Source organism: Manduca sexta, chromosome 27, assembly GCF_014839805.1.
Source record: "Manduca sexta isolate Smith_Timp_Sample1 chromosome 27, JHU_Msex_v1.0, whole genome shotgun sequence".
Taxonomy (NCBI): Eukaryota; Metazoa; Arthropoda; class Insecta; order Lepidoptera; family Sphingidae; genus Manduca; species Manduca sexta.
Window position 1 is genome coordinate 20,860,925 of NC_051141.1, and position 144,179 is coordinate 21,005,103.

The window sequence follows — 144,179 nt, forward strand, 5'->3', positions numbered from 1 at the left end:
CAACAGAGGTGGCTGCCAATAGGTGGTCCCAGTTAAAGTTAGCAGCGTCTCCTTTCAGCTTATCCGCATCAATGCGACCAAAAATACGCAAGTGCAATATCTTAGAGGGGAACTTGGGAGGTTTTAGGGCGTAAGACATGTAAATGAGATCATGGTGAGAGAAGCCAGGAGCGGGAAATTGACCGTGGGAGAAAATAGGGGAAGGAGCAGAGGTGAGGATAATGTCAAGCCAAGTATCGTGACCATCCATATTATGGTGGGTGGCTTGCAGTGGTAGGACATGCAATTTAGCAGAGTCAAGGAGAGTAAGGAGTTTACGAGATCGGGAAGAGTACCTGGCAAGGAGATCAGTATTTAAATCAAATGTGATGAGCATATTCTGATCTTATAGATTCCAGAACTGTTTCCAGACTGGAGAAGTAATCAAGAGATGGGGGACAGTAAATAACACCTAGTAAGGTTTTCACTCTCTTGACCCGAACCTCAAGAAACAGAAAGGACATTGTTCTGTGCCCATACATAATTCGCCCTGGAACCAACAGCAATGGAAAAATGTTTATAATATTTAGAATCATTAATAAATTGTCATGACATATTATTTATATAACGGACAAGCTGGGATATCGCATTAATCCAAAAAACGATCCGATTTTGAGGTTATAATTGATAGTATAAATCTACCTTGAACATTGAAAGCTTTTCAATGTTCAAGATAGATTTATAGTCCTATCATTTACGCTTTAAATATGCTTTTTATTGATATAAGTACATATCTATTATATATCGAAGCACTAAAGATTCATCACTATGTAGGTATCTGATGATTTTTACTTAAATCAGGCTATTTTAAGACTTGAATTATATATTTTTTTATAAGTAAAAAGGTACCTAATTATGTAGTTATAGTATTTACATCCTCTAAGAGTACCCTTCAGAATTTATGTATTTTCTATATAAACGCACGTATTCCTCGAAGAGACAAACAGAGGCGCACTGTTGACACATTTTACACACTTTTGGTAGACTCATAGGGCATGTAGGATTAAATTAAACAAATAAAAAAATATTTTCAGTTCATATTATTTATTTCCTTATCACCTACATTGTTATATAAAATATTATCTGAGTATTGTGCAGGAGGGTTGTTGTTATGGTAATATTTATCAATTCAGTTTTGCCAATCACCATATTAGTTAAATGAATATAATCTTTCATTATATGTACCTTCAATGATGCAGTCTTTCTAAAATTATATTTTTGATATAAACATGATGTGGAGTATTTGTCCTTAATGGAATTATTTGATGTGAGCGAGTCCGGAGTTCCAACATTGTATTACAGAGCACGCAGCTTCTACTAACATTGTTACAGCTGAAGTATGTATAGGCTCTTGGGCCGTGGTCCAACATGCTGTACATATAAGATCAAGAGCTTCAACCTGAAAAAATAAACAAACAAACACATTATGCTCAAATTAGAATGGCAATATATTAATATTGTGTCACACGGAATGCAGATTTATGTATTCAAATCTTCCAGCTGAATTAAATGTAAGAAACCTTCAAGCATATGACACACATTTTTTAATCAACAGTATCCTTGCTAGTTTGCTCTTAAGTTGCCACAGCAACATGCTGCCGTGTGTACTAGATAGTATACAGACTCTATTCGCTGTCTCCACGCAGTTACCAAGAACAGGAACTGAGGAGCGAACTAGAAGTTTGGCGGCAGTTAAACTTGTACGATTAAAGAAAAATGTGCTTACCAAATGAGGCGCTGTCCATTGTTGTATACAATGGCGAATCTGCTCGTTCTCCAACACCATGGACTCGTCAGCAGAGCCACAATTAGTGCAAAAAGCAATTTCCATTTCGTATCCGTTATCAATGCCAGGTAAATTATTACATCAGTTCACAAAGTACAGAAATCACAGCCAGTGTATGTCGATATCGTGATCTATCGCACGGAGTCTTTAGAATAGCCGAGTCGTCAATGAAATAGTGAGAGTCAAAGAGAATTATAATATAATATATGGAAAGTGAAAGTCTAGTTGATTTGTCTCTGATGAGTGAAGTGTGAGTGACGTTGAATTGAATTGAACAATGAAGTAAGAATTAGGGATGCTACTCGACTAGATTCTGGATCGATTATATCGATCATTTATACAAAAATCGATTTTATTCAACATAGGGTTATTTTATTCGGAAAATATTTTGCGGGACCTTTATCCCGGAAAATCTTTCACACGGGCGGATTCGATAGTAATTTAATATGGAGAGAGTTTGAGGCCCCCGGGTGGAGGGAGAGAGAAGAACGCTACTTTTTAACCGACTTCAAAAAAAGGAGGAGAGTATGTTTGTTACCTCAGAACTCGGTCATTTATGAATCGATTAGGAAAATTCTTTTTTATTCGAAAGAATATCTCTCCAGATTGGTCCCTTAACTTTTTTTTCCAAAACCGCTTCAGTAGTTTGGTTTCAAAACTAAAAAAACTAGAATAATTATGTTGTCCAAGTGAACGAAATCGTGAATTTTGCTTTCTTAAGACATTCTTAGTAATGTATTTATCTAGCTTAACTAGCAATTTTAATTAGGCACCGACTCCAAAATTGGTATCCAGTATATACCAGTTGTGTGAAATTATTTTTAGGTTTTGAGTGGTTTTTGAAGGCGGTTTAATTTTTTTATGTTATATGTATACTTCAAAAATATTTTTTACGACAGAAAAATAAATGTTCGCATTATATTTTATGCTTTGCTATCTGTACGAAGCCAGGGCGGGTCGCTAATGTAGAATCTATTTAAACAAAGTAAATTAATATGAATTAAAACTAAAAAAAACTTTTTTCATAGACGACTTGATCTATAATCAATTAAATCCTAAAACTAACTACTTATTTATTTGAGACGCATCCACTGCTCGATTAAATATTATTATAATAATTAAAGAACATATCGCGTCACAAATCGAATATATTAAAATGTTTCAATAATTAATTATCGGTAATTAGATTTATTGTTTTGTCGAACCGGTACATCTCTATACACAATTAGCTGTAAACATGTCGGCGACTTTGACTTTCAGTCGTTGCAATACTTTTATATATTCGTTTTGGATGTCGCAGCTTGTCCGTTTTATGCACATATTTGCAAATAATATAAAAAAATACATAAATAATTATGGTACTAGTCACACCTTTGTTGGTTTCTGGGGCCGATTTCGACGATGTCCTTTCGCATAAGCAGAATAAGACGCAGAAGAAGATATTACAGTTTTATATTTCAGGTCGCTACGTAAATATATAACGACTCCGCCCCCTCTCCTGTCAACTCGATCATTTCTAATCAAAATAAAACCAGGGAGAGGGTAAAGGGTAGAAGGAAGGTGAGGTTTGAGCTAGCTCTCAGAAATCAGAACGGCATGAACGTTGGCTTACGAAAATAATCTCTTTTCATTCAGCCTTTAACTAACCACTAAGCTGTCATTAAAATTTGACATTTAATTACTAACTTACATGTATATTTCCTATTTTTCTAATATTTCTTCAAATACCAGAAATACCGAAAATACCGGAATACCGGAATTTATTTTGGGTCAATACCGAAAATACCGGTTTTGAAAAATGGTCCGGTATTGCAACCCCTAGTTTGAACTGAACCATCCGCGCAGGCGCCATATTAACTTCGGTATTCGCTGCCGCCTCAGCCGTTGCTCGATGTTTAGTTGTTGACCACTATTTGTGATCTACTTATTATAAACATTATGATAATTTTTTCGTGGAAATTATCACACGTCACTTGAAAATGGACAGCAACGAAAATATAAAATTCTGGAAGCAGCTTTATAGAAGCACAGCGTCTCTCAGAAGTCTCGGGACGAGTTCTAGCCGTTGTTCACGAGATGTAGACATTAAGCACCTCTGAAATGAACTCGCCACGTCTTAAGCTCGTTTCTAACATTACTGAGCGACTGCTAAAAATTCCGGACGTTTTGAAAACCACACCGAAAAATTATGTCATGGTATGTATATTAAACCTGAATTATTATTTATCCCCTATCATTTCAATGAAGAAGAAGAAGAAATCTATTATGGAACAAGGAAACAGAAAAACAGCAATGAAAACTATGCTTTTTACAAAAAGGCTGAAGCCAGCGCTTGTTTTCCGTTGGACCTTTTGTTAGTTGACGTCACGAAGGGTAAAAAAACGTTTATCCGTTTAAAATATAAAGAATGAATGAATTTAAAAATAACCGTGCGCAAATGTTGCCAATTTATTTTGTGGTACTGCAGTGGCCAATTACCTCTGGCAACACCTTGAACCGTATCTATTTCACAAAGTTGCGTATTCATTTTATTAGTATTAAGTAGATATGTTAATATAGTATATTAGAAGATGAAAGATAAGATGAGAAGTTCAGTAGTGCTATGACAATGCAGTAGAACATGAAGACTGCAGAAGAGGAAGTCGCGCGTTGTGTTCAAGAGCCAGCCAAAATATACACATGAGAGAAACAGCTGAGAAACCAAAACATCGCGTGAAGAAGAACTGGGGAGGAGCATCGCGCGCTGTGTATACTATGCTCTTTATACGATCTGTGTATTGATATTCACATAACATATCGAGTATACAATACACGGCGCGGAAGATGCCGCCGAGGAACCAGCGAGCGCGACGGAACACAGGCGTCTCACAATATGTTGCTGTTAATTTGCCCGCGAAATTCAATTATTACTCTTGTTATTTCTGCCTCAATTTCTCCGCAGGTCGGCCGATTCTCGGATGGCCGCAGATACAAGTGCAGTCAACGCAAAGTCGCCTGTCGCTGTACAGAAGCACGGCGTCTCTCAAGAGTGCTAGGACGAGTTGTGGCTGTTTTTCACGAGATGCAGGCATTATCATCTCTGAAATGAACTTGTCTTATTTTTATTCATTTCTATGTCACATGAGTTACTATCGCAAATTATTAACCAGTTAGTTTCAAAAGCCATCGATGAGGCGGAGGAATTATATACCATATATATATTTTTATAGTATTTGAATGTTTATATGATTTAAAACTAAATAATCAAGCAGCGATACCTATTTCTCCAGTAGTGCTGCCATCTCATGAGTACGGGGAGAAGTGAAGCAGAAGAATGTCGCGGGGTGTTTGGCAACCATTTTATAACATGTGTTCCTATTCATGTTATGGAAAGGATGCCAAATACGAGTGCGATGAACAATGACGTTTGACCACTACAAGACGAATTGTGGAACAATGAAGAAATTGTCGATAAATTAATATTAATATTATGAAATAATAATGATAACCTTGAACAAAAACTTTGATCAATTGTTTTATGATTTTTTCATCTTTAATGACAATAATAATATGTAATAAGTATTATCTTTAGTATAATATGAAGCACGGTACACAAAGTGTTACAACTCGCCATACCCGTGGAACACATCAGTGTGTCGCGCTCCGGGATGTGTTTGCGTGTTTATAATTACAGGAACTTCTTCGAAGCCAGGTTTCGTGTTATACACAACATGGAAGAAAACAGAACTCGAACAACATCGAGTATCGGTTCTAGCACCAACTTTGACATCTATGTGTTCATTCATAGATAACAAAGCTAGTGCATGAATCTGTATTCACCGCCGCGACGCATGGCTTCTTCTGCTTTCGATGAAGAGTTCAGCGATCAGCGACACCAAGTGGGCATGTGTGGCAACAGAGTATTACACCAAACATGGGTGCAGTTTACCGAAAATGAATCTCAAGCACATTTGACTACTTAAGTAAGTCGTTACAAAGCATTTTGTATATTCGTTTATACATTGGAGCATCAAAATTTAATATCTTTTATAGAAATAATATAGGCACATAATTAATAATGCTGTATTGAAACTGTACTAACAAAAAACAATAATGCTCGTGCGGCGAAGATAGAAAAAAGTGAAGGAATGAAGTGAAGTCTCCTCTTCAGTGTTGCCAATCGTAGAACGTTTTTTGGTGTTGCTAGGCGTAAACTTTTATGGTTGTGGCAGCAAGATCACACAGCCTACACGGCCGCGTGCGTCACAGTGACTTGCGCCGTAACATCCTCCCGCCCGTTGAAAGGCCGCTTTCAACCTTGAAGCTCTTGTGCTGTAGGTAGGAGACAAATACGGGTTAAGGGCCGCCGCACACTGCCCCTGACGGTGTTGACCTCCGCTACTCTTGATATTCCATCAGGTCCCGGAAACAGCCGACGAACCCGACCTAAGCGCCAGCTTAATGGCGGGGCGTTATCTTCAGAGAGCAAAACCATGTCCCCGATGTTAAGCTGAGAAGAGTTGCTTTTCCATTTAGTTCTTTGCTGCAACTCTGCGACATATTCCTTCTGCCACCTTCTCCAGAAGTGTTGCCTTATACTCTCTAGATGTTCATATCGTCTCTTCTGAGTGATGTTGTGAGGCAGTGCAGGTGAGGGTAGCGACGTAAGAGATCGGCCGATTATAAAGTGCCCGGGAGTGAGGGATAGGAGATCATCAGGACAGGACGATAAGGGACACAAGGGACGACTGTTAAGTATAGCTTCCACTTGAGCAAATAATGTAGAAATTTCTTCGAAAGTTAAGTGACTATTACCCATTACCCTACGCAAATGATGTTTTGCTGATTTCACCCCAGCTTCCCATATGCCACCGAAATGGGGAGCATAGGCGGGAATAAATTTAAAAGTAATGCCTTGCTGGCTTGCAAAATCAAATAGCGGCTCCTTGTTCTGTTCTAGAAATTTCCCTAACTCTTTGGCGGCTGCAACAAAATTGCGACCGTTGTCGCTGAATATTTCTAGAGGCTTGCCTCTACGCGCAATAAATCGTCGAAGTGTCATGAGAAAAGCATCTTTGCTTAAATCGCTAACAGCCTCAAGATGTACACATTTACAACGTAGGCACACAAATATGCATAAATAGCATTTTATTAAACGGCTTCCACGCCCCTTTCGATTCAGTATTAAAAAAGGACCAGCAAAATCTAGACCCACAGACAAAAATGGAAAACCAGGCTTAATGCGCTGAGCAGGCAGATCACCCATCTTTGGACACAAGGTTTTTCCACTTAGTCGCCTGCATCGGAAGCAGTTGTTAACTGTACGTCTTGCTAGGTATCTACCATTAATTGGCCATATTACCTCCCTGACTGTTGCCAACAGCAGCTGGGGACCAGAGTGCAAATTATTCAAATGCTCTCTTTCAAAATAAAGTTTAGTTAGCCTATGCGAGGCGTGAAGTAATATAGGATGTTTCTTATCATATGAATATGCAGAAGCATCTAAGCGACCGCCTACACGGATCAAACCCGTTTCATCAAGGAAGGGAGAAAGTGACAGAATCCTATCCTTACTACGCAAGGGTTTTCCCTTTATTAACAAACCATACTCATTAAGAAATATTTGACGTTGAGCCATAACGCAAAGTGAATAAAATGACTCGCGCAGTTCTTTAGCTGACAGACTTCCTGAACGTTTGTTTTTAGGACATTTAAGATTAAATATAAATCTTTTAACATATGCACATACTCTTTGTAGTTTGGTTAACGATGAATAATCATCAAAATTAAATATGGCTTCTCCTACTACCGCTGCATGCACCTTTACCTCTGGTAAATCATCTAAATTGTTAGTTTTTAAGGTAGGCCAGTTTGATTCATCTTTGGTTAAAAAAGGTGGACCGCACCACCACAAATCAAGAGAAGCTAAAACTTTCGCATTTACACCCCTAGAAATCAAATCAGCTGGATTTGACTCGGTCGGTACATATCGCCAAGCTGAAGGCGATGTCAACTCTACTATTTCGCTGGTTCGATTGGCTACGAACGTTTTTAATCTACTTAAATCGGCATTGATCCAGCTCAACACAACACTAGAATCACACCAATGAACTATCCTTCCAGGCCTGTACCTTAAAGCCTCCACCACTGACTGGCAGAGCCTAGCTGCAAGTAACGCACCGCACAACTCCAGACGCGGAATTGTTGTTGGCTTTAACGGAGATACTTTGGATTTTGCGCATAATAGTCTAACCCTGCCTTGGCCGTTACAATCCGCAGATTTCAAATAGATGCATGCGCCATATGCACATTGAGATGCATCGCTGAATGAATGCAATTCGATAGTATTTGGTGCATCACACAGAACTAATCTTGGTACAGTTAAATGAGTCAAATGAGGTAAGTTTTTTACAAACTTTAGCCAATCATCCTTAATGGCTTGCGGAACTGGTTGGTCCCAATCTAGGTTTTGCTGCCAGATCTTTTGCAAGATAATTTTGGGTTGTATTACAACCGGACTTAAAAGACCTAAAGGATCAAAAATTTTAAAGGCATTTGACATAATAAATCGTTTTGTTACAATAGCCTCGCCATCATGCGAAAAGTTCTTAATTGGAAAGTGCAATGTGTCACTAGATGGCGTCCATCCAAGTCCGAGAGTGCTCGATGACTCACTAATAGTTAAGTTGTCTTGCTTATTTATGTCAAGATTTTCAAAAATTGTTGGGTGATTACTTTTGTATTTTCTTAAATTAAAACAACCCTTTTCTAGTGCGCCAGCAACAGAACGCTGAATGCGGAGCAATTCTTCCTCATCGTCAGCCCCAGTTATTAAATCATCTACATAAAAGTCCTTTTGAATGATAGTTTTCATGAGTTCATCACTATTCTCTTCGCCCAACTGCCATAGACAGCGAGTGCTGAGGTAACTAGCACTCGCCGTGCCATAAGTAACGGTATTTAAAGTAAAAGCCTTAATAGGGCTTGATTCGTCATCACGCCATAATATGCGCTGAAGGTCACGGTCCCCATCATCCAATAATATTTGACGATACATCTTTTCTACGTCGCCTGTTAAAAGGAACTTATATTGCCTTGCGCGTACTAATATGGCGAAAAGAGAATCTTGGAGATTTGGACCTACCATCAAAATGTCATTTAAAGCGTAACCGGAAGATGAGGGCGCGGAGCCATCGAACACTACCCGGAGCTTGGTGGACTCACTATCCTGTTTTAAGACGGCATGGTGATATAAGTAATATGCTGTATTTTGTTCCTTAACTGCCGGAGAAAGGTGTCCTAATTGAGCATACTCATGCATAAAGTCTGTATATTCAACCTTTAACAATGAGTTTCTTTTAAATCGTTTTTCTAAACAAAGAAAACGTTTTTTAGCTAAATTGAATGTGTCTCCGAGACAATCAGGTGAATCTAATAAGGACAATAAATCTACCTGATTCATCTCTGCGAGTGTGTCTGACAAAATGATCTTCACAAGCCTTGTCCTTATCACTTATAGTATTTTTTGATGGAATTTGTTCTAATTCCCAAAACTTTAATAAACAATTTTCAATACTACTTTCTGTTGTAACATCAACCATAAAGCATGATTACAGCGGACACTGTGCTTATTTGTTTTGCTAAACTTATTGGACCTGACATCAACCAACCTAAATGTGAATTTCTCAACTTAGGACCATTGGAGACCAAGTGATAATTGGTCATTTCCTAGGAGGTCCCAAAAGATATCGGCTCCTATTAGAACATCTATGGGTCCTGGTTGATAAAACTTAGGGTCGGCCAACAAAATATCTTTAGGCAACTTTAGTTCACTGATATTAACCGGGTACCTTGGCAAATTTCCAGTAAGGTTATTTAATACCAGGCAAGATAAATTTGTAATAAATTCACTATTTAAAGACTTAACTTGTATGTGGCAACCTTCAACCACACTAGTAGAAACATTATTGCCAATCCCTATGACCTTTAGTGAATCAACGGGGAAGGATTTTAAAGAAATTTTATCTTTTAACGTTTTAGTAATAAAAGATGACTGGCTGCCACAATCTAAGAGAGCACGAACCTTTTCCTTTTGTTGTGTTAATGGATTCATGACTTCAATGATTGCTGTTGACAACAATATTTGGTTTAAATTCTGATTTGTAAAATTGACAACAGATTCTAAGGGTTCTTCCACTAAAACATGGTTGTTATGGGAGGACTCCGGACGATGCAGTAAGCTGTTATGGCGTTTATTGCACTCACGACATGAGCCCATACGACATTCTTTTATGGGATGACCTTGCCTAAGGCAATTTACACACAATTTATACTTGTCTACCTCAATCAACCTATCATCAACTCCCATTGCCTTGAATTTAGGACAATCATAAATTCTGTGATTCTCATTACAAATGACACATAAAAAACTAACCCTTTGATTTGGCCTTTTTTTTAAACTTGTAAATGTTTTAGTACAGGCACCTTGTCCTGTCTTATTATTATTATGACCATAACTGCCACGTGTATGGCCTGGGGGTACCTTAGACGGGTTGTTGTCACATTTATTTCGACTGAGTGACTCTAATACATCTGCCCGATCAGTAATGAACTTAAAAAATTGCTCTAATGTTGGTACATCAACTTCCAAACCATTGCGGTGCTCCTCCCATTTAACTAAAGTGTTGCTATCTAATTTTGAGCACAACATAAAAATTAATAATCCATCCCATTTGTCCGTAGGCTGTCCTAAGCTGGTCAGTGCCCGGAGATTCTTTGTAATGTGATCAACCAAAAATCTTAAAGACTTTTCTGATTCGCGTGGAAGCTGCTTAATGCTAAGTAATGCACTAATATGTTGGTTAATTAAAATTCTTTTATTGTCATAGCGATTGCAAATTAATTTCCAAGCTTCAAGATAATTAGCGGCTGAAACTTCTAAATTGGAAATAATCCTAGCAGCCTCGCCCTGTAGATATGAATTAAGATAATGAAATTTGTGAATATCTGAAAGCCGAGCATTTTTATGAATTAAATTCTCAAATGTGTCCCGGAATTCCAACCACCGGAAATATTCACCATCAAACTTAGCTATTTGAATCTGAGGAAGCTTTAGACCAACCTCTTGATGATTCCCACAGCAAGAACTGTCAACACTAGAGTTGCATTGTTGATCATGTACTAATTTGTTTGACTGTGTAAATTTTTGTAACAAAGTCTTAGCTGTGGCAATATTGGAAATGATGTCACTATCATTTTTTTCGCGTTCATCAATTTCGATATCAATATTATCAGGAGTAAGAACCTCAATTTCATTTTGCAAGTCATCTACTCGGATTGACAAGGCTTCAAATTTAGCCAGTTTAAGATTCAACTCGGTGAGTTCAATATTGTTTAACTCCTGCTTGCCTTTCAGGCTAGTTAAGTAATTTTTAAATTTTGTAATTTGTCCTTTGGCGGACGACCGTTTTGTAATTAAATCTTTAAGAAGTTTATCTGAGTCGTGAGACATGATTAATTTTGATAAACGACCCAGCCAATGAAATTAATGTGTATATTATAGGCATACACATGCACAAAAATTAATGAAATTACGAAGTGGAAATATACGTATCCAAATTTTAGAAAATGGCGTATAGGAACTTTAGGAATCGGAAATTCTAAGGAATTGGAAATGGCACTTAGCTTTACCGCACTCCCCTGGTACTTTCGCTGCACCACTGCTGGATAAAAAGCTGGTTGGCCACGCTGTAGCTTGCAATTTTGTACTTCGTGCTTGAAACCCCTTTGTATTTAGTCTTCAAAGCGGTAAGCGTCCATCTTGACCGGCGAATTTTGCAATTAATTGTTCTTGTGGTTTGTCGCGTTAGTTCCCCTCATGGGCCACCAATATGTATATTCGTTTATACATTGGAGCATCAAAATTTAATATCTTTTATAGAAATAATATAGGCACATAATTAATAATGCTGTATTGAAACTGTACTAACAAAAAACAATAATGCTCGTGCGGCGAAGATAGAAAAAAGTGAAGGAATGAAGTGAAGTCTCCTCTTCAGTGTTGCCAATCGTAGAACGTTTTTTGGTGTTGCTAGGCGTAAACTTTTATGGTTGTGGCAGCAAGATCACACAGCCTACACGGCCGCGTGCGTCACAGTGACTTGCGCCGTAACACATTTGATTCATCATTGTATTTTATCTTAATTTCAATCCTTGTGACTACTTCGACGCCAGCTCACCTGATGTACATGACATGACAATAACAGGACTAAAACAATATCGAGTATCGCTTTTGGCACCACTTTTGTTAGCTATCGATAGTTCAGTCACAAGTGAAAAAGCTTATGCGAGTAACAATACCTGTATATATTTAGTAAAACATACATTTAGATACATACATAGACGATTAGTGTAATAATGTTCATAGAAATTCATCACAAGTATTGCAACAATCAGCGGTTTTGAAATGTGTATTAACTTATACAATAGGGTTATTTATTATTTATTATGCTTGTTTTCTTGTTTAAAAAATGTTTTATAATACTATTACTTTAACTAATGAAAACATCTTGAACAAACCTACATATCTGAGAATTCTTCATTAGAATATTGAAGGTATGTGAAGTCCGCCAACCCGCACTAGGTCAGCGTGGAGTCCACCAGTTTAGTCCTAAAGCCGCTCAGTAGAGGAGACCCGGGCTTAGTATTACTAACTACACAGTACCTAATACTAGGCTAGTATTATAAACTAATTATGTGGACGGTGGGTATTCCAGAAACGCCACGTGATTAAACCTTCCGTCCGAGTCCAGCTAGTCAGGGGATGTTTATGACAAGCCGCCTGTCCGGTGGTGTTTGCATAGCATACGGGTACGCGCCCCCGGCACCCCGAGCTGCTATTGACTACGAACTAAAGATACTCCGAGTCAGTAGTATCCCAATATACCTTCACCTATATCTCAAGGCCTAAGTAGCCAATTTAAACTCTTCATTTTCTAATCCCTCGTGTCCTATTAAATGAACCCGGTTGGTTCTAGTAGTTGATATTTTATAATAACATCTCTACAATAATGTGGGAGCACACTATGCGTGTTCAAATGAACGTTACATCAGTACTGATATTTACGACAAAACAAAATACTAATTATGCTTGTATACGTATCATAAGTATCAAGTAATGGTTACGTTGGCAGCATGTTCGTAGCGCTCGTTCCAACACGCGTAGCATGTGCCGCCGCTCTGGCCTGCGGGTTCACTACGCGAGTACCGTTCGGGACAACGCGCTTGGCACGCGAGGCGCAACGGTTGATTATTTTTTGTTTTGACGCCTGCCGACGAAAATAGGAATTGTTATTTACTTCTAGATACTAAAATATTATGCATATAATCTCAAGCAAATCTTGCAACCAACTAATTATCATTTATTTGTTGATTGCATATAATATTATGTATTATTAAGCGACTGTATTTTTGTTACTACCTATATATGACGTAACGGGTACGAACAAAAAACAATATTTGTAAAAATTTGGGATTATGTCTTTGATACTTGAATAAAAATTGTTATCAAAATATTAACACTCCTATTCGCAAACAATATTATGAGGATGCCGGTAACGAAGGTCCATAACATTATATAACCCGATTCCTTCCAGCGTCATCAGTCAGCGTCACCATTCAGTTCAAACACTGGAAACATCATTACGCTTGATATTTCCAGTGTTTGAACTGAACCATCTGCGCAGGCGCCATATTAACTTCGGTATTCGCTGCCGCCTCAGCCGTTGCTCGATGTTTAGTTGTTGACCACTATTTGTGATATATTTATTATAAATATTATGGTATTTTCTTTCGTGAAAATTATCAGATGTCGCTTGAAGATGGACAGCAACGAAAATATAAAATTCTGGAAGCAGCTTTATAGAAGCACAGCGTCTCTCAGAAGTGTCAGGACGAGTTCTAGCCGTTGTTCACGAGATGTAGACATTAAGCACCTCTGAGATGAACTCGCCACGTCTTAAGCTCGTTCCTAACATTACTGAGCGGCTGCTGAGAATACCGGACGTTTTGAAAACCACACCGGAAAATTATGTCAAAGTATGTATATTAAACCTGAATTATTGTTTATCCCCTATCATTTCAATGAAGAAGAAGAAGAAAGAAATCTATTATGGAACAAGGAAACAGAAAAACAGCAATGAAAACTATGCTTTTTACAAAAAGGCTGAAGCCAGCGCTTGTTTTCCGTTAGACCTTTTGTTAGTTGACGTCACGAAGGGTAAAAAAACGATTATCCGTTTAAAATATAAAGAATGAATGAATTTAAAAATAACCGTGCGCAAATGTTGCCAATTTATTTTGTGGTACTGCAGAGGCCAATTACCTCTGGCAACACCTTGAACCGTATCTATTTCACAAAGTTGCGTATTCATTTTATTAGTATTAAGTAGATATGTTAATATAGTATATTAGAAGATGAAAGATAAGATGAGAAGTTCAGTAGTGCTGTGACAATGCAGTAGAACATGAAGACTGCAGAAGAGGAAGTCGCGCGTTGTGTTCAAGAGCCAGCCAAAATATACACATGAGAGAAACAGCTGAGAAACCAAAACATCGCGTGAAGAAGAACTGGGGAGGAGCATCGCGCGCTGTGTATACTATGCTCTTTATGCGATCTGTGTATTGATATTCACATAACATATCGAGTATACAATACACGGCGCGGAAGATGCCGCCGAGGAACCAGCGAGCGCGACGGAACACAGGCGTCTCACAATATGTTGCTGTTAATTTGCCCGCGAAATTCAATTATTACTCTTGTTATTTCTGCCTCAATTTCTCCGCAGGTCGGCCGATTCTCGGATGGCCGCAGATACAAGTGCAGTCAACGCAAAGTCGCCTGTCGCTGTACAGAAGCACGGCGTCTCTCAAGAGTGCTAGGACGAGTTGTGGCTGTTTTTCACGAGATACAGGCATTATCATCTCTGAAATGAACTTGTCTTATTTTTATTCATTTGTATGTCACATGAGTTACTATCGCAAATTATTAACCAGTTAGTTTCAAAAGCCATCGATGAGGCGGAGGAATTATATACCATATATATATATATATTTTATAGTATTTGAATGTTTATATGATTTAAAACTAAATAATCAAGCAGCGATACCTATTTCTCCAGTAGTGCTGCCATCTCATAGTACGGAGAAGTGAAGCAGAAGAATGTCGCGCGGGGTGTTTGGCAACCATTTTATAACATGTGTTCCTATTCATGTTATGGAAAGGATGCCAAATACGAGGTGCGATGAACAATGACGTTTGACCACTACAAGACGAATTGTGGAACAATGAAGAAATTGTCGATAAATTAATATTAATATTATGAAATAATAATGATAACCTTGAACAAAAACTTTGATCAATTGTTTTATGATTTTTTCATCTTTAATGACAATAATAATATGTAATAAGTATTATCTTTAGTATAATATGAAGCACGGTACACAAAGTGTTACAACTCGCCATACCCGTGGAACACATCAGTGTGTCGCGCTCCGGGATGTGTTTGCGTGTTTATAATTACAGGAACTTCTTCGAAGCCAGGTTTCGTGTTATACACAACATGGAAGAAAACAGAACTCGAACAACATCGAGTATCGGTTCTAGCACCAACTTTGACATCTATGTGTTCATTCATAGATAACAAAGCTAGTGCATGAATCTGTATTCACCGCCGCGACGCGTGGCTTCTTCTGCTTTCGACGAAGAGTTCAGCGATCAGCGACATCAAGTGTATCGGCGGGTGACTGTGGCAACAGAGTATTACACGAAAACGAGCCTCGAACACATAAAACTACTTGAATAAGTCGTTAAAAATCGTCTGATTCTTTATCGTGTTTTAATTTAATTTCAGTCCTTATTAACTTCTTCGACGCCAGCTCTCCTGATGTACGCAACATGAACGAAAACAGAACTAGAACAATATCGAGTATCACTGCACCCCTTTTGTTGTCTGTAGTCCTTTCATAGGTAACAAAGCGAATGCGAGTAACAATACATTTAGTAAAACATACAGTTAGATACCTACAGAGACAATTAATGTAATAATGTCCATAGGAATTCATCTCAAGTGTTGCAACAATCAGTGGTTTTGAAATGTGTATTAACTTATATAATAAGGATATTTATTATACTTGTTTCCATGCATTAAAAAAAAATTATATTACTATTATGTTAACTAATGCAAACATCTTGAAGAAACCTAAATACCTTAGAATTCTTCATTAGAAATATTGAGTGTATGTGAAGTCCGCCAACCCGCATTAGGCCAACGTGGTGTCCATCAGTTTAGTCATAAAACAGCTCAGTAGAGGAGACCCGTGCTTAGTACTACTAACTAGGCAGTAGATAATACTAAGCTAGTATTATTAACTAATTATATGGACAGTGGGTATTCCAGAAAAGCCACGTGATTAAACCTTCCGTCCGACTCCAGCTAGTCAGGGGATGTTTATGACAAGCCGCCTATCCGGTGGTGTTTGCATAGCATACGGGTACGCGTCCCCGGCACCCCGAGCTGCTATTGACTACGAACTAAAGATACTCCGAGTCAGTAGTATCCCAATATACCTTTACCTTTAGCTTAAGACTTAAGTATCCTCTAATCCATTTTTTTTTCATTTTCTAATCCCTCATATCCTCTTAAAGGAACCCGGTTGTAGTCTAAAAAGGATTTCATATATTTTTAAGTGCGATCGCTAATTTTGTATCACATGCTAGGTGTGTTATAAAAACATACCTACAATGATGTGGGAGCACACTACGCGTGTTCAAGTGAACGTTACATTTGTGCACCAAAACAAAATACTAATTATAATCTTAGCGCTCGTTTCAACACGCGTAGCATGTGCCGCCGCTCTGGCCTGCGGGTTCGCTACGCGAGTACCGTTCGGGACAACGCGCTTGGCACGTGAGGCGCAACGGTTGATTATTTATTGTTTTGACGCCTGCTGACGAAGAATAGTAATTGTTATTTATTTCTAGATACTAAAATTATCTGCATATAATCCCAAGTAAAAAAATAATAATTGATAAGTTACCATTTTAAGCATTTAATTAAGACAAAACTCTGTCCTTTATAGTTACAAGAAATAAAAAGCTTTTTTTTTATTTCATTTTATTTATTTAATCGAAATTTTAATTATATTCTCTGTAGGAATTTTGAGGTAGTGTGAAGTCTACCAATCCACACAAGGCCAACGTGGTGGAATAAAGCCTAATCCCTCTCAGTAGTAAACGAGGCCTGTGCACAGCAGTGGGACAGTGTATATTGTACAGGGTTGATATTATTATTATATTATTATTATGACGATATACTCGCCCGCGATCATGTGATCATGGAACGGAATATTTATTTCTCACCCATCCATACAGCGTTTAAAATCGCTGGTTCTGCCAAGATGACTGCACAGTTTTAGTATTTAAATGCAATAATTAGTTGGCAGTCTAATCCCTATCTATTCCTTAGTTTCTTAATTCCGCACCCTTCTCCCTCACACTCGCACGCCTACCCTATCCGTCGCACGCGCGATGTTTAGTTGTTAACCACTATTGTGATCTACTTATTATAAATATTATGATAATATTTTTTTTGTGGAAATTATCACACATCGCTTAAAGATGTACGGCGATGAAATATAAGATTCTGCAAACAGCTTTATAGAAGCACGGCGTCTCCCAGAAGTGTCAGGACGAGTTCTAGCCGTTGTTCAAGAGATGCAGACATTAAGCACCTCTGAGATGAACTCGCCACGTCTAGACCTCGTTTCTAACATTACTGAGCGGCTGCTGAAAATACCGGACGATTTGTAAATCACACCGAAAATGTATGTCAGGATACGTCAAAAAAGTATTTCGGCTATATATTTTACCAGTATAAATAATTGTCTATCTCCATATCAAATTCTATTGAAATCGGTCCAGTGGTTTTGCTGTGAAAACGTGACAGAGTGATAGTTAATTCGAGCATTTTATACTTACTACATAAGTATGGATAAAATCATTAGGTGTTGTTCGCGACTTCACTCACGTCAAAAGCCTTTACCGATACAAAAGTCCTAATAAAAAAAAATATTTCCCACGGGACCAACTCACTGGGATATAAGTAGTCCATGTATTAATTCAGGACATGGTCTACGTGTAAACAAAATTTTATCCCATTCTGTTTCGTTGTTTATTATATAACATCCAAACATTTGCACAAAATTTCACATTTATTATATAAATATTAAGTAAGTATGTATAAATCTAAGTAAAATAAAATAAGTCGAAATGTCCAGTAGTGCTGTGGCAATTCATTAGAACAGGAAGACTGCAGACGAGGAAGACCCGCGTTGTATTTAAGGAACCAAAAATATGTTTGAAAAATATTACTCTGGCCCATTACTAGACCACGTATTATAACAAAAAGATTCGAAATAAACACGTTGCAGAAACATCTGGGAAATCAAATTAGCTGATAAGTAGTGAACAGTCCGTCACATGAAGGAGAACTGAAGGGGTGCGTCGCCGGCTTGGTAAATAATGCTTTTTGTGCGATGCGTTTGTTGCGGAGGACCGCGAAATATTTCGATAGATGTAGATTGTAGGTACAGAAAATTTTCCTTTTATTACGAATGATGTTCGCAGTTGAATACTGTCGGAGAATTTATTATATATGTACCTAATGTTGGCGGTTTTCTGTTCAGGAGTTATTTTATTCTCAGTTGTCAGTGAATAAGTTCACTAGAATTGTGTAGTGTACCTAGTGTGTAAATTTCAAGTTTACCGGTAAGTGCTAGAATGTCATTATGGTGACTTTAAAATATAATACTGCTTTGGGCTTTATCGGTTTATTATAGTGTGTGTGTCTAAATCGATGCCGCGACATAAATTGCTACGGTTATCCTGCTGCAGCAGAAGTGTACGTATGTACAGAGAGTTGATGGGTTAGGGGTGACTGTAAGGGGAGGTTGGAGGTCATCTGGGCGAGTGCCCGTTTAAAATCTTGGGCACACTGCGGTCACTGCCCGGCTCAAACTGCGGTCACCGGGCCATTGGAGTACATTTGCACTAGCCTATGTATCAGTGGTGAAGCGTCCATACAACCCGATTCCTACCGGCTTCCCTTTTGCGTTTATTTTTTACTTTGTATTAGATTTTATTTTCTGTTATTTATGTTAGTTAACTAAGGCATTTTTTTTTGTCACGAGTTACCTTTTGAAAAATTTGATCCTTCGCCACTGTATGCTAGCATGATATAAGGAGAATAATCTAAAATTGGCACTATCGCAAATTGTTAACTAGTAAGTTTGAAAAATCCAAAGAGGAGGCAGATGGGATATATATTATTCCATATTTATTGTTTATAGTTTTTGACTTTTATATAATTGGAAACTGAGTAATCAATCGCCGATACCGAGTTCTCCAGTACTGCAAAGATGGGGTAACATAAAGAATCGCAGCAGAGAAGTGTCGCACGATGTGTTTTGCACACTTTGTGGGATATGTGGCCATATTATAATTCATATCCTAAAAAGAGTGTCAAATACAAACCGCCGATGACCAATGTCAGTAATTAAAGCCTTTGTCATTGTTTCTTTGTCGTTAAAAATTGACTAATTACAATTGTGATGAAGCGCCAACAGCGAGTTTTCCGAGAGTGCTGCGTTGCGTTATATTATGAAGGAGTGTTGCGCTTCGCGGTGTCAATTTATATTATGAGTTTATATCACATAAAAGACTGATTCCGACACACAAGACGCGGCAGATGCCGTCGACTGTCGAGTTCAAGCGACGACACACGCGCCCTTTTAACTGCATCTGACCAGTAAGTACTTGCCTTAATTTTTATGAACTAATGCGTGTAATAATACGTCTATTCATTTAGTAAAACATACATTCAGATAACTACATAGGCGATTAGTGTTACAATGTTCATAGGAATTTATCTGATGTGATGCAACAATGAACGTTTTTGAAATTTATATTTATTTTTTTATTTATTTATTTAAGGACCTCCAACAAAGGACACACGGCATATAATAAATACAATGTCGTAGTATTTGTACAATTAACAATGTGACGTGCCTCTTCAATTATAGGAGACCACAGCATGCAAATTTATATATTAGTACAGCGGCAAAAATAATATATTAAGTTGTAATAAGGATATATATTATTTATTATTTATTATCAATTGTTCTTGGTTAAACAAATGCTTTATCGTAACTATTACGTTAACTTATGCAAATATCTTGAGGAAACCTACATATCTGAGAATTCTTCATTAGAATATTGAGGGTATGTGAAGTCTGCTAACCCGCACTAGGCCAGCGTGGTGGACTTAGTCCTAAACCAGTATATAATACAGCGCTGGTATTATTAACTAATTATATGGACGGTGGGTATTCCAGAAACGCTCCGTGATTAAACCTTCCAAGTACAGCTAGTCAGGGGATGTTTATGACAAGCCGCCTGTCCGGTGGTGTTTGCATAGCATACGGGTACGCGCCCCCGGCACCCCGAGCTGCTATTGACTACGAACTAAAGATACTCCGAGTCACTAGTATCCCAATATACCTTCACCTATATCTCAAGGCCTAAGTAGCGAATCCAAATTCTTCATTTTCTAATCCCTCATATCCTGTTACATGAACCCGGTTGGTTATAGTCTAAAAAAGATTTAATATATTTTTGAGTTCGCAACGCTAATTATTAATGATGTGGAAGCACACTACGCATTTTCAAATGAACTAATGTTCATTGTATTATCATATCATGTTCATGTTCATGTAATCATCATTGTGTTTACGACAAAACAAAATGCAAAGTATGCTTCTATACGTAACATAAGTATCAAGTATTGGTTACATTGGCCGCATGTTCGTAGCGCTCATTTCAACACGCGTAGCATGTGCCGTGCTCTGGCCTGCGGGTTCGCTACGCGAGTTCCGTTCGGGACAAAGCGCTTGACACGTGAGGCGCAACGGTTGATTATTTATTGTTATGACGCCTGCTGACGAAGATAGGCACTACTGTTATTGATTTCGAGATCCCAAGATTATCCGCCTACAATCCCAAGTAAAGCTTGCTACTAACTAATTCTCTTTATTTATTGATGTAAATAATCAGTATTAATGTTACTATATAACCTGATCATACCTGAGTAAATGTTTTTATCATTATATTAATACTCCTATTCGCAAACAATACCATGAGGGCGCAAGCGACAAGAATCCATAATATATCTCGATTCCCTCCGGCTTCCTTTTTGTTATTCATTATGGTGAATTATTTAAAAAAAATATTTTAATAAAAAACAAATAATTTACTTTCAAACCCTTGAAAACGTTTATATTACATTACTGAACAGTGTATGGCGTAAAGAATACTGACGGTGAACGTCGCTCACTGTGTGTACCTTATGATCTGTGTGTTGATATTCACATAACATACGGAGTTTGCAATACACGGCGCGCAAGATGTTGCTATTAATATCACCGCGAATATCAATTATAATTATTTTTATTTTCTGCCTCCATTCCTCCGCAGGTTGGCCGATTTCGACTGTTCGCAGATACAAGTGCAGTCAACATAAAGTCTCCTGTCGCTATAGAAGCACGGCGTCTCCCACGAGTGCTAGGACGAGTTGTGGCTGTTGTTCACGAGTGCGAAAACATTGAATATTCATTTTTTTACAGTAATATTTATCTTTTTGTATGATTAAAAAACTAAGTAATCAATCAGCGATACCGAGTTCTCCAGTAGTGCAGCGATGGAATAATATGGAGAAGCGCAACACACGAGCGTCGCGGGTTGTAATTGGCACCCTAGCAAGGATATGTGTTCCTTTTCATATCCTAAACAGAGTGCCAAATACAAGGCTCGACAGAAACAGAGAAGGAATTGTGGAACGATGAAGGAATTATCGATCAATAAATACGTCACGTAGGGATCGCATGAAGTCAACACTCAAAAAGACATCGACGTGTAGGTCATCTTGCTGTGTTTACTGATTTAGACATATACCGTCGTCTGTTGAGTGCACGCGACGACACACGCGCGCTGTCTACTGCATCTGACGAGTACTTACTCGTCAAATGCAGTAAAAAGCGCGTGTTCGTTCATTTCATAACGTTAACTAATGTGAAAGAAAACATCTTGAGAAAACAAACCTACATATCTGTGAATTCTTCATTAGTATTTTAAGGGTGAATGTTTGTTATTTAAGATTTGATTGAAACCCAAAATGATTTGCGTATAATCTCAAGCATAGCTTGCGACCAACTTAACTTGTTTGTCATTAGCTGTAGTTAAACCAGTAGATGAGCCACCACGTCCGTGGACCCGAACTTAGACGACGAAGATGACGAGGCAAGTCAATGACATTACACCTGCGCGCAGAGGTTGCAAGCTCAGAAAACTTATTTTCTTATTATAGAACAAAATAAGTTCCTGGGATTGTAGCTTCTGCGTTGCTATCGTAAAATAGCTAGAAGAGGTAACAGAAAGAAGAAAAGAAGGTAAAGCAAGAAACAAAGTATTGGTTAAGTTAATCAGATGATGATAATGATTTCTTATGTTTACGCGAATGTTAGACATTAAAATTAAACTATTTTTCGGATTTTATCGCGATTTAAATATTTTAGTTTTCTCCCGACGCGACGTTTCGAAGACTTTGCGGCCTTCGTGGTCACGAAGAGGGCTGAGGTGTTAGTCATCCGCAAATTTAAAGTTACAATATCTGTTATCTCCCTATATTTTACAATTATACAACTTTTAAGATTGCATATTGCATTGCGATGTATCCCATTCATTTTTCAAGCATCGTCTTTCTAGATTCTTTCCAGAACCATCAGGACTTCTAAACACTGAATTGACACCAACGTACCATGAATTGAATTTAGAGAAAATTTATCAATCTAACAAGATACATTAACACACGAGGTTGATCAATAATATGTTTGTAAACATATTTCTTAAAGTTATGTGTTGTTGATGAAGTCAGCGGACTGTTATTAAGGGATGGACAGCTCTGGAAAGTACTCTGTCTTAGACTAGTACCGAACAGTGCATCATTTGAAGGAGAACTGAGAAGGTGCATCACACGTTGTGTGTACTATGCTCTTTATGTGAGCTGTGTGTTAATATTCACATCACATATCGAGTATATAATACACGGCGCGGAAGATGCCGCCGAGGAGCCAGCGACCGCGACGGCACGCGTCTCACAAGATGTTTCTATTAATGTATCCGCAAAACTCCATTATTAATCTTGTTTTTTCTGCCCCCATTTCTCCGCAGGTTTGTCGATTCTCGGATGGCCGCAAATATAAGAGCAGTCAACATAAAGTCTCCTGTCGCTGTACAGAAGCACGGCGTCTCCCACGAGTGCTAGAACAAGTTGTAGCTGTTGTTCACGAGATCCAATCATTATATACCTCAGAGATGAACTTGTCTTATCTTTAATCATTTGTATGTCACATTAGTGATTATCGCAAATTGATGAGACAGAGGAAATATAGTCCATGTATATTTTTTATTATATTTGACTGTTTATATGATTTAAAACTAAATAATCAAGCAGCGATACCTACTTCTCCAGTAGTGCTGCCATCTCATAGTATGGAGAAGTGGAGCAGAAGAATGTCGCGCGGGGTGTTTGGCATCCATTTTATAACATGTGTTCCTATTCATGTTATGGAAAGTATGCCAAACACGAGGCGCGATGAACAACGACGTTTGACCACTACAAGATGAATTGTAGAACAATGAAGAAATTATCGATAAATTAATAATAAAATTATGAAATAATAATGATAACCTTGAACAAAAACTTTTCATCAATTATTATATGACTTTTTCATTTTTAATGTCAGTAATATATAATATTATCTTTAGTATAATATGAAGCACGGTACACAAAGTGTTACAACTCGCCATACCCGTGGAACACATCAGTGTGTCGCGCTCCGGGATGTGTTTGCGTGTTTATAATTACAGGAACTTCTTCGAAGCCAACTTTCCTATTGTACTCAAAACTGAAGAAAACAGAACTAGAACTACATCGAGTATCGGTTCTAGCACCAACTTTGATATCTATGTGTTCATTCATAGATAACAAAGCTAGTGCATGAATCTGTATTCACCGCCGTGACGCCCAGCTATTTTGGACGAAGAGATCAGCGACATCAAGTGTATCGGCCGGCGAGTGTAGCAACAGAGTATTACACGAAAACGAGCCTCGAACACATTAAACTACTTGAGTAAGTCGTTAAAAATCGTCTGATTCTTTATCGTGTTTTAACTTAATTTCAATCCTTATTAACTTCTTCGACGCCAGCTCTCCTGATGTACGCAACATGAACGAAAACAGAACTAGAACAATATCGAGTATCACTTCACCCCTTTTGTTGTCTGTAGTCCTTTCATAGATAACAAAGCGAATGCGAGTAACAATACATTTAATATAAGATACAGTTAGATACCTACAGTGACGATTAATGTAATAATGTTCATAGGAATTCATCTCAAGTGATGCAACAAACAGTGGTTTTGAAATGTGTATTAACTTATATAATAAGGATTTTTTTTGTTTCCTTATTTAAAAAAAAAAGTATATTACTATTATGTTAACTAATGTAAATATCTTGAAGAAACCTAAATACCTTAGAATTCTTCATTAGAATATTGAGGGTATGTGAAGTCCGCCAACCCGCACTAGGCCAGCGTGGTGTCCATCAGTTTAGTTTTAAATCAGCTCAGTAGAGGAGACCCGTGCTTAGTACTACTAACTAGGCAGTACATAATACGAGACTAGTATTATTAATTATTATATGGACGGTGGGTATTCCAGAAAAGTCACGTGTTTGAACCTTCAGTCCGAGTCCAGCTAGTCAGGGGATGTTTATGACAAGCCGCCTGTCCGGTGGTGTTTGCATAGCATACGGGTACGCGCCCCCGGCACCCCGAGCTGCTATTGACTACACACTAAAGATACTCCGAGTCAGTAGTATCCCAATATACCTTCACCTACATCTCAAGGCCTAAGATTCCAATCCAATATTTTTCATTTTCTAATCCCTTATATCCTGTTAAAGGAACCCGGTTGGTTATAGTCTAAAAATAATTTAATATATTATTAAGTGCAAACGCTAATTTAATATCACATGCTAAGTGTGTTATAAAAACATACCTACAATGATGTGGGATCACACGACGCGTGTTCAAGTGAACGTTACATTTGTGCACCAAAACAAAATACTAATTATATTCTTAGTGCTCGTTTTAACACGCGTAGCATGTAACGCCGCTCTGGCCTGCTGGTTCGCTACGCGAGTACCGTACGGGACTATGCGCTTGGCACGTGAGACGCAACGGTTGATTATTTATTGTAGTTATTGATTTCTGTGTGTTATTGATGAAAAAACCACAATACCTGATTCTCTCCGGCAACCGCGCCTGCACACACGCGTCTCACAAGATGTTATTGTTAATGCGTCCGCGAATATAAATTATTATTCTTTTTATTTTTTGCCTCCATTTAACCGCAGGTTAGCCGATTTCGACTGGTTGCAGATTCAAGTGCAGTCAACATAAAGTCTCCTGTCGCTGTACAGAAGCACGGCGTCTCCCACGAGTGCTAGGACGAGTTGTACCTGTTGTTCACGAGTACGAATGTCTTCAATATTGGTTTTATCACAATAATATTTATCTTATTGTATGATTCAAAAACCGAGTAATCAATCAGCGATACCGAGTTCTCCAGTAGTGCAGCGATGGGGTAATATGGAGAAGCGAAACACAGGAGCGTCGCGGGTTGTAATTGGCACCCTAGTGAAGATATGTGTCCCTTTTCATATCCTTCACAGAGTGCCAAATACAAGGCGCGACAGAAACACAGGAGAAATTGTGGAACAATAAAGAAATTATCGATATATAAATACGGCACGTATAGGTCGCATGAAGTCAACACTCAGAAGAACATCGACGTGTTGGTTATGAAGCTGTGATTACTGAATTAGGAAACTCACCGTAGTGTAAACATCTAATAAAAAGCTGGCGGAGGTTTAATCACAATATAATATTATTATTGATGCGATGTCGGTAAATAACGCCTTTGTTTAATGTTTGTTAAAAATTTACGAATTACACTTGTGATGAAGCGCCAACAGAGAGTTTTCCGAGAGTGCTGCGTTGCGATATAATCTGGAGCAATGTTGCGCTGTGTGAAAAGTGATTACATTCACATAATACATTGATTCCTGTACCCAAGGCGCGGCAGATGCCGTCGACTGTCGAGTGCACGCGACGACACACGCGCGCTTTTTACTGCATCTGACGAGAACGTGACACAAAAGATTGAAAAGAATATGATAAATTATACGACAACGAACGAAATTGTTTCTAATTTATTCTTCTTTTTCATAAACAAAATCATAGTGCATAAAACCATAAAATCATTGTGGAAATAACTACAACAGAATAATAAAGGATTACTGAAATTTATTTGTTTGTAGTAATCGTTCCAAACACGAGGTGCAAAATCCCATCATACCCGTGGCCCGTTTAAGTGTGGTGCGCTCTGAAATCAGTTTGTGTATATCCAATTCAAATAGGCCAGCATAATTGTGTCGACTGGCGAGTGGTAACCACCTCCGATCAGTTGTCATTCTATCTGGACCCCACTCTGCTTATCATCAGATGCAGCGGGGTCAGTTTGCATTGCCCCTGTAATAAAAATAGTATATCTATGAGGTTTCGTATTTGCTTGTGTCAAAATTACAGAAACTTCTTCGTAGTCAACTTACCTATGGTACTCAACGTGGAAGAAAACAGAATTAGAACAATATCGAGTATCGGTTCTAGTACCACCTTTCTTATCTATGTGTTCATTCATGGATGACAAAGCTAGTACATGAATCTATATTCGCCGCCGTGACGCCTGGCTACATCTACTTTGGACGGAGAATTCAATAATCAGCGACATCAAGTGTATCGGCGGGCATGTGTGGCAACAGAGTATTACACCAAACATAGGCGCAGTTTACCGAAAACGAAGCACATTCAACTACTTGTGTAAGTCGTTACAAAGCATCTGAATCTTTATTGTTCTTTATTTTTATTAAATTACTAGCTTTTGCCCGCGGCTCCGCCCGCGTTATAAAGTTTTTCAGGCTAAAGTTTTCCGTTATAAAAGTAGTAGTTTCCCGGGAGCCTATGTTCTTCCCAGGGTCTCAAACTGTCTCCATACCAAATTTCATCTTAATACGTTGGGTAGCTTTTGAGTTTAACACGTTCAGGCAGACAGATGCAGCGGGGGACTTTGTTTTATAATATATTTTTTAGAACTTTTTAAGAGGAACAATCCCGTCATACATCATTGTTGCATAACTTTAACCGTTTACGCAGCGCACGCAACGGAAGCTCTCAAAACTAATAAATTGTCCCCGTTTTTGCAACATGTTTCATTACTGCTCCGCTCCTATTGGTCATAGCGTGATGATATATAGCCTATAGCACTCCACAAATAAAGGGCTATCCAACACAAAATAAATTTTTCACTTCAAACTGGTAGTTCCTGAGATTAGCCATTACTGCTCCGCTCCTATTGGTCTAAGCGTGATAATATATAACTTAAAGTACTCCACAAACAAAGGGCTATTCAACACAAAAAGATTTTTTCAGTTTGGACCGGTAGTTCCTGAGATTAGCGCGTTCAAACAAACAAACTCTTCAGCTTTATATAATAGTATATAGATTAACTTCTTCGATACCAGCCTTCCTGATGCACATGACATGAACAAAAGCAGAGTTAGAACAATATTGCGTATCGCTTCTGACACCTCTTTTGTTATCAATGTGCAGTTCATTCACAAATAACAAAACCAATGCGAGTAATAACATCTCTATATAATTTTTAAAACATACATTACATTACATAGTCGAATAGTGTATAATGTTCATAGAAATTCATTTCAAGTCATGTAACAATCAGAGTTTTTTAAATTTATATTAAGCTAAACAATCAGTTTATTTATTATAATTTATTATTCTTGTGTTATTGGATAAAATAAATGTTTGCTAATCCTATTACGTTAACTAATGTGAAAAAAAAAACATCTTGAGAAAACCTATATATCTGTGAAATTTTCATTAGAATTTTGAGGGTGTGTGTTTGTTATTTGAGATTTGATTGAAACCCAAAATGATCTGCGTATAATCTGAAGGATAGCTTGCGACCAACTTAACTTGTTTGTCATTAGCTGTAATTAAACCAGTAGATGAGACGCCACGTCCGTGGAGCCGAACTTAGACGACGAAGATGAAGTCACTGACATTACACCTGCGCGCAGGGGTTGCAACACCAGATAACTTATTTTCTTATTATTGAACAAAATAAGTTCCTGGAATTGTAGCTTCTGCGTTGCTATCGAGAAACAGCAAGGTAAAGACAGAAGAGGTACTTAAAAAGAAGAAGAAGTTAAAGCAAGGAGCAGAACATTAGTTAAGTAACTCTGATGATTTCTTATGTTTACGCGAATGTTAGAAATTAAAATTAAACTATTTTTCGGATTTTATCGCGGTTTAAATATTTTAGTTTTCTCCCGACGTTCCGAAGACTTTGCAGCCTTCATGGTCACAAACAGGGCTGAGGTGTTAATCATTCGCAAATTCAAAGTTACAATATTTATTATCTACCTATATTTTACAATTATACAACATGCATCATGCGAAGGAGAACTGAGAAGGTGCATCGCACGCTGTGTGTACTATGCTCTTTATGTGACCCGTGTGTTGATATTCACATCACATATCGAGTATGTAATACACGGCGCGGAAGATGCCGCCGAGGAGCCAGCGACCGCGACGGCACACACGCGTTTCACAAGATGTTATTGTTAATGTGTCCGCGAAATTCAATTATTACTTACTCTTTTTAATTTCTGCCTCCATTCCTCCACAGATTGGCCGATTTCCGACTGGTTGCAGGTACAAGGGCAGTCAACACAAAGTCGCCTCTCATGGTACAGAAGCACGGCGTCTCCCACGAGAGCTAGGACGAGTTGTAGCAGTTGTTCCACATTCTCCAGTAGCGCAGCGATGGGTAATATGGAGAAGCGCAACACAGGAGCGTCGCGGGTTGTAATAGGCTCCCTATTAATGATATGTGTCCCTTTTCATATCCTAAACAGAGTGCCAAATACATGGCGCGGTAGAAACAGAGGAGGAATTGTGGAACGATGAAGGAATGATCGATCAATGAATACGGCACGTATGGGTCGCATGGAGTCAACACTCAGAAGGAGACACCCACTGTAGTGTAAACATGTAATAAAAATCTGGCGGAGGTTTAAACACAACATAGTAATATTATTAGTGCGATGTCGATAATTAACACCTTTGTTCATTGTTTGTTTATCGTTATAAATTGACTAATTACACTTGTGCTGAAGCGCCACTAGAGAGTTTCCCGAGAGTGCTGCGTTGCGTTATATTATGGAGCAGTGTTGCGCTTTGTGACTCGGTGTCAATTTATATTATGTGTTTACATCACACAATATATTGATTCCTATACACAAGGCGTGGCCGATGCCGTCGACTGTCGACTGCACGCGACGACACACGCGCGCTTTATACTGCATCTGACCCGTAAGTAAGAATTAACCTTAAGTTTTATGAAACTGGATTCCACTGTCCACTGCTGCTATATGCGATAACAAGTATTATAGGCCCAAATGTAATATAAAAGCAGACCTGAATACAGTGCACATTCTTATACCCGGTGAGTAATATTGTATGGATGTGCCTCACTACCGTGCCAAGAACATTAGATACAAGGTCATATATACAGTTCACTTCATATTATTATACTCCTTAATTTACACTCCACATATAAGGGCCAAAAGAAGTTTTCAGGCACACATCTTCCTTATACATACCTATCCAGCCCCCCCTCCTTCCCTAAAGAATCCCTATAATTCCTCTCGATTCTTTACGATTAGTTAAGAAAATATACATTGTGAACTTAACCAGCAGAGTTTGGATTACTTGAATCTTTGGCGTTTCGCAGAAGAATATGAGGAAAATTAATCCTTAGTTAGGGTACATTTCTTTTGCGGCAAATAGAGCGCACTACCATTAGCGATGGCCTTCACAAATGGCGCAGTTAAGTGTGTCGCGCTCTGGGATCAGTCTGTGTATATCGGATTCAAACAGGCCAGAATAATTGTGTTCACTGGTGACTGGCGAGTGGTAACCATCTCTGGTCAATCGACATTCTATCTGGGCACCACCCTGTTTATCATCAGATGCAGTTTGCCGTGCCGCTGTAATTAAAAAGTATACCTTATATCAATGATGTTTTATAATTGCATGTTTCATAACTACAGGTTGACAACTTCGAAGCCAGGTACCCTGTTGTACCCAACATGGAAGAAAACAGAACTAGAACAATATTGTTTGTCGGGTCTAGCTCCACCTTTGTTGTCTATGTGTTCATTCATAGATAACAAAGCTAGTGCATGAATCTGTATTCACCGCCGCGACGCCTGGCTTCATCCACTTTCGACGAAGAGTTCAGCGCTTCGCGACATCCAGTGTACCAGCGAACATGTGTGGCAACAGAATATTACACCAAACATGGCCGCAGTTTACTGAAAATGAACCTCGAACACATTAAACTACTTGAGTAAGCCGTTACAAAGCGTCCAATTCTTTATTATATTTTATTCTCATTCCAATGCTTATTATCTTCGATTCCAGCTCTCTTAATATATATTACGTGACAAAAACAGACCTAGAAAAATATCAAGTATCGCTTCTGGTAGCACTTCTGTTATCTATTTGTAGTTCGTCATAGGTAACAAAGCTAATGCGAGCAACAATACCTGTATACATTTAGTAAAACATACATTCAGATACCTACATAGACGATTAGTGTAATCAGGTTCAATGAAATTCATCTGAAGTGATGTAACAATCAGCGAATTTTAAATTTATATTCAGTTAAGTAATATTATATTTATTAATCATTGCGCTTGTGTTCTTGTTTAAAAAAATACTATATAATTAATTCTGAAGAATCTAAGGTCTTACTTATTTCTACTTTATAAAGATCTTCATTTCGCTCATCTCAGACGAAACATTAACAACTAAGGCGCAAACCCTTTCACAAGAGGAGACCCGTGTGCAGTAGTAGACACTAGACAGTTCATTATACAGGACTGGTATTATTAACTAATTGAATGGACCCTGGGTACTTCAGAAACCACACGTGAATAAACCTTCCGTCCGAGCCCGACTGACTAGCTATTAAAGGAAGTCTATGTTTGTCTGTGTTTTAGATAAAAAAAGATTTAATATATTTGTAAGTGCACAACGCTAGTTTAGAGTCATATGCTAAATGTGTTATAATAACTTATAACATTTCTAAAATGATGTCAGAGCACACTACGCGTGTTCAAATGAACGTTACATCAGTATCTTTACGATAAAACAAAATACTAATTATACTTCTATACGTAACATAAGTATCAAGTATTGGTTACATTGGCCATGCGGCCAATGCCAGCATGCGCTTGTAGCGCTCGTTCCAACACGCGTAGCATGTGCCGCCGCTCTGGCCTGCGGGTTCGCTACGCGAGTACCGTTCGGGACAACACGCTTGGCACGTGAGGCGCAACGGTTGATTATTTATTGTTTTGACACCTGCCGACGAAGAATATAAGCATTGTTGTTATTGATTTCGAGATCCCAAAATTATCCACGTAAAATCCCAAGTAAAGCTTTCTACCAATTTATTGTCTTTATTTATTGATGCAGATAATATTATTATTACTATATACGTTAGTGTCCCCGATATTCAGTTATTACTCTTTTTATTTTCTGCCTCCATTCCTCCACAGATTGGCCGATTTCCGACTGGTTGCAGGTACAAGGGCAGTCAACACAAAGTCGCCTGTCATGGTACAGAAGCACGGCGTCTCCCACGAGAGCTAGGACGAGTTGTAGCAGTTGCTCCACATTCTCCAGTAGTGCAGCGATGGGTAATATGGAGAAGCGCAACACAGGAGCGTCGCGGGTTGTAATTGGCACCCTAGCAAGGATATGTGTTCCTTTTCATATCCTAAACAGAGTGCCAAATACAAGGCGCGACAGAAACAGAGAAGGAATTGAGGAACGATGAAGAAATTATCGATCAATGAATACGTCACGTATGGATCGCATGAAGTCAACACTCAGAAGCACATCGACGTGTTGGTTATGTTGCTGTGATTACTGATTTAGGCAAATGCCGTCGACTGTCGAGTGCACGCGACGACACACGCGCGCTTTCTACTGCAACTGACGAGTACTTACTCATCAAATGCAGTAAAAAGCGCGTGTTCGTTCATTTCATTACGTTAACTTATGTAAAAGAAAACATCTTGAGAAAAACTATATATCTGTGAAATTTTCATAAGAATTTTGAGGGTGTGTGTTTTTTATTTAAGATTTGATTGAAACCCAAAATGATCTCCGTATAATCTGAAGGATAGCTTGCGTCCAACTCAACTTGTTTGTCATTAGCTGTAGTTAAACCACTAGATGAGACGCCACGTCCGTGGAGCCGAACTTAGACGTCGAAGATGACGAGGCAAGTCAATGACATTACACCTGCGCGCAGGGGTTGCAACACCAGATAACTTATTTTCTTATTATTGAACAAAATAAGTTCCTGGAATTGTAGCTTCTGCGCTGCTATCGAAAAACAGCTAGAAGAGGTAAAAGGAAGAAGAAGAAGTTAAAACAAGGAGCAGAACATTGGTTAAATAACTCAGATGATTTCTTATGTTTACGCGAATGCTAGACATTAAAGTTTAAACAATTTTTCGGATTTTATCGCGGTTTAAATATTTTAGTTTTCTCCCGACGTTTCGACGACTTTGCGGCCTTCGTGGTCACGAAGAGGGCTGAGGTGTTAGTCATCCGCAAATTCAAAGTTACAATATCTATTATCTAACAATATTTTACAATTATACAACTTTTAAAATTGCATGCGATGTATCCATTCATTTTTCAAGCATCATCTTTCTAGAATCTTTCCAGAACCATCAGGACTTCTAAACACTGAATTGACACCAACGTATCATGAATTAGAGGTTGATCAATAATATGTTTGTAAACATATTTCTTAAAGTTATGTGTTGTGGATGAAGTCAGCGAACTGTCATTAAGGGATGGACAGCTCTGGAAATTATTCTGTTTAAGACTAGTACTGAGCAGTGCATCATGCGAAGGAGAACTGAGAAGGTGCAGCGCACGCTGTGTGTACTATGCTCTTTATGTGAGCTGTGTGTTGATATTCACATCACATATCGAGTATATAATACACGGCGCAGAAGATGCCGCCGAGGAGCCAGCGACCGCGACGGCACACACACGTCTCACAAGATGTTATTGTTAATGTGTCCGCGAAATTCAATTATTATTTTTAGTTTCTGCCACTATTCTATGTATTATCATCTGGTCTGTATAAATTCGAATCAGTAAATTCGAAGTTATGATCAACATATTGTTAAGTTAAGAAATTTCGAATGTGCGACACATATAATAATAATAATAATAATATCAGCCCTGTATTATATACTTGCTCACTGCTGAGCACGGGCCTCCTCTACTACTGAGAGGGATTAGGCCTTAGTCCACCACGCTGGCCTAGTGCGGATTGGTAGACTTCACACACCTTCGAAATTACTATAGAGAACTTTTCGGATGTGCAGATTTCCTCACGATGTTTTCCTTCACCGTTAAAGCGAACGATAAATTCACAAAGAATACACACATGATTTTTTAGAAAAGTCAGAGGTGTGTGCCCTTGGGATTTGAACCTGCGGACATTCGTCTTGGCAGACCGTTCCGCACCCAACTAGGCTATCGCCGCTTTTACACATATATTTAATGCAAAAATTAGTTTCGGAAACCGATAAATCCAAAAACGAATATATAGACAAATGCAAAAAGACAACAGAGGCAGTAACCGAGATACCTTTCTACAGTCGTTGACGTTATTGTAATGTTCGAAAATTACATATCTTAGCAATACTTATCGTTAGGAAATGTCATTCCCACATTTTGTATTAGCGTTAACGATTGTAGTATAGCATTTTCGCTACGGTACCAGAGGTGTCGAAATAACAAAAGAGCACGAATATTGAATGTCCTAGACGATGCCTAGGAGGAGCGACAGCAGGAGGGGGGCGGGTAACAGGAGCACTCCGATCGAGCACGTAGCATCTCCGACCCCGTAATCCTCCAGTGTAGATTTGAAGAAAAATAAACTAACGGCAGTAATCCGACTTCTACTCAATTTTTTATACAGGGTCATTTTGACATTGCGTTACTAAACGAGAAGTATGTCAGGATCGTGCAAAGTGGCAATCCATAGTCTCTGCCTACTCCTATGGAATAAAGGCGTGATACTATGTATGTATGTTACTAAATGAAACCATGTACTCGTCTTCACCTTTGCTGACATTGTGCCAAAAATCTTCAATTAATAACTAATATTTTCGCGAAATATCCTGGTTTTAATATTCAGATTTTTTTGTCATTTTTTAGTTTAATGTGGATATGGCGTGTGACGTGAGTGTATTTCTGACTGAAAGTATGATGTTGCCGCTGTAACGAATTCTCTTAGTAGTGGCTTTAGGGCGCGTAAAATTATAATGACTTTTTATTAAAATATTTTTTTTTTTTATTATTAAAGATAAGTATGTGGTTTCATTTAGTAACGCGATGTCAAAATGACCCTGTATATACCTTGTAAAACACGGTACCTAAATTTGATTCCATGTTTGTTAGGTGTCACTCAGTTGTTACACGGTACATAGCCACATGCAAATAAGCATTCCAAACAAGCGTCCAGCCCGCATGAATTCGCTGTACACAAATGCTCGAAAGTTTGCCAATTTTCGATTGCATGTTTCGCATCGATGTAACGCAGCGGGCACCCGAGAGCTGTTCAGTACACTCACAGGAATGAAATATTTCGTATTCCAGACGTCAGTCAGAAGCTGATACGCTTCTTTATTAGTACATATATACATTACATCACATAAGCCTTTTGCTCGCTATTTTTGCTCTGCGATAAGTTACAAAGGTATCACATTATTTATTTGCTATCCGATTCTTATATACTCCAAATAAACTAACCGTCAATCTCGCTCAATATTCCCCAACACAAGCTCGATAATATTAAAATCGCCTCTTTGGAGAGCATGGCGAATACTAAACATTTTAAAAATAAAACGAAAATATAAATTTCAAATTTAACCTTAGAATGCACTGCGCATTTGTTTCATCCAGTTCAAAGTTTGGAATCGATTCAGGTGCGGCGGCAGCGTCTGTTACGAGAATTTTATTATTATTTAAGCAAACAGAGATAATTTAGTTGATAATGCGTGAGTGCATATCCATACATGGCGGACAGGCGGGCGTGCAGATCGGCAACGCGTGCTGGGAACTGTATTGCCTCGAACATGGTATCCAGCCCGACGGGCAGATGCCCTCTGACAAGACCGTCGGCGGCGGCGACGACTCGTTCAACACGTTTTTCAGTGAGACGGGCGCCGGCAAGCACGTGCCGCGCGCCGTGTTCATCGACTTAGAGCCCACGGTGGTGGACGAGGTGCGCACCGGTACGTACCGCCAGCTGTTCCACCCGGAGCAGCTCATCACGGGTAAAGAAGACGCGGCCAACAACTACGCACGAGGACATTACACGATCGGCAAAGAGATAGTAGACCTCGTACTCGATAGGGTGAGGAAACTAGCAGACCAGTGCACAGGTCTCCAGGGGTTCCTCATCTTCCACTCGTTCGGTGGCGGCACGGGCTCAGGGTTTGCTTCGCTGCTCATGGAGCGGTTGTCGGTAGACTACGGTAAGAAATCCAAGCTGGAATTTGCGATCTACCCCGCGCCACAGATCTCGACGGCGGTGGTGGAGCCGTACAACTCGATCCTGACGACGCACACGACGCTGGAGCATTCAGACGCTGCCTTCATGGTGGACAACGAGGCCATTTACGACATCTGCCGCAGGAACCTCGATATCGAGCGGCCGACGTACACAAACTTGAATCGGTTGATAGGCCAGATCGTGTCATCTATTACAGCGTCTTTGAGATTCGATGGAGCTTTGAACGTGGATCTGACCGAGTTCCAGACCAACCTGGTGCCGTACCCTCGCATCCACTTCCCCCTGGTGACTTACGCGCCAGTAATATCCGCCGAGAAGGCGTACCATGAGCAACTGTCGGTCGCCGAGATTACTAACGCGTGCTTCGAGCCCGCAAACCAGATGGTGAAGTGCGATCCCCGCCACGGCAAGTACATGGCGTGTTGCATGCTGTACCGCGGCGACGTGGTGCCCAAAGATGTGAACGCGGCCATTGGCACTATTAAGACGAAACGTACTATACAGTTCGTTGACTGGTGCCCGACTGGATTCAAGGTAATACTGAATTATTATATTAAAAACATGCACACCCAAGTCTATCAAGGCCTAGTCTAGTACACTTTGCGCTTTATATTACGTCCCATGATATATTAGGCGGCGAGCCTATCGCCATAGATACCACGCCAAAAATTCAGAGTTCAGTAATACTAAGCAAAAACATCCAATATTACATTTACTGCCTCGGACATTGAGGCCGAAACTTTTATTGCAATCCTACCGTAATACAATTATTGCGCCACCAAGGCAGTCGATTTACAATTTATAGCTATACTATACCTATGTTTAGTTTATTAAACAAACAAACTGGAAAAACTATGCTTACCTTTGAGTCTAGGAGACACTGTCATGACTTTTATTGCCGCGAAACAATGCCGATTGGTCAATTGCACATTGACCAACGTAGCAAGATGAGCAACATCAGTCGGAACAACTCTGTAGTTAGTTAACCGATATGTATTATATTCCGAAATATATGTAGGTATGAGACAGCAGCCGTTTGATTACAGGTGGGCATCAACTACCAACCGCCGACAGTGGTGCCGGGAGGGGACTTGGCGAAGGTGCAGCGTGCGGTGTGCATGCTCTCCAACACCACCGCCATCGCCGAGGCGTGGTCGCGGCTCAACCACAAGTTCGACCTGATGTACGCCAAGCGCGCCTTCGTGCACTGGTACGTCGGCGAGGGCATGGAGGAGGGAGAGTTCTCCGAGGCCCGCGAGGACCTCGCCGCCCTCGAAAAGGACTACGAGGAGGTCGGCATGGACTCCGGCGAGGGGGAAGGCGAAGGCGGCGAGGAGTACTAGTTTTGTTTATTTTAGTATTGAATTCCTTAGTTAGTTTGGTTTAGTAAATAAATGTTCAAGTATAGTTATTCATTTTGTTTTTCAATATGCGGATAGTGGCTTTTAACAAATTGCTAGGGTTTTGCGTGTATTTTTTTTCAGCTGACCTTACCTGTTGTTGATTTATTTTCTTAATAGCGTGGGCAAGTATTTACGTGTATCAAATTCGAATGTAACATTTTGCAAGAGTATAGCTATAAATAATTAATCATACTTTTGTGAAATGCGAATCCAAAACTAGTTATTTCGATGTTTCAATTTACATGCCGCGCACGTGCGATTCATGAAAGAAAAAAAATTGCCCATCTAAACATGAGCAATGGGGAGGCAATTCTGGTCCACGTTAACAGGTATTACTCCTAAATAATAAAAGGGCGCCTCCAAAATAGCCGGGCGGCAGCAGCGCTGCAGCTGCGATGCTTTGTAAATATAAGGTCATTAAGGTACCGACCACTATTAGCACACATATTAAAGCTAAGGTAGACTAACATAATAGGGTCTTTTCTATAGATAATCACATGCGCATACCAATGAAAAGACAATCTTTTAATATTCCGGTCACGATCACTTTTAGGCTGGTTTTAGTTTTACGCCGACGGCACGCTCACCGTCAGCGCTCATAGCTCAGCGCGTAGTTTGTCAGCGCTGAGGCTCAGCGTGGCTCGTTTTAGTATCGTACTGACCGCCATACTGTACAGACGACGACCAAAATGCTATCTATCCCAAAAAAATAAAAACCGGCGACGACGAAGACTCCATGTTCATCCATTGATTGAGCAGAGAGCCGTTGCAGGAGAATTTGTCTTGTTATATGGCACTTTGAGGGCTGACGAAAGTAAATTCTTTAATTACTTAAAAAAATATATTTACTCATTTTATCATTATATTTATTCATGGTAAATTGTAGGTAACAAAACAACATATTTATTATTATAATGTTTCATATTATAGGAAAGACAAAAAAAAACAAATTACATATTATTAGTAATTGTTACAACGCAGCACATGCCAAGCAAAGCCAGCCATGCAGCCATGTGTTAAGCCAAGCCAAAGCCAAAGCCAAGCCAAGCCAAAGCCAAAGCCAAAGCCAAAGCCAAAGCCAAAGCCAAAGCCAAAGCCAAGCCAAGCCAAAGCCAAAGCCAAAGCCAAAGCCAAAGCCACAGCCACAGCCACAGCCACAGCCAAAGCTAAAGCCATGCCACGGAGGTTGAATGCCGCAACTCCCACTCAAGCCAGCCAGCAGTATAAATATTGCCTATGGTTCGCCGTTGATTGTTCGTGACATGACATCCAACTGTTAAATGACGGGTATAAAAACCCAAGGCATTTATTTCAATGGACATTCAATTGTGTGCACTAGTATAAGGCGAAACGCTGTCCGAATAATAAAACATAATCTCTGAAGTAATTTGTATTTATATTTCTCCCTTCTGTTTTATAATTAAACATAATATAATTATTCATCAGTACGTCTAGCTGTTTGATAACCAGAGTTACCTGGATTTGCATCATTGGTTTCGTACCCTGAGTAACCTGGAGTCTGATAATTGTATGATGATGCATACGTGTCGAATGTAGATCTTGCGTCATTAGAGTAAGAGCTATTTGAGCTATTTGGTCTGTTCCAATTTCGAATATTCGTGGCTTCGCGCAGCACTCTCGATCTAAACTCCAGCTTTTGTCCTACATCAAAACTTTTTAAGATTGGACCTAAAGAAGCGAAAAAAGCCAGGTCGTCTGCGGCAAGATCTGGTGTTTGATTACTTAATAAAGTTAATAATTCTTTTTCAAAAGGAGAACTTTCTGGATTTGTTTTCGGGGCCCTTCTTTTTCTCTTTTCCAGTCAAGGTTTTTGTGATGATGGTGAATCAACACCACGGTCATTCTGCTCACCCTGCTGAGTGTTTGAAAAAACTTGCTGCGTGAATATATCAGAATCTTGAGAGTGTTCTGAAGATACCATACTATCCAATGTGTTATCTATATTTGCTAAGGGTGAGGGAAGGGAAGGGGAGGGTATGGTTTCATTGAGTGATTCATCAACTTCATTCTCAACTGTTGGAGCTAGGAAGCTTAATTCGTCATAATAAATGTACTTTTTGTATTTTGGTGCAGCACTTCCAGAAGGCGTTTTTTTCATTGCGTTCTTTGTTCTAAAAAACGCATCACGGGCTGTTTTCCATCTTTGTTGGACTAGTTTGCCTGAAATAATAAAACCTTTTTATTTTCAGATTTCTTGCACCGGTCGAACATATACGGATTTGCAGTATTCATTTAGGATGGGAACAAAGAGAATATAATCACTACGTTTTAAGAGACGGGACTTAATACAAAGTAATAAAATCGAATTTACATGGCGTATCAATACCAATATCACGGAAGAATACGTCAGGAACGTCAAATAACAATACTACCAACTGAACAAAATACATAGTAGTGAGCACCTTTTATCGATATCGATAAATTCTACTGGAATCGACGCTAATGCTACTTTGATAAAATTCATATAATGTATTTTCGAGTCCACATTATCAATCCAACTCACGCTATATAGTGAACATTTTAGCACTATAATTACAAGGCTGGACTAAAATGAGGACTCGAAATAAAATAAAAAGCTTTCACTTGTTGAATAATAATTTTATTTTAAAATAAAATCCTTTATACACCATGTAGGCGAATATAGTTGCACTTATGATAGGTCAAGGTACAATGAGAATATTGAATTATAAAGTCAAAGGATGCTGACACTTCTTTGTCGCACTTCTCTTAAAAGATATTATCATTTGTGCAATCATTGTTTATCAAAACATGGCACGGAAATTCAAGCAATATTTCATCAGGAAGTGGATCAGCTTTCAAATTTTTCGATGGTATGGCTGACTTTCTAAGGCGATTATTCTTTTTATTAAAATCTTTGTTATTAAAGTGAGAACCGCACACATATTTCAAAGTATGCAGCTTTTCTATGGGAACATATATAAAATCTTCTTTTCTCACAAGCTGAACCCACTTTCGGCATCTGAAAATATTTTTTAATTGTAATTAAATTGCTTATTAAATTATATTTAAGCCTAAAATCATAAACAGTGACCAGGCACATTGATTGCCCAACGCATTTTTAAGTACACACACACCCACACCGACACATACACGACTTTAGCATTTTTTGTCCTGATGATCAGTCATCATCTTACTAATATTATAAAGCGTGTGCATGCAATTGTATGTTTATTATTCCTACCCGCAAAAAAATCAAGTTGGAATTACTTCTTTTTATCACTATGTTCCCACAGAATCTGGACCTAAATGGGTGAAACCACGGAGGGCAAATTGATTAATAAATTTAAGCAGGTATCGATATCGATAATAATAACAACATCACTAGTAACATAATGGTAATTAGAAAATGAGAATTTTCATTTTGTCTAAGCAACTTTACTTGCGCGATGACTAAAAACATCTCATTAATGCTTACCTGACCTCATCCAATGGAAATTTCGCCATGAACATTCTGCTTTTGTGATTTATGCGACTGGCACGATCTCCACAAATTTCACACGTAATGAAACATTTTTTGGTGGCATGTCATTAAAACGTATTCACTTACACCAACAAAAACACTTTTTGGTATATTTTTACTTGTTTGAATAACAAATAATACAAACATAAATCAATAAAATACAAATGTATTCCAAAACGTCAGGAAGTATACAAACAATAATAATGGCGGTGAGGAATAGAAAGAGAAACTGTACTGAGAGAGAGAGATAGCAGTATCCGCCATTAAATGCCATGTTAATTCCATACAATAGATTTTTTGTTCCTTGTTGCGCTAGGCTGGATGGGAATCGCAACAATCAGTAAGATCGTGGACGAAGTGTGTAAAGTAACATGGAACACGCTACACAATGAATGCATACCATCAAATACACCTGATATGTGGCTAAATATTGCTAACGGTTTTCTACAAAAGACCAACTTTCCAAATTGTATTGGAGCTATTGATGGCAAGCACATAAGAATCGTAAATCCAACCGGTGGTGGATCAATATTCTACAACTATAAAAATTTTTACTCCATTGTTCTGCTGGCTATGTGCGATGCAGATTATTGTTTTACATATGTAAACATTGGAGCATATGGGAAAAGCTCGGACTCGACTATATTTCAAAACAGTACACTCTACAGGAGCCTTGAACAAAACACTTTAAATATTCCTAGACCGAAGCCATTGCCTGTGTAGGCAACTTTCCTACACTGAACATAATTATATATAAAATATCTATCTACATAAAAAGTATATTTCTACATTATACTTATATATATTTATTTACACTTACAGTAACCATTCACAACAATCATAATATTATATTTATTACTTAGATATATACAAGCACATTACTTCGATGCGTAACTGTTTGTCGATGTCGATATCAACGTCAACCATCGAGCAGTGTCACACCTTCTGCGTATGGGTATATCCTTACGCACAAGGAGTCAGCGGTGTGAGGTGCGGTGCGGTGCGTACACGTTGCAGCGCCACGTCACATCGCCGGCTGACCAGCCAGTCGAGACCTGTATTAGACGCGGAACGCACGCTGCTCGCTCCCGCTACCGCTACCGCTTACGCTACGCGGAATGTTATATTTGTATGCTAGTTCCTCTTAATTCTTCCTTTATGTGATGTGATGTTGAACTGTCCATCGTTACTTCACTGTAGACTATACTGTGCTTGTGCCTCCTGTTAATTGTGCCTTCTGTGTTGTGTGTTGGACATTATAATTTATTAACTGTACGGAGTGTTTTTCTTTTATACCATAGACACACATGAAAATAAGGTGTTTGCATTAATTGTCCACCAGTCATTGGTGAACATAGCAAAACTCTTATACCTGGAACAAATACTCCAGTTGAAGATGTAATTGTGGGTGATGGTGCTTTTGGCATATCCAATAAAATTCTAAAGCCATATGCACGATCCAATATGACCCACAAGAAAAAAATATTTAATTATAGACTGAGCCGTAGTAGACGATACATAGAATCTACATTTGGTATAATGTCAAACAAGTTCAGAGTGTTTCATACACCTATTAATGTGAGTTTTGATGTTACAAAGAATATAGTTAAAGCATGCTGCGTATTGCATAACTTTATAAGACTTCGCGATGGTTATCGTATAGAAGACACACTTACAATTGAGGGTATGGTAGACCTGCCAGCTGTACCTACAAACAGGTCTGGACACGCTCTGCGAGAACATTTTGCTGAGTACTTTGTTAGCCCTATTGGAAGCGTGCCCTGGCAAGATTCGTGTATATTTTAACTTGAAAAGGCTTTATCCTGTAGTAGTGTAGGTATTTAGATAATAAAATAAGAAAGTAAACAAACCAAGTTGTTGTTTTTCTTCTCCTGAAATATTTTCGAACAATGTGTCCGCAATATCCTCCCAGGCTTTGTTTCTAGCATCTTTATTTTTGTAGAGTGGATCGGATGCATCCCACAATTTCTTCCTCAGGCGTACCTCATCGATAACTCGACTTGTATCCACTTCGCGATTCGCCATGACTGTACGCGCTGACGACGTCCGCTCCGCTCGACGCTAGAACGCTCACTGAAAGCAGAGGCGCTCGGGCGATCGTCAGCGCCGACAGCTACGCGGGGCCGACGCGCGACGCGTACGGCCGCGTAGCTATCAGCGCTGACCACTGTGCGCGCTGATAGGTACGCATCATTTAAAAACGCTTCCTAGAAGTCCATATATCTCGGCCATCAGCGCTGACGGTGCGCGTGCCGTCGGCGTAAAACTAAAACCAGCCTAACGCTAAGAACTCTCATAGCGGTAAATACCCGCACCCGATGCGGTTGCGAGCCTGCATTTCCTGTAGAATGCAAATATACCTATATATGTCAAATATATACACATTACACAACGCGTTTTACGCCCGCGGCGAGCGCGTTTTTACACGGTACCCACTGTACCGGTAGGCATCTAGTAGAATCGTGCGGGACGCGATCACGCCGCACCGTAGCGCCCGGTAGATGTGGCATCACGACATTAGAATGAAAACATCCGCGGTGTAAACGAATAAAACTAGTTAATCGGATGGACGTTTCAATTGAGTATGACGGCGCGTCTCAGGAAAGTCAACGTCAGTCACTCTAGCGGAGCGTTGTGTCGCTGGTAGCGGGGCCAACCTCAGAACAATGACAAGCATAGAAGTAACATTATGACGTTTGAGTGTACTCTGTCTTTGACAGCAAGAAATTTAATTGTGTTGAGATCCCTTCTGACATCTTATCGATATCGATAGATGCTTTGTCTATCGGCTATGGTAAATTCACAGACCTGCTAAAATAAACACTTTTCGGTCAGTCAACTACAAACCGTTGCAAATTGCTATTTTAGATAAAGGCTAAAAAAAAGATATCAAAACCCTGATTTGGTATTCAAGTACCAAAAAAAGTCTGGGTATATAAAAGCACTCGGTAAAAAGCTGTTAAATTACGATAAACTATAGAACTACCGGCGTTCTCCGAGCAAAATTTTGTCCAATTTTCATTTGCTACTTACAGCAGTTTCCATGCCTTCCGAAACTTCATTTACTAAACACAAAAATGGTTAAGCATTAAGATTATTAAATTAAGAAAATGTTAGAAATTTCGGAAGGAATGGAAACCGCTGTAAGTAACAAACAAGAAATCAGCCGGAATTCCGTCTAGGAGAAAGCCAATATGCCTTCTGTTCTTTTCTGACTTTCTTAGGCATTAAAAGATACCCAAGACGTGGGATTTGACAGAAGCTACTAAAATGGGACAGTAAAATTAAAATACAGCGGTATCATTCATGTCACATATGTTTGATAACTTATTTCAAAGTTAATAAAACTTTGTCGAAATGCATAGAGCAAACACGGTGCTGTTTTTCCAATGCCAATTGGGACGAGCTATGGCAACGATCCATTTTTGCCTCATAGCATCATCTGTGGGGAATCTGCAATGAAACACACTATGAAAATCAGATAGTTTCCTCAACCCCCAGCCTTCGCGCACGGTTTCCAAGTGGCTTTTACCACTTCACCACCGTATATTGAAAGTAAAACGCAATTTATGCAAAATAGTCAACTACAATATACTAACATCTATGTTATCGACAGAATATGCAGAACAACACTATTGAACACGACTACGTAAATTGATAAAAATGAAAAATACTTAATAATTACTGTATCGAATGGCCAACAGCAGATTATAATATGACTACAGCATAATAAAGATTAATTAATAATACTTTTTGCACTTATGTACAGGGTTTAAACAAATATATTAGGTTTTTTGTTTACTCACCGATGGAAGCTGATGATTTCAGTTTCATTTTCTTTACGACAAGAATGAGATTTACACCCCATAATAACGCAGGCCATTGCTTGTTCGTAGGGCTATATTATACTTAAACAGCACTGTGTATTTATTAGAATTAACAACAAAAATATTACAAACATGCAGCCACTTTTGAAAAGCACGCGCTGAAGTATAACGTAACTAAATTGTGTGGGCGCGTTTGTGACATTGTTTTGAGGTTGGCAAGTTGGAACATTTGACATTTTATTTGCTTTTTAATTCGGCATCATAAAGAGGACCAAAGGTAACCATTTGATAATTTTAAAGTGTACGCAAGCCGACCTTAGCAACATAATATTTGTCTCGTTCTTTTCAACGGTTTTGGCCTATTTGAAAAAAAGGACAAGTATATGAGGGTAATTTAGATTCCTTCTATGCTTGTTCTTGTTCTGAGGGGCCAACCATCTTTACTTGACTTTTTGTGGTACGGAACGACCAGCGCACCACGTTTGCGACGAATCGCTACAAAATGTGTTGATCAGTGTATCAGTGTTATAATGAGTTCAGATGAAGGCCTTCCTGCGCTTTCAAGTATATAAATGCGATGTTTTTCGTGCGCTCCACGATGTAAAACACGACGTAAACAAACATTCCGATTGAACTTTTGCACTCCTATTGAACCGTCTGCGACGCGCATAATAAGTAGTCCAAATTATCAATTGTTGATCAGCCCATTACTGAAATTGTCGTTGTCAGGTATAAGTTAAAACATTGACATTTTAAAGATCACTCAAACTAGGATGAAGACATCTTAACCGAGGGCTTGTTCTTTTTGAACGTTGCTGTTGGGATAACTCATAATGCTTAACCACTGCACCGCTGCGTACCATCCATGCTTTAGGCTACCTAGTACCTGACCAACGAAGCAGAGCGAGGCAGCGGAGCGGAACGAGCGAGCGGAGCGGAACGAGGGATATGCGGAGCGGAATTGCGGACGGTGTCTATCCAATATCCATAGACGCAAAAGCTAGATCGCGGAGCGGAATGAGAGGTCCACACTCACTTTTCGCCAGCTTTATCGAGTGCCAAATAACTTAGTAATCCATCACCACATAACTACAACACATCAATATTTTCAACAATAATTTATTGTATAACTTATATACTTGTAAAAACATACAAAATGAATATTATAAAATGTGTCAGTGGAAGATTCTTGCATTCGGCGGTGAGTAGTCATGTCTTCCGGACAATAGGGTCCGGTCTTCTGCCATCTTCGGATCTATACACCTGGAGAGAATGTTCGGTGAGGAAATGATAAGACAGAATTCAATACAGGAGTAAGGACTAACATTGGTGATATTTTTGGCTGAGAAGGCAAACCAGTGTAGCCAATTAGTTAGTGCACATAATAAGACTTAACATCTCATGTCTTAGGATGGCGCAGTAGAATACTAAACAATACTTTGTAATTCAATGTGTTGGATGGTATTTCTACTGTTTATGGGCGGCCGTATCACTTACCATCAAGCGAACGGCAAGCTCGTCTCGTCATTCAAAGCAAATTCAAAAATTTAAAAAAACATACACGTACGTTCCAGCACCCAGGGGAGAACACAACGTTTCTGTAAGTATTGTAGCCAGTGGGCATTATGAGGTTGAACATCTGTCACCTCAGGATAAGTACACAATATGCACAATGCTTTGTATTTCTAACTAGTTGATGGCGGTGCATTGTCTCTCTTTAAATGCGTGTTGACCCCCTCAGGACGCTAATAAGTGTAGTTTATAATTAATAGTGCATGTGTGTGATATGCTAACCTGTTAGTAATATTGGAAACATTTTACGGACCATATACATACAATATAATACACATGTTATAGTTGAGTGAATAGTGATGTTTGAAGGGAAGAAGGTTTGTTGTTTATAGCAATATAGTTCTCGTCATTAGCTTTCATTTGACACTTCACTTGTATTTGTATATAATTTATTAAATAATTGCCAAATAGTCTCATAAATTGGGTCAATAAATCGAGTCTCTCCTTACTGTTAAACCTCTAGCTAGGTAAGCTAACGCGCGACGACATTAAACTAATGCGATCAGCATATGCTCTACATATTATCCAGAAATCTGCAAAAATACGGAATACACTTCAAGAAGATTGAAAGTCACAACGTAAGGTGGCTTCAATCCCATATAAGACCAGATGGATAGGGACAGTTAGACTTTGACATTTTCACGGCTAGGCTGGTCAAAAAAGTATTATTTGTTTCTTATTTACCATCATTTACGTGGCGGCAAAATTAGCATACACCGCCATCTCATCAACATCTTTGGAACTACGAATATCGATAATTAGATGGATAATTCTAAAATGCGGTGGAAGAATTTTCGCGACGCGCAGTATATTATACCATCTCCGAATAAGAACCGTCCGAGGGGCCGCGGCCGGTTAGGTGCATCTGCCTGCCGAAATTTTACCCTTCCATAGAGGAAGGCCACCATCTATTCCTCTGTAGCGGCGTATAGGTAGGCGGATTATAAAGTGATAAGTCCACTGTACAAATACCCTTATTCGTTTTACACCTGCCAATGTTCAGGTACTTTGAATACATTCTACATTCACAAACCCTCACGGAATTTAACAGCGTGAGAAAGAAACAACGGCCTAAGTACGGCGCTTGAGTTTTACAATTCCGATTCACGCGTAGCAAGCTAAGAGTATTTATTGATTTCTACCACCCCAATATTAATCTATAAATAGTAGTAACCGGAGAAATGCTATTACAAGGCCAACAACAACCCAACAACGATTAAACTCAAACGCAACTAGGGATTGCAATCCGGAAAATCGGATCCGGTAATCCGGCGGATCCGGCATCAATATACAAGTACCGGATCCGACACCAATATACCGGATCCGGTGACCGGGTCCGGTATTTGCACTTTTTGTCAAAATAACCGCGCTGGTGTAAGAGACGGTACTTTAAACGCGTGATGCATGTACGCGCGAGTCGTTCGACGCTAAGCCACGGCGTTGCCCTGCGCCCCTCTTCTCGCCCGCGCAGCAGCTTGTCACTACTTGTCCAGTTCAATCGATCAGTAGCGCATCGCTCGAGTCAATAAATGTGTGTTTTTTTTAGTCATTGCTTCGTCAAATGTAAGAAAATAGTAATTTTTTTCTTATATTTACGCACTTATTAAATATAAAATAAACCTCAAGAGAATTCGTAAAGAGTTTTTTTGTTAAATAGATATAGCTTTTACCCTTTGAATTTTGATAAATGAATTATGTTTACGTACATTCCACTTGTGTATAATTGTCTGAAGTGAGTTAATTCATATGTGTTAAGTATGCTACGAAGGTATAACACGAACTCCGTTTACTACGAAGTAAAATTTTAAGAAAATTTTAATTAAAGTATTTTTTACAGGTACTACTGAACTCATACATAGTTAACTAGTGTATTAGTATAGTTACAGTTTAAAAACATGTCACTTTCGAAATCAAATCAGAATCAGGAGACCTTTAGTGAAGACAGTGAAATAACTATATGGAACTATCTTTATTGTTGAAATTATATTTTAAGATTTTAATGGCATTTAATTTCTGATTTATCTGTTTAAATTTGTGATTTTTGTCTGTAAAAAATTCATTATTTTCTCAAGTTGATTTTGTAGACGAATCTTTTTTTTTTCACTTTATACCGAACCACATTGGAACGAAAAAAAGAGTTAAGTTGCCCTGGTTTGATCAATTAAATCAATCCGGCCGGATCCGGATTCAAATGAGGCCGGATTGCAATCCCTAAACGCAACGTAATGTAAAACAAAATTCGTTTTTATCTTGTCTCGTCGGTTACTTTGCTCTTCCGTTTACAATTAACTCAATGAAAAAATTAATTCGAAAGTAATCCTGGACTGCGATGCAGTTTATGAGTCAATGTATATTGTCCAAAGAGATTCCTTTTTTCGTCCGCCGTTTCACAGTAACAGTGAATCCATTCGTTTTGAAATGTTTCTACATTAAGATTTCATTTTACGGACGACGCTAGTTTGCGTTTAAATAAAAATTCCTCGACGCCTGCCGAGGAAGACCTTTTGAATCAAAGGAAAATGGTCTCTAATGAAACAACTGAATATAAAAATAATGTAAATAAATTGAGAAAAAGGTGAAAGGCCCGACTTACGTCCCTGAAAGGTGAATAACAAGTTATTTAATATGTTTTAAACGGTGGAACGGGCGGGAGTATCGTTCAAGGAGATATTTATTTTATAGCCAGCAATATATCACGGTTATATGGCATCACGTGTCACAATGCCATAACATTTACTATGTTAAAGGAATTATGATCTGCTGCCGAACTTAAAGTTAATAAATACGGATCATGGAAAGATACGGAGATATCTCGAACATCTCACCTTTCGAAGCAACTGTACACTGCTACTTCACGTAATTTTTTTGTGACAATGACTACCCCGGTTAACCGATCCATGCATAGATAAATGTCTACACCATTGCTCGGATATTATCCTTCGCATAGACGAATTTAGGAGTCCAGGGAATAGCAGCTAACTCTCCCAACTGGATTTTATTTGAATCGTACACTTGTGTTATTTTTAAATAAACATGTCCGATTTTCTATTGAAACAAAAGTCTACCCATCGGCCAAAAGCTGACTCAATATTATTCGATTACTTTAAAATTAAACAACCTCCTCAGCCAGCACGCGGTGTGTTTGACGCCGAAGTACACGTGGATGATGATCTTGGAGACGATCGTGAGGAACACCACGAAGTTGGCTACGATGAAGCACGCCAACACCAGCAGGTCCTTCAACGTGTTACCAAGCTGACTGCCCGGTCTGATGAACCCTCGCAGCGGGCAGTATCTGAGGACACGAACGTCTGTTGATGTAATAACTTCTTATTTCAGAAACATTTTTAAACTGGGTGCTATGAAATCTTGAAAAATAACAATGACAATATTATTAATGTCAATTAATTCATTTTCTTGCTATAATTATTTAAGACTAGCAATTTTAATTAGGCACCGACTCCAAAATTGGTAGCCAATATATACCTGTTATGTGAAATTGTTTTTTGGTTTTGAGTGGTTTTTGAAGGCGGTTTAACTTTTTGTTAAAATTATTTCTATCTTTCATAAGATCCTTCTCCTGACAATAACAAACACAACAAAAAAAAATGTGAAATCGGTCCAGCCGTTCACGCGTGATGGCGTGACCGAGGGAAATAGACATTCATTTTTATATATTATATAGATTCGGAAGCTTATTTTTAAATATATATTCTAAAGATATCATTATTCTATTTTAATTGTAACGATTGTTCATGTTATATATGTTAAAAAATATTTTATTTAGCCAATAATGTTGCATACACAAGTAAAGGTTTGTTACCTATAATGAGTACCTAATATTGTGGATCTCTCATGTGTATGTTTTGTGTAATAAATAGATTTTTTGTCTATTAATAAATAAATAAACGGACATAATTTTACCTGTATGGTATTATTACCTTCCCTGCAGCAGAACGGTGAGCTAACTATATTTTATAAGCTAATTATTCAAAGCATGATACATGTAGAGTAACAAATTAAACATTATATTTCTACAATATTATCCTTAAGTTGGTTGTTAGGATTTTTTTATAATGCAGCTCTTGTTTCGCATAATTTTAATTAACAACTAACACTGTCAAATATTCAATGTTAGAAGGAATATTTAGATAGTTTATTTTATTCCAAAAGACATAATTTATTTTTAATAATGATTCGTAAGTCTAGGCTTATTCAAGGTATGGAATGAATGCTGAAGGAAGTTTACTCCGGGGAAGACCTTGTAAATCATTACGTCTGTTTGAAGGTAAATAAGCGAATTATATTTTGTAAGTATATATAATAATAATAATATCAGCCCTGTATTATATACTTGCCCACTGCTGAGCACGGGCCTCCTCTAACTACTGAGAGGGATTAGGCCTTAGTCCACCACGCTGGCCTAGTGCGGATTGGTAGACTTCACACACCTTCGAAATTCCTATAGGGAACTTCTCAGATGTGCAGGTTTCCTCACGATGTTTTCCTTCGCCGTTAAAGCGAACGATAAATTCACAAAGAATACACACATGATTTTTTAGAAAAGTCAGAGGTGTGTGCCCTTGGGATTTGAACCTGCGGACATTCGTCTTGGCAGTCCGTTCCACACCCAGCTAGGCTATCGCCGCTTGTAAGTATATGTTGCTAACGTAACAGAGCATTACAAATGGCCCTATGTTAATTCAGGACATGATTAGTGCACCACTATGGTGAAAAGTGAAAATTTTCAAAAGGTAAACCGAGGCAAAACCAATTGCCTTAGGTAACATATCGCGGCCAATTTAATAGAAAAGAAAAACTAAGGCAAACTTAAATAAACCTAAAAGGGAAGCCGGTAGGAATCAGGTTGCTTCGCCACAGGTGCACCACACATCCAAATCCATTCATATTTACAATTTTTTGCATTTATAATGATAAATTAATTCACGATGCCGTTGTTGTATTACAATACGACTGCAGTGCTGAGTTCTCAGGTTCTTTTCCCGGGTTGGGCAGTGATAGTAATTTGTACCCCATATGGCATTAGGCTCACCCCCTCATGAGGTTTAGACCGTTCACCTCCGACCCGCGGGTCCGACGACATTCGTAGGATCGCCGGTAGACACTGGATGAGGAATGCAGAGGACCGAGCAACGTGGCACGCTCTAGGGGTTGCTTATGTTCAGCAGTGGACAGTTATAAGCTGATGACTCATGGGGTTTTACTACTCGGATATAGCGTTAGGCTTGCCCACTAACATATCATGGTACGAAGTACTCATAGTGAAAAATGGGTACACCAATTGCAAGTCTACCCATTCGGGGATAAAAGCTGTGTGTGTAAAAGATTTAGCTGTAATAAGATTCAAATTATTGAAAACCTAAATAGTTTGTAGGAGACTAAGTTTTCCGAGACAACAACCAAGAACGTCACGTATATCGACTAATAGATTTAATAATAACCCATACAGTGATGTCTAGATTTCACATCACGCACTAATTGAGCCCTAAGAGCACTATTGTGCGCTAAATTATCGATCTACACCTATAGGATGTATTGCGTTGTGAACAAGAACAATGTAAAGCTGTGAACACATCGGCGCGGAAACATTGCTAATGGTGGCAGTAAGGTATAGTATACAATATGAAATAGTGTAAAATACTATCGCTACAGTTCACTGCACTCGTCATTCTTATACTTCACATTAGCTTTTGCTCGTGGCTTCGCCCGCGTGAAGGAATTTTCCGGGATAAAAGTCCTGCTATACATTTTCCCGGGATAGAAAATAACCTATAACCTTTCCAGGGTCTTAAACTATCTCCATACCAAATTTCATGAAAATTCTTTCATTAGATGTCAAGAACATCCACCACATACAGATAAACAGCTTTTAGGGACTTTGTTTTATAAGAAGTATATAGATATAAAACATAATAATTACTTGTAGCTTAAAACCTCAGTAGGCTGCCAATAGACTTATAAATAATATTATAAATGCAATACTAAATTAATATTAAAAATCCAATGCAAGAAGAGGTAAATAAAAGTCGACAAAAATATGTTACTAAGTGTTGCCTGCTCTCGTGAATAACCTCTCCCGCTCCAAAACACCTATGCTAATCTATAGCGTCATCTGTACAACGCCCGCGCGAACTACTTAAAAAAATAATGAAAAAATTAAATACTGCCTATGAGGACAAATATCCAGGGTAAGAATGTTAACTACACGTTAACCCAGGACACGGTTTATCCGTATGCTAAATGTTGTCTTAATCCGTTCAACGGTTGCTGCGTTTACTTCTAACATACATCCAAACATTTGCATTTAATTCCCTCCTAGTAAAATTTTGGCCACAGCGCCCAATCTCAACGGGAATTAGATAGATTAACGCCCGAAATTAATAACCAATCCTAATCCAATGTATCCTATCTAAGACTGATAATTCATTCGTTTTTATGGATAAAGCATGCCAATAACCAATCCATAGATTGAGTAAGCTATCTCTAACAATAATCGATCTTTGAGAGGACGGATTACAGATCATAGATTACCCTCTGTTTGAAAATGACAGTTTACGCTTGCCAATACTCTATCTACCCGGTTTGACATTTGATTTGATTGTTGTAAACAATCGCATTTTCCAATCGGACCGATTCCTCAGTTTACTCCATATGTTTTGAATATCGCTTACACTGATTTTAAGGGAAACGAAAAGGCAATGGAAATATCCATATTCTCTAGTGACAGTGATGACAGTGATTTGGAGGGACTAGCGATACTGATAGCGAAACTGAAAGTCGCGCTTCATCACGGGTAATGAAAAGAGTTAACTACATGCAGACCCTGGATCAGTTTGATTTCACGTTTAGATTAGGCTTTCGAAATCTGCGTGCCAATCATTGTTAGTTAAACTGATGCCGTATATCCGAGTTACTTCTATGTACAAGGTAAATAATTTTTGACATTATTTACAAAAAATATTGTACCTACTGAACTATTAGATAGGTATTAACAAGGGGCAATTGCATCGTTTTTTCAGGAACTATGGTGTTTCTCCATTCCATCAACTTTTGCTGAGGTATAGGAAATATTTATATTATCTTTTTCAGGACATTTGGTACCCTTGGTACCGCGTACCCTTACCCTTTGGTACCGCTTCCCTGTGATTGCATTGACATTGCGTTTATCTTTACCTAAAGTTCAAGCAATAATAATTGCAACTGCAATTTTGCACAATATTTGTCGGAATCACAGGTTAGAGGAAATTCCAACCGAAGTGGAGTTATCAACTGCTGATATTATTAATTATAAGAACAATATAGAGAATCAAGATGTTGGCGAAAGAACAGCATTCATAAAGAACTTCTTTACTTAGTAAAATAAAATACCTTTGTAATCACTGCTATTTAGTTTTATTGATTACCTACATTTGTAATTCAAAGTCACAATTATTACAAATTAACATAGTTTTATTAGTTAACAGTTAATATCATAGAAACAGGCAACATTTCCATACATTATCTATACTATACTTATAATTATATAAAGCTGAAGAGTATGTTTGTTTATTTGTTTGTGTGAACGCGCTGGTCTCAGGAACTTCCGGTTCGAATTGAAAAATTCTTTTAGTGTTGGATAGCCCATTTATTGAGGATGGCTATTATAGGGTATACATCATCACACCATGACCAATGGGACCAAAAACGGGTAAAATTGATTACTTTTGAGAGCTTCCGTTTCGTGCGATGCGTAAACGGTGCAAGTTATGCAACAATTATGTATAACGGAATTGTAATTTGTTCCATAACACTGGATAATGTGTACAGAGTCTAATTATTATTATATGGCACCGAGTTTACTGCGTACTTTATACTAAAAACTAAATCCTTTAAAGATTTATTAATATATTATGAACAATGTTATTAAACTTCAGTGTCAAAATATGTTAGCAACCACATTACTCACGTTCCATTTCAACTCATTAAATAGTTTGTACCTTAAATATGACATGTACTAATTATTAATTATTTCTTTTGAGGGCTAAAATGCATAAAATATTTTTTTATTACTCCAAGTCTTATTTTTAGCAATTGGGCAAATATTTAAACGAATAGTTTGTATGGAAAAGACAAAAAGTATTTTTTTACGAATGGAATATTCTGCATAAAATGGAATGGTCAGGAGGGAACGCATCTGCAAAGGATTGCCGGCGATCTATCGTTGAAGGTAACCAAGGATAGGCGAGATAAGATATTGGCATGCCGATAGGAGAGCAATCGAAAGATAGTCGGCAATCTAAGATAGGTTTCAGTCTTGGATAGCAGATACATTATTAATTTCGGGCGTAAGATATTATAGTGCACAATTGTGTACGCAATACAGAGGTGCTGCTCTGTTTCTTCAATCTCATAGGCCGGTGATACAGCAATTAAACATGAACGGAGAAAATGAGGTGCAGGAACAAAGGCAGGCATAGAGTTATCACTCCGCCAACATCCTGACTCTGAGCTGCGACTATTTCTAAAATGCGGGTACCTTTAAACTGCAGAATGCCGGTAACAGTTATTTATGGTCCGACCCGGGGTTCGAACCCAGGACGTCAACGCGGTAGTCGTAGTTGTTACCGCGTTACAACTACTCCAGCGAGGCAGTCATTTTAGCATATTGTAATTCGCATTTTTAATATTAGTAAGATAAGAAGTTAGACAGTCAATAATTCCACAAACTTCATTTCCTTCAAGTATGCCTTGAAAAACATAGTAATTAAACTTATCTACGAGTAATTGCCATCACTTTGAGTTTTGACTACATACCGTAAATTATACTCCGCGCATTTCCCATACATGCACTCCAGCAGTCGGTAGAGGATACCGCGCCTCGCCAGTCTGTGCTGGAGGCAATCGCTATCATTCCTCACGAGGACCAGGTTCGACCCCTCGGACCTGAGGGGATATACCGTGTCCAACACGCACTTGCACTTATTCAGCTTAACACCTGTACAACGGCACGGCATATTGTCGCGAATTGCATTTCTTGTTTATTGATATTTTTGACGAAATTTTTGTGTGTTTCTGTTTGTCAGTTTGATGTTTTCTGTCTTTGATCTGACAGCGGACTAGAAACTGGCACAAGCAGAGCATGCTCACCTCAGAACAAGAACAAGTCATTGTTCTGAGATGCTCACTCTGAAATGCTCACCTAGAAACTTATAAGTTCTTGATGCTCACTGTCCCGCGTTAGTCTTTTTGTTCGAAATCGTTTGTGAGTTCTGGCTTACGTATTACTCTGTTTAGAAGTAGGCGTTTGGTTAAAATTAATATAATTTAAAGATATTAAAAAAACCCCTTACTCAAAATCTTTAAAGCTTTCAGTGAGCTAGCTTTGTAAGCAAGGGCCTAGGAGAAATAAAAAGAAACCACAGAAAAAAACATATATCCTTTTAGAAATTGAAAAGAAAATAGTATCTAATAATAATGTGGCTTGAGTCTTTGCCTCGCCATCGAAGTGTGATAATTTCGTTTTGATTTTTTATATACATGGATGTTTTTAAGATTATGATATATAAAAATATGAAAAAATAACTTTCAAAATAAAGAGAAATAATAATTAATTAATAGTAATACTAGTAAGTAACAAACTGCACAAAAGTTATTTTTTTTCATGACAGTGACGCCATCTAGTATCACATTAACGTAACTCGTCCTGTTGAGAACTATGGGTATTGGATAGTCCGTACAATGTGACAACTTTTTTATTTGAATCGCTACTCTCTGATTTATTCGGTACTGCATAAAGAGAATTATAATATAGTACTAAACATTGCTTGGTGACGCTCCAATGGCAGTTGTGTCATTAAATGTATCGCTCTGTAGAAAGAGACAATGCCAGTGTGAGGCCGTACATACACATAATAATATCAATAAACGGAGGCGGATAAGTAAAATTCTAGAACATAATAAATACTGGCCACCTTAACTCTCTTATAAAATTTGCTTGAATTGACTTAAAGTAGCTGAATTGTAAAGCGCAGTAGTTTAAGTACATAATATCTATGATTGTGATTAGACTACGGAGCGATACCGTCGGTTATCAGGGTTGAACACATACATAATGCATACAAGTACGTTTTATATGAACACGGAGCCAGTTATTGTTTAATAAAAAAAGGTCCGTCCATACTTACCACGGATTTATTCTATGTAATCAAAACTTTATATAAATTCATATTTTGAACACTAATTTAATCCAATTAACGCTAATTTTTCAATCAATTAAGACCAAAATGTATTAATTTAGCTGGTGGATTCTATATACGAGAACAAAATATTTCCGAAATTCCGGAAACTATGTTTTTCTTTTCCTTAACTTCGTAGTAATGAGGTACTTATCTAGTATAATATCCCAGAATAATAATTGAAGAAGTAAGAGTAATAGCCAAGGCTTAATTTATTAATAATATAGGGTACTTTTTGGAGCCAATAATGTCATATTTTGAAGTATTCGAAAAATAAACTGACGTCTTCAGAGACACCTCTCATAAACAAGTCATAATTTGTGACAAATTAAAATCATTCGAAATTATACGTAAATTTTTATAATTATATTTTAAAAATCAAATCATATAAGATGTGAAAAGTGTGGACGCGATAAATTACTCTTTTCTAGAGCCGTTAAGAAGTATCCAACACGGAAATGAAAGGTATGGAGGCACAATATAAAATTTAATTGAAATTTTAGGTATCATTTTTTACTATACAGGTTTTTCTCTCGTCTCTGTCTGCGTAAAAGTCCAGGAATAAGAAGTATAGTGGGACTAAAAGATAATCTTGCTTCCTATACATAATTACACGGAAGTCCCATGTTATTTATTATGTACCTTAGGTAACAAACTGTAACTTCAGTTGGCTACAGATATTTAATATCTATAAAAATATATCCTTGGGTATTATCTAAGATGTTTTTATTACATAGATACGTTGTCCGAGCTCAATACTGGCAAGACGAAAGTAAGGTAACTGCCCGACATTCACTTAGTCAACCTCCAACCACTGTCGCGGCTAGTTGAATTACTAACTTGTATTTTTATAAATAAAATGCCTTCCTGTGTTTTTAGACGATGTAAAAATTATACTCCAACTGTGAATGAAAAACGTTTCATTTCATACGTTAGTAATAAGTATACACTATTTAACTTATTTTTAAACTAATAAATGCATTTCATTCGACTGTCATTGCGACGGGGCGGCCGACGCTCGGCCCATTCGGAACCACTCGGGCTCGCTCGGGCCGTATCGATGCGAGCCGCTAGGGCTGTGACTATAGTAAATACTCCGCTGTTTTTATGTGCAATTTTGTTAGGGTATGACGCGTCTATTTGTAAAATGTCATTGGGTATTATAACCTTTTTTTGTTACTGAAGTATTGTTGGACTAAGTTTATAACAAATACATTAATAATATTTTTGTTTTGCAGTGTATCGAAGACAATAATAAACGCTGCTTGTTAGCAGTGCAGGAGCGAGACGTGACTCCTGAATTCTCTATTTCTTTTAATTACAGAGTTAATAGACCGTAAGATATACTTGGCATAAGAAAAGTTTATTGTATTTTGGAAATACCAAATAATTAAAATGAAGGAAATTTATTCAATATACAACAAAAGTTCTTACACGGCTCAAGAAGAGAGTCCTTGTAATGGCGTCGAAAACATAACAATCATTGTTCATAAGAAAAAGTATAACAGTCATAAAAAACGAAAAAAGATTAAACCCTACCAAGAGCCTGCACAACTCGTTGCCGTTCTCTCGAGGTCTACAATACCACCTAAGAGAATCAAATTGCAAAAACATTCCAGTTTGCCAACGGTGAACCGCAAAAAGAAAATAAAATTGAAAGTCAGGAGTTCCGACATATTTCCTACCAAAAATAAACACCCTTATCGCTCTGACTTTATAGTAAATACAATGTCAGAACGACGAACATCAAATTGTATGAATGCGTTTAAAAATCCACTAACACAACCCCAGTGGCGAATCTACAGATGCCAACTGAACGCAAAGGAGGAGTCTTGTTGCTGCTCCTGCAACTCAGATGCCATGTTTGAAGTCATGAAAAGCCTTTACGATTGTTACAAAAAGAAAAACTGCGACAATTGCAATTGCATCCTGTGCGGCCATCTACCCAGAGAGGAGCGACGACTTGGTGAATTGCGTAAGGTCTCCGGTCGGCCATCGTCCATCGCTGTGGCGACAGTCGCAGAAAAAGAAAGAAGAAAAGCCGAAGTTAAAAGATTAGAAAAAGAAATTGAAGGGAAACCACCCGAAGAAAAGCAGAAAATTCTTGAGCAAGCTGCGATGTCTGGCGCTCCTCTGCCCGAGGGAAAATCACCATCCGAAAAAGAAATGATAAAAACAATCAGGACTAAACTTGGGTTACCGCAAGAACCGAAATCTGCAGCTGATCGCGAAAGAATGCGCCAGGCCGAAGCCGCTGGCTTAATTGTTCCACTTGAAGGTAAAACTCCAGCTGAAAAAGAAAAAATACTCCGAACACAAGCGGAACTAGGAATACCACTCCCAGAAGGGCGTACACCATCCGAAAAAGCGCTTATTGACAAGATCAAAACATCTTTACCATCAGTAACTGCAGTGCATCCATCAAAACTAAAAAAAGCCAAAGAAGCTGGTTTTTTAACACCTTTAGAAGGCAAAGCTCCTGAACAAAAAGAAAGAATACTTAAAGGCTTAGCTCAACATGGTATACCTCTGCCTGAAGGGAAAACTGCATCAGAGAAAAAACTTATCGAAAAAGTGCGAAGAGACGTGGGACTACCGCCTGAACCTAAAACCCCGTCAATGAAGGAAAAGCACAGGAAAGCTGCTGCAGCAGGTCTGTTGGAGCCTTTAGAAGGGAAAACAGCAGCGCAAAAAGAAAAGATTTTGACTGGGCAAGCTCAGCTTGGCTTACCTTTGCCGGAAGGTAGAACACCTTCTGAAAAAGCTTTGATAGAAAAAATTAAAGCTACTGTTAAACCTGCTCCATCCATTCCAACGGTTGGCGTACCATCAGAGAAACTTCGTAAAGCCAAGGCTGCAGGGTTTTTAACACCACTAGAAGGTAAAACACCAGCACAGAAAGAAAAAATACTTAAAGGTTTAGCCAAACATGGGATACCTCTTCCTGAAGGTAAAACTGCATCGGAAAAAAAACTTATTGATAAAGTTCGAAAAGATATGGGTATACCACCTGAACCTAAAACCCGTTCTATGAAAGAAAAACATAGAATGGCTGCCGCAGCAGGCATTCTGACACCATTGGAAGGAAAATCAGCAGCACAAAAGGAAAAAATATTAACTGCTCAAGCTGAACTTGGCTTACCTTTGCCTGAAGGAAGAACACCATCCGAAAAAGCTATAATAGACAAAATTAAGGCCACGGTCAAGCCTCAACCATCTATTATGGTACCATCAGAAAAAATCCGCAAAGCCAGAGCTGCTGGACTATTAACTCCCTTGTCGGGTAAATCACCAGAACAAAAAGAAAAAATACTCAAAGGCTTAGCAGGGCACGGAATACCTCTTCCAGAGGGTAAGACAGCATCTGAAAAAAAACTGATTGAAAAAGTGCGTGCTGATATGGGTCTACCACCTGAGCCTAAAACTCCCACAGCAAAAGAAAACTACAAAAAAGCAATAGCTGCTGGATTCATCACTCCCCTTGAAGGAAAAACACAAGCGCAAAAGGAAAAGATACTTAAAGGGCAAGCTGAAATGGGTTTGCCTTTACCAGAAGGACGAACACCGTCCGAGAAGGCTCTTATAGCCAAAGTAAAAGCGACTACAAAACCCCCGTCAGAAATATTACCTGTTGCTGAAAGACTGAAGAAAGCTAGAGCTGCTGGTCTTCTCACACCTTTAACAGGAAAAACACCAACGCAAAAAGAAAACATTATAAAAGGTCTAGCAATGCAAGGTCTTCCGCTTCCTGAGGCAAAAACGCCGTCGGAAAAAAAAATAGTTGAAAAATTACGCGCTGATCTTGGTTTGCCGCCAGAACCAAAAACACCTGCGGAAAAAGACCGGTATGATAAAGCCCAAGCTGCAGGACTTATAGTTCCATTAGAGGGAAAGTCGCCCGCACAAAAAGAAAAAATCCTAACTGATATAGCAAACATGGGCCTTCCTCTTCCAGAGGGACGAACGCCATCTGAAAAAGCACTTGTTTCTAAAGTAAAAGCTGCGCGTAGAGGACCACCGTTAGCTGGCGTTCCATCTGAAAGGTTAAAAAAAGCAAAAGCCGCTGGGTTGATAACCCCACTTGAAGGTAAAACTCCCGAGCAAAGAGAAGATATAATTAAAGGATTAGCAATGCATGGGATTCCACTGCCTGAAGCACAAACAGCATCCGAGAAGAAATTGATTGATAAAGTACGTGGTGAATTAGGACTTCCTCCTGAACCTAAAACAGCGGCAGAAAAAGAAAAATATGCGAAGGCTATGGCTGCGGGTGTCATATTACCACTAGAAGGAAAATCACCTGCAGAAAAAGAGAAAATTTTAAATGACATGGCTGACATGGGCCTATCTCTTCCCGAAGGTCGCACACCTTCAGAGAAAGCAATCGTTGCAAAGGTAAAAGCTGCCCCTAGACATCCTATGGTACACTCAGAAAAGTTACGAAAAGCTAGAGCAGCAGGGCTTATGACGCCACTTGAAGGAAAATCTCCAGCACAAAAAGAAAAAATACTAAAAGGTTTAGCAATGCACGGCATCCCGTTACCAGAAGGAAAAACATCATCTGAAAAAAAGCTTGTCGACCAAGTACGCAAAGATCTTGGCCTTCCACCAGAACCTAAAACTGCTGCAGAGAAAGAAAATTATGCAAGAGGTGTGGCAGCAGGAATTATTGTTCCACTAGAAGGGAAAACAGCAGCTCAAAAAAAGAAGATATTAAGTGACATGGCAGATGCGGGTATACCTCTTCCAGAAGGTCGTACGCCATCAGAAAAAGCGCTCGTTGCAAAAGTAAAAGCAGCTCCTAGAGCACCTCCTATACCATCGGAAAGGCTTAAAAAAGCTAAAGCAGCTGGACTTTTAACTCCTCTAGAAGGCAAATCTCCAGCCCAGAAAGAAAAAATTTTAAAAGGTCTAGCTATGCATGGCATACCGTTACCTGAAGGGCATACTTCTTCAGATAAGAAACTCGTAGAAAAAGTTCGTGGCGAACTAGGTCTCCCACCAGAACCAAAAACTTCAGAAGAAAGAGTAAATTTTGCCAAAGCAATGGCAGCAGGAGTTATTGTACCGTTGGAAGGAAAAACTCCCGCAGAAAAGGAAAAAATTCTTACTGATATGGCAGACATGGGCGTTCCGTTACCAGAAGGACGAACAGCTTCTGAGAAAGCACTTGTCGCTAAAGTTAAAGCAGCTCCCAGAGCTCCACGAATACCATCAGAAAAGCTGAAAAAAGCTAAAGCTGCCGGTTTGTTAACTCCACTTGAAGGTAAATCTCCTGCACAGAAAGAAAAAATCATAAAAGGTTTAGCCATGCATGGTATACCTCTGCCAGAAGGAAAAACAGCATCAGAAAAAAAACTTATTAACAAAGTCCGTGGCCAACTCGGTCTACCGCCTGAACCCAAAACACCGTCCGAAAAAGAAAAATTTGCAAAAGCGCATGCTGCTGGCCTTATAGTACCCTTAGAAGGAAAATCGCCTGCAGAGAAAGAGAAAATCTTGCGAGGTATGGCAGATATGGGTATTCCCCTTCCTGTCGGAAGAACACCATCTGAGAAAGCACTCGTAGCAAGGGTGAAAGCCGCTCCCAGAGCGTTATCTATTTTAGGACCACCTTCAGAAAGGCTAAGAAAAGCCAAAGCGGCAGGATTAGTAACTCCACTGGAAGGAAAAACACCTGAACAAAAAGAAAAAATTGTGAAGGGTTTAGCGATGCACGGCGTACCACTACCTGAAGCCAAAACACCCTCTGAAAAAAAAATGTTTGAAAAATTACGCACTGACCTCGGTCTTCCACCAGAACCAAAGACACCCGAAGATAAAGAAAATTATGCGCGTGCTCAAGCTGCAGGTCTCATTGTGCCCTTAGAAGGTAAAACCCCAGCTCAAAAAGAAAAAATTTTGAAAGGAATGGTTCATATGGGCGTGCCGCTTCCTGCAGGACGTACGCCATCGGAGAAATCGCTTATCGCGAGAGTTAAGGCCGCAGCAAGAGCGCCTTCGTTAGCTGGAGTTCCTTCAGAAAAACTCCGAAAAGCAAGAGCAGCTGGATTACTTACTCCACTGGAAGGTAAAACACCAGATCAAAAGGAAAAAATACTTAAAGGGCTAGCAATGCACGGTGTTCCTCTTCCTACAGCTAAAACACCGGCTGAGAAAAAAATAATGGATAAAGTGCGCGCTGATCTTGGTCTACCACCAACACCCAAAACAGCAGCAGATAAGGAAAGATATGGCAAAGCGGCTGCTGCAGGTATTTTAGTACCACTAGAAGGCAAGACTCCACAGGAAAAAGAAAAGATTCTTAGAGCTCAAGCTGAAATGGGAATACCGCTTCCAGAAGGGCGGACGCCATCTGAAAAAGCTATGATCCAAACTATAAAAGCAACTGTCCCGAAGAGAAAATCTATTAGGCCTGTGTTGCCACCTGACGAAGCAAAAAAGTTAGAGGAAAAAACTGCAAAAGTCATAACAGAAGGTGAAGGACCCAGTGACGAATGTATTTGTGATATTTTAACACCAGAATCTGAAAGACGAGTGTCAAGACCACCAGTGAGAATTACATCTGAAAAACTAAGAGCCGCTAAAGCAGCAGGTCTACTAACTCCCTTGGAAGGAAAAACGCCTGAACAAAAAGAAAAAATTATGAAGGGATTAGCTAAGCATGGATTACCATTACCAGAAGGCAAAACGGCTTCAGAAAAGAAACTTGTAGAAAAAGTTCGAGCAGATTTGGGACTTCCACCAGAACCGAAAACAGCAACCCTTAAAGACAGATATGCGAAAGCACAAGCTACTGGCCTTATTACACCATTAGAAGGTAAATCTCATGCACAAAAAGAAAAAATATTAAGAGGTCAAGCGGAACTAGGTTTGCCATTGCCAGAAGGAAGAACTCCATCAGAGAAAGCGCTAATAAACAAAGTTAGAGCTACAGTTGGACTTCCTCCGTCAGCTATAACAATACCTTCCGAAAAGTTGCGAAAAGCGAGAGCAGCTGGGTTATTGACGCCGCTTGAAGGGAAAACGCCACAACAAAAAGAAAGGATTTTGAAAGGCAGAGTCGCGGCTGGCCTACCATTACCTGAAGGCATAACTGCATCAGATAAGAAATTAATAAAAAAAGTTAAAGCTGAAACCGGTTACATAACACCAATCGGTAAAACACCATCTGAAAAGGAAATTTTAAAAAAAGCACAAGCTGCTGGTTTACTCACTCCTTTAGAAGGAAAATCAAAAGCACAGAAAAAGAAAATAATTCAAGAAAGAATCGCTGCAGGATTACCAATTCCCGAAGGAGCTACACCATCTGACAAAGATATGATAAAAAAATTGGTGGCAGCTGCACCACCGCCAAGTCTTGAAGGCAAAAGTCCGGCAGAAAAAGAGAAAATTTTAAGAAGCTTAGCAAGACAAGGACGCTCGCTACCGGAAGGAAAGACTCCATCAGAGAAAGCAATAATTCAGAAAGTTCGTGCCGATATAGGGCTACGTCCTCCGTACAGTGGCTTACCGTCAGAAAAAATTAGAAAAGCGAAAGCAGCTGGTCTGTTGACGCCACTAGAAGGTAAAACACCTGCACAAAAAGAGAAAATTCTGAAAGGTCTTGCGAAAGCTGGTATACCTCTTCCGGAGGGAAAAACGGATTCAGAAAAAAAATTGATACATAAAGTCCGAGATGAAGTTGGTTTGCCGCCAGAACCAAAAACTCCGTCTATGCGGGAAAAGCATAGACAAGCTTATGCAGACGGAATTATGACACCATTGGAAGGCAAGCCCCCTGCTGAGAAGGAAAAGATATTAAAACGAATGCATGATGCTGGCATAACGTTGCCAGAAGGAAAAACACCATCCGAAAAAGAACTGGTACGTAAGGTACGTGCTATGCCGCGAGCACCATCTATGAGAATACCATCGGCAAAGTTAAAAGCTGCTAAAGCTGCCGGTTTGCTCACTCCAATTGAAGGCAAACCTCCTGCCGAAAAGGAAAGAATAATTAGAGGATTAGCAGAATCGGGCTTGCCATTACCAGAAGGTAAAACAAAATCAGAAAAGTCCATGATCAAAAAAATAAAGACTGAATATGGCATACCAGCTGCACCCACGACTCCATCAGAACAAGAAGTTTTGCAAAAAGCAAAAGCTGCGGGGTTGTTAACACCACTTTCTGGTAAAACACCAGCTGAGAAAGAAAGAATACTCAAAGGCTTAGCTGATGCTGGTCTACCTCTGCCTATGGGAAAAACTCCATCGGAAAAAGCGCTAGTCAAAAAAGTTCGAGAAGCATCAGGATTACCTGCAGAGCCCACACCGTCGGAAAAAGCTGGAAAAATAAGGAAACTAAAAAAGGTTAGGCCTGCGGGGATAACCGAAGAACTCGAGGAAATAACGAAAACTACTGTTTGTGAAAAAGCCTGTGGTTGCGACAAAAAGAAGATTAGATTTAAACATAGCTACGTCAAAATTAGAGTCACATCTCCAGATATTTCCTCTCTATGCCCGTGTCCCGATGAATGTGTTCCAGGAGTTAAACACGGGGTATTTACTGATAATGAAGGGATTAAGGTTACTGTTGGGAGCGCCCTTGGCGTACCTTTATATCTACAAGAAACACCCAGCAAGATTCCCAACTCTCTATACTTTAACCAACGTTACCATTCTTCAAACTCAATTGACAGCTTCATATCTTCATCTAAAGAAGAGCAGGATAAAGCTCCAAAGCTACATAAAGAAATTAAAAGTATATTCCATAGTCCAGTGTACTCGAATAACTCGACGGAGAGCGTCCAACATAAACCTAAAAACCTTTATAATGACAAAAGTAAATCCTGCATTTACGATTATACATACCAGCTGAAATCTAAGCTATTGGATGAACACGCTAAAAACAATTGGAACACTTCTGAGACTATAAACAGCTTTAGGTCCGTGGAATCTAGTTCATCCGATTCGAACATCTGTTTAAAAACTACGGAGTCTAGTTTTGACTCGATATTAATTATCAAAACCGAGTCATCGTTGAGTCTTTCGTCGAGTGTTGATGATATTGCCACTATCAGCGTCATATCTATAGACGAGACCAGCAATCCCTCTCGATGCAGTCATTACTTGTGCTACTCACAATCTGACACTAACTATAGCAACGACAGTTTTGAAGAGAGTGAATACCTTCGAAAATTAGTTGAATACAGCAAAGAACTGGAAACCAGGTATGAGGATCATTATCATAGCTCCTCCCAATACTGCCATGGTAATCGAGAGGGCAGTAAATCTAATACGGCCAATTTTACTGACTTAGAATGTACGTTTAATGAACTTTCTTCCTACTTGGGTTTCATACTTCTACGTAAATTAGAAATGCATTTTGTTGTTTGATAAACAGCAGTAAGACCAATAGCAATCTAGTTAACCATGTAATAGAGCAGAACCATCTTTTCTGAGTCACTGCTATGTCGATTACCAGGGCAGAATAGATGAATGTGTTATTATTAGCTTTTGCTTGCACTTCCTCACGCAAAAAAGATTTCCGGGATAAAATTCCCGCTATTTTCCCGAGGTAAGAAGTAATTAACTATCTCTATACCAAATTTTATCGAATTTGGTGTAAATCAGCTATGGAACCATAACAGATAGACAAGCAGTTACATCGCATTTATGAGTACGGATCACTGTTATAAAGTCATGAAAGGTTCAAACAAGGCCGTGGTTAAGACACTCCCCCTAGCTAACGGCCTTGAACTTTCCTCTATACATTTTCTGCGCAAGAGTTACGGGAATATGCAAAGACTTACGAATAACAGTCTTAGGTCACTTTAAAAATTGTTACAACGAAATATTCCTTATGTAATTGCCTATTTAATAGTGTTGGTAACATATTAAAATGATGTACTTCAGGAGTTGCACGGAATCACTAGTTATAAAGGCATTTTATTGTGCAACAAAAATAATGATACAATATCCAAATTACAACAAAATAATAAACTACCAAAGTTAAGATAATATATTGTAGGAATATGAGATTTATTTTTTAAAATATAAGTTACCTAAATTTCGAGTAGGTTCGAACAATATAGTTATCTCAATCTCGTTGGCGACAAAACCTTAACCTAAATATTCATTTTCAGTAACAGAAACATTTACAAACACACAGGAAGAACTGGCCATCGTAAATTAAGTGACATAGTTATATTCAGAATGTCTCATTCAAACGTGAAAGCTAGTGACAAAGATTCACACAAGAAGGCAGAATCACACAAGGATCCTATAGTTGTAATAAGTTATCTAAATAGCGATCAGGACGTTACCGGTTTGGTGGACGAGATCATCTCGCAAAAGCTCGTGTCCGATACGTCGTCGATCTTCGTGGTTGTGCCGACGACTGATAAGGACCCAGCCGAGACTCGATTTAGCTCTACGATATGCATCGAGATGTCTGAATATGCACATAAATGGAACAATGGAGTCATTATACGAGATGTCTGTAAGTTTTTTCGTAGAATACAGGTAGACAAATGATTTAATTAACCTTTTACGAAAACCTAGGTACGCAATAGATGGGGAAATTGAGAAGTTGTGTATTTTTGGCCGCTCGGCACATTTACCCTAAATCGGAAGCTTGGGATTTTAGGTTTGTGCTCTATGAGACTGACTACAAGGTCGACCGGACTAATGCAAGCGATATAATAATGTTCCTACACCATATAAATGGATTTTTAATTAATTTATAGAAAATCCTAATCGATTTAAAAGCAGTAGCCGATATTTCTAAATCAATTTTGTTTGTGTTCTACAGATCAACCAAACAACAGAATAACAACACAGGGATTCAAAATCTCGTCGAAAGGGAAAAGACATACAATTCGGGAAAACTCTCAAGATAAAGTGTGTCAAGCCAAACTGAAGAGAAAGGTGAACTGCCGCGTTGCGAGCATGGACACCACGTCCGACAGGCCTTGCTGTTGTCCTGTGAACGGCGACGAGTCATCGAGACTTCGCACAGAGTTGCACTGCGTAGCCAGTGTTGTCTCGGAAGTTATCACACCCCTTATTGCTAAGCAGGGAGTAGCACAAGGTAACATCGTTAAACATGCATTAAACGTACAACGTACTTTTGTAGCCAATGTTACTACTAGACATAACAAGACTTGTAGCATGTCTCAGGATGGCGAGCGGAGTGGAACACCAAACAATACTTTGCAATTCAAGGTGTTGGATGGTGTTTTTACTGTTTATGGGCCGTCGTATCACTTACCATTAGGTGAACCGCAAGCTCTTCTCCTCATTCAAAGAATTAAAAAAGAAAACACTCGCGCTGGTTTCAAAACCTTTACATTATCTTTACATGATATCAGGTCTTAGTCACGAAGCCTACGCCAACGCCCCAAGGATGAACCTGAGTATCAAACCATCCCGACGAGTCCCGAGGGATCCTACGCCGGTCAGACACTGCATTGTACCGAGCTGCTCGGGGCACAACACCTGTCATGACGTGTCTAGGTTCGGACGGAAGGCGGCACCGCCTACGTATCACAATCAGTCATGCGGCCCTGAAGAGCCGAATGTGTCTCACGATAAGAGAGGGTTTTGTCTTGTTTCACCTCCAACACCTAAAAGTGAGTTTTTCGTTGTAAAGAATGTACATGTGGTACAGTTGATGGTTGAATGAATACTCTGTTGCATAAATATATTGTCTTAATTAATAATGCTTTCATGTACGTGTTTAGTATGAAAAGGCAGTGGTATCATCCTAGACGAAATCTCGCTATAAACTTAGCACAATATTGTCAGTAGGATATTAGTGACGAAGAGTCCATATAATTTGATACCTGCCGGCTTCCGTTGCGTAATTCATGTAAAATCTAATTATTATTTGAACGATTTGCGTACTGCATTAATGCATACTAGAACCTACCTTTGGACTGAGTGGTACCATATTTCTAAGAAGCCCATTAGGTCAAAATCCTATTTACTCCCGTGGCGCCATATAATTTAAGCAAAAAAAAATATGTTAGTAAGATCAAGTAACAAATTGAGCATAACAGTCTAAAATATAACATAACTCTTCAGTTTAAATTTTTCAGTAAGGACGCAACCCGCAGCTTGTGGACTGGACAGCTTGCCGGTCATCACGCCGAGAAGTAAGTATAACCAAATGTAGAGAAGTACGTTGTCGTTCAGAGGTCAAAATTCGGCCGTTGAATTTAATTTACATAATTTTTATACATAATACTTACATATAACTAGTTGACCCGACAGACGTTGTCCCGTCTTAATTATGAATTTGCAGCTCGCATTCTGTCAATCGCTGACAGTTATTTCAAACAATTGACAGTTATATAAAATTAATATTTTGGTTAAGTTTTCTTAAATTTTATAATTTTCCGCGCAATTTTTTGTTTTTTTTTTCTTTCGTAAGAACCTTATCCTGACAATAACCAACACAACAAAAAAGTGAAATTGGTCCAGCCGTTCACGCGTGATGGCGTGACCAAAGGAAATAGGGATTCATTTTTATATATATAGATATACATAAGTTTTATTTTTCTGTAATTGTCCTGTATATAAATTTTAATTATTCTCAATCTCATTCTTCTCCGTACACCATGTCCTGACTGCCGATAGAAAGTAATGTTTTTCTCTCAGATGACGTCACTGTCTAATGGAATATACGACTATAAAATATTTACGTCGCAAAGAGTGATTAACCCGGTGATCGTTGCTAGGTAATTACGAACATTACTGTCATTATCGGCTGAAAATACCACAGAATTTAAACACTTAAAAGAGAGACTCGTGATGAAACAAAATCTTGTTTTAGTACATTATTATATTGGGTGATACGTTTATCAGACAAAATAATAAAAAGCACTGAAAAAATATTTAAATTATATTTTAGAAATAAGAAAATTAAGATAATTTTAAACTTTAAGGCGATACCTCAAGGTCCATTTTCATACATTTTGTTTCGGCTTTAATCTGGGTAACTAAACAAACAGAAATATCCATGATTATTAATTATTTTTACATTTTTCTTTCAACTGCGAGAACTAATCACTATTTAGACGTGAATTTAAATTCTTTACTTGCCAATACTTGTTTAGTTACCCAGATTAAAGGCGAAACAAAATGTATGAAAATGAACCTTGAGGTATCGCCTTAAGTATCACTTATCAAACCTAAATATAGAAATATTGAAATTGAAACAATTTTTAAATTGTACTATTCCTCAAAGAAAATAAAAAATAAAAGTAAATAAAACTATTAGAACCAAAACTGAAAAGAAACCATCGTCTCATCAATGCGTCCTAACATTAATCATATATTATAATATTAACATCACAACCCAATATTATACTGCTACCAGGTAATTTTTATTCATTTTTACTTCAAATGTCCGGCATTCTTAAACAACAAAATACAATTAATATAGTTCGAAGGTTAAACGGCTCAAATGACGTAAGAACACTTACTGAAAAGTACTAAAAGGGAGAACTGCCAGAAGAGATACCGAAAGTAAAACTTGCAACTTCTGTGTTATTATTTACCCGCTATCGACGTACGCCGACTTGAAATCTGGTAAACGTCACAAATTATAATAAGCCTTGGAATTCAGTAGAAAGGGTACCTACCTAAATGTCAAGAAACAGAAGAGTTGAAATACAGACACAATATTTTATCTGGGATTATTATACCCGCGAAAGAATGGCAACGCTCGATACGCCCCCGATGCCCTACTTTTACATATTGCAATATTTGAAATGTGAATTGCAAAATGTATACACCAACAGATTTTAATTATTAAAAAAATAACACTATGTAATACCATTACTGAACACATTTTTGACAAAAGAAAACAATATACGACGCAAAATTATTCCTATTATAAGATAATATTTGGTCAAAAGTTACATTGATTATGAAAATACTGGTTTTCGAGTATCCATCAATCAATTCACTTAAAATTACTATTCGAACTGTAGATGTGACATAAAAAGTGTAAGTTTCAAACAAAATAAATATCAATAATAAATTATTTGACCTCATTCGACTTACTACTAGGTCCTCTAAAAAAATTTATTGCCGCGGCAACATTAAACTTCTAGTCAGAAATATACTTACGCTTATGCCTTATTCACACTAAACTACAACATAATCAGATAAAAAGCAGGATTTTTAATAAACATATTCGTTATTTGTTGTCTTTTGGCGCAATGTTAGCAAAGGTATTTAAAACCGAGTATCTATGTGGTTTCATCTATTGACGCAATCTCAAAATGACTCTATATAAACAAAAATTCGGACTGCACAATAATAATGTCTTACCTCTTCTAAATACGCCCTTTCTGTTTGTTTTTTTTATTAAAGACTTTTGACATGAATATTGCTAGTATATCAAGGGTATAATTAAACAAAATACTTAATAATTATTTTTCATTATAGTTCGTCCGTCTTGGGGCACCTGCGGGACGTGCGGTTCGTGCGGCCAGCCCACCATGGTCAAGGGCAAACTGGTGAATTGCCCGTGTAAAGGGAACGAGAAGAAACCGAAAATTCTACTGCCACGCGACTGTGGAGAGCCCACGCCACCCTGTGTCACTGACACTATCGAAGACACCAAATCCGTCAGCTGCCAATGTTGTTTCTGTGAAGAAGAACCAGTTACGTGCCCACCGCCACCCTGTGAAGCGCCCAAACCGATCATCAAATGCCCAATACCAATGTCGTGTGAAGAACCAAAACCAATTGTTATCACATGCCCGCCACCACCACCTCCTTGTGCAGAGCCAAAACCAATCGCAATTTGTCCACCTCCTACTCCATGTGGAGAGCCAAAATCAATTATCAAATGTAAAAAATCAATTCCCTGTGGAGGTAAAAAACAAACTATCACGTTCCAACCCCCAATTCCACTGCCAGAGTCGCCTAGAAAACCTTGTCTGTGCAGTGACAAAAAGAAAAGAAAGAAGGTTATATGCGAATGTCCACAGGTTGAAGAGTTGCCACCTGAAGAAGAAGAAATACCGGAACCTGAACCGCCGAGCGAGAGAGAGATATTAAAAATGAAGTCCGACTTGACGCAAACCACATCTGGTTTTAAACTACATAAAAAGGGAAAGCCGCCACCTGAGGAGCAATTGAGTTTTGAAGAAGCGTTAAGTTATTATAAAGCGTTCGCTGAACTGGAAACCCTTGACAAGGAGAGTTGCACTTGTGATGACTCTCCTCCGCCAAAAAAAGAGGTTGAATGTGAATGTCCGGAGCAGATTGAATATTATGAGCCTTCGCTATCGTTACACGAAACTATAGCAGAAGAACAATTGAAAGGGTTAAAATTCGCCATAGGAGGCAAAGGTTCAGGTTCAAAAGGCCTTGACGGGATTTGCTGTTTTGATATGATTCAACAGGATTCAGCAAACCATAATTTTAGTAAATTATTCATCACCACGCCATCTATTGAAGTTACACAGAACTAGTTGATAAATTATTTTGTATACAATAATTATCCTTGTGTTCATAATAATTGTCTGTCCATTTTGTTATCGTGATTATTATACAAATAGTTATTATTAAAAAGCTATGAAAATTTTATTAATTAAATCATTTCATATGAAAATGTGTTTTATTTCATAGTTCGATAAACAATGCACCTATTACAAATACATAATACATTCCAAAAGGTTTGTGAATATTGAAATAATATTTCCAATGGTATCCAATTCTCTCAATGAGAATTTTCTTCCAAGAAATAACAATATCAACGTACTTTTAACGGATAATCATTTATGCTAATAAAATGAGATATTTGATATGCAACGCAGTTATTTTTCATAATCATTGATTTTTACCTGCGCATAATGGATTTTACAATTTAATATCTATCTTTCTCATTTTTTCATATGCGCACACCGTCATTATAGAAAAGGATGGCAATTCATAACTTATTTTATTGGCAACATTATAATGTTTTTATGAGATACTCATGAAGTGAAAAAAGATCGCATAACAAATTTTTTCGCGGCATCCCCGCACACTTGTCAATCGTGTAGCTGGCGAGACATTTTTGAATTTTTATTTTTAACTTGTTTTCAGTGTTTTACTAGGGTAAGTAAGTTTTATAGTTGAAAATGCCCTTTTAAAGTGTTTATTCGCGGTTTGACATAACATTTGTAAATAAACAGTGAAATATTATAATGCACGTGTAAGGTAATCCGCGTAGGTCACTGGTACGAGGTAGCGTTAGTTTCACAAAAATGTTTATATTTATTGCTAACGATACAGTGGATCGGTGCGATATTTGTCACATCGAATTGCCGGTATCGTTTTGGCGCCTATATTTGACGAAATTTTGCGATTTTTTGTTATAACGGTTTTTCGCTATTGTTATGCCCGTGCCTACCAGCCTTATTGTTCTGCTTGACCTATCAGAAAATAAGAATATTAACTTTTGTTTAACTTAACATATACAAGTTTGTAAGGCGCGTAACATTAATTCCCAAGTTTAATTTATGAAATTTTATTAGTATGCAGACCTTCAAAGATTTTTTGTTTGAAAACCGCTTGGCGATTTTTTTGTAATTTTAGCAAGTGATATTGCTGGTTTTATGTTTTATGACACTGTTAAAACAAATTGTCTTTTCGTATTTGGAATGTATGATTTAAAAATATTTTTTTGATGACATTCTTTTTTCCATAATTGCCATCCATCTTTCTCCCCCTAGCTTGCCTGAGCTGGTAGAGTACTATGAGTTGTCTTGAGCAAACTTCATAAATTCACTAACCATAAAAATACGACTGCAGGCAAAGTCTCCATACCTGATTTAAACATTTAATTGTAAGCTTTCTGTGGCCAATATTTCCAATATATCCACAGCTTTCCCCACATTTTCTTTGAACTTGGATTATTAGATTCACCAAAAAACAAAAATATAAGTTGTTCTATATTATATAAGCATGTGTGTGAAGGAAATGGTTATTTGATGCGAATCAAACCCAGGCTTCTGTTTGCCATGAGAAATTTTGGATATGTTCCTATTCTTACACATTTAAAATATAAATAATTAGTAAACCTAAATGTAGTATTAGGTAGAACAAGTCATATTTCATTACTCGGGCTTAGTTAAACATGGCTACTTTTGCCGCCAATATCATATTTTTCCTGTGACTGCCAATGGCCAATAGCAGTTGGAACGAATACAGTTTTCTGTTAATAAATTGCATTCATAATTCAAGAAATGAATACTACTAAGCTGTTATTCTTTGTAATACTAGCTATTTATCATTATTAATGAAAAATCACATTATTGTTAACTTGACTGATTTATTTGGAAGTGTGTCATTTACCTGTTAAGTTTACAAGCAAAAGACTAACCCCCTTATTCATAAACGTTTTTTATCTAAGGACGGAGTAAAGCTGTGATAACAAGCATGTTTCTCAGTGCCCAACGGCACTGAGAAATAGACATAGGGCCGGTGTGATTGGTTATTATTGTTGTATTTCAATATTAGCCAATCACAACGGCCATACGTCTATGCAGACTGCCATGCCGTCAGCACTGAGAAACAGACTTGTTATCACAGCCTTACTCGGTCGTTAGATAAAAAACGTTTATGAATAAGGGGGATAGTCATTGTGTGTGCTATACTTTGTGCAATTTATCATTGATTAACTTTGATAAATACAGTTAAGTGCTATATAATGTTTTTTTTAAATAAAATGTAATGAAATAAAAATCTATTAACTGGAACAGTATAAGGAAATCCAAAACCATAGGAGAGAAAGCAATAATGTTTTAGGAAGCATTACGTAATTTTTTATAAAAACAATATAGGAATAGTATTTTTTTTATTATGGGTTGTCTATAAAAGTTAGTCAAATTGTTATAAAAAAAAATTATGCAAATCACCTCAGTTTTATGTAAGAATTACTACATTGTATCAGAAAAAACTGAGCTGTAGAAATTAATGAAATTTTATAACATATTATATCATACAATTTGTAATGCTATTAAACATATTGCAATTTAATGTTAGATATGGCCTCCACCTCGCTTTATTCAGGTATGGACACATTTCAAGACACCTTAAGTGGTCTGGACAAAGATTTATGGTTAATTATGCTTAAATGATATTGGACTGCGTCATTTAATTTTTCTATGTTGTTGCATTGATAATTATTAATTTGACTCTTTAGGGAACTCCATATACAATAATCCTTCGGCATCATATCAGATGATGGCAGCCATATGGAGTTAAGTATGCAAAATATGAGGACCGCATTCTGTAGATTGTTTTGACCTCAGAGAAGTTTGCAGATTATAATACTGCATGTTGCCAGGAGGCTTGTTATACCCCATTCTCTCAGATATCATGTCAAAACCATTTGAATGATTATTCTAGCAGCAATATATCATTGTTTCTTAAACTTAAAGATATTTTTAGCTAGGCAATTGAAAATAAAACAATGAAAGTAATCATTGTTCATAAAAAAATATTTAATACAAAAAAAATATTTTTTACAGAAGTAAAATATGGATCTCTATATTTTTTTTATTTTGACAGTAATTATAAGCGAAATACATTTTAATTGTATTTTTTTACAAGAACCAGCACTTTGTTTGACAGTTGGATAAACATCTATAGGGCTGAATTAACAATTCTGGTAATGGTTAATTATTACAATATGTTTTAGTCAAATAAGGTATAATCAATAGGCTGTAGTTGTACTTGGTCAGCATTTATCCAAACATATATTTGTGCTAGAACTCTTAATAAATGTAAATGTAAAGCATCAGATGTGCAAATTATTTTTAATAAATTTAAACCGAAAGTAATATTTTTCGTAATTAAGTTATACTGAAGCTCATTAGCAGTTTGTTTTGTTTTCAAGAAAATGTACTTGCAATAAGTTTCTAATTCAGTCAATTGTTTGACACTAAGATCTGGATTTTGTTAATGTTGTAGAGGTTTTTGTACAACATCCAACAGTACCTAATCTACTGGTCAAAACACAACCACTTGGGAAGTATAATGCTGGCAAAATACGACAATTATTTTCGCATAGTGATTGAGCAGCCAAATGACATTTTAAAATGAATTTCTTCTTATACAAACCATAAACCGAAACAACTAAAAATATTTCGAAGATTTGAACAGTATTTGTTGTAGCTTACTCCATCCAAGTATTGAGTTTGTAGATGGTCGGCAGAAAATATTTTCTGTTTAACTTTGTCGCAGCCTACACAAAATCCGGAGAAAATTTACAAATTGGGCTTTGTTTTGACTATTTTCCAATAAACAGCAACTGTCTTTAGAATTTGGTGATAAAATCTGCTTACTTTCTTGGAAACTAAGAATTTCTTGACAGTTTAAAATTTTTAAATCAACCTTGTTCTGCTTAGCTGTAGGCTCCACTTTGATTAAATTTACTCCATTTTTAGTGGGTTCTTTTCTTGATATATCACTATTGTTGTCATATGGGACAAGTCTTTTTCCGTTTTATGTTTCTTGAAAAAAATTATTGCTATCTTTAATTCCATGAAGAAACAATGATGAATCTTCAACTATATTTTAAAAGGAAAAATTAGTTTTTTGTCGATATCTTCACACACAATTGAAGTTATTACTTCTGTATCAATGTTTTTCAATGCTTTGTTATTGATGCAATGCCCAAATTTATTTAACATAATGATTAAGTGTTTTGATCATTTTAAGTGGTGAATAAATTGTGCTAAAGTTATTCGCTTTTGGGGTTTATTTCTCAGTAATAGTAAAATATATAAAATACTGATAACCCTTGTCTATTATTATTCACACTTAATTTTTGATTCTTAGCACTGAACAATGTCCGTTTAAAAGTTTTTCAAGTATCTGATAATTGATCTTTTTTAAAAAAACTATTCAATTAAAATTTTACCACATAAATACCCATCTGGTATTGCTCCAGTGTATTATACTTCCCTGCACAGTTTTTTGCAACTTGAACTGTGCGTATTTGTGGTAAATCTTAAAAGCTAAGATTTTAATGTAAAAAAATCACTAGATGAAGGTGTTAGTAAACCTGTTAAATATCTTCACAGCAAATTTAATGTTCCAAATTAGTTAGTGAATCATTTTAAATCACTTCTTGAATGTTCGGTAATTACCTTCAATATGTCTAAAGCCTTTGTATTGTCCTGTTGAATAGTAAAACATTTTACTAAGTTTGATTAACTGCTGCTCAAATATTTTTAATCGGATACAATGTAATGATTCTTACATAAAATGAAGCAGTTATCAATTTCACAAATTTTTGTAGGCAGTTGTTGTAGCTAAGTTAGGTGGGTGCAGGCAGCCTCTTAAGGGTGGCTGTAGTGGGCATGAAATAAGGTCTATTAATTTTAATAAATTTTCGACAGATGGGGAATACGAAGGTTAATAGATAACAGTACTTACTAAGCAAGTTTATTTGTTTTTTAACCCATAACCCCTTGCTTAGAATATCTTATATTAAAAACTATGTTTCGAAGGTATTTTTTTCAAATATATGTAGATTTCTGCTATAAGGATATCAATAAAATTTAACACATAGACCATTGACCAAACCTTTAAATAACATGTTATTAAAGGCTCCTTATTTTGAGGGTTTTATGCTAACGGTTCTAAAACAACACTGTGTAATGTGTATTCACTATTTTCATAACGGCTTGTTACATAATATTGTGTGCCCAAATTTTTTTTATAACTTTTCAAAACTCGTCGGTTTTCATCCATTGTTAGGCAAACCCATACAAAGTGTAACTCAACTTTCTTTATGACGTTAAAAACAAGGTAAAAATATGAAAGAAAAAAATTATATAATTCTTTGAGAGGTAACAGTAATATTTTTTTTTATAATTACATTAAGTGGGACTGGGATTTTTCATCTTATTCATTACTCAGTTATGGATATTTATTGTCCTTTAACATTTCTGTATTTAAAAATAATAATTGAAAATATCTTGACGTTGTTTCAACGTTGTTGTTATTAGGGGTCGTCCATTAATCTCGTGATGTTTTAGTGACTTTTAACCCCTCCCCTCCTCCCCTACCGAAAATCACGTGTATTTTTATGGTACAAAGAGTACAAAAAATTTAAATTAAATCACGCCATCAACGAAAAATAATTACATGTGATACCTCATTACAACCCTTGGGATATTTCGTGATTTTATTTCCGAACACTCCCTCCCTTTCGAGCCTCACGTGTATCATAGATGTACCCTTATGAGGAAGCCTTTCAGTAGGTCTTACAGTCAGCCACAAAAGTAATTGAAAACTACGAAACGTTTCTACACATTAACTTCAGTCGAAATCTTTTTTCTTTATCTATATCTATACTATTATATAACGCTGAAGAGTTTGTTTGTTTGTTTGAACGCGCTCATATCAGAAACTACTAGTTGGATTTGGAAAAATATTTATTGATAAATATTTTAGTGCTCGATAGCCCATTTATTTAGGAAGGCTATATAACATCACGCTATGACCAATTGACAATGTATACCGACATTTTAATCAATGAAGTGTTGCGGACGAGGAAAATGTATTCCTTTTGAGAGCTTCCGTTGCTCGTCCTGCCTAAACGATTAAAGTTACGCAACAATCATCTATTAAATGACAGAGATATTCCACTTAAAAATTTCAAAAAAGTATTTTGATGCAGAGGCCCCCGCCGCTTCTATCTGCCTTTCTGAATAAGATACCCTCTACCCAACGGACTTCGATGAAGTTTGGTAAGGAAATTGTTTAGAGATCCTGGAAGGCATGGACCCTGAGAAATTAGCCTACTTTCTATTCCAGGAAAATATATAGCGGTACTTTTATGCCGAAAAACTTCCAAGCGGGCGAAGTCGCGAGCCTAAGTTAGTATAAAATAACGTTACTCCTTTGAAGTTTATTTTAGATTCAGATTTCAGTTGTAGGCGCATATGATTTATAGTCCGTGGATCAAATGTTTTAAAATACCGGTATTTTCAAGTAGAAATGGAACTTATCACATTATTTTTTGACAATTAAAATGGCTATCAAGTATCGGTCCGTCACCCACTCGTTTCGAATGCAATTAGTTTAGTTAGGTGGGAATATGCGTATGTTATAATAACCGATAAATAATTGGGTATATGACGCAAGGCGGGATAGATTTTTGTACGTAATAAATGTAGACATACTGGCCTACCCACAAAAAAATTCAACACAAAAACACCACTAAAAAGTGGCGGGAAAGCAAAACTGGCAATTTCGTTTACTTGGACGACGTACTTATTTCGGTTTAAAAACCAATTTAATTAACCCATTTTAAAATTATTTCTATTGTTTTAATGTGGAAGTATATCCTTTCAAATAAAAATAAAATTTGTCAAATAGGTTAATAAATTACTGAGTTCTGAGGTAACAAAAGTAAAGAAAATGAACATCGAATTAACAACCTCTTCCTTTTTTGAAATTGGTTAAAATGATCCTCCATTTCACCGTAGTGTCCTGTTGTGTTTTATACATAATATAATTATCGTATAATATGTCTTTAAAAGCGGGACAATTTGGCTCTTTCTCTTGGGACAATTTGCCGGGCAAACGGGACAGACAGCCTGAAATAAGAACGTATGGTCATATTAGTTAAAACTGAAAATGTTGATGTGTACTTTGCATTTTATAAACCACTAGCTTTTGCTTGCGTCTGCGGCGGTTTAGTAGTTCCTTAGATTAACGCGTTCAAACAAACCAACAAACTCTTTGTGTTCTATATTAGTATAGATTTTAATCTCAATTTCTCTGGTTTCGACATTAATCAGTTTTGATTCATTCACAGATGTATGTGCATTATGAATTTATTGTTAAATACATACAGATAAATATTCTTTACAGGGTGATAACTGTTACTACTTTAATTTTTATAAAGTCATACGAAAGTTTGGTGACAATAAAATAAAAAAGGTAAATCTAGTATATTATATATAGTACCTACTTGCACAATAAAGTTTACTTTCGATCTGACATTCATTGATATCACACCACATTATCTAGATGTAAATTTTTGTCCTACAGCTACTAACGACCTGCCCCTGCTTCGCATGGGTAACGAAGCATATAATATGCCTAAATTTTCTATGGTATGAAATATTGAAGACTTATACACATAAATATTAGTACAAGATGTTTAATCACAATGAACTTCTTGAAGTAATTAAGATATAAAATTACAAATTATTAGATTTGTTTTAAAATACCAACTAACCTCCTTATTCAAAAACGTTATTTATCTAAGGACGGAGCATTGCTGTGATAACAAGTCTGTTTCTCAGCTTTGTTTATCTGACGGCTTGCTGGTTCAGCTTTGTTTATCTGACAGCCAACTAGATTCAAGTTGTATCTCAATATTAACCAATCATAACGGCCTTATGTCTACGCACTGCGAAGGCTGCCATGCTGTCAGCACTGAGAAACAGACTTGTTATCACAGCAATGCTCCGTCGTTAGATAAAAAAACGTCTATGAATATGGGGGTAAGAATATAGACGATCATTGTACATGATCATCAAATAAAACTATTTCACGGATTTTATCGTTGTTGTTTATTATTTATTTATTGTATCGTTTTAGCTATGGTAGTAATAACAATTAATGCTATATCGAATTAATTTCATTGCATGCGAATTTTCATATTTAGCATGCTAAACAACCATGTTATTAATTGCAATATGATGAATATTTTGCGCCTATACATGTGAATGTGCAAGTTTTTAATAAAAATACCTTTAATTCTCTATTCAGTTTTAATAATATATATTGTTGTATGAAATATTATTCGAATAATATTCGGTAATATTCGCGCCTTTTTCTTCGTTCACTACTTCCTCAAAACAGGCGCGTTAACATAAGAAATCATTATATACGATCAATTATAATTTTTATTTATATTTCATAATAACACAATTACAGTCTCATCAAATTTTAACAATTGAAAATACTGACATACAGAAAATATTTGCCACGTTGGCGCCAACACTTACAAACATTTTATCTAGCAAGTAACCTAGTTTTAAATGTTTTCAAATTATTTAATATGCGAACATCTACAAAATAACCCATAGTTCAGGCACTACTACATGAAATTCATTAGAGCTCGATTTATTATCAAATCGGAAACAATAAATACTTTTAAGTACATAATTTTATGCACTTTTCATAATGTATACACAAGAGTAATTTATATTGTTTTTTTTTTCTCTATTTCTACATTTTCAAACTTGTTTAATTTATATTGTTTGTTATAGTGAAAAATGTCGAGTGCGGGTCGCAAGCGTGCGGCGCCGGCGTCCAGCCGCGGTGGGGCGAAGGTCCCGCGGCGCAAGAAGCCCGTGGTCTCCGAGGACGAGGACAGCAATGACTCCACGCAGTCCAACCCTGCGCCGGAGCCCAGGAGCCCTTCGCCTGAGCTCGAGGAGCCTACCACTAAGTTACCTGAGGTATAATAATAAATGTAATCTTCAGTGAGGGACAGTGGTACAACACCTCTGGACAGAGCTGGGATTGCTGGAGCAGGCTATAGAAACACTGCTTCATATGGATTTACCGATTATTATTTAATATATATTTGTCGCCGCAGCACCTTGTGTTAATTAGATAATTTCTAAGAGTCGATTAGAGATCATTAAAATTATTATGAAAAATAACAGGAGTTGATTTGTGCACAGAGTCGATTTCTGTAATTGTTTTGATCGTAAAATGTGACTGTTGTCAGAAACGTTGAATTGGTGAATTTCCGGAGCGGTAGTATCGCCATATATCCTTACATCGAGGAAGTATTAGAAAAGGAGGAAGGTTGACAGCTGCCAATATAAGGACCGGCCGAACGACGAGAGTGCAGTCTTGCAACAGTCTTGTTCCGATGCTGAACGGATCACATTGTGTATTCCGCTAGTGTTACTATGCAGTAAATTGTTAGTGAAGTAAATAAGTGTTTCAGTAACTGAACCAATGAATAAATAAAAATATACCGGTTGTGGCGGTACAATCAATGCATACACCGCCATCTCGTCAACATCACCGGAACTGCAAGATGATCGATGCGTTGACACAACTGTAGTGATAACACACAGCAATCACGTTAGATGGCGACAGACGATCCTGGATTACGCTTGCACAATTTGAGCGACCTGTTGCATATATACCACCCCCGAATAGGAACCGTCGGAGGGACCGCGGCCGGTCAGGCGCAACATCTGCCTGACTGAGAATCTTCCCCTTCCATAGAGGAACGCAACCATCTGTTCCTCTACAGCGGTGTCTATCTTTACGCCGCTAAACCGGTGATACTTCATCGCTCATTTAAAAAAAATAACCAAGTAAATAGCTTTCATTCCGACATATATATTATATTTTATTGTTTTGAATGACGAGGCGAGCTTGCCTTCGCCTGCTGATAAAGGCTACGACCCCCCATAAACAGTAGAAACACCATAAACCACCTTGAATTACAAAGTATTGTTTGGTATTCCACTGCGCTCGCCATCGTGTAATATGAGATGTTAAGTCTTATTGTGTCCTGTAGTTACACTGGCTACAATGTTTTTCAAACCGTAACATAACAGTGACTAGACACTGCTGCTTGCCAGCCGAAGTAGACATTGCGGTGTTATCTACCCAGGCGGACTCTCACATAAGAGCTACCACCACCAGTCAACTATAAACTTTACAGACTCACAGATAAAATATATGGATGGAGACACCGTCTAAAAACAGTTGAATATGGCTATAGCATTACTTAAACGCCATTTCTGTACCACAATCAGCTGATAGCATAGATAGATAGAGATAGATCTTAACATCAGCCTCGTAACATTGGTCTGTTTGTTCAGGAGTTGCTGGAGACATTCTGCAAGCCTCCTGGCACGCTGCTGATCGCCGGGATGGTCTCCTGGGATATGGTGGCCCGCCGCGACAACAACCCCACCAAACGGACCCACCCCAATCTATACACATTCCATAAGTTCACCGACAGACGGGTCAGTATATTATTTGCTTTATTGGTATATATTAATTTATATGCGTCACATTATTGTGTATAGTTTTTGTATGGCTCCTTGATTGGTTAAATGTCCTTACTGGGAGTAAAAATTTTGTCACAAGGGAGGTCTCTGTAATTTTTTTAAATCCTGTCATCTCATCTGTTTTTATGTATGCCTGGGTATAACCTTTGAAATATCAGTAGAGCTGCTACACTCACATGACGCATTTATCTACGAAGGGGTATGCAGAACCGCAACCAGGGCACCTACTTTTCGCCGAGTGTGTTACATCCCATGATGTGATAGGGGGCGAGCCTATCACAGTAACAAAACACTATACACAGTGACTTGAATTTTATTAACTGCAGGGTTAAACAACAAGAACATAATATTGTCCAGAGAATCTATTATTTAGATAGGCCTGGAAACTAATCATAATGCTTTATAATGCCAGCAATATCAAAAAATTATCGTGTTTCATTTGTTTCAAATGTTTTAGTTATATCTAATAAAGTTTATAATATGTGAAATTATAAAAATATATTTTAATTCGGCAGTATCGTCTGATCGTGAGCGGCTGCACCGCTGGTCATTCTGTGTTAGTGTCGGAAGATGGCGAAGCCTACACTTTCGGTATGTTAATTTGTGTTAGATTATCACAACAACCAGCTGTGCTGATGCATTTCGTGATATTTCTATCACCAGGTAGTATCCGTGCACTGTTGTTGGTTTGAAGATTATAGTTTCATTATAATCTTTATAAGACGTCCATCTCGCATTCAAAGATACTAGAGTCGCCAAAGGTTCATAATTTTAAATGACAATATATTGTTTAAAATGTAGTTATGTATGTGTGCATACTTTTTGAACTCAAGGTATTTTTGGAAATAGGCAATAACTTGAATACCAACTCCCTGCATCAATATGACTTTGGGCACAAAGCAAATATATGAGGTTGTCTAAAATTAATTCTAAAAAATCTTAATTGGTGAAATTATACACGGATACCAAACAAACGAACTGTTTTATTATAAGAACAAGAAACAACAGAAAGCTTTTTAAATTTAAATTCTATACAGCCAATTACTAATTACCAAAGAGTAAAAACTATAAAACTATATTCACAAGACAAAGGCAACAAAAACATTATGCCACAAACATTATGTTTAACATTCTTCCAACATCCTCCCTTAAACATAATCCCATCTTCGATGAGCAATACGCTAGTTTTGCAAGTGACGTTGCCTTGGTGAGCGCGTCGGCAACCATCATATCTGTCTGCACATATTGGACATCAATAACCCTTGCAATAACTTTATCGCGTACAAAATGGTGCCTTATGTCGATGTGTTTGGTTCTAGAATGAAAACCATCAGAACCTGAAAGTTTGATAGAACTTTGATTATCACTGTAGATTATCATGGGCTCATGCCTTAGTTGTTCCCAAAAACTTTCTTGAAATTGTTTTAGCCATATAGCTTCTTGAACACATGCTGATAAAGACATGTATTCTGCTTATGTTGTGGAGAGAGCGATTGTAGGTTGGTGTTTAGAATTCCAACTTATTATTCCTCCCTGAAACAAGAATGTGTAACCAGTACATGAACGCCGGTCATCTCCAGAGCTTGCCCAGTCTGCATCACAATAGCCATGAGTCATAGTCTCCTCTGTATTTTGTTTATAACTTAACCGATAATCTTGAGTGCCTTTTAAATAACGCAAGACGCGTTTTAGAGCAATCCAATGTGACATTTCAAGTTTAGTATTATATTTGCTCAACTTATTTATAATAAAACTTATATCAGGTCTGGTAACTTGTGAAATGTATAGCAAGCACCCAATTAGCTCTTGATAAGGAATGTCATGGAGGATTTTTGATTCCTCAGAATTTCCTTGAAACTTTGTGTTAACATCTACAGGCGTTTTAACAATTTTGCAATCAGCCATACCAAATTTATGTAACACTTCTTTTATATATTTTCTCTGGTCTAAATATATAATTCCATTTTTTTTATCCCTTTCCACACATATTCCAATACAATAACTTATATCTCCAAGATCTTTCATTTTAAACAACTTCAGTAACTCTCCTTTAATATAATTCTTTGTTTCTTGATTATTGGTAAATAAAATTAAGTCATCAACATAGACGGCAAGAAATATTAAATTATTCTTGTCCACAATTTTATGATAAATGCAAGGATCTAATTTTGACTGTATTAAACCTATACCTCTCAATGTAAAACTAAGTTTTTTATTCCACTGTCTACTGGCTTGTTTTAAGCCATATAAAGATTTTTTAAGTCTACATACTTGTTCACCACTGTCATACATGGTTGCTTCATGTAGATCTCCTCTTCTATGTCTCCTTGAAGGAATGCTGACACAGCATCCATTTGACATATATCTAAGTCATACTTAACAGTCAAGGCAAATAAATATCTTAAAGAAACATGTCTTACCACCGGAGAAAATACTTCTGTATAATCTATACTAGGTTTTTTGTGAACATCCTTTTATAACAAGTCGTGCCTTGTACTTAATTATCTCATCCTTCTCATTTGTTTTTGTCTTAAAAACCCATTTGCAAGGTATAGCATTTTTGTTAAAGAAGGGAAGAGTAGTCATTTCCCAAGTATTGTTTTCTAATAAGGATTGATACTCCTCATCCATTGCTTCTTTCCAATGTTGAGCATTAGCTCCTGATAAAGCTTCTTGTACAGTCACTGGGTCTGGAAACTGTTGTACACACATGAAGTTATTATCTTGAACATTGGCCCTGTGATGAGATCTTAGAGATCTCACAGTGATATTTCTTTCAAAACTGTCATTGCTCTCAGTATCACTGGTGCTAGGATAATATGTTTCATCATTGGATATTCTATTCATAACACAACTGTCGAAAGATGTGTCTATGTGATTTTCCGAGCTATTATTAACAGAAATTGTTTCCTCACTTTCCTGAATACTATTTTGTAGACTTGATGTATCAGGACTTGAATTGATGGGGATGGTAGTAAGCTGTGGTAGCATTGCAGATTTCTGTGTAATATCCATACTGGTTCTATTTTCAATTAATATTACATCCCTACTAATCATAACCATTTTGGTCATTGGATCAATCAGTCTGTATCCTTTAGTATTATCACAGTAACCCACAAAAATTAATTCCCATGATTTACGATCCCATTTCAAACGAGTTTGTTTTGGAACATGTACTATGGCTTTAATACCAAAAATCTTTAAATGCGAAATGTTTGGTTTCTTACCGGACCATTTTTCATAAGGTGTTACCTCAGCCAAAACTCGAGATGGTGATCTATTTATTAAATAGGCTGCAGTAGCGACCGCCTCAGCCCAATACATTTTATGCAGTTTTGCTTCAAATAGCGTGCATTTTGCACGTTCCACCAGAGTCCTGTTCATCCGCTCAGACAGCCCATTCTGCTCAGGTGTGTATGGAGTGCTGATTTGATGTTTGATGCCGGAAACTGCTAAATAATCAGAAAATTCTTTATTACAAAATTCTTTTCCATTATCGCTTCTTAAAATTTTTATTCTCCTGCTTAACTCATTTTCCACCTCTTCCTTAAATATTTCAAACACTGATTTAATATCCATTTTGTTCTTTAGAAAATAAACATATACTTTGCGGGAATAGTCATCTGTGAAGGTTATGAAGTACTTCTTACCACCAGCAGATGGTGTCTCCATCGGACCACACAGATCAGTATATACTATTTCTAGTAATGCATTTGCTCTTGAACCAGAATGTGGAAATGGTAATCTTGTCTGTTTAGCTTCACAGCATGGTACACAAACAGTATCCATATCTTTGTTGGTGATACTTATACCATCAGCACAAGACTAACCTTTTAATATCAGCAATATTTAAATGCCCCATTCTTTTGTGCCATATGGAAATATCTGCCTTACTTTCACATGAAGCAGTATAAGCATTGCCAGTAACAGTATTGAGTTTATACATGTTATTAGATAATCTTGCAGTTGCAATAAGAATCTTATTAGCAATAAATATGTCACAGCCTCCATCAGTAAATTCAACTTTACAACCATTTTTAGTTAATTGGCTGACCGATAATAGGTTTGCACTGACTTCAGGAATAAATAAAACATTTCTCACCTGGATTAAATGCTCATCTTTACATATATTTGTCTGAATGTTTACTTTACCCATATTATGCACGGAGAGAGCTTCATTATTTGCCACCATTATTTTTTGAATTGGAGGTGGTTCTAAATCATACATCCAGTCTGAACACCTTGTTATGTGCATTGTGGCACCTGAGTCAATGTACCAATCATCCTGATTTATTGATTTGTAAGCTGAAAAATTGCTGAAAAACTATTATGATTAGATTTCTTCACTGTGCATTGACTTTTAAAATGTCCATATTTATTGCAATTGAAACAGCGAGGGCCTTTTCCCTTCGGTTTTGCATTATTATTAAAAGGGTTTTTTTAGGCTTGGAAAAAAATGCAGAAGATGCAGAAGACTCGGAAACTTTCACTTCTTGTAAAAGTTTTGTCTTTATGAAGTCTGACGAAATTTTAATACTAGAACTTTCTAGACCCATGATCATCGGTTTATAATTATTCGGTAAACCTGCTAACATAAGTGTTCCTAACCACTCGTCGTCAACTTCGAAGCCAATATTTCGTAATTTGTATGCGGTACTCATAATCTTATTCAGGTAGTCTTCAACGCTAGAGCAACTATCTAACGATGTGTTGATTAAATCCTTTAACAAGCCGACTTTCCTGGATAGCCCGGAGTCCTCGAAAGCATTTTGAAGGTTTGTCCATACTTCTTTGGATGACTTTGAATTTTCAATATGAACGAAGTTGATCGGTTCCACCAACAGAATGATTTTTGACTTGGCTTTTACGTCATTTTTGATATCGACATTAATGTCCGGATCAACACACTCCCACAAATCTTCGTGTTCTAGATAAGATTTTACCGCAAACTTCCATGTCGAGTAGTTTTCTCGCCCGGCTAATTTTGCTATTTGAAGATTTGTCGTAGCCATTATTGCGACGAACCACTATGGTGATAATTACGAACGTTTGTACTTTTGCTCAATAAAATATTGTTTGATCTATTGGTATTCTGGGCTATTTTTTAATAGACTGGGCCCATAATCTGTTGAAATTATACACGGATACCAAACAAACGAACTGTTTTATTATAAGAACAAGAAACAACAGAAAGCTTTTTAAATTTAAATTTAAATTCTATACAGCCATTACCAATTACCAAAGAGTAAAAACTATAAAACTATATTCACAAGACAAAGGCAACAAAAACATTATCCACAAACATTATGTTTAACATTCTCCCAACATTAATAATGATGTTAAATAATTTCAGGCTCATCAAATAATACATTAAGTATAATGGCTTGACCGTAGACTGTTACTCGCGATTTTATCCAGAAACAGACTGAAAAGTATGTGAAGTATCAATTTACCCACTACAATCTCTTTGACTATGATTGCCAGCAAACATTTTAAAGTCCTCTTTTTTTTATTCGGGCTCAGCAAAGTGAACCCACTTCAGCTGATAATAAGTGGAGTGAGGTCCAGTGAAATATCGACCTTCGCGAGTTGATCTTCGCGGTTATGTTAAGGCCTTTCGCCACCGCCGGCTAACAGTGTAGGTGTAGGGTACGCCACACACTTACGTGGGTTACTATTGGTGACATTGAATAAACTAGAATTGTAATTGGATTCAGGTCGCAACACGTGCGGTCAGCTCGGGTTTGGCGACACGACGACGCGCAACGTGCCCGAGCCGGTGCCGATGCTGCGCGGCAAGAGCATCATCCACGCAGCAGTTGGCAGGCACCACACGCTCTTTGTCACTGGTGAATACCAAATACTGTTTTATTCTTATTTATTTATTTTATCCTATTTCTCTTACAAATATTACAAGCGTATTTAAATACAAGTATATTAATTTATTTATTTAAAAATCATAGCACTTACATTATGTTGGTTATTACAACTGAGTTAGGATGCGCACAAGTTTATAACTTGTATCGCGTATCCTTTACAAACGAGTAACAATAATTAAATTTGTCAGACTGTAGTTCGAAGTCTCAAAGTTACAAAAGAAAAGAAAACAAATAACAATCATAACTACAAAATTCTCTATAAATTAAATTTAAATTTGCCTTCGGCTGGTACTTAAAATAGGAAGACCTGAGCTATAAATACCAGCATCCTTCCAATGACTCATGTTAGGGATGGTATATGTTGCAGAGTAATAACGCCCTTAGAATTTATAAACTAAGTGCGTTATTACTTGTAAAATTAAAAATAGTTTATTTACTATAAGCGGAGTTTACGCTACATCGAATGTATAACAATAACACCATTTTTGTTCTTGTTATTTTTCCACCGTTATGGAAAGCACAATGACATTTAAAATATCAGCCAGCTAAATTTATATTTAAATCCTTCAACAAATACATCCTCCCGTAATACCGTTCCATAATAGGATCGTAAGTTGTGATCAGCAAACTCTATGGATGTACTATCTATATCAGTAGTAGCCAAAGTTGATGATACGAGTCAACTAACAAAAACTTATAAGGTCATCATAGTTCTTGACTTTCAAGAAGTTATTTTTATATATAATTATATTATAAAAGGAGTGCATTTTCATTGTGAACTTTAGTTACTTTTCCTGTGTATCAGTGGCATGGTTGACCACTCGTAATCTATCTGTGGTCAGCGACCTATTGTTTGGGAAATGTTGGTTATATCATTCTAAAATAGGACTGGCATATACTTATATATAATACGTAACTGCACTTGAAATGTGCAAAAAATACTTGAGCATTGGTCTCTTGATCAGTAAAATTGTATGGATGTTTCCATTCAAGCGCTGCTGATATCTTGTGTGCGTCAATACATATTGGTTGTTACTTCTATGATTATTTGCCTTACATGTCTCTATAATGCGCAAACGCAGCGTAGTCTTTCTCCAAGATGGGACTGTCAGGAGTTGTGTAAAGTGCATGATTTAGTTCCTATTTTCAAACTCCCTATACTGTGGTAACATACATTAGTATAAAAAATTTTCACGTGTCAAATATTTTACCGCAGCCTTTACAATTTATGTCACCTGTGAAACAAATATTTGGTTTCGCTTAACTACTTAATGCTTGACATGTTAGCAGGCTAACATGACAGCTACATGTTACATGACATTACGCGTGTCACGGGAATATAAACTTATTATTTATTACATAATAAGGTTATTTTTCCGTAACACGCGGAATGTCATGTAGCTGTCATGTGAGCCGGCTAACATTCCAATCATTCCGATGGCAAATGGGTTAATTTATAATAATAATGTCTGCGCAGACACCGGCACCGTGTACGCATGCGGGGACAACAAGAGCGGTCAGTGCGGCATCGGGAACACCACGCCCCAAGTGGTCAAGCCGACGCGCATCAAATACAAGTAAGTATCTTATCCTATTTGATTAATTTCGTTGCGGGATAATGACTTATTAGTTTTCCCTGAGACTCGCCGAGCTTCACCGCTCGGTGTCATAATGCGTGCCACTGCTGATCCTGGCTTACAGGAGTTGTAGTGGTGGGTGTGAGGGCGGGAAAGTCTTAAAGTCTCTTAAGTAAAAGTGGGGGTAAACATTGACAGTATGCGTTTGAGACTTGCCAAATAATATACCAGTGATGAGGAGGGTCCATTGTCATGCAAAACTATATTGTTATATGCTAGGGTTCTTGATAGACAATGGCAATACCGATGGTACTTTGAATAACACAACACTTTATTAACTACCAAAACACTGAATAAAAACACAGCAGCACGTGAATTAACACTGCAACACTAAAGCACACGAATACACTTACTGCCATTTTCAATAAACGATCTTGATCGTTTTTTCGATCTATCTCAAAAATGGACCAATCAGAACAAATTATTTTTTAACATGCTTAAAACCACTTATTTTGATTGATTCATTCTCGAAATCGGATTTACGATTAAGATTGGGATCGTTTATTGAAAACGGCTGTTGATTAAGAGCCGTTTTACATTTACAAACACCTTATTATATTACAAATACCACGCGGTAACATGCAATCCATGGTATCACTTCGATATCGCTCGTAGCTCGCGTCGTAAACAAGACTGACTGCTCTTACTCCTTTTATATCCGGCCGCATGTACTATCGATCTGATGACTGATGAGAGATAACCCGTCGGTAGTCGACACAATTATGTCGGCCTGGGTCACTATGACTGGTTTTGACACCTTGTGTACGTTGGTCGCTATCCTGGCGGATATAAAATATATCATACTACCAGCGATATTATACCATTATATCCATATGTATTTACAGCGGCGCTCCGATTGTGAAGGTAGGGTGCGGTGCCGAGTTCTCCATGATCCTGGACTGTAACGGGATCCTGCACTCGTTCGGCATGCCGGAATACGGGCAGTTGGGTAAGATGTCTTTACAACTATCACATCAATTTAATTATAATCTATATATATAAAAATCAATTGCTGTTCGTTAGTCTCGTTAAAACTCGAGAACGGCTGGACCGATATGGCTAATTTTGGTTTTGAATTATTTGTGGAAGTCCAGGGATGGATTAAACGGTGACGAACATAAATAATAAATAACGGAAAATACTAAAAACGACAATATAAGTTTTCAATACAAAATGTTCCTACCTGTCAAACATTTCATGTCTTTTTCTCTTTTTAGAAATAAAGAACTGTAACATATATATAGATGTATTCAGAAATAAGTCTGTTTCATAGTTGTAATATGAGGTCCGATTTCCTTGGTTTATTTTGTTCAAATAAAAATAAATAAATAAATTTCAAGACTATTATTAAAATCTATCATCAATTTGTCAGTGCGTGAGAACTTTATTTATTGTTATTGTCGCAAAATGCCACGGAGAAGATGACTTTGATCGTCGAAGTTAATCAAATGTGCGACAAGCTACCGCACGCGTAAACCGTACTCTCGACTAGCGAGAGACAGATAATGATAACATACGTATTGTATGGCAAAATTGCGTTCCACGATGAATAATAATAATAAATGTATGTAGGTGATACGAAGTTCACCGGGTCATCTAGTCTATATATAAAAATGAATCCCTATTTACCTTGGTCACGCCATCACGCGTGAACGGCTGGACCGAATTCACTATATTTTTTTTTGTTGTGTTTGTTATTGTCAGGAGAAGGTTCTTATGAAAGAAAAAATTAAAAAAATTGCGCGGAAAATTAGAAAATTTAGGAAAACTTAACGAAAATATTAATTTTATATAACTGTCAATTGTTTGAAATAACTGTCAGCGATTGACGGAATGCGCGCTGCAAATTCATAGTTAAGACGGGACAACGTCTGTCGGGTCAACTAGTTCATTAATATTTGTCGCACTCTTAATAAAATAATGACCTATCTTCAAATTGTTAATTTGTCGCAGTCGTCGGAAAAGTAATTTTTGTTTGATACCTTTTTTTTAAAGTTGCTATAAAATTGAGCTTATTAAAGATAAGTAAAAATGAAGTCTATAGCATGAAAAAAAAAAGGGAAAAAACTAAAAGGTCGAAAAAGAAATTGCCAAATTGGTTGTTTGACGATTCCCACAAATTGGCAATTTTGGAATGGGTCATTATTTTAATAAGAGTATGTTGTGTACATCATATTAGTTATATCTACTGTTGTATTTGCTCACCGCAACAGATTTCTTTGATGCACCTACTTTGTTCATACCTGCTCCACCCTAAGGTCGATTGGGAGAGAATGCCTATGGCATTAAGTCCGCCTATGTACAATTTTTATTGTATATGAAGTGCAAATAAATAAATTTTAATTAAATATTTCTTAATTTAGCATAGCATTTAGCATAGATTGACTAAGTTGTGAGGTTATAAATTTAATTATCCATTTGAAAATATAATTTATTTTAAAAGCAAATTATACTTTATGAGCTTAGTGGCAATGTTCTTGATTTGTGAAATGTTCAGGTTTGATACCCAGTTTGTGCAATTAAAAATTATTCTCAATTCCAAAAACATAACTGAGTTTCCTGGGATGACAATGTCTTCAGTGGTATGAGAGTGAGAGTGTGCTATTATAAAATTATGGTTTGATTTTTGTTCGGGTGTAGTACATCTTAAGCAGCCCCAATATGTGTATTACTTATAATTTTATCCTGAATTCTTTACACCAACCATGAGCAAAGCTATTATACAATCAAACATAGAAATATCAAATGTAATTTGATTCATTGTCTTTTTGCTCACCTTTGGTTATATTTTTTGCTGTGCCATGACAAATATAGCGAGTTTATAATTTTTTTTTAATTTTACGTAAAATGCAACGCTTCCTATGCGAATTTTATAGAACTTTTAACAAACGCATAGCGCAGCATTTGCTAAAATTTATTTACATTACGTAATATTGCGTTCGTTTAGCTTAAATTTTTACACATGTGAGAGTGTGATGTGGTAGGTCTCTCATATTGTAAGAGTCCGTCTGGGTAGGTACCACCGCAATATCTATTTCTACCGCCAAGCAGCAGTGTGTAGTCACTGTTGTGTTCCGGTTTGAAGGACATTGTAGCCAGTGTAACTACTGGACATAGTGAGACATGTCTCAGAATGGCGAGCGCAGTGGAAACCAAACAATACTTTGTAATACAAGGTGTTAGATGGTGTTTCTACTGTTTATGACTGATCGTTTCGCTTACCATCAGGCGAATGGCAAGCTCATCGCGTCATTCATAGCAATAATTGAGAAGGCAACCTAGTTAGGACTATTAAATATAGATCTCTAGAGTGTAAAGTGATAAACTTCTAACGAATATGCCTTTATAAGTAAACATGCAATTTTGCTTAGAGCTCTGCAATAATTGATATATGTGTAAAATAAAACTTTATGTCCACACTTACTTTGTAATAATTATAACACTTGTATACTTCGATCAACTTACGATTCTCAGTTTTTACAAAATATCAAGCTTAAGAACCGTTTATAGGAATATCGAGTGGTACTAATGTAACAATTGTCACAATACTTTACTAATACAAAGCTGCGCTGACCATGTCTAACATAATATTTTCATATGATTAATATTCAGGGTAGAATAAATGCAAGCGGAGTCGCACGTTCTAAACCTAATCCAGTGATTCTAACTCACAACACAAACTGAATCCATCAACAACTGATTCCAGGCCACAACACCGACGGCAAGTACTTCGTGACGTCTACGAAGCTGTCGTTCCACTTCGAGACTGTGCCGAAGCAGGTCGCGCTGTTCGTGCAGAAGTCCAAGGATGGGTACGTGGCGCCTGTGAAGGACGTCGCCATTGTGGACTTCTCCTGCGGGAATAATCACACGGTAAATAATCGAACAGGAAGCCTTTAGAACCAATCGATAAGACCACTAGAGTGTATATTTCAAGTCTTGAATTGGCCTGCTAACCATGTAGGTGACGGTAAAATTTGGGACTAACTATACGTGTACTACAAATGCAATAGCATGCCTTTACTCCATTTTAAGGGTAGGTAGAGATGTTTCATAAAATAGTTTATATTGCAGTGTGTCAGTTTAGTAAAGAGACTGCTAGAACTGCTTTGTATACTAAAGATTTGCTGGGAATAGTAATGTCAATGTACAGCCGTGTCATTTATCACCAGGCAAGCGGGCTGTACCTTCATACAGGTTATACTGTGGTCTATTTTTATATCGGTATGCCAAAATAAGTGGAATATGGTTAGATAGTTTCGAACGACGATAGATGATTATCCCTGGCCATTTGTCACAACAATGCTTGCAGCAACCATTTTGTTCCTTAAAATTTTCTGAACATGTTTTTTTTTTTTGGAGATCTGCCGTGGTTTTCCCCGGGGTTAACCTGCGAACGGTATACAAGCGATCCCCCGGCTTAGCAACAACGGCAGTCCCTGTGAGGAGTTGGTAGGCCCTACCGTTATAACCGAGGGTGCCAGCGGACGGTACGCTGGCGACCCACGGCTATCCGGTCTCAGGGCCTGGGAGAAAGAAGGGAGGAGATAAAGTGAAGGAAGAGAAGAGGAAGGAGGAGCCACCTCAGGATAGTTGGAAGGGAGAGGGAGGGGAAATGTTCGAGAACCCTTATAGGCCTCAATGTGAATTTAGCAACCATGAGGTACACACATTGAACTGTGTGCCTAGAGTCGCGGCAAATATGCCCCCATGCATGGGCGTGCATTTGGTGTGGAGACCAAGCGCACAAATATTGCCTCGGGGGGGATTCTTGAGTGCTGCGTGACAATAATGAACTATCCATAAGTGCGGCGCAGCAGGCACAGTATTGTTTCGCACTGGCGTTGCACGGCACGAGTGAGTGAGAATGGCTTCCGACAACACCAATTCTTTTTTAATCATTGTTTAAAGACCTTGGACGTATTTCCACGACCACGTCCATGGTATTCGTTATGTGAGCTGCACATGTATTATGCCCAAGAATCACAACTGACATGAAACGCAGTGAACGTGTTAGAAGTAATATTACTAACATTAACAGGTCGCGATAGACTCCAAGAAGCGTGCGTTCAGCTGGGGCTTCGGCGGGTTCGGGCGGCTCGGTCACGCCGAGCAGAAGGACGAGAGCGTGCCGCGGCTGATCAAGTACTTCGACACGGTGGCGCGCGGCGTCCGCTCCGTACACTGCGGCGGCACGTACAGCCTCGCCGTCAATGATTACGGTCAGTACTGCTGAAAATTAAAGCAAAACTAGTTGACCCGACAGATGTTGTCCTGTCTTAACTATGTATGCGCGCGCTCATTATGTCGATCGCTGACAGTTATTTCAAACCATTGACAGTTATGTAAAATTAATATTGTCGTTATATTTTCTAATTTTCCGCGCAATTTTTTTGATTTTTTTCTTTCATAAGAACCTTCTGACACAACAAAAACAATAGTGAAATCGGTCCAGCAGTTCACGCGTGATGGCGTGACCAACGGAAATAGGGATTCATGTTTATATATATAGATTAAAAGCCATGTCATTATTATGAAAAAAGATTAGGGAATTGGTAATAAACTGTTAATGGAGAAACTGACCATTGAGGGGGATGTCAGTCTTAAAAAAATGTCACGAATATTTGACGACAGATTTTAGCTCGACGCATTTATTGTAACTTAAATGACAATAGGGGACCGGCCTGTGTTCGATTTTGTACATTATTCTATATGATATGGTTGATAATACGAAAAAGAAACCCTCCTGTGAAAACTGCATTAAAATTGGTTAAAAAATGAGTCAGTAATTCATATTTCAAATATTACTATGTGCCGAAGTGGGGGCGAAGTGGGGATATCGCTTCATCTCTTTCTTTCACACGCGTCGTAATGCCCGATGACGTCACACGTGGGTATTGCGCCTCTTTTCTGTTTCTTGTTACTTACCCCTTCTGCCGAAATTAAAAGACTTATAACTTGTTGATTTTTTACCGGATTTAAATATTTTTTTCTCTGTTATAATTTATATAACGTAAATATTTGATAATAATAAAGAACAAAAATGAGTCCGGTCCCCTATTGGTCAAAATTTAATTAATAAGGTTGACTCTAAATATCGTACAGAACAAGGTCAATATGTGGTTCCTAAAGCATATGTGACCGCAACTCACCTAACAAAAAAATTCAAATTTAAGAATCTGTAGTAGGTAGTCGTGAAATAAGAGCTATAACTTTATAATTGATGATCTGTTCAAATAAGAAAAGATGTGCTGTTGCAATTAACTATGTCATTTCCTTTTTTTATCATTACTTAAACTTCACATTTAATGACTATTTGGCTGTTGGTCATTCAAAATTAAATATTCTCAACTTGCATACTTTCTTTTTCTTAAGGGACTGTTCAGTGGCCATAAACTTTTATTTATTTATTAAATATAATCTTACAGGAGCTACATCCAATGCGATTATATTTACATTGTCATATAGCCAGTTCAGATACAGGTAGTTATGCATAGGACTTTCATATAGTCCATACAATATTGATTATGTATTATTACATTGACATTTACGTGTGTCACGGGAATATAACCTTATATACTACAAAATAAGGTTATTTTTCCGTGACAAGCGTAATGTCATCTAGCTGTCATGTTTGCCGGCAAACATTCAGATGCTTTAAGTGTTAAGAGTTTCTATAGCTACTTGACTGAAAAATAAGATTTCACTGCTCAGTGACATAACATGTTCTACTATGGATCTTAGCTTACTAGGGTTAGTGGTGCAAAGACTGCCTTAATGGTGACAATGTCTACAGCAATACTAATGCATACCTGCAGGTGCCCTCTTCATGTTCGGACAGACCAAGAGGACCGGGGAGGCCAACATGTATCCGAAACCAGTCCACGATCTCACCGGTGAGTCTTCTTTTTACTACCTTAGATATTCAGCAGTTTGCTTATCTGTACTAATTAGTGTGTAATGAAAATATTACTTATTAAAAACATCAGGAACGTGAACTTCGTTTATTTTGAAACGATATAAGTTTATCGATCCTTTGTACTTTATTTAGTGTTGCAAGCGGTTCCACCGTTTATTTCTAACAAATATTTATATATTCAGAAAATTTCTTATTTATAATATTTGTATATAATATAGTATTACATTGTTTTGAAATCAGTCTGTCAACGAATTCACGAAATTTCGGAGCGTAATTTTATTTCGGATTCTAAACAATGATTCAATGAATTTTTATGGTTAAACGTGCTTGGGTGATAAAAGTTGATTTGTTGTGATTATATTGATGTATTATAGCAATAAATGTTAATAAAATAAGAGATAATAAACACTACTGTACAACACAATTAAAAAGTTTTGGAATCAATGGATGAATTCACTCGCATTTTAATGAGTTCAATCCGAAAACTGGCAATTTACGTCTTCTTCGTATTAAATGCCACCATGAAGTCACGTCCGTTCGAAATATCGTCAACTCTATTTTCGGTTTTTTGCAGTAAATGACGCGAAAGCTCAAGAGGTAACTTTTAATTTCGGAAGTATAAATTATAGTTAAAAGTATTATAAGCTCGTATTCAATGATTTCCGCGCAAATTAAAACTAACACACGTGTTAATGTGGAACAACATTATACTCATTCAATCATGAAGCAAACCACCGTATGAAGAGTTCGAGACCCTGGAAAGTCCATAGGCTACTTTGTATCCCGGGACTTTTATCTTGGACAACCTTCACGCGGGTAAAGCCGGAAGAAAGAGCTGGTTATTAGTATAACCAAGTAATATTTTACCACGAACGTTACAGTATTATCTACGAGTATATAAGTATATGTGCGTGCGTGTTTCTCAGTGAACTGTAAATCCGCGCTGTGGTCAGCAGTCAGTAAGAAAATATGTAAAAATATGGTCGGTTCCAAATAAAAAGGGGCGAGGCTGTTGCTATTTGTTGAGCATTGTATAAGAGTTCAAGCTGATGTAATGGAAGGAAATAAATGATAATAATGAAAATATAGTAAATTATATGATAGAAAGCCGTGTAATGGAAGGATATATCTTAAGACGTGTTGATGGTTTTAGGCTCTTTATTAGACTACACTCAATACTATACATTACATGACTTATAAGTACACACAATACCCTGATATTGAGTAGAAAACCACAAAATCACTTAAATTCAGGGTTTCTCAATCTTTTCTTAAGTGCGGACCCCTAATGCCGCCTTACTATGACACGTGGACCGTTTACTGAAGTGATATGATACTTTGGTTTTCCTACGGACTCCCTGAGAGGGGCCTATGGACCCCCAGGGGTCCGCGTACCGTAGGTTAGGAAACCCTGCTTTAATTGTTCGGGGAAGTTACGCTACTGAGGCGATCACATGATGACAATATACACATCAATGGTAATTTACAGGCAGACCTCGTACTTACGGCGTGTTAGGTTCTCGAAATACGCGACGTAAATCGAGACATATTCATTTTCATATTTTTTTTTATTTTTATTTATTTATTTATCATCATCATTTGAACAATATCAGGTACTTAGGTACTCAGGTACCTTAAACCTAATACAATATTGTCGCTATTAACTATAGTAACTATCAACTAATACACTTCCTAAAACTACAATATTTAAACATATAATATCAAATATATATATTTTTGTATACGCTCAACATTTCTAAACTGTGAAATATGTAACAATCTTATATATTTACCCTGCATAACAAATCAGACAAACGACTCTCTCGATTTCACTCAAAGTGCCTATATGTTTACATGGGTTAGGGCATTTTCAAAAGCAAGTTCTCTAAATAATTATGTACTTATGAAATCAGTCGTTATCTTTGGTATATGTGTGTAACTTTAATAAGCGACAAATGAATTCTCTTTATGCCGGAAATCAAAACAATTGACGTATTCTTGAGGAATAGTGTCAAAACATTGTTCGACGAAACTCGATACGACGAAGTCGTGGACTGCCTGCATTTACCTGTCATATTGTTTATGGCTTTGTACCTGCTGCTCTTGTAATCCACTACCCAATGTAACAATTGCGGGAGGTTGGGCTACATTATGCCCCCTCATATCTCCGCGTCCTGATTTTGTGTTGGGACGGTGGCCTAAAACTAGTTCATACCAATAAATTAGCTGTATAAATGTGATTTTATAAATGTTTTTAATCAATTAATAATTACTATATATTATGCACACCGTATTCTGATTTCATTCTGATTCCCCATATCCACATCCTTTCAATGAAATCGGCAGTTCTTGTGATATTACCTCGGCTATGAACTGTCCATGAGCAATGGAGTGACAATTAGTTGCGAACTTCTTCGCGAGATATTGTTTATCCGTCCAGAGCTAAAATATATTATACGTATATACAACCTTTGCTGCCTCCGTTACCAAACTTAGTTTGTTATACTTATATCATACATTTTATAGTTTGTGTACAAAAATATTAAAGTATATAGTTAGTTGTAGACCGGACATCAGGGCCCAAATATTTGCTCCAAATGATATTACCGATTGGTAATTGGTAATAAGTCGTTGTTATTTGAAATGTTCGTATGACAAGATGTCACAGCGTCCTTGGATTTGACAAAAATAATATTTTTATAGAAAATATGTTAATATTCGTATTAAAAACGTGCAATGGATAAAATATGAAGTACTTTACATTGATGTTTTGCTGTTTCACGCTACATTGAGTTACTATCACATAAGTGCAAAATTTTTGTATGACCATCTTCCCAATGTCCGCTCTATATAATCTTAGAACTTGTGAAGATTTTGTTGTTAGAAGTAAATGTAAGAATCGATGAACGGATTTAGATTTAATATTGTACACGGAGCTTGCCCTTTTTTTAGCGGGAAAAGACGGATCAGGCCTACCACCACTAGGAGGTGAGTAGTACAGCTATGTTAATCTTGCTTGTCTTACGGACAAATGTCACACGGGGTAGAGCATCATCAGACACCTCTACGAGATAAATCGGGGCTACAAAAATACCGACCATAAAACGTCCAACTCGAAGTGATGATACCATGCTCTGTATTAACCTACCCGTATTTTACACCAAAAATGTACTTAAACCAGAACAACCAGAGGCTATATGCCTTCTCCATTCCTCAAACGACCCTGAGCTAACTCTTGATGAACACCATCAAGAGCTAGCGAGGAATGTAACAAGGGCGTCTATTTATATGTAGGATTTATATTGTAAACCGTATATAATATAGGTTTCCGTTGTACGTGTTTCTTGCTCTTTGGCTAAAGGCAACGTAATATTTTAATTACGTCATTATATCACATTTGTTATATAACTAATTATAATAGGTTACGATTTATTACTGGATTGATGATAAAACCCATGATACCCAACTGAAAGACTCAAATCCGAAGTAACTAACTGCTGACTTCGTATTCCGTGCATGTTTCGTTCGGGTCCGAAATTTCGGCCGGACGTTTCATAGTAGTTTTGCAGGACTTCTCTTGAGTATGTCATAATGTTTTTTTACAACGAAGGTATTCGTATCGTCAGGTTGGAATATCAAGAGCGTGGGCGTGAGTAACACGTCGATAGTGATCGCGGCGGACGACTCTCTCATCGCGTGGGGCGTCTCACCCACATACGGGGAACTGGTAAGGATTCTATTGTTGTAAATGTCATAATAGCTCTAAGCACCCATCTGATATTTAAAACCACAAATGGTTATCACATTAGCATGAAATGTCGATCAGTTATGGCTATATTATTCGCTGGTCACCTTAAAATCATAAATAGTGTACAGAATCTAAATAAAAATAGCTCATAACGCTCACAGTGCAAATATCGGTGACAAGCATTGATGCAAAATGTTGAACATGTCTCATTGCACATTATTCTCTGGGATACATAGTGTCCTTAACCTCGGCTACCTTAAAGCTCTCATACCTAATATATTACATGTAAAATAATACTTATATTATACTTGTGGACGGACCCTGTCACCCAAAATACAGTTTATCCTAGTTTGGGTGCCAGGGGACTGAAACCTTAGTATGTAATATTGTTTTGGGAAATATTTAAAAAAGAAGATAATTTACAATAACCGTAATGTTTAAACTTGCTAAAAGTAATTCGTCTTCTTAGCTTTGATATGTCAAAGCATTTAACATGATATCGTAATTCCAGGGTATGGGCGAGATAAACAAATCCTCAGCAAAGCCCAAGGAAGTGAGCCGCATGGATGGCCTCAACATATCTCAAGTGACCATGGGCTACTCCCACACTCTGCTGCTCTGCGATGACACTTCCGAGGAGGTGAAGCAGAAAATCGCCAACCTGCCCGCGTTCGACCCTTAAACGGGGTCGACACAGGCCTCTAGACTCAACCAAGTGGCTCCAGCCACATTACCATGTGAGTCTACGACTCTTTTATGTCATTGAATGTTGTATTATGCGGTCCGGGGGTGGGTTTATACAGGAGGGAACCAAGTGTTGTGTTTAGAATAGGCTGTATTATGTTGTTAGCACTGGTGACGTAAGATTGTCAGGTATATCCCCGTTTCTATATTGACACTGTTGTAGTAGTTTATTCAAAAACTGACTTAAATGGTGTTGCATACAGTGCACTGTATACAAATTGGTTCTAATGTATATCTGATCAATAACAATTCATTTAAAGTACTAACCACATAGTTGATGTCAGTTTATGACTACACTTAGACATGGAGCCAATATGTGGAAGGGAAGATGTAGTGCAATCTTACTCACAAATGCTGATTATATCGTATGTTGTATAGCATTTTGGCCCATTCAGTATTTCTTTATGAAACAGTTTGCCAATATTATTCTAAAGTTGACTTTCACTTGTTTCATACATTTTACAAGAACTTCAATCTTAATGGCTAAATAATTATTGAGTAATCACTATTACACTATTATCACCAACATTTCTCTAATTTCGAAAGACCCTAGAACCAGTGGAAACTCAATAAAGGGGAAATTAAACCATACAAAAGCTTCTTCCAAATCGGATTCATAGTTTTTGAGAAAAATTATGGACATAAAAACATATATACGGGTCAAATACAGGACTTGTTTTTTTTAAGCAGGTAAAACATATCTCTTGTCCAATAAAAATATTAAACAATAGTATAAAAGTCTGTCATTATGTCCGTACCACTCGGTTCTATATAGAAGCGCCCTAAACACCTGTAAATAAGACCCACCCCTAGCGGACACGCTTAGATGTATAGATGTTTTTGAAACTCCTTTAATATAACGCACTGCCACTGAATGTTGTACCATAGACTAAATGGAACACATAAAATTTTTTCCACAATCGCTGTTAACTAAAGACTGTATATGTGTTTTTGAACGTATTATTTTTATTCAATCACGTAACTGTACATTATTGTGAACGTTTAAATTATGTTTGGTTTTTTAACATACCTTGATAATCTTTTAATGATTGTAAAGCGGGGTACAGGCGGGTGTTTTGGGCCGTAAGGTATTCTTCGCTATTATATCAACATAGGAGTCCTTTACACTAAATATGTGTTAAGATATGGCCATGATGTTGATGGCCAGAGTCGATAAACCTTGTTGACAGCGAATCACGGATCGATTTTGATCATAAATCAATGAAAATAACATATGTTGCAGCGCCTTCAATATTTATACAGGCCTCATTTCAAGTCTGTTAAAAACACATTAGGGTGCATGTCAATTATACGGTTTCAAAATGCCCGTCTAACTAGACTTGATAATTATAATTACCTTTAACAGATACTGCCACATTAATTACGCTACTTTATGTGACCTTTGGAATATCTTAGATCTTGTCCCAGTATACTTGTAATGTTTAGTTAGTTAATTAGGTGTAAAATATTGCGTACGTTATGAAAATTATTGCGAAACGAGTTATAGAAATAAAATCAACCGATTGGACGATTAGTATGAGCCTGTATAGGAAAAACTTAATTTTCAATTTCCTAACATCTTAATGCTAGGTAAGACTCGCCCAAATTATAAGATACAATTATATGGCTTTGGACGATATACCATGTTTGGGTTTTGTTTTTTTTTTACCAACAGGGAGCATGCAGCCAAGTTAGGGCCTCAGACGGCTTTCAATACATAGTCTTACTTTGAATAAACATTTGTTTTGTTGCAGCGAAAGGATAAAATTAATTGGGTAAATAACTGTTCATAAACCATTTCATATTTGTTAAAATACAAGAGCGCAGTTTTACAATCAATGTGACCACATATTTTTATAGCTGCCCTATCTAAATCATGCCTTAGCGTGATGCAGTGATATATTATCGTATGTTTTATAAAAAAAAAACCGAGCTCTACTCATTTATTAATCGACATAAAAGTACAAAGCCGATTATAATTTGTATTTGAACAATCAACCAACAAAAATCAGTAAATTGTACTTAACATAGAAAAACGACTCGTTTCGCTAATCCATGTGTTTCTCTGTAAGTTATCATCAACTTGACTGTCCATTTAGTAAGATGATGTTTTTTTATAACTATAGCATGGGGCGAGTGTGGTAATGATGGATGTCGAGCCTAGAGCCCAGGGCCTTATTTTCTATGACAGTGAGAACTACGTCCGTGTTTCGTTAACTTCGTGAAGTTAGCGCGGAATGGTACTCTGTATGCCAATTTTGACGTAAACGCGAGGAGTTGCGTTACGTGAACTGTCAAAATAACTTGTGGCATAGGGAATTAGGACCCTGGGGTTAGCCAAAACAGTTTTGTACAATCTTTAACGCCGATAGAAAACTAAAAAATATATATACAGGGTCATTTTGACATTCCATTATTAAATGAACCTATGTACTCGTCTACACCTCTGCTAACTTTGTGCCAAAATTTATCCATGAATGGTGGGTATTTTTACCAAAAATTCCGGTTTTAATTTTCTGTATTTTTAATCATTTTGAAATATGGCGTGTGCGTGAGTGTATTTCTGATAATTTGATGTAATCGCTGCGACAGAGTCTCTTACTGTATTAGTAGTGGCATAAATTAAAATAAGTATGTGGTTTCATTTAGTAGCGCAATGTCAAAATAAGCCTGCATAGGAGTGACCCAAGCGACAGAGTATCGCTACGATATATCATTCTCTTATATATATGTGTTTCCTTTTGACGTAAATGATTGAACAAAACCATTGTGGCTTCGGCCACTGATGAGTTGAGGTGAAAATGTTGACCAACAGGAGTGCTTAAACTAAACATGACGTCATTAACTCTCTTATTGGCTCATAATAATGTCAACGATGGTGGTTAGGCAAAAAAAACAAGATTTTATGTAACCTACTATAGTGTGTAGTTGCAGATACACCTCCCTAAAAATAATTTTGGCGGCGCCCATGCAGGTAACCTCTTTGTTTTTGCAAAAAGCACTTTAGGGTGCGGAAACCTCGGCAGAGTAACAGCGTGAGTAAACTGTTTTTGGGATAGTATTTATATACTTAACATCACCATCACGTAAGTATCCCATTCCAGGATCATCTTGGGTTCCCAACAGACCAGCGAAGGCTAATCATCTCTCGTCATTCGACGCTATTTGGACTCCACTCCTTTTAAAATTAGTTGTAATGATGTCATTTTCCATGTCCATATAAAAAGAAATAGTGCAGTGTCTTCCCTTTGCTGGGTTGAAATAAAAAATACAGCGCTCAGTCAACATTTTGAACTTTCAACGCTCCATTGAAGTAAGCGGATGGTGTGGTGTTTGTGGGTACTTCGATGTGCCTTCAAAAATATCAGGCATACCTCTACTAACAAATGTATGCGGTTGTAACTTGAACCGGTAACAAAGTACTAACAAGTAACTTATGCGAATGATCACTGCCGTGTATAAACTAGGCAGCACCGGGACAGTGTAGTTTCATAAAAGTTCACGGAGAAAAAACCACATTAAAATAGTTATGAGTGTAACTTCGTGGTTAAAAAATCCATAGATAATTGTTACTGAAATTCTCTAAACCCGCTGCCCTGTAAGCGTATAATGTGAATCGTACTATAGTATTGTCCACTAGCATTTTCCTAATAGTATTAAATTGACCAGATTCGTATTAGATTAAAGATGATCAGAAAACGTTTTGGTAATAGTTTCCATCATATATATTTATTTTAATTAAAAAAACAATAATTCTAGTTATATAAAGGCACTAAATAGCGGATCAATGGAACAGTCGCATGCCATATTGATCTAATATGCACCAGGTTTCAGACACACAAAAGAAAATCATGTCTTCTTAACTTTGAAGTCGTTTTTTGTCTGTCATGTTTAATCTAGTACAAAGTAATATATATTCTACATAAATTATTTTTTAAAGTACATCGAAGAGGTTGTGTGAGAATGTGTGAATTCGTGATACGCTCAATTAGAATGGAAATTATTTTATAAAATTCAAGATGTTAATGTTCGACGTATCTGTCTAAGATTAATTTCTTAAGCGCACGCCGAGATTCCGTCTCGTTTCCAGTCCGGGGTGAGAACTATAAAATGAACTTAAATAAACTGCCTTGTGACGTCATTTAATTTAATAATTATTCATTGGCCATTTTAGTCTATTTCTCCAAAAGGTCAGTTTTGAAATTTAAGGGCCACCTTTTTGTTATCTTTTTCTTATATTTAGAATATTAGAGGTTGATTTGTTTCTGGATGACAATGACCGAATTACATAAACTGTTTAATGATCACTGAAGTTAATGACGTTTCTGATCGTGGCTGTAAAAGTACGCATCGAAATCATATTAGGATTATACGTTACAAGCAGTTCTTTTTTTAAAAAAAACAATAAAATATTTTTTTAATATATAAAGATATGTTGTCAGTTTTCGAAAAAACCCAGCATTGAGCAGATAATTTTGAAATTGTGATTAACTTGAGGAAATAAAGTTGCTTTTTATAGATTTCAACTATAATGGACCGTTACGTTTAATAACAATTGGGATAGGGGTTATGTTTTCTAAAAAGAATATTAGGAAGTATTAGAATCAATTTTTTACTTTAATCTAATTATTATTACTATAAATAGGTACGTGTTGTGTATTTCAAGCGAAAATATTAATTAAGGCCCTCGCACACTTAGAAAAGGATACATCGCATAGCAAACAAAACACATTTAAAATATTTGAAGTGTCGCCTTATAATGTGTAAAAACAGCTTCATTGTATTTCTATACGAACTCCTCCCATTTTTAAAGGTACTCAAGATTCCCGACATAATCAAAGGAATATATTTCACTTATTATTCTGCTTACACTCGGCACACTACCGCGAGTTGGAGTATTTTTTGTAGCTACACTTGCTATAAGCTAATTTACTGGTTAACCTCGCTAATAAAATGTCAATATTTTACTAAAATTTTAATTTTAAGGATACCTTTTCCCAAGTGTGTGCAGGGCATTATGATACCGTTCCCTTTCATACATCTGCTAAATTTTCAATCACTTCTCAAAGACATGACAATTTCACTTGAATATAATCGAATCTCGTAACAATTCGGTTGATATCTTAATCTCAATATAAATGCCCACCATTGAACACATTATCACAGTCTAGACCTTCATACAGTCTGTAGTCAATGCCGAAATTTTGAGCTATAGAAAGGAGATACCAGCGGTAATCGGTATCATAGCGTGGTGTCTCTGGTTAGACATATCATGCAGACTGTATGAAATATACTGTGGAATTAGTATACGAGTTAATATTAAAATATGGTAATTAAAACATTTGTAAGTATAAGTTCTGCATGATTTAGGAATGATTCTGAAAGCGTTTTGGTTGTTGAATTTTCGTCGATCATGTTTTACTTAATCGGTTTTTAACTGTACCTCCGACAGCCGATTTAAAAGTCCATTATAAATTATATTCTTTGATCTAATATGTGGTGAACACAGGTTCAGGCAAACTCAGGCCTTGCTCAAACAAGGCAGACAAACTCAAGCCACTGGCCAGCAATCAAGAAATAAAATAATACACAACTGCTTTCAGAATAATTCTTTACATGAGTGACGAGCATTTGCTAGTAAAAGGCCTTTAATTAGTACGGTGAATTTTATCCTATTAAGTATTGTATACCACCTCACTTATAAATTATATATGTCTGCCATATGTACAATATTTGGTTTGATGACGTATTGACACTAAGCTTGATGCCTTTAAATGAGTCAGTGCGCGCTGTAAACGCAAGTAAAACGCGCAGTAAACGCGATGCGGCGAACTATCAACTTCATTATACATTTACGTAATGAAGCGTATTACAAAAACGGCGTGTCGTAAATGGACTTGAAGAACGTGTTTACGTCATACAAAGTAGAATATTGTATTATTTTTAAAGACAATTATTTTTAGTATTTTTTTAAACTACGTGTGTACTTAACAAACCCACTGCCATGTGTGTTGTGTAAAACATATTGTGTGGTCTTATCCATGCATTGTGTTCGAATTAAATGCTTTTATTTTTATTGCTGTAAATGCTCGTTATGATCCAAGCTCCAATGATCTTTCCAGTTTAGTTTAAGATTATAGTTAAGGCATAGGTGTAAATTTAATTTTAGAGTAACCGAAAGGTAAATACAATATGCTTTATAAATATCCATTAAAACTGTTGCTTTTTAATATATATTTTTTTACTATTGTTTCTTAGAATTTGTTTGAATACTTCATTTTTGACTGTATTTAAAAACAATTGTTTTGAACTTGCACATAAGCTTGACGTTAAGGTACAGTGCAACGACAAATTAATGTTGAAACAAATTGTGCAGTCACCTTTATGTTGGTAAAAATTAAATACGCATAATTATTATGTAAAAAATATTTTCCTGACTGACACATGAGGTGTTTAAGAATTAATCCAACAGTTCAAATTAGTCATATATTTAGGTTTTTTTATGATAACATAAAAAATAGCATTAATTAAAATACCAAAATGTTACAGTCTAAATATCTACTTGTATTTAATTTTTATGAACAGGTCATTTTCTGGCAACACCTTCGGTTTAAATAGTGTAATTTGCTACGGTACTTATTTACTTAAGGTTTAATATTAAGTATCATTGTCGTGTCAATGTAAAACATTCCCACTACCTTGTGACTAAATAGACTGTTTATAAAATCTTTATAATTATGATAGAACAAAAAATGTGTACTCGAAGTCAATAGTTGCTCGTCCTGGCGTACAGCGACCCGCCATATCGGATTAAATGACGCGGTTTAAACGACCGCCATTTTGTCAAGATAGCGCCTAATGGATTTGATTTAACATTCAGCCAGGATGGTATCTCACTAGTATGTATATTCTGTAATATTTGGAGTAAATAGAAGATTTGTGTCTACTTCCGTGTCATTTATTAATTTCTTACGTCTCTCGCTCTTGGCGCGTACTAATGTAAAGTCTATCACTAAGTAACCCATATATACAGGTTTTTTAAAGAATTTATTGTTAGAGGGGATAATCTCAGTGACTGGATGTTATGTGTGAACTAACGGGTACAAAATAATGTAGAAACCTTGCCAACGAGTTTGAAACTTAATTTGATAATAAACGTTTTCTTTTTCTTTATTTATGTGTTTTATTCTAAATGTTATGTTCCTTGTGCTGTCGTGACAATAAGCCTAGCGGTTACTGTATATTAGTACAACGAGAGATACTACATCTCTTGGTTGTCAGAATCGCTGATCTGTTTTACTTGCATCTTAATGTTTTGCGCCATTATGCCACAGGAGTCATTTATTTATTCAGCAATCCTAACCCTGTGGTGTTTAAATTAAAATGATATTGGCATAGAAAATACACTAATAATCTATACTATTATATAAAGCTGAAGAGTTTGTTTGTTTGTTTGTTTGAACGCGCTAATCTCAGGAACTACCGGTCCAAATCGAAAAATTCTTTTTGCGTTGGATAGCCCTTTGTTCGTGGAGTGCTATAGGCTATATATCATCACGCTATACCCAATAGGAGCGGAGCAGTAATGGCTAATCTCAGGAATTACCGGTCCAAACTGAAAAATTCTTTTTGCGTTGGATAGCTCTTTGTTCGTGGAGTGCTATAGGCTATATATCATCACGCTATACCCAATAGGAGCGGAGCAGTAATGGCTAATCTCAGGAACTACCGGTCCAAATCGAAAAATTCTTTTTGCGTTGGATAGCCCTTTGTTCGTGGAGTGCTATAGGCTATATATCATTACGCTATACCCAATAGGAGCGGAGCAGTAATGGCTGATCTCAGGAATTACCCGTCCAAACTGAAAAATTCTTTTTGCGTTGGATAGCCCTTTGTTCGTGGAGTGCTATAGGCTATATATCATCACGCTATACCCAATAGGAGCGGAGCAGTAATGGCTAATCTCAGGAATTACCGGTCCAAACTGAAAAATTCTTTTTGCGTTGGATAGCCCTTAATTCGTGGAGTACTATAGGCTATATATCATCACGCTATACCCAATAGGAGTGGAGCAGTAATGGCTAATCTCAGGAACTACCGGTCCAAACTGAAAAATTATCTTTGCGTTGGATAGCCCTTAATTCGTGGAGTACTATAGGCTATATATCATCACGCTATACCCAATAGGAGCGGAGCAGTTATGGCTAATCTCAGGAACTACCGGTTTGAACTGAAAAAATCTTTTTGTGTTGGATAGCCCTTTGTTCCCGGAGTGTTATAGGCTATATATCATCACGCTATGACCAATAGGAGCGGAGCAGTAATGAAACATGTTGCAAAAACGGGGACAATTTATTAGTTTTGAGAGCTTCCGTTGCGTGCGCTGCGTAAACGGTTAAAGTTATGCAACAATGATGTATGACGGGATTGTTCCTCTTAAAAAGTTCTAAAAAATATATTATAAAACAAAGTCCCCCGCTGCATCTGTCTGTTTGAACGTGTTAAACTCAAAAACTGCCCAACGTATTAAGATGAAATTTGGTATGGAGACAGTTTGAGACCCTGGGAAGAACATAGGCTCCCGGGAAACTACTACTTTTATAACGGAAAACTTTAGCCTAAAAAACTTTATAACGCGGGCGGAGCCGCGGGCAAAAGCTAGTTATTAATATAAAGGTCGATTAGGCTGCGTCAGTAAAGGCTACCCTTACTGCTGTAATAGCTTCCTACAAAAGACCATTCCTAAAAATCATCATGGTTTTGGAGACATTAAGATTTACAAGTTTCGGAAAAAATTACCCCCTTATTCATAGACGTTTTTTATCTAACGACCGATTAAAGCTGTGATAACAAGTCTATTTCTCAGTGCTGACGGCATGGCAGTCTTCTCAGTGCGTAGACATAGGGCCGTTGTGATTGGCTAATATTGAGATACAACAATAATAGCTAATTACAACGGCCCTATGTCTGTTTCTCAGTGCCGTTGGGCACTGAGAAACAAGCTTGTTATCACAGCTTTACTTCGTCCTTAGATAAAAAACGTTTATGAATAAGGGGGTTACTCTGCAAGGAAATGGGCAATCTATACAAAAACTTTTTTTGCCAATCGTGTCTGTTGCTTATGAGGATCAAGACACAATAGACAAGAGTTATTGCATAACTTGCCTAGTTTCTGGCAGATTGTTATGTTTTTCTATGCCTGAAATGTTTTTTTCTAAGTTCTTAACCTCAGAATAAGAAGACAATGCTTGTCATTGTTCTGAGTTCTTAACTCAGAACAATGACAAGCATAGAAGTAACACTATGACATTTGAGTGTACTCCAATTCTTAACGGCCCCAAAAAATTATGGGCAGTCTTCTAACAAAGTTTGTTTCGTTTTGGTTATTGTCGGTCAAAACAAGACACTTCTGTTGTTGCGTGGATAATATAATTTGTTAAATAATAGTCGGATATGGATCCATCCGACTTAGTAAAATGAAGTAATTAGCCTACACGCAATAATAATTCAAAGAAAAATGTAACAATAGTACATAATGGGAGTAAAGCTAATAAATAATTGACAACGAAATCGCGAGATATCGTTGTTACAAAATTTGTAATGTTATTGTTCAGAAATTAGGCTGTATAAGATTGTTATCTTTCCATAGCCATTTTAGAAGAAAATAAATGAGTTGTGTTGCCAGAATTGGTTAAATGTTATAACTTTTATACAATTGGTGGTCATTTGTATCCTTTTTGTTTTAAACTTAGGTATAGTTGGATCCATTCATCTTGGTGAATATGAAGTAAGCTGCAAACGCAGGGCTGTGTAGGGACAACGACGTCAACAATGTATATAAATCAAGTTTGGTTATTGAATCTTTAATAATTAATTAATTAGAAATAATTCGGCTGTACTTATATGGGAACATGCTCGTCAAGTGTGTTTAAAGTTGCCAAGAAGTTTGATTATAATTATACTATATTAAAATTAACACCTTTGTAACAATAATGGACATAAAAAGCATTTCATACTGGATAAAATGTTAAGGAATTTTCCTAATTCGCCATCATAAAAAATATTGCAGTCTTATGGTTAGCTTGGAATTCAACCAACAACTTCGTGTGTTTGCTGGCTTACCTCGAAAGTATTCTCATTAGATTGAGTTTTATTAACGATTATTTCTATTTAAGTGAGTAACATTCGCTATCTTCCGTAAATTTGTTATAAATCAAGCTTAATTCGTCATTACACATGTGCCATATGGATAGTTAATATGTATTAACTATCCATATGGCATGGATTAACTATCAATATTATTATGGTACCTATGTAGGTACACTTATAATATTGTTAACTGACTGCAAAAGGACTGAATCTTGTTAAACATATTTTTTTTTTTAACAAAAAAGCAAAAGATAAAGCCTTTTATTTATACTTGCATTTGGTGACAACGGACATTTTTTAAAAATATTGGGATTTTAATATTTGGAATCATTGAATTCCATTTACAAAAAGATTTTAAAATCATTTTATAATACCTTATATTTTTACGGATGTCACTGTATAATTTTAAAAGTAACGCTGGCAGCCCCGGTCCCAAATTTATTATAATATTCTATAGTCTATGTTCAGTCAGTCCGCTGTGGTCCGCTGTCCGCTGTCGTAAAAAAACGCAATGGTTACGTTAAACGGGGAGTGTTTTTAATTTCTAATTTTCAGGTCAGTACTTATATATTTTATTTTCTATCAATGTTTAGACATAAATGTGAATTGTAATGCGATAAGTTTATTCGTACGCGGCGTAATTTGTGTTCAACATAATATTTAGTGTTGTGCTGTAGTTTGTACTGGAGAGGTTTGCGAAAGGATTAGCGATGCTCCTTATATTTTGTCTTGGCGGGTGAGGTGCCTGGTTTATCCTTCGTGTGGGCGGGCGATTGTCAAAATTGCTCGTCCGATCCGAGCTCTATGTAGGTAGTGGTGGACCTTTTTCTTCTAAATTTATACCACAGTCCGTTCACCTACCTACCTATGTGTAACACTTTCGGCACAGTCGTTCTGAATACGAATTTAGCTATTTAATTTTGATAAAATTCAACGTACGTAGTGGTACTTCGGTGCATTTCACCGGCGGATGTGCAGGTAAGTCGGTTGTAGTTATTGTTTTAACTTTATATCCGCTTGTCACGATATTAATTCGGTATTGTGACAAACTTGGTGGTCTGCCAAGCCATGCCGCGAGCTGCTGATTAATGCAGTCTTTTTGATACACATTATAAGCTTGTTAGATTTGTTAAATAGTATCTGTCAGTCTTCAATCATTGTTGAACATTCTAATTTTAACATAAGAAAAATATATATCTACGTAAGAAATAAAATGTTCGTAATTTAACGTTATAATATAACAGCTTTGAGGGTATGATATAAATGTTCATGTTGAAATATTTGAGTAACATTTTAACAAATTACTCACTTTTTAATACATTATGGAAAGCATATAATTTTAGTCATATTTACATGGTAATTATCAGATATGACTTATCTTCTTATCTTGCACATTGTTGGAAATCAATTACATTTGGTATGTTGTTTTTTTATAATATTAACAAGGGATTAACTGAAGTGGTACAATACTTCATTCTACCTGAAAAATACTTAGTCTTATTATTGATTGACTGTTAATTTGTATATAGGAAGAAAACACTCAGAAATAAGGTTTCAAAGACACATTCTGCAACAATGATGTTTTACATGTAATCTATCGAAACATATTGTGATTTTATATTTTCTTTACCTAATATTATATAACAAAATTTTATTTAGGTCACTATAGAGTTTTTAAGTTTTACCGACTACAGTGAAAAGTTTTATTGTTCCACAAAACTGGATAGACAATCCAATTGTTTAATGCTATAAATCTTTAAATTGAACAGTTACATTCACCCCCATTATGACTTTTCCCATATCAGTTGCACACATTCAATATTTCCTGAATAATTAACGAAAATTGTTATTGTAATTAATGGCTGGACATGAAGCTGTTGGAATGGCTCTTAGTGTACTTTGTGACCAAACAAGGCCTGTAATAATTTGTTGCTCAACTAATATGATCAAATAAGTTGAATATTAGCTGGTTTAAATTAAAAAAGTAGCTTTCCGTCCAATGTTTTGATTAGTATGTATTCTAATACATAATAACAGTAAATATATTTATTTTTATACATTTACATAAAGTGTATAATGAAATATCTACAATTTTAAATAAGACATTCATCTCTCAAAATTCCACAGCAATAATTAGCATGGTATTGTTTGTTACATTAATACGTCAGTGATTTAGTACTCATTTGACCACATTGCCTGTACTATCAAGTGAAGTTTACTATGCACGGACAAATTAGTGTTACAACTATTCCTAAAACCGGTTCAGTTACAAACATATACAATTTACGCAATAGATCAGAGTGAAACAATGGCACACATTGATTGTGTCATGAGTCCCCTAACAGGTTTTATTAAAGCTAATTCATATTAATTAGACAATGAAATTGAACTGTGCTGATGTCTGTACAGTTTGTGTCAATATCTTAGATGTGGGTATTACAATATTTTTGTGACATATTTCAATGATCAACTTTGTTCAGTTTTTGTTATTGTACGTCAAATTAATTTGAGTGCAATATTAGAAAAATGTGATGACTATATTCTTTCCATCTGTCTGTAAAATAATTATAGGTAGTAATATTCAGTTTTACTTAATAGAAAATTATGTTTTATCTACAAAATTGATGCTGCTGCTTAAATATCTTGTTTTAGTAACATTTTTTTAACAAGGTTAGGTGCTTTAAAGAAATAATGAGAATGTCCTTGCTATAGTGGCTTGAAATGTAGTGACAAATAGTTAATCATTATAAATATACACATTGACATTTTAATTAAATTAAATTAAAATTAATTATTTCATTCCATGTGTGAAAGAATGATTAGAATTCATTCCATCAGGTTACAAATAAAATTCTAACAAGTTATTAACTTTACCTCTTTGTAACATCAGATTGTAGATAACAGTTATAATAGCATCATAATTATTATGAATTCTCATTGAGTTGCAACAAGTGGGAAATGCTACAAAGTTGATAATCTTCATAATGTCATCACCAAGCACAACTAATATAAAATTTAAATTTCCGTTCCATTGTTACAATTATTAATTAGTGCCAAATGCTTTTCCTAATCAATAACAATATTGTATTATTTATATTTACTGTTTAATTTTTTTACCACAGCAGATTTCTTTGTTGCACCTACTTTGTTTATATCTGCTCTACTCTAATGTTGATTAGGAGTAGGGAATGTAATCTCGTTCTTATTTCTCGCGAGATCTCGTAAAACACGAGAACTCGCGAAACTGGTGTCATGGTCACGCGGTTAGGTCTAAGGTCTAAGTTAAGTCATCGGGGTTAGGTCTAAAATCTCGCGAGATTGCATTCCCTAATTAGGAGAGAATGCGTAAAGCATTAAGTACATCTGTGTACAAAAAAATATTGCACGTGAAGTGCAAATAATAATAGTAAGATACCTTTGAATTGGAGCTTTAGTTAGCAGAGCGGCATATAGAATGTTCACTTCACATTGTTGTCCCATTATTCGATAAAGGTAACTCAGGTGAAACACATTAAACTCAGGTGGATTGTTTTTGCAAGAACTAATTTCTTTAGAAATACATAATATTTAGTGATCCAGAATTTTAAGTTAAAGACACTTTTAAAATCATACATGTTAAATAATTATTTAACATTAGGATACAAAAATATTTTTATTTAATAATTTGCTAAGAATATTAATATAAACCATTTTAACGTAACTGCAGCCTTGTCATGATTTACGCGACCCAGAGCTAGGTCTAGGTCGACTACTCCAGTTTCCGCAATTTTGTCTTAATATGCAAATTGCGTAGAAGCAATGTAGAATGTTTGAGATAAACCTCGACTATATTTAGTACAGAAAAAAAATCTTTTACGATAACTAACTAACGATAACGATAGATAGCGATACGATGACTGCGCTGCTGAGGTCTCCGGTACTATCCCGCGTCGGGTAAACTGATTTTGTTCAGTAACACTGTTGGCCTCTTTTGTCCAGTATCAGCCCGGAGTTTGGAATTTGTGCCCGATATGTTTATAGCTTTTCTCCCTATCACACGGATCACTTTAGCCTCTACCTAACCTTTCTTTCTTCTGCTTCTTTCCACTGCGTGGATGGCACATTCGAGCAGGAGATAGGGGACCGTCTCCTGAAAGTCAGGGTCATATTTGCACGCCGGGCTGTCCTTGCACTTGAACCGATGCAACACTGTGAACACCTGCGTCAGAGTGGCGTCCAGGACGATCCGCTTTACGACCCTGTGAGCCTCAACAGCGTCCGGAAAGAACAGCTTCGGCTCCGACTTTCCTATCAATCTTGCTTCCATCGGTGAAGATGCTGAGACCCTCACCAACGTGTTGAGCCTCCGCAGGGGGTCCTGCTTCGGTGTCATGCTTGGGTGGTGAGAGGGACTTGTTCACGGGTGTGCATGTACTCGGCATATTTGTACTGGATGGGGGTCTCGTCAATGTGTAAAAAAGTTATATAATATATTGTTTTTGCCGTGGGTGTATAAAGTCTGCGGTACGTTCAACGTCAGGTGTGTTTATGGGTACTCCTGGTACCAGTCAACTATGTAATCTATCCTAAAAAAATATTGGTGCATTCAGCACAATGTCTTATAAATATATTAATTTATTGATTTTCTATTTCAGGTCACAGCCGGTTCCCGTGTGTGGCGTGCAGCGGATTTATAGGGAAAACTCGGGGTAAGTATTCCCTATTAAATATTTATACTGTCTAGGCTCTGCGGGGAGTTTGAAATATCGACTCTACCTACGGTATAGCCGAACCTTACCTCGTCAACAAAGATAAGGGTGCGTGGAAGACGTGTGCAAATTTTTTTCCGAAGCGCGACGTGTGATACGTCGTTGGACGCGTCTCGGCGAGTACTCAAAGAATCGCGAACAATCCCGAGTACGGTTGGTACAAAAATTTTACACCATCAGCAAAAAACTGTAATTTTGAGGGATATTGAAAAAAAATAAGGGGAGTATGCTAATAATTATCGAATATAAATGTATAATTCAAATAAATCTTACAAAAATGATTCATGTGCCACACTGAATATTTGTAATCGAGATTTTGTATAAAATCTAATCGCAGTAACCACTTACAATCGGGTGGGTCGATAGCACGTCGGCATCGGCAGCAATAAAAAAAATATGATTCGGAATTGTCCCAATATTTCAGTAGGGTGTTGATGACCGTATCTAGCTTCGGTTAATGATACGCTCGTACAGCCCGCCTGGCAAGCGTTTGTACCACACAATTAGGTTATTGGCACGACTTCTGTGACCGCTCACTCAACACACCACTATTTCTCCTCAGAGTGAATGAACTGTAGTAAACTAGTGAGAAGGGATTGGCGACACAAAACCTACAGATGCAACCAGATGTGACGGGAATCGTAGTCGATTTGATTAGCATATTTAGTCTAATTTATTAATTTTGGCAAGACGTACATGATAATACGCACAAAGTAAAGTTTGATGAGAAGGCTAACACAAATAACTCAAGGATATTATATGGGTGAGACGGTACCCGATATATGTTGAATCTAATTTTATAGTGACCATCGTATTTGGAAATTATCTAGTTTATTACTTGACAGGACTAGCGACCGTCACGTGATGCTATGTCTCCTATTTATTTATTGCAATAAGGTACATCAACAGGAATATTATAAAATTCACTGCGATAAAACAACAAGGTACAGCATCTGTTATGTGTGCTACTAATAGGTGATTATATTTGCCACTGACAAAATATTTAATTAAAAACTAAAACAAAATATTGAGGAGGTAAAAATATGATGTACTTGAAATATGAAATTTCTGAGTAACGATTATATAATAAATAATTTGTCTATATACTATTATAATAAATATCAAACAATTGGCAACAGGAAAATCATATTAACTAATGACTATTACAAATCTATTCTAATTGGTTACGTAATTATTTTTGACATAATTCAGTGCATACTTTAACAGAATCTTTAGATATATCTATATTTACATTCATATTATATTAGAACTCTTCAGTACCCCCAAAGACAGTAATCATGATGTCCCTAGCCGATTTCGGCCACGGCAACTGCAGAAACTGGACAGGCATATTTAACTTGAGCTAATACTGGGTATCCTCTAGTCGTGCTTCTGCCTTTTGATGCGCTCTATATACTACATAATAAGGTTATTTTTCCGTGACACGCGTGACGTCATGTAACTGTCCTGTAGCTGTCATGTTTGCCGGCAAACATTCCGATGCTAAATGGGTTAAGCAATATTTATAACAGGTTTTATTGATTAGTAATGGTTAAAATTTGCGGAAAATTAAGCCTCTATGTTCTATGTTGAGGGACTCTTTTCTTCCGCACTTAGCCCGTAGTAGGTCGGGCCGTTGTGCGTGGGATGCCGGCTATGGGTCTAGCCTCAAAGATATACATAGGGCTGATGGCGTGCAGCAACGTGCGTCGTTGTTAGCCCTCCAGTCAGCTAAATATAATTAACTATATGTTGCACAATGTTATATATGTTTATGTCTGAATGTAATGAAGGGAAATCGAAACTATTCATAGCAATTAAGAATTTCTTGTGTAAGAAGTTGCATTGTTTCTAAGCTCTATTGAGCTGTACGATGCTGCGCTGAGTGCATTTTCAAGCCGTAAGATAAATATAGAAAAAAATTACAAATAAAGTACCTAAGTGGTATGCGTCCCATGGCATCCTGACAATAGCGTCGAAGTTGAGTCGTAGGATTTAACGCAGGCACAATCGAAGTGTTTGATCGATAGCCATTTTCATCAAACTTCGAAGTAAGTGCGAATGTAGGACATCGATCCTAAACTAGATTTGTCCTACTTCAAAGGTGTCTTAAAAAGATTTTTAACAAGTGACTAATAATAATTAATAGAATTCAATAGTTTAAGCTTGGGTTATTTATGACTTTAGTTTACATGTTTGCAAAAAATGTAGGAGGTTCATTCTTTATAAATTATTTAAATAGTGTAGACTGGTTTACAGTGTAATATACTTGTTTTTTTATTTTGTTACATTAATTTTTGTTTTAACTTGTTGTCACAACAAACTAAAGTTGATACAAAGTTCTATGTTTTGGGATTACAAGCACGAAGACTTAAGGAATTTGAAGTACTGCGTTCGACATAAAATTTTGTTCAATATTTTTTTTTCTAATAGGTACTCACTATGATAATTGATAGTTTAGAACGGATATTATTTGTGTATTTCGAAACAGCGGTGTGCAATATCGAATGAATACGGTAAACACTTCAAATGCAAACGTTTTATAAATAACATCGCCATGTGTAGTTGTTTCAATTGAGCGTTATATTTAGACGATATTTATGTAACTAGATGTTTATGTCTTGTTCGCGCTGATGCGACGCGGACGTGTGTACGAGACGTTTTATTGAATGCAGTTTGTTACGAACAAGTGAGTAGTGTTTGGATCATTGGTTGGATAAATATGAAAATATAGTTAACTTAACCCATTTGCCATCGGAATGATTGGAATATTGGCCGGCTAACATGACAGCTACATGACATTACGCGTGTCACGGAAAAATAACCTTATTATGTAATAAATAATAAGGTTATATTCCCGTGACACGCGTAATGTCATGTAACTGTCATGTAGCTGACATGTTAACCGGCTAACATGTCAAGCATTAAGTAGTTAATGTTTATTTATCAATAGTTCTATGGTTAAATTACAAATACGGATATTTGGATGTTTGTTGACGTTGACGTAGATGCGAAAACTGCTGAATGGTTTTGCATGAAATTTAGCACACGGATTCGCCAAGTCCTGCTTTAACATAAAGGCTACTGTTTATTCCGCTAATTTTCTCCTGGGGAAAATATTTGAACAATAGATGGCGCTATGGCTTGCTACAATGATTTACACTTATGATTCGAGATTTTTATAGTGAGAAAGGCTACTATAGCGCGCGCAGCCACAAGCAAAAAATTCAAAATACGCAATATCTAGTGGAGCCGGTTACTGTAGTAATCCACGCTGTAATCAAAAATGACTGATTTACAAGTGACTACAAGTCAATACGAATGTGATTTTTGAAGACCCGGTTCCTGGCTAATCCCTATTCTTGCCCTTCAAGTCTGACAGTGTGTTTGGTTCATCACGTCAGGAACCGCCGTCACTTTTTCTGCAGCGTTTCCCTTACACCCAGTATTAAAGCTCTTTTCGCTATAAACCTAGCGAATTTAGTTTGAGATCATTCCCAAATATAGAACCATGAAAATTGCAATATAATTTTTGGCCTTACTGCCTTTGGTGGTACACATGTCAGAGTATAGTGAACTCTAATATGTTCTAATTAGAAGCTTGTCACTTTACTAGCCATGTTGCCTGTAGCATAATAGTTTTTAGAACTAGTGCCGCGTTAATCCCGCAATCTCGTCGCATTCGCAACGCGAGTATTTCCGCTCGGCGCTCGTCAGGTGGTGCGACTCCGGGCGGAGTGCCAGCTGCCCTCACCCCGCACTCCGAACCACACTACCACCGCCACACGTTCGCCGTCATTGTACGGTGACTAACATATATATTTTGACCCTATTCCATTCGTGTTTACACTCTATTTATAAACGTAGATTTATAGATTTTATTTTAAGTTGCAATGATGGTGGGATAATTTGGGTGTTCCGTGTTGTGACGTCATTGTGCTACATTTTGTGCGTTTGCCGAGTTTGCTAGTCCACTCACCGGTACAGCCCGTGGAATAGCTATTTATTTATGTTAAATTATTATAAATCTTATTTTATTAACCTTAACGTTGTTATTTTGTTGATGCTAGAATGTATCAACGACTTGAAGTTTGACTTCACTTGTGCGTTGCCACCCTTGGTGTTATCAATAAAATAGGAACGTTATTCTTGATTTTAATTTCCTGTAAAGCTTGCAATATTTTATTTCACTATGAGTTCATACTGCCGTATTTTCATGCTTAACTTTGTAAAGAAGGCCAGATCTCAATGTATCCATCGTCTGGTGCGCCCTCACACACAGCCCTCTCTAATAAGCGTCGACGCCTCGAAGCGTGCGCCCTCGCCACTTCAAACTCCGATGAGCTATGCACTCAAACAGAATTAAATCGTGCGAAATGGATTTGCACAGCATATGCGTTAAAAATGAATTTAATTGCGGCTAATTTTGAAGTATTCGTAAACCAAATAAATTCACAGGAAATTTTAGCATGTATGTTTTTGTTTGTATTTTCGATGCAATCGATTCTATTTGGGTATACATATATTAAGATTCTTATAAGGTCTTAATTTGTATTACTATCTTTGAGGATAGTACCTATACTTAATACTAATTTTTGCAGGATAAAATATGGCCTACCATATTTTATCCTGCAAAATTTTTTATATCCAGAATGACCTTGGGGAAAAAACTATAATTTATAACCAACACCATTAGGCAGAAAATTCAATAGTCATTGGTTGCGCCATATTTCTAAACAATTACTTTATAAATTTAGCTTCGCATTCCCGGTTGCATTAATCAAAATAGTATCTTTTTATAATCTATATCTATACTATTATATAAAGCTGAAGAGTTTGTTTGTTTGTTTGAACGCGCTAATCTCAGGAACTACCGGTCCAAACTGAAAAATTCTTTTTGCGTTGGATAGCCCTTTGTTCGTGGAGTGCTATAGGCTATATATCATCACGCTATACCTAATAGGAGCGGAGCAGTAATGGCTAATCTCAGGAACTACCGGTCCAAACTGAAAAAATATTTTTGCGTTGGATAGCCCTTTGTTCGTGGAGTGCTATAGGCTATATATCATCACGCTATATCTAATAGGAGCGGAGCAGTAATGGCTAATCTCAGGAACTACCGGTCCAAACTGGAAAATTCTTTTTGCGTTGGATACCCCTTTCTTCGTGGAGTGCTATAGGCTATATATCATCACGCTATACCCAATAGGAGCGGAGCAGTAATGTCTAATCTCAGGAACTACCGATTCGAACTGAAAAATTATTTTTGTGTTGAATAGCCCTTTGTTTGTGGAGTGCTCTTAGGTTTATATCATCACGCTATGACCAATAAGAGCGGAGCAATAATGAAACATGTTGCAAAAACGGGGACAATTTATTAGTTTTGAGAGATTCCGTTGCGTGCGCTGCGTAAACGGTTAAAGTTATGCAACAATGATGTATGACGGGATTGTTCCTTTTAAAAAGTTCTAAATAATATATTATAAAACAAAGTCCCCCGCTGCATCTGTCTGCCTGAACGTATTGAACTCAAAAACTACCCAACGTATTAAGATGAAATTTGGTATGGAGACAGTTTGAGACCCCGGGAAGAACATAGGGTCCCGGGAAACTATTACTTTCATAACGGAAAACTTTAGCCTGAAAAACTTTATAACGCGGGCGGAGCCAAGGGAAACGCTAGTAATTTATATTGTTATGTTTTTTTTTTAGAATTTATTCTCAAATCTTTGACGTATTCCCCTTCGTGGCTCGTGCGCTGCAAAGTATGGATCGAATTACTCAAGGCCATTTGTTCGTGAAGGAGCTTTAAAAAAATTACGCGTATTTAAGTTATTGCTGATCTGGACGACTGGGCAGTTGGTAGCTACTATTCATAATGTCACGCTGAGCTAGGCTGCACTGACAATTGCATAGGTATAAATAGACCTGAATACTAAGAACACCAAATACGTAATTGTAGATAAATTTTAGTCATAACTTGATAAGGGATAAGACCGGGTATAGTTGTATTGTCGTCAATGAAGTTAGGTGATTCATTGACTTAATCATTGCAGCGCAGTTTGATATTAAGTGGAATATCAGTGCATATTGAGTGCGGATTTCGGTTAGGAGAGTGAGACTCTTTATCTTACCAGTTAACTGAAATTGTGCATCATCATCATCTCAGCCACAGGAAATGCACTGCTGAACATAGGCCTCCCCCAAGGATCTCCACGTCGACCTGTTGGAAGCGGCCTGCATCCAGCGACTTCCTGCGACCTTAGCCAGTCGTCCGTCCACCTTGTAGGCGGGCGTCCGACATTTCGCTTGCCAGTATGTACGTGGCCTCCACTCTAGAACCTTTCGACTGAACTCGTTATATACGTAACGTAACCCTTTAATGGACAACACTACCCGAATGTTTCTATCTAGCTGTGGGATATATCTTAAGAATTATTAGCTTGTTTTCTCCTACGTACGTTCTTCTATATTGTCTGTGGTTTCTGAGAACTCCGTACTGTCTCAATATTATAGTAGCCCCGGCCGTTATCGAAGGCTTAATATCGCCCTTTGTCACTACTTTATTAAAGTACATTTTGCACTACCGATGACAACATAATATCGGAATAGCCCTTAACAGGATGTGTGCAAATAACTAAACTGTTATAGACGTGAATACAACGCTGTGGAATTCTTAAGCCGTAATAAACACGTGCACCTCAGTGTAGTGAAACTGGTGATTACGGTGATGCGAAACAGACTTGGCCGGTGCATAAGCGCACCGCTGCGTGGTGCGAGCGTCGAGTTAGAGGCGATCGACCCCGTACACACTTTCGGTGGAAATTTTGGCTGTTTATTGAGTGTTACTTTTAGTACAGTACGGCCGATCAAAGATTGTTAGCTAGAGGTTAAGAACGACATATCCTCTATCGTATTTTGTCGTCAACCCCTAATCTATAACTGGTGTCACTAATTTGTCATCTTAGATCAGAGTTTCTTAAGATGTGGCGCGCGCGCCGCACCTCTGGTGGTAATGTAACGGCGACTTACTAACAACACTATCTTCCTTGTTGCTTTATTGTTTATCGTCGATGAAAATTCGAATGCTGTTTAGGACATATTTAAGTATATTCATGTCAATATGAACGCACACGAATGCCTTCTTTTATTTATAGTTTTTTTTTTTATTTTAATAGGGGTTCATGAAGATAAAAGTTTGAGCAACCTTTGGCATGACAGAGACAGTATATGGAGTAGTTAGTGCGGTCTCAGCGTCTTTATTAACCCGTGAGGTAGCTGAATGTTTGCCGGCAAACATTGACAGCTAGGCGTGTTACGGAAAAATAACCTTATTATGTAGTATATATTATGTAGTATATAAGGTTATAATCCCGTGACACACGCAAATGTCATGTAGCTGTCTTGGCTCGCCGGCGAGCCACGAGAGACCAAGAGTTAAGGGGCTTCACAAGTCTGCATTAATTTCACGCCCATTGTAACGCAAACAAAGATATTGTCTATAGAAAGGTTTTTAGTTGGGGAGTGATAAAGGAATAGGGGACGAATAGTAGTGATGAAGGGGAATACCAGTATTGGTATTATTATCACAGGCATAGAACGGGTAGATTAGTCGTCGTAAAATGAATTACTTATCTCTTGGATATTTTCATGTCAATATTAATGTTAAATAGGATTTGTAAGTATTGTTTGGAGAGGGTAGTTTCGGGTAATAAAGCATTCTTAACATAAAATTATTAATAGAAAGTTACCCTGGCTAACTTTGAGTATTATTTATTTCATTTTATTATTTTTTATTTTGTTATTATATTTTAAGACCTCATAAAAGTTGCAGGAGGTCGTTGGATGCGGGCCGTTTCCAATAGGTCGATCTGGAAATCTTTTATGGAGGTCCATGTTAAGCAGTGGACATCCTGCGGCTGATGATGATGATGATTATTATTTTTTATTTCGGTAAAAATCCCGCCTTGAACCTGTGAACGAAATATAGTAGTCGTTAAATTGTAAATCGGATATAAGAAATTCAACTGGAAAGTAACGAACATAATAAACAGGGCAAATTTAAGATCCAAAAATTCCATAGCCCTCAAAATAAAACTATGGAATAATCATAGTGCCTAAGAGGAATATAGTATCCGACAATAAACGGATAGAGAGCCATTTATCTGTACTTCGTAGTGGAATACGAGCTACGAGGAAATTTCTAACGTCGCCTTCTAATCCTATATCCGAATAGGAAATAGCAAAGAGAATTACCTGAGTGGCATCAGGTTGTCGCACACCTATCGATCTAAAATATCGCTTCGAAATAAAAGCTCTATCGAAAGTAATAGTATCTATCTTTACAATCTAATCAAATACATACAATCCAAACTTATCAGATTATTGCTTCAAATTTCAAGAAAAAAATATCTTAATCGATGAACTTTCTTTATATGAGATTTTCGGCTCAAAAATGTATCGTGTAGCAAGCATTTGGTTTTAGGTATTATATGTCAATAATCTCGGATATCTCGGAAAAGCGGCGATAGCCTAGTTGGTTTTGGAATAGACTGCCGAAACGAATGTCCGCTGGTTCAAATCCCAAGGGCACAAATCTCTGACTTTTTTAAAAAAAATATGTGTGTATTATCGCTTGCTTTAGCGTACAAGGAAAACATCGTGGGGAAACCTGCATAGCCGAGAAATTCTCTATAGGAATTTTCGCGGGCGTGTGAAGTCTACCAATCCTCACTAGGTCAGCGTTGTGGCCTAAGGCCTTACCCCTCTCAGTGCTAGAGGAGACCCGTGCCCAATAGTGGGACAGTATATAATAAGGGCTGATAATATATTATAATCTCGGATATAAGGCTGATGAATACGTAAATGCAATCGTATGTCGTCTATTCCTTTGACTTAGGAGCCCACTAGTCTGTACGGATGCGATCTTCAGCTGCAAGTGTGCGATAACCTTTATCCGAAATTCATTTATCTTTCAATTCTGTTTCAACTGCATTTGGCAGTGTGTGATGATTCGATAGTCTGCTGTTCGGGGGTTCATCCTTGAAGTCTTGGATCGATCCAGTCGCTTTTATACGTTATATTTTTGAGCACTCAATCGGTTTATATCTGTAAAGTTTTAAAAATTTCGAGAGCCTAGTTTAGGACATTACGAGTACGTGTTTCTCCGTTTACGTGTTGAAGTTTTAAGAACAAACTACGTAGAGGATCACCTGTTAATGTTGAAGAGTGAGGTTACGAGCAGTGGTGAAGTATGAAGGAAATTTTCAGAAGGACCTTATACTATTTTATTTAATATAGTTATTTGTCACAGCTCTGCCCGCGTTATTGGACGCTTTGACGACAGATTGTATGAATCTCTAGACTGTGATACAAATAAAATAGAAAAAAATTGGCACGATGCTGTTTGATATCGTTATCTAAAATACACGCGAGATATTTTTTATGTGCCAAGTAATGCTTTTAAATATAAATAGTCGATGATTGATCCTGTGGAGTATTTATGGAACAATGATTTCTTTGTTATGCGAACTGATATTAGTTATATTTGTCGCATTATTATGTTGAATTTACTTATTAGGTTTCATTGTGCAGACTAGTTATATACTTAGTCTGGCCATAAATACTGTTACACTTAATTATAAAAAAATATTACATTTGAATTTCGAATCTGTCATTTTTATACGATTGTTCATTGTGTTTTCTCATTTTGGCGCCAATACATTGTAAAATATTTTGCGATATTAAAATGGTGTGGGGTGATAAAGAGAACCGAATCGCTGTGATAGCATTACACAAAGTAGGTATGGAGCCAAATGCAATTTTTAAAACTCTCCATACACTTGGTATTAGTAAAATGTTTGTGTACCGGGCTATTAATAGGTACAATGAGACCTCCTCTGTTTGTGACAGAAAAGATCTGGCCGTCCACGTAGTGTTCGTACGAAAAAGGTGGTCAAAGCAGTAAGGGAAAGAATTCGAAGAAATCCTGTCCGAAAGCAAAAGATTTTATCTCGGGAAATGAAGATAGCACCTAGAACCATGTCGCGTATTTTAAAAGATGACTTAGGACTTGCAGCCTATAAGAGACGCACTGGCCATTTCTTAACTGATAATTTAAAGAAGAATAGGGTGGTAAAATCGAAACAACTACTGAAGCGGTACGCAAAGGGAGGTCACAGAAAAATTTTGTTTACGGATGAGAAAATTTTTACAATTGAGCAACATTTTAACAAACAAAATGACCGTATTTATGCTCAAAGCTCTAAGGAAGCTTCCCAATTAGTCGACAGAGTGCAACGTGGACATTATCCGACTTCAGTGATGGTTTGGTGGGGTGTTAGCTATGAAGGAGTGACTGAGCCATATTTTTGTGAAAAAGGTATCAAAACATCGGCACAAGTGTATCAAGATACCATTCTTGAGAAGGTAGTTAAGCCCCTTAACATCACCATGTTCAATAACCAAGTATGGTCCTTCCAGCAAGACTCGGCGCCGGGTCATAAAGCTCGGTCCACGCAGTCTTGGTTGGAATCGAACGTTTCGGACTTCATCAGAGCTGAAGACTGGCCGTCGTCTAGTCCCGATCTTAATCCGCTGGATTATGATTTGTGGTCAGTTTTAGAGAGTACAGCTTGCTCTAAACGCCATGATAATTTGAGTCCCTAAAACAATCTATACGATTGGCAGTGAAGAATTTTCCCATGGAAAGAGTGCGTGCTTCTATTGATAACTGGCCTCATCGTTTAAAGGACTGTATTGCAGCCAATGGAGACCACTTCGAATAAGCTTTTATATTTTTAATTGTTTTATATTTATGTATTAAACTGACACACTGTAAAAGTAATAAATGTTATTTGCAGTTAACAATTTTCTTTTTTCTTTATTACAATATTTATGGCAAGACTAGGTAATTATTTCTATGCGGTACATTGTTTTTATGGAATACCATACTAATGCGCAGGCGCAATCTTTCTTGCATGAATTGTAAATAAAAAATGGTATTCCGTTGATAGTAAGATTTGTAATAAAACATTTTCATAGACATTTAAATATTCTGCGAAAATGTAGATTATGGAAAATTGCTTATGGTTAATTTACGTTGAAGTTGCAATCTAGAAATATTTATCGATCTACGTCGGGACCTAAAATTGCCTGTAGGTAAGTAAGTATCGTTATAACATGAGACACGAAATTCGAGCTCTGCTTTGCCTGCTGGCGTTTCGAAACTTGATCCAGCCTTATTTTTTTATGTAACTGACTGAGGAGACTGACAAGCCGCTCGAATGATGGCAAGTGTCACGACTTCCTGATGAAAATAAGGCTCCAATATAATAGACTATAAATACAATTTATTGTAAATAAAATAATACATTTAGTGACGAGGGCTAGCAAGACAATGGTACGATTTAAAAGTGAAGCGAGCCATGTGACAGAACATAAAAAGTAAATGTAAAAATGCCAGTTCGCTCTTCCAAGAAGGCGCTTAATCATTTGCGTCCTTATTTCCAACACCCTCCTCTGGACGCAAACCCATGGCACTGACGAACTTCTCGTGTTTTATTCGAGAAAGACCCTTGGTGAGCACATCAGCGACCATTTCTTGAGTGCTCTTATAGAGAACAGAAACTTGGTTGCTGGCTATCTTTTCCCTCACGAAGTGGTAGCGAACGTCGATATGTTTGCTGCGCGCATGATAGGTGTCATTACCTGAAATACTGATTGCACTTTGATTATCACAATACAGTGTAATAGGCAAACCTTTAAGATTAGGCCAAATGTCTTCTTCCAATTGCTTCAGCCATAAAGCTTCTTGTGTTGCTGCTGCCAATGACATGTATTCAGCCTCTGTACTAGACAGCGCTATGGTTGGCTGTCTTTTTGCACACCAACTTATGGCAGCACCCTGAAAAATAAAAACGTAACCAGAGCATGATCTTCTGTCCTCAGAATTAGTTGCCCAGTCAGCATCACAATAACCGACAATATTGTTGCTATTTTTCTTGAATACAAGTTTCATGGATATTGTTCCTTTTAAATATCTCAAAATTCTCTTAAGTGCACCCCAATGTTGCGCAGTTGGTTTATTATTAAATCTACTCAGTGTATTTATTGCATAAGCAATATCTGGTCGTGTTCCCTGTGATAAATATAATAAACAGCCGATGAGTTCTTGATATGGAATGTGGTTTAGAACTTCATTATCATTCTCAGCCTTTTTTAATTGTAAGTTCGGCTCGCATGGTGTGTAAACAGGATTACATTCACTCATATTAAAGCGTTTAAGTATTTTTTTTATATAGAGAGTTTGATCAAGTAATATTTCAGACTTACATTTTGTAATTCTATAGCCAATGCAGAATTTAGCTTCGCCGAGGTCTTTTATGTGAAATTTTTCACTCAATTTTCTCTTCACTATTTGGAATGTATCTTCATTGTTATATAAGTACAAAATATCATCAACATATACAGTTAAGAATATTGTATCAGTTTCATTTATGATTTGATAATATATGCACAAATCTACTTTAGATCTTACGAAGCCAATTTCTAAAAGAGCTGCATTCAATTTCTTGTTCCATTGTCTGCTTGCTTGTTTCAGACCATATATTGATTTATTAAGTCGACATACCTTTTCACCAATTTCAAAGTGTTGTGGTTGTGACATATAAATTTCTTCTTCTATCTCACCTTGCAAAAATGCGCTAACCGCATCCATTTGATGAATTTTTAAATTATATTTTATCGCTAAACCCATCATATACCTCATTGAAGAATAGCGAATGACTGGAGCATATATTTCGTTATAATGTATTCCTTTTTTCTGTTGACATCCTTTTACAACTAGTCTCGCTTTATATCGAAGAATTTGACCATTTTGGTCAGTCTTAGTTTTAAATATCCACTTGCATGCTAATATCATATTATTCTTCGGCTTGTCAACTAGTGTCCAAGTATTATTGCTTAACAATGATTGATATTCTTCATTCATTGCCTCTATCCATTTGTTTGAGTTAGTACTTTGTAGAGTTTCAGAAAGGCTTTGTGGGTCATTATCCAAAATACTCATTGTAGCTTCTGCATTACAAACAAAACTTGCAGGATAATTTTCATCACAGACATTGTCCTCCTCATATGTTTCTTTCCTACAAGCTGACCGCAGAACCATGTTATGAGCTTCAGCATCAACAAATCTACCCGGTGAATATCTTGAATCATCGGAGTCTGTGTTGTCTTGAGATATCAAACTTAAATCTCCTTGTGATTCTTCAACATTCACAACTTTAATTGATTTATCATTTTGATTTGAGGTATTACCACAATCTTCAGTATCTGTCTCAGACATTGGCAAACTGACTGTTTTCGATAATGATAAATGTCTTTTCTTTATATTATGTTTATTATAATTGCTTTCATCATCTATTTCCCTATCAATTTTATTTCTTTTTATGGACAATATTGTCGGTATCAATCACTGCTGGCATTGCATGGCCCTCATTAACAATCAGCCTATATATATCATTTATTAAATGACCATCAGCTAAATGCTTTCCATTTTCATTCAATATTTTGCAACCACTTTTAGTGAATTCAACTTTACATCCACCTTTTATAATGTTGCTTACTGATAGCAGGTTAGTTGATAAATCAGGTACGTATAAAACATTCCTCACCTGTATTTTATCGCTGTGTCCTTGAGCACCCGGCACTGTGATGGTAACATTACCGCAACTTTCAACTCTGAGGACATTATTGTTAGCGATCCTGATGTGTGAGACGGGTGGTTCGAAATGAAATGAAATGATTTATTTGAATCTGTAAAATGTTATACATTATTTAGATTCCGTCAATATTAACTCTACCACCAGTTCGGAAAGCAGTTTTCACCAGAGAAGAACGGGCAAGAAACTCTGGTGTTGCAAAAGTACATGATAAAGTAGAAAAAAAAAACAAAAAAAGTTTAGAGCAGTTCATTTATAGGCTCGTGAAATAAGGAATAAATTAATTTAAATTTTTATATGACTGCACAACCCTCTCAGGAATCATGATATTTCTCTATTATCCTTATAATTATTTCCTCCCAGCACCTCTAGCAATTAGAAATTAGAAATGTAAGCGAAATGGGCAGAACAGTCCACACAAGCAGCACCCGTTCACGAGTATGACGCATGTGCCAGCCATCGGCCTCCTCAACCATATTGTAGGGAAGTGGCCGACCCGTCACACGACGCCGCCGTTCAGTTTCTTTATCCAGCCAATTCCTATGCATCGTCATGTGCATAGATGCGCCCGAATCTATGTACCAGTTCAGTGGCCTGTTAACCATGCTTGCAGAGAAAGCTGCAACGAAACCATTACTTTTATCAGTTGACTTATTGTTTTTATACCAACAGTTCTTACTCAGATGTCCAAACTTGTTACAATTAAAACATCTAGGCCCCTTTGGTTTAGATGATTGCTCTTGATTATCCCTCTTATCTACCCTTTTCGACCATTTTTTCTTTGAGTTTGAATAAAATGCGCTAGTTTCCGTTGCCTTAACTTCTTGCAACAACTTTGTTTTAATTGAATCTGCACAAATCTTTATTCCGGAACTCTCCATAGCCGTAATCATGGGCTTATAATTATCCGGCAAACCCGCGAGCATGAGGGTACCTAGCCACTCGTCATCTACTTTGAAATTAATATTTCTTAGACGGTGTGCAGATGACATTATTTTATTTACATAGTCCTCTATACTTGAACTTGTCTCTAATGTTGTATTTATCAAGTCTTTCAATAAGCCTACTTTACGAGTTAGACCGGAGTCTTCAAACGCTCGAGATAAATTACCCCATATTTCCTTTGCAGTTTTTGCTTCTTGTATATGAACATAAAGCATAGGATCAATTAATAAAATTAATTTGGACTTAGCTTTGATGTTTTTCTTCGCGTCAGTACATTCTCCAACGACGCATTCCCACATATCTTCATGTTGCAAAAATGCTTTTGTCGCAAAACTCCACGTAGTGTAGTTATCTCTTCCAGTTAGCTTTTCAATATTCATAATTCTATTATAATTATGGTTATTCGACGTCATTTTGCTGAAGTGTTGAAAAAAACAAAAGCTATCTGGCATAAAGAAAATTTTCCGGCACGCGGCGACTTTTAAGGTTTATCTCTTTTTACTATTAATTATTAATTACGAGCGCTTCTGGGCCCATAACCTGATGAAAATAAGGCTCCAATATAATAGACTATAAATACAATTTATTGTAAATAAAATAATACATTTAGTGACGAGGGCTAGCAAGACAATGGTACGATTTAAAAGTGAAGCGAGCCATGTGACAGAACATAAAAAGTAAATGTAAAAATGCCAGTTCGCTCTTCCAAGAAGGCGCTTAATCATTTGCGTCCTTATTTCCAACACTTCCCAACAATCATAAGCAGTAGCAACAGCATCCAGAATGAACTTTAACCAGTACCACGCTGGTCGTTCGTTATTATACTCTAGTTTTTAATTTAATAAATTATTTTAACAATTGTAAATACAAAAATGTTGCCAGTTAGTGCGTAGTTGTGTCGAAATCCAAGGGGTAAACTCTCATCGACATTAAATAAAAATAAATAAAATAAAATACTTTATTTATCACGTAGGCGAACAAAGTTGCACTTATGATACGTCAAAACAAAGAATAAGAATAATTATTATTTCTAAACAACTATCAAAATTACTTATATAACTATGGCCATTTTAAATTAGGGATAAAATTTATACAAAAGACAAGGTACAAACCGAAGTAACCAGCTCGGGCTGGCAAGTAGGGGGAAATAGAAGAGTAAAATTCTATTAGACCCCACTATGCTTACCATCAGGTGCATTGGGGTCATATTGATAATGTCCAGAATGGATAAGGTCCAGATATTGTCGACTGACGTAACTGATGTAACACCAATAATCTCCATTCACCTGACAGCAGTCTTCTGTGGTAGTACCCCGTACAAGCTGGCTTATTCCTGCCGCGATACCACTCTAATCTTGTTACTTAGGTCACGCTAATTAATATTGAATGATACATTCAAACGCAGTACCTAATGCGTCTTTAACGGTGTTTTCCTGCTCACCATAAATGAGGTACAACCTGTCCAATTAATCTGAAGGTGCTTTTTATCTAAAACAGTGGTCTGTGTATTCGTAAGTCGGCATGTGAACATCTTTAAGTCATTTTCATTATGGACGATATTCCAGTTGCTAGTTATTGTCTTAATTTCGAGGTTGCATTGCGTGCTTGGCACGATCTCCGCTCTAAAGTTTCGGTTTTGAATCCTGGTTCGAGCAAAGTGATATTGGAATTTTCTTCTCAGTATTAGCCTGTGTGGAATTTGTGCCCGATATGGCGATAGGCTCATCCCCTGTGACATCTTGGGACGGAATACGCTCGGCGAAAAGTGGGTACATCAGTTGCGGCCTTTGCTTACTCCTTAGATAAAAGGAGCGAGTGTGTGTGCGTCTATGTAGACTCTTATTTGTGATTTTTGTATAATATTCGGTATGTAATTTAGTTTTGGACTCCTCTTAATGATGGAAGAGGTGCGAATTTTATAGACACCTGCCCCCACTATATAGTCCTCCTCCCACCTTTTTTAATCGCGTCACATCGTCTTGCCCTGCAATAGCTTATGACGACTACTGCCTACCCACCTTCATGATAGCCGTCCGGATTCAAAGGTGTGCGACACGTCATAGGGGACAAATATAGATCATATTATTATGCATTATCCAATGTTGTGGGTGTTAAGTAGTCATACTGATTGCATGGTTGCATCATTGACTGGGTGTCTAGAAAGTTCTTTGAGAGATATTAGCAATGCTCGTGTGTCAATGTCAGCTGGACATTTTTCTTTTATTGCAGTTTAAGGTCGAGTATGTCTTTCGCGTGATGATGAGTGATACGGCCACTTCCTTTATTCTCTCTTTTTTTCTTTGACAAAATACGCGTTATCGCTACCATCACTTGGGGGGTAAGCAGTAGCGATACGATACAGAACTTTGCAGAGCACAGTTGTGCGTGACGCTGCTACATGCTTCATAAGACATTCTGAGACATGAGTTGTTAAATCTCGTAATGCTTAGTAATTATGCTGGCTACAATATTCTTCAAACAGGAACACAACAACGCATGCACACTGCAGCTTCACGTTCGAAATAGATATTGCGGTGTTACCTACACAGACGGCATACGAGATACCTACCACCAGTATAACAAACAGGGCATCTAGCAGAATCTCAACAAAAAGCTGGTTGTGCAATTTTTCAGAACAAAAAATTTCTATTCATTTTCGGGGGGCTAACTGCGCGTTCTAGTTACGCTTTAGCTCGTATAAAACATGAGTTTATAGTCGATTAAACTTTCCATACGCCCTTATAAAGGTAAAATATTAATTTCCGCGACGTGGTCATCAGAAATATGCGAGATTTAATCCGCATGTAGGAATCTGGGGATAATTATTTGCGGGTCAAAAACCTCTGCGGGCATCGAACCAGCGTCCTTTCGTTTCTGGACCGGCTCCTCGACCTTCGCCACGGAGGTCGTTAAGTTATACTTTGTGTCTTGTTTCGGCGTAGAGGTTACATGCCGTGGTTTCGATCATCGTGCTGCGGAATATCTGGGATAAATGGTTCGATAACTTCAATATTTGCAAAAAGGTACACTTGCGGTAAAAGTAAAAACTGCGAATAGTAATTTTGACTGTTACTATCAATGAAACTGGTCGTTAGTAGTTAGTTTTGTGGATGTCTGTTCTGTATTTATGTATACTAGTGGTCGTCCAGTGGTCTAAATTACACCGTCGAGTTTAATATATTTGCAACACATAAGCAAAAAAAAAATCTGCGCACCTCTCTATGTAAACTTTAATTATATCAATTCTCACACTTCTCCGTGCGCGCAATGTCCTTGAAAAGGGGTATATTTTTCTTCACGTATTACAATAAAAATAAATACGTATTATATAAGTTGTTGCCTTCTACTAATAAGATAGCTTTGACCCGTCCACTAAGCTGGCTTAATGCGAGCTGGTAGATCTCGCTTCTCCTAGCAATTCTCCAGTACACACATGAACAGGTTTCCCAGTCACAATATTTTCGTCAGGGTTAAGCTGTAATAATGAACGTCCAATTTGTATTATAACTTTGTGGAGATGTGTTTAGGTTAGTTATAAACTTAGAAATTGCTAAACGCTTATATTATGTATCATTTCGTTTGACGCGCAGATTTAGAACTGCCGGGTAACAAACGTAAATGATTCTTTGGGGATAGTATATAGTGGGATATTTATTTGACTGGTAGTAGGTATGTCGTATCTAAAGGACCGTCCTCAAACACACGAGTACTCATAGCACATTTGACATTGGCAGAATTGTCGACATAGGCACTAATTGCCATAAAAATAAATTAAATAAAAAGACCGTCTGGGTATGTTCCACCGCAATGTCTACGTCTACTTTCAAGCGGCAGTGTGCATGTTGTGTTCCGGTTTGCAGGACATTTAAGTGTAATTACTGGTTATTATGAGACCTAACATCTGGTCTCGGATTACGAGCGCATTGAAGTGCCACGCTGAACTTTATAATGTAAATTCTGTATGGTGTTGCTACTGTTTGTAGGTGGGCTTATTGGTTACCTTCAAGCAAGCGAGATGCTCGTCTCGTCATTCAGCTGCAATAAAACAAAAAACAAAGGACTTGTAGGCGGAGTGCCATGCAACCTTATATTACATAATAAATTACAAGTCTGGGGCTGGGGATCGATACTGCGACCTTCTACGAGACTGGCATGTATTGCACATATTTTATACATTAAATAAAATTCTAAGGTCAATAAGATAATATATTATTATTTCATACTATAATGCTTTATTACATATTCCAGACTAGCTATGCGGGGAGGACTTTTGTGTGAAATTTAATTTGCCTTGTTTATCCTCTCTGTTATATTCTTGAATTCTCATGTTTATTGAAGTACCCCTGGTCATAGTAAACCTACATCTAAATCTGACCATCCTTTTAAGTAATGTGCGGACAAATTATTTTTTTTTTGTATTTATTTATTGACTAGCTTCCGGCTGCCAGAATTCAAGACACTGTGAGCTCATTCTGCGTAGATTGAACCACCAACAGCAAAAAAGATGTACCTATAATTGTAAAATGTAGGTATACTGTAACTTTGACTTTGCGGATGAACAACACCTCAGTCTTCGAAACGTCGGGAGAAATTTAAAATATAAAAACAGCAATAAAATCTGCAAAATAGTATTTTGTTTTTAATTTGAATGACTAGCTTCTGTTCGTGGTTTGGTCCGCATAAGTGTTTTCCCGGAATATAAATGCCACTGTAACTCAAATATGTTTAGGAGTAAAGTAGCTGATAATTCAACCCAGGGCCTTGTTTGTCTTACCTTCGGAACATCAATTTTCGTATTTATAATATTATTAGCTGGCCCGACAGACGTTCTTGTCTTACATATGAATAATCAATACGAACTTCAACTTTCGTTTAGTTTCTACTCAAAACCATTTTGGGAACTATGTATATATTTGAAAATGTTGGTTTTATAGGGCGTAATACTAAATACCAAAATTTGTAAATAATATTTATATTATTTAAGAACACACTGAAAAGTTCTTACGGGTTAACGGCGAACCACTGACGGAGTGTTGCTAATAAAACAAATGGTATGGTTAGCAATAATATTTAGTTTAGTAATTATCATAAAGCTGATATAAAATTTATTATTCATCAAATGCGCAAACTGTCAAACGCGAAATTGAAATAATCAAGATTTCTGAAATTTTTAATCCATATATATATATATATATATATATATATATATTCCTATTTCCCTTGGTCACGCCATTACGCGTGAACGGCTGGGCCGATTACACATGTTTTTTTGTTGTGTTTGTTATTGTCAGGAGAAGGATCTTATGAAAGAAAAAATTAAGGAAATTGAGCGGAACGTAACAAAATTTAAGAAAAGTTAATTTCAGCGATTGACAGAATGTGCACTGCAAATTCATAGCTAAGACAGGACAACGTCTGTCGGGTCAACTAGTATTATATAGATAAGGATGTGCTATTTTCCGGATTGTCACTCACCAGTCGTTTCGTTCTTCAACCATATTCACTACCGTCAACATACTACGCTAAATCAGGAATAACGTCCGCAGTAGTTCGATGTAAACAGACCTTTGTTACGTTAGGGCTGTCAACTGACAATTTTATTTACACAAAATTTATTTATATTCGTAAATTGTTTTATGTGACGTTTCTCGCTGTTCAGTAATGTTTAAACGGCATTTTAATTATATACGATCAGGAGCAGTCCCTGTGTCTATAGAAATTACAAATGATTTGTACAATATGTTTTGATTTTTAAGGCGCGAATACCTAATTTCAAACCCTTATGAGTTATTCTAAGGCTATTTGGGAATTCATCAATCTTCTGCTATTGTAGTTGTTCATGGACTGCAGCCTAAGTTAACTACGGAATAATGAGGTAAAGTTAATATCAGAAGAATTGTAATCCACATAATATATATTCTCATTTATGATGGAGCCTTTGTTGAAGTGCTATTGAAGTTCATAAGGCAATATTATGGTTTGTTTACAATTTACAAGTTATATTGACAAATATTGTACAAATTCAAAACCAACAGAATAGTAGAAATGTTTATAAAATAATGTAACGCATGAGTTCATTAGAATAAATACATATTTATTTCCTTAATTTGCATAGAATAACAATAAACTCGTGCACACACACGATTAGAGTAGTGTGTTATGATTTATCCGAATGATAGTGTTTCCGCTAGCATAACTAACAAGAACATTAAAAATATTCATTTGCAATACGAACGAATATATCATTTTTATTATTTTAACACAAATATTTTTTAATAAATGTTTTATATCAACATTACTGTTTAAACGCTTATTTAAATATTAAATCCCGTTTTAAAAAAATATATTATTTTTTTTACATGAAGGTAGAGCCACTGGTTAGCAACCCTACGCCCAGTAAGGGCACGACACACGCCCTTCCTCGACACACGGCATTGGAACGCACAAAGAGCCTTTGTCTGATTCGAACTTGTACCACGCTGTCTGTATGTGCGTTCGTCACGTGTCTGGATGGACTTTTTTGGTGGAATTAAATGCCTGTTCCGATTTACAAGAACTTGTTTTAGACTTCTAGTTAACATGATCTGCCATCATATCGGCGGTTGAAAGATTTTTTCGAGTAATTTAACTAGGTTCAAAAAACATAGAAAAAAGTGCTGATATATATGTATGAAACTTGTGTCGCAAGCAGTAATATTCATAGTACTAATTTAATTATTTGGCAGTGTAGTACACGGTCTGACTTTTATACTTGGTTGTCTTAAATATTTGGTAAGTAGCAATTCAGATATGGTGAAACAGGCACTCAACTCTTATTGTGTTTTTTTTCGGGGGAAGGTAGTAAACAAGAGGGCGAGAGCTATTGTTTTCAGAGAATAAGACGTAGCAGGAGGTGTAGAGGGCTAATAATAGTGACAATTTTAAAAGCCGTGTCTGTATTTTTTTCACGTCAGCGTATCGATCAGTCACTTTTCACTTCGATTCGTTGAATTCGTGTATCGATTACTTATATTTCTATAATTTATTTTCTAAATTTTATAATTTAAATGAATTTGAATGTAAAAACCATAATAATATCAGCCCTGTATTATATACTTGCCCACTGCTGAGCACGGGCCTCCTCTACTACTGAGAGGGGTTAGGCCTTAGTCCACCACGCTGGCCTAGTGCGGATTAGACTTCACACACCTTCGAAATTCGTATAGAGAACTTCTCAGATGTGCAGGTTTCCTCACGATGTTTTCCTTCACCGTTAAAGCGAACGATAAATTCACAAAGAATACACACATGATTTTTTAGAAAAGTCAGAGGTGTGTGCCCTTGGGGATTTGAACCTGCGGACATTCGTCTGGCAGTCCGTTCCACACCCAACTAGGCTATCGCCGCTCATTAAAGACCGCTCAGTAAAAACCATACTTTTATTCAAATTTCGATCAGCGCTTGTCAAAAATCTTGAAAAAGGCGACGGCAATGGCTGGTCCGGCGTGCGGTCAGACGAACCCGCACAGATCGCCGGCGGCCTTGTAAAGTGATTGGCTCTCTTATCTCTTAATATGTCATTGCATTAATGATTTAATGCCGCCTTAAATGTGTGGGATCCCGTTTGAAGTGCAATTTGCAATTCATCTGGTTATGCGGCCCTGTGGAATGCTCTTTGTGTTACTCCAAATATTACGTTTGTGTATAATGAAGTACTTTTATTTGCTACTGTTTAACGTAGACATATACTAGAATGTTAAGGCTTCCGTTCGGTTAGCTTAGGGCAATTTGATGACTTTATATTACCTTTGCCCATGGAATATTTATAGGAGACGACAGGTTTTATTTTGACTTGATACAACGTCCTTCAAGACGTAGACGCTCACTGTTTAGCTGCGGATATAGACGAAACGACGATAACTATCCATATAACATCTCGAATACGAACACCTACAATATAGTGTTAGACAATGATCCAAAGCGTGCATAGGTTAGGTTATACGTGCGCGTGCGCAGACTAGGAAGTGTATAACACGCGCGCGTTCCGCACACGGCATGTAACACGATCGTTGTTACGTAACATGACGCGCTGAAACGAAACGCTGTAAATCTATAATAATTTCACTTGCATTTTGTAATATAAAAAAGGAAAGTTGCAACCTGCAGCGTGATGTAACGTGTCTTCGCTTCGGTGATGAGTGATCAGTGCATATTATATAGACTGTGCTGAGCTGGAAGTCTATACATTAAAAAAATAAAAATAAAATAGTCTTTATTTCCCAGTGTACAGCAATAATTCACATTAAAAAAAGAAAAAAATAATAATTTTAGAGTTATTATTAAAATTAGTTATATATAGCACAATTCATATAACAAAGTATAAAAACAAAGTCTATGTACAATTTTTTTGTTTTTGTTTTTATTTTCTTTATTATGTTGTTGGTTATCAAATAGAAATAGATTTGCTTTAGTGGGTAGTCCATTTCTGGACATAGGCCTGCTCCATTTTTCGCCATTCCTCTTTCTGTGTTGTGTGGTGCGTGTATATTAAGGCGATACCTCAAGGTCCATTTTCATACATTTTGTTTCAACTGCGAGAACTAATCACTAACTAGACGTGAATTTAAATTCTTTACTTGCCAATACTTGTTTAGTTACCCAGATTAAAGCCGAAACAAAATGTATGAAAATGGACCTTGAGGTATCGCCTTAATAGATGAAGTAAAAACTGTGGACCTTTTTAAGCATATTTCGCGCATACAGGAGAGTGATATAAAGGAGAGAAGAAAAATAATTATATATAATTTGTATTTGGCGGTCGAATTTCGGCCACGGGACGACCACTAGTTTTATTATTTTTTTATTTTTTTTAAATACGCCTACGCACCCTTTCGTTAAGGTTCTTTTTCGGACGAACTATGGCGGCAGTTTTTGTGATTTGTAATACATCCTTATCGCGTTAACAACAATTGAAAATGGCATACAGAATAACTATTCCCCAATGATTTTAGATAATTAACATAATATACCTGTGAAATTAAACTAATTTTCCGGATTCTATTGCGGTTTTTTGTTTTTTATTTTTCTCCCGACGTTTCGAAGACTTTGCAGCCTACATGGTCACGGGGGGGACTGAGGTGTTGTTCATCCGTAAACTTTACGTCGGGAGAAAAATAAAAAACAAAAAACCGCGATAGAATCCGGAAAATTAGTTTAATTTCAATGTCTAACATTCGCGTAAACATAAGAAATCATTATAATATACCTGTGTTACGAATTTAAAATGTCATAGAGGACAAGGCCTATTTGTATATAATTTTCATAGGTTTGCGTAATTATTGGAGTATTATTGGGTCCAAATCCTTTTCATTATGGGAGGACGTGAGCCTTTAGACATTTTAGGTGGGAAAGTATAATTTCTAATTCCAGTTAGCTAAATTTGTTTGTTAATTAAAAATAATTTGGAATTGTCTGATTCATGTCTATTTCTGCCTCCATACAGCAGTGTGTAGTCACAGTTGTGTTCCGATTTGAAGGACATAGTAGCCAGTGTAACTAGTGGACATAATTAGGCTTAACACCTCATGTCTCAGGATGGCGAGCGTAGTGTAATACTAAACAATACTTTGTAATTCAAGGTGTTGGATGGTGTTATGGTTTATGGGCGGTCGTATTCCTTACCATTAGGCGAACGGCATCTCGTCTCGTTAACTAAAACAATATAAAAAACCTGTAGCTGGAACTTTTAACCCTATATAAGAAAATTACGCGATTAATTAAATATAGACAACGGCTCATTATTTTCGTTCCCGAACAGGGAAGTGTGCGCACAGGGTTAAGTTCACGGTCGTGAATACCCTCTATTTTTAATGCATTGTGGACGGATTATCGCCCATCTCTTTCCCTCGCGTTACAGTTTATAAGCCAGAAAGAGAGGAACTGTACGTTTAGTATCGGATCATGGACTTGAAATGTTTATTACAACTCGTGTTTGTTAGCAAGTAAATGTGTTTAACTCAAAAGATGGGTAGATTGATAATTAAATACAATGAATGTTGTGTTCTGACGGTTTCATAATAAGGACATTATTACAGCTGTTGCAAGCAAGGTTGTATTCTATATATCTATGCATGCATTATACTAATATTTAAAGCTACGATTCTATATATACGTACGATGAAATATATATAGGACTTATATGATTGATTGATTTGATATTCCCCTTAGCTGAATTTTGGCCACGGCGGCCAGTCACAACAAAAAAACATTAGTCATGTACGCAGAAGGTATAGTCCACAAGTGTGTTTCACTTTCATAGTACGGTGAGACGGCAATCCGACATGACCGGAGAGAGATCAGGCTTTATATACAGAGACCTTGTAATGGTTCATAGTTTGTAATTTAGTGAATCCATATTTCATGTTATTTTTCTTTGTGTTATAACATTGAGTTTGATCACTTCATGAACGGTGTATTTATATCCTTATCTTTATGTTATATTTTATTAATATTGATCAATTATAATATTTTTATTACTACTATTACTGTTTCTCACCCTCTGCTTTTATAATACTGGCGTACTGTCCCGAGAGAGTAAACTACAAATAAAGCTCCCGTACACGCCCAAAACGTTATCAACATTCCAGTGCGGTGTAAAATTGGAAACTATTCGCTAAAAGCAACTGCTTTTAGATATCTCTTGATATGCTATTTTGATTCTCGCGGTAAACGTTTTAAGGTCGTTTTTATGTTACAAATGTTCAGTAGTTATTAATGGCATTTCTATGAGCAATACCCTCATAAAATGGACCATAGTGAACTAACAAAGCGGCCGTTTGGCCAATACATGTCTTATCTGCAGGTCTAGTGTACATTCTTTATGCGCATGAGCCGCATGATTATTCTATCTCTCTCGAACTTTAGTGCCTATATTCACTTGATAGTAAAAGGAATCGCTCAAATCAATCTCTACGGCAGAGTCTAAAGAATTTGCGTACTGTTGTGTCCGTTCATAACAGCGTTTGCTTATTTGTAAAGCAGTATTACATCCTCATCTCCTAAAAAGAACTACACAAAGGACTAATTTTTGTAAAGTCCAGTCTGACAAATTGGATGTCGTGAGCCACGTTATTCGTTTAATTCCGTAAATTGACACATGCGGTGTCATTACTCCTTGTTTCTTAACGAACATAAATTATAATGAGCGGGAGTCAGTTTTATCCTTTGACATGGTTGGACATAACTAACTCCGGCGGTAATGAGGGTAGATTTTTTTATATTGGTTATTAATTTTACTCATAGCAGTGATTAATTCGAATACGAATATCCATCATTCGCGAATATATGTTCAGTTACATTACTAATTCTATTTAATTTTTTTACAAAGTGAACTCTTGGCCGCTGCATTGCGGATTAAAGCGTAAATCTCCAGTAGTTTTCTATGTATTACAGTTGTCTAATTATTCGTCTAATAAATAGTGGAGAGCATGAGGTCGTCTTTGTGCCGTAAATAGCTCGCAGCTCCCTCTGCGGTTATCTTCATACAGGGCCGCCTGCAGGGCCGCGGCTTTGTATAATAGGTACTTCCACAGTACTCGTAAAAGAAATGTTTTTTTTTTCTCACAAGTATATATATTAGCTACTTTTAACTAAATGAGAAATTAAATGTAACTTTCTTGTATTATATACTGTCTGCTTTATACCTTTGCACTGATTTTGAAGAGAAACACTATATTTTCTTGTCACGTGTTAGTCTTTGGTTGACAACGAGATTGATGTCCTGTTTCCTGTAGCTAGTCTAGTCAGAAGCACTACTGCGTCTTCATATTTCGTTGCAGAGATTTATCAATCCTCCTCATACTAGCGTCTAAACAGATCCAATTAGAAATTTGAGAAAGTCGCCATAAAAATAATATTACGACACAAAAGGCATTTAAATTTTAAAAAATGCTTGTTACAAGAACGCGTTGTTAAAATGGATCATCAAAGCGGAACGTACGCTTATTAAGTTTGCGAAAATAAGTAAGGCATTATATTAACTAGCTTTTGCTCGTGTCTTTGCTCGCGTGACGAGATTACGCTGGCTCGTAATCATCTTCCATGAGACAATAAAAATAGTATAGCTACGTACAGGTTATATTATGCATATAGTCTTGAATCATCGAATTTAGAGCATCGACAGTATTATCATTGTGTTGTGTGCAAAACGTCTAATCAATTGAGGTTATTCTATTCTTTAGTATTGATGTGTGATGTCACATTACAGGAAAATTAGTTCTTGAAGTATTTCGGCCACGATTTATTTTGCGTCATGAGAAAATTTCTAGTTCCACAACGTTGATTAGCGGATTAGTTCGGCAAGAGATTCCTCCTTCGTCTCCGCTGGACACAAGTAAATTAAAGGCTTAATAAAATAATTATATATTTCCAATCATAATTAATTCGATGACCGTATTTTGTTTCGATTTAAAGAACATTTTAGCTAATTACGTGGACATGAGACTTAGCTTGACGTATTGTCTCAAAGTAATGAGGTCAGTTATACTGCCATCCTTTTAATTCAGAGTTCTAAGTTCACTGTTTATGGCCAGTCGCAACACTTACAACCAGGCGGACTGGTTGCTATTAGTTACAAAAATACCGCGTTCCTGGCAGTGGTACCCTAGCCGTGGTACTGAGTTACCACCGGATGACCTGTTTGTCATCTGCGAATAAAATACCATTGAATGTTTGCATTCGCCATGAAATTACGCAATACCGTAATGGCGAATAATGATTGTGACCTCAGGAGTTAATGTATTAACCTATAGTATGGCACTGGCTACCCTACGGCCCATAAACATTATGTCAATAAATAACTTACTATTTATATTGATGCTTTAAATAAAAACTTCTGTGTTGCTTTTCGCTCATTAAAGAAACGACATATAAGTTTTATTTGTATGTGATAATAAAGTATAATATAATATAGCAGTGGCGAAAAGTCCATATCACCCGATTCCTACCGGCTTCCCTTTCGTAATTTATGTAAAATCTTATTATCATTAGAAAGATTTACAGACCGCATTTATGTATATTAGTGCTTAAATTACGTAGTGACGGGTTTCCTTTTCGGAAAATTTCAATCTTCGCCTTTCACCCACCTCTTTAGGATAACGTGAGTTGGAATTTTACCATCGATATTATTGCAGAGAAGTTTCAAGGTTAATCACTCACACACAATATCTGGCATTCATCTGCAAGGTATGCAGAGGCGCAACCAGGGCACCCAAATTTCGCCTATTGT

General features: G+C 37.1%; 4 protein-coding genes across 5 annotated transcripts; 3 read left to right on the forward strand and 1 right to left on the reverse strand.

The window, feature by feature from the left end:
- Positions 1 to 35,172: 35,172 nt before the first annotated feature.
- On the forward strand, positions 35,173 to 37,206 carry LOC115440570 (tubulin alpha-1 chain). The gene is made up of 2 exons (XM_030164941.2): positions 35,173 to 36,336; positions 36,849 to 37,206. The coding sequence occupies exons 1-2, from the start codon at positions 35,281 to 35,283 to the stop codon at positions 37,143 to 37,145; spliced, it is 1,353 nt and encodes a 450-aa protein (XP_030020801.1). The 5' UTR covers positions 35,173 to 35,280; the 3' UTR covers positions 37,146 to 37,206.
- An 8,494-nt stretch (positions 37,207 to 45,700) lies between these two features.
- Positions 45,701 to 55,141, reverse strand: LOC115440567. Its single transcript, XM_030164934.2, has 3 exons — positions 54,942 to 55,141; positions 49,246 to 49,422; positions 45,701 to 45,818 (listed from the first exon to the last, which is right to left on the reverse strand). The coding sequence occupies exons 1-3, from the start codon at positions 55,139 to 55,141 to the stop codon at positions 45,731 to 45,733; spliced, it is 465 nt and encodes a 154-aa protein (XP_030020794.2). The 3' UTR covers positions 45,701 to 45,730.
- Positions 55,142 to 56,665: 1,524 nt separating this feature from the next.
- On the forward strand, positions 56,666 to 71,976 carry LOC115440550 (titin). Its single transcript, XM_037443747.1, has 7 exons — positions 56,666 to 56,827; positions 57,601 to 65,571; positions 66,487 to 66,842; positions 67,155 to 67,433; positions 67,714 to 67,974; positions 68,443 to 68,499; positions 70,802 to 71,976. The coding sequence occupies exons 2-7, from the start codon at positions 57,758 to 57,760 to the stop codon at positions 71,833 to 71,835; spliced, it is 9,801 nt and encodes a 3,266-aa protein (XP_037299644.1). The 5' UTR covers positions 56,666 to 56,827; positions 57,601 to 57,757; the 3' UTR covers positions 71,836 to 71,976.
- Positions 71,977 to 72,343: 367 nt separating this feature from the next.
- On the forward strand, positions 72,344 to 108,525 carry LOC115440529 (protein RCC2 homolog). Of its 2 annotated transcripts, XM_037444027.1 has the most exons (12): positions 72,344 to 72,463; positions 80,650 to 80,841; positions 82,234 to 82,380; positions 82,941 to 83,016; positions 88,143 to 88,274; positions 89,782 to 89,881; positions 90,787 to 90,890; positions 93,648 to 93,814; positions 94,983 to 95,163; positions 96,760 to 96,837; positions 100,487 to 100,587; positions 101,120 to 108,525. In XM_037444027.1, the coding sequence occupies exons 2-12, from the start codon at positions 80,656 to 80,658 to the stop codon at positions 101,288 to 101,290; spliced, it is 1,443 nt and encodes a 480-aa protein (XP_037299924.1). In that variant the 5' UTR covers positions 72,344 to 72,463; positions 80,650 to 80,655; the 3' UTR covers positions 101,291 to 108,525. The 2 variants fall into 2 exon arrangements, with proteins under 2 accessions (XP_037299924.1, XP_037299925.1); XM_037444028.1 differs by lacking the exons at positions 100,487 to 100,587; positions 101,120 to 108,525 and adding an exon at positions 99,813 to 99,871.
- Positions 108,526 to 144,179: the final 35,654 nt, after the last annotated feature.

Excerpts from the sequence above, each read along its gene's own strand:
- LOC115440567 (XM_030164934.2), bottom strand. The coding sequence starts at position 55,141 with ATGCCGTGCCGTTGTACAGGTGTTAAGCTGAATAAGTGCAAGTGCGTG. Across the intron at positions 49,423-54,941 it reads TGCGCGGAGTATAATTTACG|ATACTGCCCGCTGCGAGGGT; the intron begins GTATGTAGTCAA and ends TCGTGTCCTCAG. Across the intron at positions 45,819-49,245 it reads ACCGCGTGCTGGCTGAGGAG|GTGTATAGATCCGAAGATGG; the intron begins GTTGTTTAATTT and ends CATTCTCTCCAG.
- LOC115440529 (XM_037444027.1), top strand. The coding sequence starts at position 80,656 with ATGTCGAGTGCGGGTCGCAAGCGTGCGGCGCCGGCGTCCAGCCGCGGT. Across the intron at positions 80,842-82,233 it reads CTACCACTAAGTTACCTGAG|GAGTTGCTGGAGACATTCTG; the intron begins GTATAATAATAA and ends CTGTTTGTTCAG. Across the intron at positions 89,882-90,786 it reads CCGACGCGCATCAAATACAA|CGGCGCTCCGATTGTGAAGG; the intron begins GTAAGTATCTTA and ends ATGTATTTACAG.
- LOC115440550 (XM_037443747.1), top strand. The coding sequence starts at position 57,758 with ATGAAGGAAATTTATTCAATATACAACAAAAGTTCTTACACGGCTCAA. Across the intron at positions 66,843-67,154 it reads AGTCATTATACGAGATGTCT|ATCAACCAAACAACAGAATA; the intron begins GTAAGTTTTTTC and ends TGTGTTCTACAG. Across the intron at positions 67,975-68,442 it reads TTCACCTCCAACACCTAAAA|TAAGGACGCAACCCGCAGCT; the intron begins GTGAGTTTTTCG and ends TAAATTTTTCAG.
- LOC115440570 (XM_030164941.2), top strand. The coding sequence starts at position 35,281 with ATGCGTGAGTGCATATCCATACATGGCGGACAGGCGGGCGTGCAGATC. Across the intron at positions 36,337-36,848 it reads GGTGCCCGACTGGATTCAAG|GTGGGCATCAACTACCAACC; the intron begins GTAATACTGAAT and ends GTTTGATTACAG.